The sequence below is a fragment of the Saimiri boliviensis genome, chromosome 9 (genome assembly GCF_048565385.1).
Source record: "Saimiri boliviensis isolate mSaiBol1 chromosome 9, mSaiBol1.pri, whole genome shotgun sequence".
NCBI lineage: Eukaryota > Metazoa > Chordata > Mammalia > Primates > Cebidae > Saimiri > Saimiri boliviensis.
The window spans coordinates 51,882,559-52,026,737 of record NC_133457.1 but is presented as its reverse complement, the minus strand read 5'-3'; the positions used below and the strand labels follow the sequence as shown (position 1 = coordinate 52,026,737).

Sequence of the window (144,179 nt, the reverse complement as noted above, 5' to 3'; positions counted from 1 at the left end):
GGTGGTTTTCCCAGAACAATAGTACCTACACTCATAACCTCACCCACAGACCCAGTGACGCACACTTGCATGTAATGTACTTGGCAATAACTCCTTTTTTTTTTTTTTTTTTTTTTTTTTTGAGATGGAGTCTTGCTCTGTCACCTGGCTGGAGTGCAGTGGTGCAATCTCAGCTCACTGCAACCTCCGCCTCCTGGGTTCAAGCAATTCTTCCGCCTCAGCCTTTGCTAAAGTTCTTATCTTGGGTGATGTTGAGAAAGGACAGGTAGAAAGCAAGCAGTGGCCCCAGGGTCATTTAAGATTTTCTTTTTTCCATTTATGTCTACTCATACATCGTACACAGTCTGCCATCTTTACTTTTGTATTTTTTAGGGCACTATTGACTGCTATGGTCTAAACGTTTGCATCCCCTCAAACTCATATGTTGAAACCTAATTCCCAGTGTGACAGTGTTAGGAGTGGTACCTTTGGGAAGTGATTAGGTCACGAGGGTGAAGCCCTCATGAATGAGATTAATGCCATGGGATTAGAGGCTGAAGAGATCAAAGTCCTTGTGCTCTGTCATATGAGGTTACAATGAGAAGATGTCCCTATATGAAAGAAATGGACATTCACTACACATCAAGTCTGCTGGTGCCTTGAACTTGACCTTCCCACCCTCTAGAACTATGAAAAATGAATTTCTGTTGTTTCAACTATCCAGTTTACTGTATTTTATGGTATTTCAGCAGCCTGAACAAGCTGATGCTGATTTACTGAAAAAGACTGTTTTTCATTAGACTTCCAATATTGTGATCCCCATGTTTACAAGATCGAAAAGTTTAGATCCCACTTATAGAGTTATGACGGAGATTTTCTGTAATTCCACCATAACCTGTAGCCTATAGTTCTACAGAGCAGACATACTACTCCACAAATCAGTGATCATTTGGGCAATTTTGCAGTTGAGCTCTTATGATTTCCCTTTCTATGGTTCTCAGCCTCTTGAAATCCCACTGACCTTTCTCACAAGCTTCAATCCTACCCTGGAGTTGGAACCTAAGACTGACAGTTATTTGTTTTATAGCTGCCAGAAAGAACCTCTGGAAGTGGTAAAGGGTGTTGGCAAGCCCCCTTCCCTTGCCAATCCCCAGGCTCTTGAGTCTCCCAAACACACCAACCTCTCTGCAGCTAAGCCCTTAACTGATAAAGAATACAGAAATCACTGTCCACTAGACCTCCCATCCAATGCTGCCCTGCAGCATGCAATTTTCTGCTGATAAGTGAGGTGCTGTTATCAGTCCACACTCAGAATGCTACTCCATCCTTACTTCTTAAATGTATTCTCAATAGCCCACTTCAGCTCTAGAAACTGCAGATATAAGTAGAGTATCAGGCCTCACTGTCAGAAAGAATGCAAAAAGTTCTGCTTTCTATAGTTTTCCTGGCACAACCTTCTCTTCACACCACCTATCAACCTTCCGAACCAGCTTGTATGTGATTAGAAAGGATATTAGGGTCAGCAGAAGGTACAGCAGGGGTGGAATGGCCATTCCACTCAGGTTGGCATGCTGATCACCTCTCACCAAAGAGCTCAGGCCCTAGGCCTAGCCCTTCTATTTGAGAGCCTAAGGCTGCCCACCCAGGTCATCTGTGCTCAGAAAACCTCAAGTTGAATTAGTAAGGAGTTTGACAAATCACTCATTATAATCATCAAACCCCAAACTCTCCTTAGTTTTCTAGGATGGAAGGTGACGGCTGAGATCTTAGCCCCGCTTAAATGACTCACGGCAGAACAGACAGCAGCAAAGAAGCCAGGTTAAGTCATCAGCGCCAAAGAGTTGGTTCTCACACCCTCTCAGGTCCTTGCAACACAATCATGCCCTTCAGAGACATGAGTGTTTCCAAGGGGCTCTTAATCCCAACTACCACCTCCAACTTCAGTCCACTCACCTGCTGCACCTACACTGGGCTCTCTCCTATCCAACAGCATGCTCCTTCCTTTCTGCTGTTCCCCCGCCTGAATCATTCGTCCCTGAGTCTTCTCACTGCTGGCTCTTTCTGATCCTTCAGGTCTCAGGGCTCCTCAGGGTCCCTTTTTGATTTCCCTACCTAAAGTAGCTCCTCAATCCCACTTACTTCCAATTTTTTCACCCTGTTCATTTATATCTATACACTTGAAGATATTATCTGCTTCTGCTGAGTCTCTAGAACCTTCTCACCTCCTACAATCAGACCTTCATGAGTATGTTTTGGGCCATGCTTTCTCCATCAAATTGCATCTGCTTTCTGACTGCAACTGTTCCTTATATTTTCTGGTCAATTAACATAGCCTTTTCTTGTTTTCCAATACTATTATGAGTTTTCAAAGTATTTTTCTGCCATTTCTATGATTTTATGGTGACAAAAAAAGGCTGAAACATGTGTTTAGCATGCTATCTTGATCCAGTCTCTTCTCACCATTTTCTATGTGCAGGAAATGAGGTTCAGAGAAGCTAAGTAACTTTCAGGTTCACACAAGTTAGGAAGTATGGCAGAACTAACATGTACCATGATGATAACGAATATCGCCTGGGATTGGCGTGATAATGAGGGTAGCACAGAAGGGGAATACATCTTTATTTTATATATTCCTCTAGAGTCATCCCTAACTTCAAACTATCAGGTCTATCTGGATTTTCAGTCCAAGAAGAATTAAACATGGCTCTCACAGGTATAACAAGTGATACAGATGGGAAGCAGGGGACTACTGGGTAGAAGAGGGCAGTTCCCAGGCAAAGTCCCCACCCTCTAGCCTGGAAACCGCAGCCCTAAATAAGAATGGTTATCCCTGTTTTCCTTTTTTTTTTTTTTTTTTTTTTCAGTGTGGCATAGGAACTATTTAATCATTAAAGTAATTTCCAGTATGGGGCCTCCTTGCCTGCTGCCCCAGGAAGGGTGGGCCAGGGCTTGGACACCAAACAGATGCTTAAAGGACCTCCCCTACCCCAGGACAGCAGCAGAGCCAGGGCTTGGGCGCAGCTGTTTATTTCAGGAGACAGCAGGGGACGGGCTTAGTCTTTCTTGGCAGCAGCTTTCCGCATGGCAGCCAGGACGTTGCTCAGCTCCTCCCGCTTCCTCTTGGCCCGGATGTGTGTCCCCACCCTTTTCTTGATGAACTTGAGGGCCCGTTTGTCCTTGGAGACCTTCAGCAACTCCATGGCACGCCGCTCGTATGGGGCAAAGCTACACACCTCCCGGATCATGTCCCGCACGAACTTGGTGTGTTTGGTCAGACGCCCGCGGCGGCGGCTGTGCCTGGGCTTGCTCACGTTCTTGGTTACCTTGTGGCCCTTGTTGAGGCCCACGGCCATAGGATACCGAAGAGCCATGGCTGCTCCTCTACAATGGCGACTGTGGCGGACATCCCTGTTTTCTTGACCAAATGTTGCCTTTTCCAAAACCACCCTGGTCCACCACCCCCGACTACCCCAATCCCCGTATCTTGTATTCATAAAAACCCCAAACTCCACTGGCAGAAGAGCACAGTGGTATGGCAGAGAAGGAGAAAAAAGAAGAAGCAACTGAGTGATGGAGACTATGAATAGGCATGTAAACACATCTCAGATGGCACTTGGAGAGGAGCCCTGCTGCAGACAGTGGGGCTTCAGGGAAAAATCATCTTCTTCCTGCATCATCCCCCTCCCAGCTCCTCTTTGCTGAAAGCCACCCCCATCACTCAATAAAACCTCCTAATTCACCATCCTTAAGTCTGTGTGACCTGATTCTTCCTGGACATTCAGACAAGGACCCGGGTATCAAGAGGGCAGGGTGTACAAGGCTGTCACTCTGACTCTCCACTGAGCTGGTTAACCCTTAGCCATCAGCAGATGGCGAACATTAAAAGAGCATTGTTTGTGGCACATGCCCTCTGGGGCTCCAGAGGGCGTGGGCAACCACTAGATGCTGCCATAGGCTGGTAAGGGGTTCATTCCTGCTGGCACCTAAAGGCACTCGCCCCAGCTCCTGCACCTGCTCACCTATGTGCTCCCCCTCCCACAAGGGGTTTGAGCTCAGTGGCTGAGCAAAATGAGCCATCCCCCGGCTTCCCCATCACAAATCTCACGAGAGGGTCAGGGAACTGTCCCATCTCACAAGGAGGTTCAATAGTTCCAATATTTCTTTTATAGAATATTCAGTCTACTTCATTAAAAATAGTTCCTCTTACAGGGATTATTCAAGTCTAAAGACCAGCTTTGCACATGTCAGCATTGCACGCTATATTATGAGGCAGCAGAGTATAGAAAGATCACTGGCTTTGGAATTAAACAGGCTCATTCTTTACCAGTTGTCTGACCTTGGATTTTGTAAAATGGGGACTTTAATTGCAATTCTTCATGGTTAGAAGCAACACATGATAAGCAGTCCTAAATTAGTAGTTGCTGTGAGTATTAATAGGATAGTCTCTTGCTAAAACAATATAATACATATATATTTAGTTTAAGTAAGATTTATGATCACCTTAAATTTTGTTTTGGAACTTTTATCAAAAGATTATTTTGATTTCTGTACTTTTCCCATCAAACCTCAGCTTCAGTTAACCTTGCCCTGTGATCTATGCTCTGTTTCTGCTATCCTCAAAGCTTATATCTCTTGGCCCTTGGAGGCTGAGAATTCTCTCCATGTAAGCTAGATAACAACAGCAGGTTTTCCCAAATTAATCCATAAACTTGAGTTAATTGTTGCTGATTCTAAGGAAAGAAGAAGAAATCTTTTACCCAAACAAAACATACCATAAACAAGGTTTGCCTACATTCCATACAACGATGCATTACAAAGACCTGAATACATGAAGCTGCTAAAGAAAGGGAAGCTATGGAGAATGTTTTCATGAGAAGAAATGGCAAAACTTATGGGGGATATTGAGAATGTAAGTCCTTGAACTGAGACTGATTGGAAAAAAAAATTATGAAAAGATTGTCTGCCTGAATAATAGAGTAACTAGCGACCTTGAACACAGAATGAGTGTAGAATAGGAGAGAAACAATGAAGTCTTTTTAGAACAGAGAATAATACTCATAAGAGGCAATTTTTAAATGAAAGATAGAATGCTCTATAATAGAAATACTGGAGGTCTGAACTAACTTGTAATTCATAGAGAGGGGAACACCAGTGGCCTTGCTTAGAAGCCCACAGCTAAGAGAAGGAAGAGCAGCTTGAAATAAAATTATTAATTTCCTTGGAATGAAGCCAGTATGACATCTCTTGTAAGGCTTGGCCAGATTCTTACAGGATCACTTTGAACAATGAAATCTAATGAATATTCAAAAACAAAAGCCAAGGCACATCTGGTTACACCAACAAGATGTAGAGTTGTTTGCTTTTTGAAACAAAAACACCCTGTTTTCCTGCCTTTTGTACACTTTGTAATATTTACCCTAAAGAAAAAAGAAGTTTTTATCAAATTGCAGGCAAAAACAATTGATCATGAAATATTATAGGGCTTTGGTGGTAAAAAGATAACCATTAAGTGATATGAGGGGGAGAAATGATGATTTTGTAGACCTCTCTTCAAATGTAGTTTGGAAAGCTACAGTGGCCTTTATTATTTCTGTCTACCCAGGATCCCTCCCCTCCCTTGAGGTACTGTGTGCCTCTTCTGAGTATCCCCACCTTTGGGGAACTGCTCCGGCCCCTCTTCACAGGTTCCAGTGAAATTGCCAAGCAAAAGACTCCATTCCGTGGCTTCCCATCTGCCTCTCTTTTCTGAGTTGGAGGTAATTTGTTGTAATCATGTGGCAGAGGGGCCAAAGGAGCTTTCTCAGACCTCTTTTATAAGGGTATTAATTCCGTTCATGAGGGGTCCACCCTCACAACCTAATTACCTTTCAAAGACCCACCCCCTATCACCATTGAGCCCAGGAGCCAGAGCTAACAGTCTTTTCTCCTGACCTCAAAATTTTTAACAAAGCTTCTCTTCCTTAACTAATTGCAAATCAGAAAATCTTTAAATCTACCTGACTCAGAATCCCCTACTTCAAGATATCCTGCCTTTGTGTAACCTCCAAAAACTAATTTGCAGCCTCCATGTATTGATTTAGGATTTTGCTTGTAACTTCTGCCTTCCTGAAATTTATCCGTACCTTTAAAAACTCTTACCTTCAAGCAATCTGGGAGGTCAAAACTTAAGCATTAGATGCCTGATCCTTCTAGCTTGATGCCCTGCAAAGAAGCACCTTGCTTTCTCCCACTGCAAACTTTGGTGTGGTTATCTGGCCTTACTAAGCATAGCGAGTGGACCCGAGTTTGGTTTGATAACACCCTCCGTACCCACTGGGGCAGTGGTCCTGCCCCCACAGATTTGGGCAGCCTCTCCCTAATGGCTTTGCTGGGAATAGCCAATCCAAGGCACTCGCAGGTTGGAGTTGTGTGCTTCTAGCTCTCCTGAGCTGGAATCACACACAGGTGGCTCTGCCATCTGGGGTCTCAGAGGTGACCCTGCCTCCATGGAGGCTCTCTGCCTGAGCCCCAGCTCCCTGGAACATCCTTTGGAATCTAGGTGGAGGCAGCCATGCCCCTGAAGCTTGGCTCGGTGCAGTACCAGGCAGAGTACTGCACTTCAGGCAGCCAAGAAGCATGGCAACCCAATGCAGTGAGGGAAGCCCATGCATGATGTAAGGTAGCACAGGCACCAGGGATCCCCTCTCTTGATATTGCTTCAGCCCTAGGCCCTGACATGCTGGGCCTATGATAGGAGGGGCAACCCCAGTGATCTCTGAAATGCCTTTGGGGACATTCTTTCATTGTCTTGGGCAATATGTTCTGACTTCTGTTTAGACAACTCATTAATCTCACCATTGTCTTGATAAATAGCACCTGGCTTCCACTGAAATGCCTGATGTATCAGTCACTTGTCCACACCCTCTGTTCTCTTCTTTTTTCTCATTTTTTCCAATACGGATAGGCTGAGAATTTTCACAATTATTAAGTTCTGCTTCCTTTTCATTAACAATTGTAGCTTCAAATCATTTTTCTCCTTTTGCATTTTATTATAGCAAGTCAAGAGAAACCACATCATACCTTCAACACTTTGCTTAGCAATTTCCTCAGCCAAATATCCAATTTCATTGCTCACAAGTTATACCTTCCTCAAAATAATCGAACACAAAACAATTTAGCCAAGTTCTTTGCCACTTTATTAAAAAAAAAAAAAGTAGCTTTTCCTCCACTGTCCAATATCATTTTCCTCATTTCTGTCTTTCACCTCACCAGAATGGCCTTTATCATCCATATTTTAATGACCATTCTGTTTATGACTACTTAGGTACTCTCTACTAAGACTCAGGCTTTCTCTATAGTTTGCCTCTTCTCCTTCTGAGCCCTCGCCATAATTTCGCTTAAAATCCATGCATGTCAATGCAGACTTATTCTAGAACACACTTTAAAAGTCCTGCAGCTTCTACGCATGACCCCGTTCTAAAGCTGCTTCCACATTTTAGGAATCTGTTACAACAGCACTCCCACTTTGCAGTACCAATTTTCTGTCCGTGTCCATTCAGGCTGCTATGACAAAATACCAGAAACTGAGTGGCGGCTTTACCTAATGAGTTTTTTAAAAAGGATCCTAGTGAATTGTGGTTTTTTTTAAGGCAACAAACCCATGCTTGAGAAAGGTGGAGGAAGATGGTGGAATAGACGCCTCCACCAAAGTCCCCCCAGCAAGGACACCAATTTACCAACTATCTATAGTGAAAAAAACACTTTTGCAACAACCAGATATTAGGTGAGCCCTCATAGTACCAGGTTTTAACTTCACACCAGTGAAATAGGCACTGAAGAGAAAGAAAAACAGTCCTGAATCCCTGATGTCACCCTTCTGCCACCCCCAGTAGGTCAGCATGGTGCAGAGACCATCCCTAGGTGGTGGTGGAGGGAGAACACAGCAATTGTGAAGCACTGAACTCATTGCTGTCCTGGTAAAGTGGAAAGGAATTCTGGACCAGACTCAGCTGATTCCTACCCATGGAGGGAGCATCCTAGTCAGAGGGGAATCACAGATCCCAGCTATCAGAACTGGAGTTCCTGCAACCCTAACAACTGACGGCTGCAGGACTCTGTGTCTCTAAGTAAACTTGAAAGGCAGTCTAAGCCATAAGGATTGCAACTCTTAGGTGAGTCCTAATGCCACAACAGGCCCAGAGTCAGTGCCTGGGGGAGGGAGGGGTGACATTTACCCCTTTCCCCATTCCCAGGCTGCACAGCTTGCAGCTCCAAAGGAAACCCCTTCTGTCCACTTGAGGAGAGGAGAGGGAAAAGTGGAGAAGACTTTGTCTTGCATCTTGGATACCAGCTCAGCCACAGCAGGATAGGATACTGGTGAGAGTTGTGAGGCTCCCCTTCCAGGCTCTAGCTCTCATATTATATTTCTAGACACACCCTGGGCCAGAAGAAAGGCCACTGCCTGGAAGGAAAGGACTCTGTCCTGAAAGCATTTATCTTCTGCTAACTGAAGAGCCCTTGGGCCCTGAATAACCAGCAGCAATACCCAGGTACTATGTCGAGGGACTTGGGTGAGCCTCTGAGACTTGCTGGCTTCAGGTAACAGCATGGCACAGAAGGGCAGACCACTAAGTGAGCTCTTAGGATCTCTGATTTCAGGACTTGACTCAGATAGTACTTCTGGACCTGTTGAGGGCTAGAAGGGAGCCCAATGCCCTGAAGGGTGCATCCAGGCAACATTTACCACAAGCTGACTTAATAGCCCTTGGGCCAAAAGGGAACATCAGCAATAATCTGGCAGTATTCCTCATGGCCTGAGGTGGCAGTGGTTATGGGGTGAGGCTCCTTTGACCTTGGGAAATGTAAGGAAGAGTGGAAGGAAGAACTGCACTTTGTGGTTTGAGTGCCAGCTCAGCTACAGTTACATAGAACACCAGATAGATTTCTAAGGTATTTGACTCTAGTCCCTGACTCCCAGACAGAACATCTAGACCCACATACAATGGAACTCCAATATATCTGGCAGGAAACTTTTCAGTGAAAACCTTACAGGCCAGGAGGGAGTGGCATGACATATTTAAAGTGCTGAAGGAAAAGGCTTTTACCCTAGAATAGTATATCTAGCAAAAATATCCTTCAAACATGAAGGATAAAGACTTTTCCAAACAAACCAAAGCTGAGGAATTTTATGAACACCAGACTTGTCCTGTAAGAAATGCTAAACAGCATACTTCAATCAGAAAGAAAAAGACATTAATGAGCAATAAGTAATCATCTAAAGGTACAAAAGTCACTGGTAAAAGTAAGTACACAGAAAAAAATACATGACACTGTAAGTATGGTGTATAAACTACTCTGCTCGCAAGTAGAAAGACTAAGTAATGAACCAATCAAAAATAATAACTATTGCAGCTTTTTCAGACATACTCAGTACAAAAAATATATAAATAGAAAAAACAAAAAAGTTAGAAAGTGAGGGATAAAGGCTTAGAGTTTTTATTAGTTTTCTTTTATCTTGTTTGTGTATGCAAACAGTGTTAAATTGTTATCAGCTTAAAATAATGGGTTATAAGATAGTATTTGCAAGACTCATGGTAATCTCAATCCAAAAAACAGACAATGGAGACAAAAATAAATAAATAAAAAGCAAGAAACTAAATCATATCACCAGAGAAAAATCACCTTCAGTAAAGGAAGTCAGAAGAAGAAAGGAAGAGAAGACCAGAAAACAACCAGAACATAAATAACAAAATGACAGAATAAGTCCTTACTTATCAACAATAATATTCAATATAAGTAGACTAAGCTCTCCAACCAAAAGACACAGAGTGGCTAAATGGATGAAAAAGCAAAACCCATTGACCTGTTGCCTACAAGAAATACCCTTCACCTATGGAGACACACATAGAATGAAAATAAAGGTATGAAAATGATATTTCATGCAAATGAAACCAAAAAAAAAGCAAGAGTAGCTATGTCAGGAAAAGTTTATGTAAAACTGTTGATATGGCTTGGCTCTGCATTCCTACCCAAATCTCACATTGAAATTGTAATCCCCATATGTCAGGGGAGGGACCTGGTGGAAGGTGATTGGATCATAGGGGAAGATTTCCCCCTGGGTATTCTCATGTATCAGACGAAATGGATTTCAGGCCAAAAACTATAATAAAAGACAAAGAAGGTCACTATATAATAACAAAGGAGTCAGTTCAGCAAGAGGACATAACAGTTTTAAATATATATGCATCTAAGATTGAAGGTTATATAAACAGAAATATACAAAGGTACTCAACATGATTGATTATCAGATATATAAAGCAAATATTATTAGAGCTAAAGAGAGAGATAGGTCCCAATACAATAATAGTTGGAGACTTCAACATCCCACTTTCAGTATTAGACAGATCTTTCAGACAGAAAACAAACAAACAAATGTCCAACTTAATCTGCACTATAAACTATGGATTTAATAGATATTTACAGAACATTTTATCCAAGAGCTATAGAATACACATAATTTTCCTCAGCACATCAATCATTCTCAAGGATAGACCATATGTTAGGTCACAAAACAAGTCTTGAAACATTAAAAAAAGTTGAAATCATATCAAGCATCTTCTCTGACCACAATGGAATAAAACTAGAAATTAATGACAAAAGGAATTTTGGAAACTATACAAATACAGAGAAACTAAACACTGCATTCCTGAATGATCAGTGTGTCAATGAAAACGTTAAGAAGGAAATGTTTAAATTTCTTGAAACAAATGATAATGAAAACACAACTTACCAAAACCTACGGGATAGACCAAATGCAGTACTAAGAGGAAAGTTTATATTAATAGTTATAAGTACCTACATCAAAAAAGAGGGAAAACTTCAAATGAACAATCTAACAATGTATCTTAAAAGAAACAGAAAAGCAAGAGCAAATCCAGCCCAAAAATAGTAAAAGAAAAGAAATAATAAAGTTCAGATTAGAAATAAATAAAATTTATATTAAAAATTAAAAATATTAATGAAAAAAGTTGTTTTAAAGTTAAGCAAAATTGACAAACCTTTTGCCAGACTAAGAAAAAAAGAGAGAAGATCCAAATACATAAAATCAGAAATAAAAAAGGAGACATAACAACTGATACTGCAGAAATCCAAAGGATTATTAGTGGCTACTATGAGCAATAAAATGACAATAAATTGGAAAATCTAGAAGAAATATACAAATTCCTAGACTCAAACAGCCTACCAAGATTGAATTTGGAAGAAATCCAAAACCTAAATAGACCAACAAAAGTAATAAGATCAAAGCCCTAATAAAAAGTCTCCCATTAAGAAAAGCCCAGGACCCAATGACTGCATTGCTGAACTCTACCAAATATTTCAAGAACTAATAGCAATCCTTCTCAAACTGTTCCAAAAAATAGGGGAGGAAATACTTCCAAACTCATTATATGAGGCCAGTATTACCCTGATACCAAAACCAGACAAAGACACACATCCAAAAAGGGAAACTTCAGGCCAATATCTCTGAATACTAATACAAAAACCCTCAACAAAATATTAGCAAATTGACTTCAACAATACATTAGAAGGATCATTCATCATAACCAAGTGGGATTTATCCCTGGGACAGGAATGGTTCAACATATGGAAATCAATGTGATACATTATATCAACAGAATGAAGTATCACAACATACGATCATTTCGATTGATACTGAAATGCATTTAATAAAATTCAACATCTTTTCATGACAAAAATCCCAAGAAAAAAACTGGGTATAGAAGGAACGTATCTCAACATAATAAAAGCCATATTCAACAGACTCACAGCTAGAATCACACCAAATCAGGAAAAACTGAAAACATTTTCTGTAAGATCTGGAACACGACAAGGATCCCCACTGTCATCACCATTATTCAACATAGTACTGGAAGCCCTAGCTAGAGCAATCTGACAAGGTAAAGACATAAAGGGCATCCAAATTGGAAAGAAAGAAGTAAAGTCATCCTTGTTTGCAGATTATATAATCTTATAATTTGAAAAATATAAAGACTTTGCAAGAAAATTATTAGAACTAATAAACAAATTAAGTAAAGCTCAGTAAAATTCAGAATCAACCTTAAAAAACCAGTAGCATTTCTATACGCCTACAGTGAACAATGTTAAAAAGAAATTTAAAAAGTAATCCCATTTACAATAGCCACACATAAAACTGCATATGTAGGAATTGACTTAATCAAAGAAGTAAAAGATCTCTATAATAAAAACTGTAAAACGCTGATGAAAGAAATTGAAGAGGACACCAACAAGTGGAAGGATATTCCATGGTCACGGATTGGAAGAATCAATATTGTTAAAATGTTCCTACTACCCAAAGCAATCTATGCATTCAATGCAATCTCTATCAAAATACCAATGACAGTCTTCACAGAAATAGAAAAATTTATCCTAAAATTTATATGAAACCACAAAAGATCCAGAATATCCAAAGCTATCCTAAGCAAAAAGAACAAAACTGGAGAAATTACATTACCTGACTTCAAGTTGCATTACAAAGCTGTAGCAACCAAAATAGCATGGTACCGACACAAAAACAGGCCAATGGAACAGAATAGAGAACCCAGAAACAAATCCACACACCTACAGTGAACTCATTTTCAGCAAAGATGCAAGAACATACGCTGAGGAAAAGACAGTCTCTTCAATAAATGGTGCTGGGAAAACTGAATATCCATATGCAGAAGAATGAAATTCGACCCCCATCTTTCACTGTATACAAAAATCAAATCAAAATGGATTAAAAGCTTAAATCTAAGACCACAAACTATGAAACTACTACAAGAAAACATAGGGGAAATCTCCAGGACATTGGTCTGGGCAAATTTTTGAGGAATACCCCACAAGCACAGGCAACCAAAGCAAAACTGGACAAATGGGATCATAACAAGCTAAAAAGCTTCTGTAAAGCAAAAAAAATACAATCAACAAAATGAAGAGACAACCTACAGAATGGGAGAAAATATTTTCAAACTATCTATCTGATAAGAGATTAATAACCAGCATATATAAGGAGCTCAAAAAAACTTTATAGGAAAAAATCTAATAATCTGACTAAAAACTAGACAAAATATTTGAATAAACATTTCTCAAAAGAAGACATACAAATGGCAAGCAGACATATAAAAAGGTACTCAACATGATTGATCATCAGAGAATTGCAAATCAAAACTACTATTATATATCATCTTACACCAGTTAAAATGTCTTATATCCAAATGACAGGCAATAACAAATGCTGGTGGGGATGTGGAGAAAAGAGAACGCTTGTATGTTGGTGGGAATGTAAATTAGTACAACCACTATAGAGAACGGTTTGGAGGTGTCTCATGAAACTGAAAATTGAGCTACCATGTGATCCAACAATCCCACTGCTGGGTGCATATCCAAAAGGAGGGAAATCAGTGTATCAAGAGATATTTGCACTACTATTTTTGTTACAGCACTGTTTACAATATCTAAGATTGGAAGCAACCTAAATGTCCATCAACAGACAAATGAAAAAAGAAAATGTGATACATATACACAATGGAGTACTATTCAATCATAAAAAGTGAGATCCAGTCATTCACAACAACATGGATGGAACTGGAGATAGTTATTTTAAGTAAAATAAGCTAGGTACAGAAAGACAGACGTTGCATGTTTTTACTTATTTATGATATCTAAAAATCAAAACAGCTGAACGTATGGACATAGAGAGTAGAAAGCTGATTACTAGAGGCTGGGAAAGGTAACAGGTGGTTTAGGGGGAGATGGGAATGGTTAATAGGTATAAAAAAGTAGGAAGAATGAATAAGACCTATGATTTGATAGCACAACAGAGTGTCTATAGTCAATAATAACTTAACGTACATTTTAAATTAACTCAAAGAGTGTAACTGGATTGTCTGTAACTCAAAGGATAAATGTTTGAGGGGATAAATATCTCATTCTCCATGATGTGTTTATTTCACATTGCTTGCCTGTATCAAAACACCTAATGTACTCACAAAATTTTAAAAATAAAATAACCAACCCATGCTTAAGTATTCATACACAAATGACATGAAATTCAGGGGGATAAAGAAAATACATGGTTGATATGGTTTGGCTGTATCCCCACCCAAATTTCATCTTGAATTCCCACATGTTGAGGGAGGGACCTAGTGGGAGGTAAATGAATCATGGGGGCAGGTCTTTCCTGTGCTGTTCTTGTGATAGTAAATAAATCTCACAAGATCTGATAGTTTTAAAAAGAGGAGTTCCCCTGCACAATCTCTCTCTTTGCCTGCTGCCATCATGTAAGACATGCTCCTCCTTGCCTTCTGTCATGATTGTGAGGCCTCCCCAGCCATATGAAATTGTAAGTCCTTTAAAACTCTTTTTCTTTGCAGTCTAAGGTATGTATTTATCAGCAGCATTTAAACAAACTAATAGAAAAATTGGTGCCAGTAGAGTAGGACACTGCTGAAAAGATACCTGAAATGTGGAAGCAACTTTGGAACTGGGTAATTGTCAGAGGTCGAAACAGTTTAAAGGGCTCAGAAGATGACATGAAAATGTGGCAAAGTTTGGAACTCCCTAGAGACTTAATGAACGACTTTGGCCAAAATGCTGATAATGATATGGACAATGAAATCCAGGCTGAGGTGGTCTCAGATGGAGATGAGGAACTTGCTGGGAACTGGAGCAAAGGTGAATCTTACTATGTTTTAGCAAAGAGACTAGCAGCATTTTGCCCCTGCCCTAGAGATTTGCGAAACTTTGAACTTCAGAGAGATGAGCTAGGGTATCTGTCGGAAAAATTTCTAAGCAGCAAAGCATTCAAGAGGTAACTCGGGTGCCGTTAAGGCATTCCATTTTAAAAGGGAAACAGAGCATAAAAGTTCAGGAAATTTACAGCCTAACAATGGGATAGGAGAAAAAAAAATCCCATTTTCTGAGGAGAATTTTAAGCAGACTGCAGATATATTCATGAGTAACAAGGAGCTGAATGTTAATCACCAAGGTAATGGGGAAAATATTTCCAGGGCATATCAGAGACCTTCACAGCAGCCCCTCTCATCACAAGCCCAGAGACCTAGGAGGAAAAAACGGTTTTGTGGGCCAGGCCCAGGGTCTCTCTGCTGTGTGCAGGCTAGGGATTTGGTGCCCTGCATTGCAGCCACTCCAACCATGACTAAAAGCGGCCAAGGTACAGCTTGAGCCATGGCTTCAGAGGGTGCAAACTCCAAGTCTTCAGGTACACAGAAGCCAAGAATTAAGGTTTGGGAACCTTCTCCTAGGTTTCAGAGGATGTATGGAAATGCCTGGATGTTCAGGCAGAAGTTTGCTGCAGGGGTGGGGCACTCATGGACAACCTCTGCTAGGGTAGTGTGAAAAGGAATGTGGGGTGCAAGCCCCCACTCTAAGTCCCCACTGAGGTGCTACCTAGTGGAGCTGTGAGAAGAGGGCCACCATCCTCCAGACCCCAGAATGGTAGATCCACTGACAGCTTGCAAGCTACAGACATTCAACAGCAGTCTGTGAAAGCAGCCATGAAGGAGTCTGTACCCTGCAAAGACACAGGGGCAGAGCTACCCAAGACCATGGGAACCCACGTCTTTCATCAGTGTGATCCAGATGCGAAAACTAATAAATAAATTCGGTAAAGTTTCAAGACACAAAATCAACATACAAAAACCAGTAGTATTTCTATATGCCAATAACACATTATCTAAAAAAGAATCAAGAAAGTAGTCCTATTTATAATAGCTACCAAGGGAGTGAAAGATACCTGCAATGAAAACTTTAAAACATTGAAGAAATAAATTCAAGACAACACAAACAAATTGAAAGATATCTGTGTTCATGGATTGGAAGAATCAGTATTGTTAAAATTTCTATACTACCCAAAGTAATGTGCAGATTCAACACACTTCATATCAAAATATTAATGACATTCTCCATAGAAATATAAGAACAATCCTAAAATTTGTATGGAACCACTAAAGATATGGAATAGCCAAAGCAATCCTGAGCAAAAAGAACAAAGCTGCAGATACCACACTGATTTCAAAATACACTATAAAGCTATAATAACCCAATCAGCATGGTACTGGTATGAAAACAGACACATAGACAAGTGGCACAGAATAGAAATCCAGAAATAAATCCACACATTTATAGTCATTTGATTTTCAACAAAGGTGTCAAGAACACACATGGGGAAAGGACAGTCTCTTCAATGAATGGTGCTGGGAAAACTGAATATTCACATGCAGAAAAATGAAAGACCCCTATCTTTCACCATATTAAAAGAAAACTCAAAATTGATTAAAGACTGAAATGTAAGACCCCAAACTATAAACTACAAGGAGAAATCTCAGGGGAAACATTTCATAATATTGGTCTGGGCAATAATTTTTTGGACAGGACCTCAGACGCACAGGAAACAGAAGCAAAATAGACAAAGGGGACAAACCAAAAAGCTTCTGCATAGCAAAGAAAACAATCAATAGAGTGAAGAGACAATCTTAAGAATGGGAGAAAATATTCACAAACTTTCCATGTGACAAGGGACTAATATTTAGAATACATAAGGAATTCAAACAAGACCTTTCTCAAAATAAGACATACAAATCACCAGGTAAATGACAAAATGCTCAACATCACTAATCACCAGGGACACGCAAATCAAAATCACAATGAGGTATTACCTCACCTCAGTCAGAATGGCTGTTATCTAAAAGCTGAAAAGTAACACATGCTGAGAAGGATGCAGAGAAAGGGGAACTCTTCTTTTTAAACACGTTTTTAAAAAGATAATGTCTCACCATGTTGCCAAGTTGGCCTCAAAATCCTGGGCTCATCTATCCTGCTTCAGCATCCTGAGTAGCTGAGACTACAGTCCCACACCACTGTACCCAGCTGCTAGAAAGGAAAATTCTTATACACTATTGGTAGAAATGTAAATTAGTACAACCATTATGGAAAATAGTATAAAAGTTTCTCAAAAAATTAAAAGAAGAACTACTACTATAAAAGTAATTTCACTACTGAGCATTTATCCAAAGAAATAGAAATCAGTATGTCAAAGAGAAATCTGCATTCCCATGTTTATTACAGCAGTATTCACAATAGCCAAGAGATGGCTAACATTCAACCTAAATATTCATCTATGTACAAATAGTTAAAGAAAATGTGGTGCATTTACACGATAGACTACTATTCAACTATAAAAAGGGAGGCTGGATGCGACAGCTCACGCCAGTAATCCCAGCACTTTGGGAAGCCGAGGTGGGTGGATCACGAGGTCAAGAGATCGAGACCATCCTGATCAACATGGTGAAACCCCATCTCTACTAAAAATACAAAAAATTAGCTGGGTGTGGTGGCACGTGCCTGTAATCCCAGCTACTCAGGAGGCTGAGACAGGAGAATTGCCTAAACCCAGGAGGCGGAGGTTGCAGTGAGCCGAGATTGCGCCATTGCACTCCAGCCTGGGTAACAAGAGCGAAACTCTGTCTCAAAAAAAAAAAAAAAAAGGAATGAAATCCTATTATTCACAGCAACACAGATGAAGTTCAAGGACATGTGCTAAATTAATCTAAGACACAGAAGACAAATGCTGCATGATCTCACTCATAGATGGAATCTACAAAAGTTAATCTCATAGAAGTAGAGAGTAGAATAGTGGTCACCAGAGGATGGAAAAGGGGGTAGGAAGGAACAGAGAGAGACTGGTCAATGAGTATAAAGTTACAATTAGATAGAAGGAATAACCTACAGTGTTTTATTACACACTAGGCTGACTACAGATCATAACAATGTATTATACAGTTCAAAGCAGCTAGAAAAGAAGATTTTACACATTCTCACCACAAATAAATGAATAAATGTTTCAGATGATAGATACGCTAATTACTCTGATTTGATCATTACACAATGTATACATATATTGAAACATCACACCGTAACACATATATTTATATAATTATTATGGGTCAATTAAAAAAAAATTCTGTCAAAAAAACAAAGTATTTAGCTTCTCACTCAGCCTACTCTGACACCAATTTGAAGAAAAAGGGGAAGGGATGTCTTGTTACTACTGGGTGGTAATGCAAATCCAGCATTTTTGCCTCTCCTCCACTGCCATCATAAACTGGGAACCAAATACCTTTATGCTATTTGTTTCTAATTTGATTTCATTTCTGTAAGAGAATTTATTATGCATGATTTCAATCTTTTTAAATTTTATTGTAAATGGTTCTATAGCTTAGCATACAGTATCTCCTATTGCATGTTCAATGTTAACTTATAAGGAATCAGTATTCTGCTGCTGTCGAGTATTTTATAAATGTTAATTGGATCAAGTGTCATTCAAGTATTCTATATTCTTATTTATTTTCTTTCTACATCTACCTGTTCTATCAATTGCTGATAGTGGGAGTGTCAGGTTTAAATTGTGATTTGTCTATTTCTTTCATATATTTGCTTTATATACTTTGAATCTCTCCTATTGTGTGTATACACGTCTAGGATAATTACCTTTTTTTAACAAATTGACCCCTTTGTTAATATGAAACAGTCATCTTTATCTCTGGTAATAGTACTTGTTTGAAATCTACTTTGATACTAATAAAGCCACTTCAGTTTTCTTATAATTAGTTTTTTGCATAGCCCTATGTTTTTATCCTTTTGCTGTTGTACATGTCATTATATTTAAAGTAGATTTCTTATAGGCAGCATATATATTGGCCTTGTTTTTTTGTCCAATGTGACAATCTTTGTGTTTTAATTCAAGTCTTTAGAACATTTACAGTTAATGTAGTTTTCAATATCATCTGGTTTAATTTACCATCTTGCTATTTTCTGTCTTTCCTATCTCTTCTTTATTACATTTCTCCTCTTGAATTAACTGAATTTTCTAAGTGTTTCACTGTGTCCCCACTATTGGATAATCACTTTATTGTTTTCTTTTTAGAGGTTGTTCAAGAGTTATAAATTGCATCATTAATTTATCACACCCAGCCTTCAAATAATATTATGACACTTTCTATATAGTAGTGTTAGAACCTTATCACAGTATCTTCCATTTCTCCCTTCTGCTCTTTGTGTTATTGTTATACATTTTACTTCTACATATGTTATAAACCCCAAATTTACTATTTTTACTTTAATTAGTAAATTGACTTTTAAATACATGAAAACATGATAAGCAAAAATTCTCTAATCTATTTTTAAAGACTACTATTTTTAGATAAGTTTTAGAGTTACAGCAAAATTGAGAGTAAGGTACAGCAATATCTCATATATCCACTTCTCTCACACACGCATAGCTTCCCCCAGTATCAGCATTTCCCACCAGTGTCACAATGGATCAACTTACATTGATACATTCTTATCAGCCAAAGTTTTAATCTGTTTTTAAATTTGTCCATTATGTTTTCAATTTCATTGATATTTTTCATTTTTATAAGTTAAACTTGGTTCCTTTCTGAATGTTTTGGTCATTACTTATGAGTTCTTATTTCATACTTTTGTTTTCAAGCTTGGCTTTTATCTCTTGAAATGTAATATGTGTTAATATTTTATTTTCTGTCTCTATTAGTTTCATTCACGCTTATTGTTTCATTGTGTGTTTAGTTGTTTTCTTCATTTGTTGCATTGAAGGTGAATAAATAAATAATAGTATATTATTTTAAATCATGATCTAAAATAAACATTATTTTGTTAGAATTTTGTCCACCCATTTCACTTAAGATCTGCACATATATGTTATATTGAAATATGTGAAATTGATTTACAGTTTTATTTTATAGGGCCATTCTTGTAAATACACTCATTATGCAACTAACCTCCCTGATCTCCTGTCACCACTCTATGTTAGCCTTATTTTTTTCATTTGTTGTGGGACTTTTTTATTGTCAAAAAGATTGATGTTTACCCTTTTTCAGGCACTTAGGGGCATTACTCACCCAATGTCATTTTAAAATCAATTCTCAGCCTGAGATATTTTTATCCACGTAGGTAATTTGAGTTTAGGTAAAAAATTATGGTTACAAAAAGGAGAGATAGTCCCTCTTAACTTCCTTGTTAGTTTACCACTGCATTTAAAATGTTTTCTGATAGTGTATCTACCATTTTATATAGTTTTTTGTTGAGAGTGTAGGTAAAGAAACCTAGTTAGCCATGTTACCAAGAAAATTCAAAAGTCCAGTATCATTCATTGATGGAAAAATTACAAATTACTACAAGTACATCAAGAAGATTACCCAATAGATGTATTTAGAAAATACAAAAATAGCTCAATATTAGAGAACTAATAATATAATCTAGGATATTATTTTAGAATTAAATAATGGATTTAAGGAAAAGATATGATCAAGTATATCAAGAAGAAAAAATTGTTAAAAATCTATTGAAAGTAGAAGTGTTCCTAAGTTTTGAGTTACTTTACATTTAGAAATGTCATCCAAGTGCATAAATAGTCATTTCAAAGATATTTACTCAAGTATTATGTGAACTAGCAAAAAATAATGTAAAAAAAAAAAACCCTACTCTAAGAAGACTGATTAAATAAATTTTTGCACTTCCAAACACTGAGCTATTACAGCCATTTAAAAATGAGGTCATTTATATATACTGACATGTTTTGGTTACCAAAATATAATGATAAGAGAAGCAGGAAGCTGCAGAATCATGTGACTAGGAAGCTATAAATTGCATAAACTGAGTAACTAACTGGCCAATAGAATGGAAGAAAGACTTACTTTCCACTGTTTACCCTTTTATATCTTTAGAATTTTGGACCATGTTTATATATTACATCTTCAAAAATAAAGGCAGTTATAAAAAGAAAATACAGTTTTTCCTATTCTTAACATATTATCTTTTCTTAAATTAAGACTGAGCATTGGATTTCTTAAAACTGCTTCTTTAAGCATCTTTATGTGTGAGCAAGTATTTCCCTTAAATCCATTATTTAATTCTAAAATAAATTAATATCCTAGATTATATTATTAAGTTCTCTAATATTGAGCTATTCTTGTATTTTCTAAATAAACCTAACAGGCAATATTAAATTTTTATTTTAATAAATTGCTAGAATTTTACTCAGTCCTTCTTTACTTATGGTTTCTACATTTATATTCAAGAGTGAATTTATCTTTAGTTTCATGTTGAGAGTACACTCTTATTATATTTTGGAATTTGGATTATCCCTGAAAGAAGAGTTTTGAGGACATTTCTAATTTTTCCCTGTAGGACAATAACTTAAGCAATGAAGTAATTATCTAGATTTTAACATTTTTATTAAAACCCAGATAATAATAATATTCTGGCCCTAGTATATACAAGGGTAAATCTTTTATTCTTAAAAAAATTATGTTTGTGTTATTCCAGGGTATTTTATGTTTTCTTGGGTAAATTTTGGTAATTTACAGTTTTCTAAAAAAGCATTTATATTACTTATTGTGATATTCTATGACTAGTATATGTTTTGTCTTATATAAAATAAATTAATTTTGAGTGTATAACTCAACAAATATATCTGTATGTGTACAATCATGTAGCTAATATCCAGATTAAGATAAACAACATTTCTATCGTTCCAAAAATTAATGGTCTCTTTAGTTAATAGATAGTCATACCATCCCCTGGAATACAACCACATTTATTCATTTGTATCATCATAGAAAATTGTGAGGGGTTTGCTATCATTGTGAATGATAGAAAAATGCAAGCATTCAGACAGGTTTCCCTTTATGATTCCAGGCCCTGGTGGGGACCAGAAGTCCACAGCCCACTCCTTATGCATGGCCACAGCTTCCACAGATTCACCTGTAAACATAAGAGCCCAACTTCCCTGGCATCATCAGACTCAAGGGAAGACTGAGTTCCAGCCACCTTGTGCTCAGGTTTCGATGCATTTCCCAAGGTCCCCTTCTTGAACATTCTTTACCGTGGTCCCTTCTTGATCATTCCTCTGACTTCTGCTGGTAGCATCTAAAATATACTTGGGTCTTATTAAATGCATAATTGCCAGTAGCAAGTATAACAGGTGATATAAAATGGTCTTCAGGAATTTTACTGCTCTGTCAGATTTTGTTTGATGGGTTGACTAGTTTTATCATTATCATTAGAATGTTTAAAATAAACCATAGCCCCACCCCTTACTCCTTTAGACCTATTGCCAATGTTCAAATGAGTGTAAGAAAAATCTTTCATTTTACTCAGCAAGCCTCCTACCAAGCAAGACCAGGGATTGAAGCCAACAGCCAGCCAGTGTGTGTGTGTGTGTGCGTGTGTGTGTGTGTGTGTGCACGCGCGCGCGTGTTGGGGAAGTCTGGAGAGCTGACCATTCTCCTAGCAACTGCCTCCAAACAATGTCCTAGTTCCTCTTTCTCCAGCTTTCAGTTTTCCCAGTACTCAGTTGGAGAAATAGGGTAACTGATTTCTCTTTGGCTGGTGCAAGACATCTGGACTTTTTAAGCATTGATTGACTTTTCTAATATTTGTTTTCTGTTTTTCAAAAATTGAAAATCTTCAAAGTTCTCAGCCTATGTATGATGTTCCACACCATTTCTCATAGTTGTCACAGGCATTTTTGTTGGTTTCTGTTTTTGCATTTTAACGTGAATTTAGGATTTTGACAGGGAAGAGGGGTAACTATGTTGATTCAATTTGCCAAGTTGAACCTGGAAAACTGACATGAATATATTTCAAAAACTAACTAAGGGGGCCCCAAAGGAAATGCTTCATTAGGAGCAATTAGTTTAATGCATTCAGACCTTTCCAGAAATGCCTAGCTCTTGGTCCTTTTGAATTTAGGACGGATGATTGGATCTCATCTGATTAAAGCAGCTAAACAATTTGTAGAAGAAATTGCATCAAGAAGTTTATCTATATTTCTTGTACTTTTAGAATCTTTAAGACCTTTATAAAAGAAGGTTTGATTCAAAGCTTTATTTTTATCCCCTAGAATTTACCAAAATAGTCAGATCCTGACTTTGTATTAAGTTTCATGTCGTCCTTGATTTTCATGCCACAAAAGATTAAAGATAATACCACTAATTATGAAATTTACAAAGGGCCCTTCCTGAGGACAATCTGCCAATGGTATTGTACTGTATAAAGACTTTTTGAGAAATAGCTTCGATAATTTATGCTCATTAACAGGAGAATGTAGGAGATTAAAGGTAGCAAGGGTAAATAGCCTCTTATTTTTGCAAAACTTGTGCAACCTTTTATTCACCCACTAAAGCCATCTTAGGTAATAATAAAATAGAAGGTGTGCTGCGAATATGAACTCAAAGAGGGAATAAAGACACAAGGAGCTATCTTCTTTCAAGAGAACTGTAGTATCATAGATTAAAGGTGGAAAGGCAGCCATCATTTAAAGCAGCTCATCTCCAAAAGATATGTATTCACAAATTGATTAGAGTTGGAAATGAAAATGATTCAGTTGGTGGGAACATTATAGCAGCCCTTTAAAGTGTGATGGAAAAGATGAAAAGGAGACACACTTACCCTTTCCTTAGAATACACGGAGAGATCAAAAAGACCAATGTTCTATTGATAGACCTAATGAGACTGTGCTTCTATTTAGTTCTTCAGTTATTTCCAGTAACTTGGGATGCATGTTCTGTCTGACAAACATGACTTTCACATTGCTGGAGGCAACATCACATTTCATGAATCTTTTTTGGATATTTGATTGAGTTTTTTAAAATTATAATGGAAATGAGTGATACTAACACAAACAACCCTTGATCCTTTGATTACTCTCCTAAGACTTGCTTCATCTTCGCTGTTACCCATCCCAAAACCCTTAATGGCATCTACTTCTCACTTTTTCTCCTATCTCCCATCAAATCTACCAGCAAAGCCTGTCGGCTCTGTCCTAATCACTTCTCTCCCTTTTCACGTCTTCCACTTAAGTACAACTACTCCACTTCCATTGCTGTTAGTTGGCATCTCAAATAGGAACTGAGAACTCCCAACCATTCAGCTAAACAAGTCAAAGCTATGAAATCAGCTAATGTGCCAGTAAATCAAGTGTCATTGAGACTTTTAGTTTCAGTATGTGATTAAAAGGAGTAATAAATTCAGAAAGAAGTCAATCTCAGAAAAAAAGTCAAGACCTACTTAAAGATTGAAAGTGCTATGTATCCCAGATAGACATTGGAAAGTTCAATGACTCTTATCTTACTTATTTCAGGTTCTAGTTTCACAGTTAAGGTAATGAGAATGGCTCCTTAAGAATCACTCTTTGAATCACTAAAATTTTATCCTTTGTGAAAAAGACAGAACTAGTTGGTTCACTTTCATGGAACTTCTCACATTCGTGTCTGTATCTTCTGTGGGCTCTACAATTTCTAAAACATACACTGTTATTTTAGATAACACTACGAGAAAGAAAAATAATACTAAAGTGAAACCTAAACCTGAGGCATATCGCTACCGCCTCAGTGCAGGAGCAAGCGAGAAATATACTTGCATGTTTCATCTTGGCACTGGACAAAGAAAAAAAGGAAAAATTCTCTGAGACTTTGAATCATAAACCGGAACTCAAGCAAGTCTGCAGTCTGAATTCTCACTTACTAGTATGGTCCCAAAAACCTCAAGGGGAGAATTCAAAGCAATCTCAGGTTAGCATTGCCCCAGGTGATGGGCAGGTTCTCTCTGAAAGAGCTCTACTTCCTTCTGGCCTAAATGCCTTCCTTACTTCAGAGATGTTAAAACTGTTTAAAGATGTGTGTCTTAGAGTAAATGAAATTCTTCATCATCTTTTCACCTTCTGGCCCAACATGCCTTCTGGGTTCCAATCACTCCTTCTTGTGTAACTGAACAAATTTATTTGTGCAGTACCTCAAAATTTGATAAGGAAAAGTATAGAGGTCCACAAATAAATAAGAAAAAATTTCTGATAAAAAGAAAATTAAGCAAAAGCTTCCTCAGGTATCAACATTCTCAAGTTCTCCATCATTCTTTCATAGAAATATGTAAATAAATGAAGATGACTGCAAGAGGAGCCCAGTACAAAACTAGTGAGGCAGAAAATATAACTTGAGAACTTAAACAAATTTACAAGAAAAAAAAAACCATTAAAAAGTGGGCAAAGGACATGAACAGACACTTCTCAAAAGAAGACATTTATGCAGCCAACAAACATATGAAAAAAAGCTCAACATCACTGATCATTAGAGCAATGAAAATCAAAACCATAATGAGATACCATCTCATGCCAGTCAGAATGACGATTCTTAAAAATTCAAGAAACAACAGATGCTGGAGAGGCTGTAGAGAAATAGGAATGCTTCTACACTGTTAATGGGAATGTAAATTAGTTCAACCATTATGGAAGACATTGTGGTGATTCTTCCAAGACCTAGAACCAGAAATGCCATTAGACCCAGCAATCCCTCTACAGGGTATATACCCAAAGGAATACAGATCCTCATGTTGTAAAGATTCATGCATGCGTATATTCACTGCAACACTATTTGCAATAGCAAAGACAGGGAATCAACCTACATACCCAGCAATGATAGACTGAATAAAGAAAATGTGGTACACATAAACCATGGAATACTTTTTACAGCCATACAACAGAACGAGATCATGTCCTTCACAGGGACATAGATGGAACTGGAAGCCATTATCCTCAGCTAACTAACACAGGAGCAGAAAACCACACACCACATATTCTTACTTGTAAGTGGAGCTGAGCAATTGAGAACACATGGACACAGGGAGGGGAATAACACACAATGGGGCCTATCGGGGGGTTGGAGGATGGGAGAGTATCAGGATAAATACCTAATGTATGCTGGGCTCAATACCTAGGTGATAGGTTAATAGGTACAACAAACCACCAGGGCACACATTTACCTATGTAACAAATCTGGATGTCTTGCACATGTATCCCAGAACTTAAAATAAAATTAAATTAATATTTAAAAAAAAAGAAAGAAAATACAACTTGATTTGAAAAACCCATGGCAGCATACCAAGCAAAGCTGATTTGGAAGAACCAGGCCAATCCTAGCTTTATATGAGGCAAAATAAAAGATGTTAAATGTCATATTCCTTTTATTCCTATCATCTTAAAAAGAAGCCAAATCAAGGAAAATCTCAGTTTTCCTGGAGAATGGAGTCTTATTTTTACCCACAATTTATATGCTATCTACTATAAAAATTGTAGTGTCTAGAAAATAATTATCTCCTCAAAATCAGAAAGCCATCAGTTTACCACAAACCACACTGACCACACCTTTATTTCTTATCCTGACAGAACCTATCATTTTAATTTTATCTGATTATTCCATGTTGATAGTAAGTTGCTCTAGAAATTTATCTCAGGTGGCTTCCTGTGTGAATTTTTCACTCCTTCAACCAGATTCTTTAAGGAGAGAGGCTATCTCTAATATTTCCTCTACTTATTTCCATTTCATATAGGATTCCAAACCTGTGAGGGCTTAAATAAGCAATTACAGTGCCACATAGAGAGTAAGTTTAAATTTGCAGTTGTCACATTTAATTGGCAAGTACCATCAAATTAATATGTGAAAGAGCTTCTTGAACTGGATAATTTGTATGTGGATAGACTCTTCCAAACTCTGAGTAGGTCAGTAGACTGTATTCTATAGTAAATCAGGACTCCTTGCAATATTAGTCTACAACTTTCATAACATCCATGGTCTAGATATAGCTACAAATTAACCAGAAGGCACTAAATAAATTCTCTAGTTTAGTTTGGCAGGCTGAGCCATTAGCAAATGCTCCATCTGATAAACATTGTGAAGGTTCTTTCAAGCAAATTATCCAAGCCAAAGTAGCTGGGATTTATTTATTTATTTATTATTTATTTATTTATTTTGAGATGAAGTTTCACTCATATTGCCCAGGCTGGAGTGTAATAGTATGATCTCAGCTCACAGCAACCTCTGCCTCCCAGGTTCAAGCAATTCTCCTGCCTCAGCCTCCCAAGTAGCTGGGATTACAGGCATGCACCACCACACCCGGCCAAGGATTTTTTTAACTAAAATAATTACAAACTACCTGTACTATTTGAAAATGGGAATGATGCAGAAATACATAGAAGACCACACTAAAATATAATTCCATATCTTTTCACTTAGCAAACATTTGAAATAATGAATACATGTTGGAGAGGCTGTGAAACAATAAGAACTCTCACACACCACTTTGGAAAATTGTTTGGAATTATTCATATAGTCAAAGAACTTGTACCCTTTGTACAGCAATTTCACTCCTAGAGATATATCCAAGAGAAACTCTTGCTCATGTGTACTAGAAGATATGCACAAGAATAATCATAGCAGCACTGTTCTCAACAACAAAAATTCTGAAATAATATATAGGTTCATCATCAGCAAAATTTATAAACTGAAGTATAGTCACACATTTGGAATATTAGATAGTGATAAAAATGAACAAACTATATAGCTACATAACACAACATGGATGAATCTTAGCAACATAATATTTAGCAAAAAATAGTAAGATCGACAAGATTACGTATAGCGTGATACTCTTTTCTTAAGCTGTAACCAGTTTAATGTGTGTGTGTGTGTGTGTGTGTGTGTGTGTGTGTGTGTGTGATATGTATTACATAGAACTATACGAAAAACAAAAGGAATGCTAAGCTCAGGATTCAAAATGATAGTTACCTCTGCAAGAGGGAGAGGTATACCAGAAGGAAGAAGGGAGTTGGTGCCTGGTTGAGCACATAAGTAGAGTATCATTAGAGCTCTAGATCTGTGTCGGACAGTGAATTCACTGGTGCTTATTACATTACTATGGATGGATAGGTGAATTAATGGATAAATGTAAAACTAAACACAAAATAATGATGAAACTTTATGACCAAGGATTATGAGTAACCCAATTAATCTAATCACAAGGTCCAAGAAATGAAAATAGAAAATTGAAGTACATAAATTTAAAAAGCAAACACTCCCATGTCAGAGAGGGTCCATGCCAGAAAATAAAAACAAAATGAAGGTATTTAATAAAGGGAATTAGCTATACCAATGACAGAAGATCTGAGAAGCCAAACAACCAAGAGACAAACTAAAGATTAATGACACCAACAGGTAGCTGAACTGGGGAAGATAGCTGAATAGGAACAGCTCTGGAGTGCAGTTCCCAGTGAGAACGCAGAGGGTGAGTGATCATCACATTTCTAAACAAATTTTTACTGCCCACAGAACAGAATTTTTACTGCCTGGAGATTCCCGGGTGGAAAAGTGCCATGAGTCTCCAGCATGGCCGTTTCAGCTGGTACAGTGGATCTCCACAAAAAAACTCACACAAATCTGGGCACCATTTCAACTGACTCCTGGAATGCCTGGGAGACAGTCACCCATTCAACTGAAAAAGAGGGTGGTGAAACAGGGAGACAAGTGATCTGGCTCAGTGGGTCCCACCCCCACAAAGATCCGCAATCTGAAACGCTCTAGATTGAGAGTTTCACAGCAAGCACAGCTGGACCTGGGATGGTCCAGCTCTGTGGGGGGTAGGGTGACTGTCATTACCAAGGCAGTCCAGCACTACCAAGGCAGTCCACCATTACAGAGGCAGTCTGCCATTACTGAGGCAGACCGCCATTACTGAGGCAGTTCTAACTATACCTCTATAAACAAAACCGCAAGGAAGTTCACACAGCAGCTGGGCAGAGCTCACAGCAGCTCAGCAACGCCTCTGCTGGCAGACTGTGACTAGGTTACCTCCTTGCTGGGCAGGGCGTCTCTGACAAAAAGGCAGCAGCACATCAGGAACTTATAAATAAAGCCCTACCTTCCCAGGACAGAGCACCTGGGAAACAAAGGCGGTTTTGAGCTCCGCTACAGCAGACTTAAATGTACCTGCCCAGCAGCTCTGAACAGAACAATGGAGCTCACAGCTCAGCACTTGAGCTCCTACAAAGGACAGACTGTCTCCTCAAGCAGCTCTCTCCAACCCCCATATATCCAAAGAGACACCTCATAAAGGAGAGCTCAGGCTGACATCTCAGGGGTATCCTTCTGGGTCAAAGATAACAGAATAAGAAACAGGTAGCAACCCTTTCTGTTCTGCAGCCACTGCAGGTGATCCCCAGGCAAGCAGGGTCTGGGGAGGACCTCCAGAAGTCCTAAACCAGAGGAGCCTGACTGTTACAAGGAAAACTAAAAAACAGAAAGAAATAGCTTCATCAAAAAAAGGATATCCACTCAGAGACCCCATCTGAAAGTCACCAACTACAAAGACCACAGGTAGATAAATCCACAAAGATGGGAAGAAACCAGTGCAAAAAGATGAAAACACCCAAAACCAGAACACCTCTCCTCCCTCAAGGGATCACAACTCCTCACCGGCAAAGGAACAAAACTGGATGGAGAATGAGTCTAATGAATTGACAGAAACAGGCTTTAAAAGATGGGTAATAACAAACTTCTCTGAACTAAAAGAACATGTGTTAATCCAATGCAAGGAAATTAAGAACCTTGATAAAATGTTTGACAAAATGCTAATGAGAATAAACAGCTTAGAAAAGAATATAAATGAATTGATGGAGCTGAAAAACACAACACGAGAACTTTGTGAAGCATACACAAGTTTCACTAGCCAAATCACAAAGCAGAAGAAAGGATATCAGAGATTGAAGATCCACTCAATAAAATAAAATGAGAAGGCAAGAATAGAGAAAAAAGTGAAAAGAAATTAACAAAGCCTCCAAGAAACATGGGAGTATGTAAAAAGACCTAATCTACATTTGATAGGTATACCTGAATGTGACAGAGAGAATGAATCCAAGCTGGAGAACACTCTTCAGGATATTAATCCAGGAGAACTTTCCCAACCTAGCAAGCCAGGCCAATATTCGAGTTCAGGAAATACAGAGAACACCACAAAGATATTCCTCAAGGAGAGCAACCCCAAGGCACATAATTGTCAGATTCACCGGTGTTGAAATGAAGGGGAAAATGCTAAGAGCAGCCAGAGAGAAAGGTTGGGTTACCCACAAAGGGAAGCTCATCAGACCCACAGTGGATCTCTTGGCAGAAACCCTACAAGCCAGAAGAGAGTGAGAGCCAATATTCGACATCCTTAAAGAAAAGAACTTTCAAACTAGAATTTCATAGCCAGCCAAACTAAGCTTCATAAGTGAAGGAGAAATAAAATCCTTTATGGGCAAGCAATTGCTGAGTGATTTCGTCACCACCAGGCCTGTCTTACAAGAGCTTCTGAAAGAAGCAGTAAACATAGAAAGGAATGACCAGTACCAGCCACTCCAAAAACGTGCCAAATAGTAAAGAGTATCAACACAATGAAGAAAACTGCATCAGCTAATGGGCAAAACAACCAGCTAACATCAAAATGTCAGGATCGAATTCACACATAACAATATTAACCTTAAATGTAAATGGGCTAAATGCTCCAACCAAAAGACACAGACTGGCAAACTGGAGAAAAGGTCAAAAACCATCAGTGTGCTGTATCCAGGAAACCCATCTCACATGCAAGGATACATATAAGCTCAAAATAAAAGGATGAAGGAAGATTTACCAAGCAAATGGAGAGCAAAAAAAAAAAAAAAAAAAAAAAAAAGCAGGAGTTGCAATTCTAGTCTCTGATAAAATAGACTTTAAACCAACAAAGATCAAAAGAGACAAAGAAGGGCATCACATAATAGTAAAAGGATCAGTGCAACAAGAAGAGCTAATGAGCCTAAATATATATGCACCAAATACAGGAGCACCCAGATACATAAAGCAAGTTCTTAATGACCTACAAAGAGACTTAGACTCCCACAAAATAATAGTGGAAGACTTTAACACTCCACTGTCAATATTAGAGAGATCAACAATGAGACAGAAAATTAACAAGAATATCCAGGACTTGAACTCAGATATGAGCCAAGCAAACCTAATAGACATTTACCGAACTCTCCACCCCATGTAATAGAATATACATTCTTCTCAGCACCACATCACACCTACTCTAAAATCCACCACATAATTGGAAGTAAATCACTCCTCAGCAAATGCACAAGAACAGAAATCATAACAAATAGTCTCTCAGACCACAGTGCAATCAAATTAGAACTCAGGATTCAGAAACTAACTCAGAACCTCACAACTTCATGGAAACTGAACAACTGGCTCTTGAATGTTGACTGGATAAACAATGAAATGAAGGCAGAAATTAAGATGTTCTTTGAAACCAATGAGAACAAAGACAAAACATACCAGAATCTCTGGGACACATTTAAAGCAGTGTCTAGAGGGAAATTTATAGCAATAAATGCCCAAATGAGAAGGAAGGAAAGATCTAAAATTGACACCCTATCATCAAAATTGAAAGAACTAGAGGAACAAGACCAAAAAACTCAAAAGTTAGCAGAAGAAAAGAAATAACTAAGATCAGAGCAGAACTGAAGGAGATAGAGACACAAAAAAAAACCTTCAAAAAATTAATAAATCCAGGAGCCGGTTTTTTGAAAAGATGAATAAAATAGACCACTAGCCAGATTTAAAAAAAAAAAAGAAAGAAGAATCTAATAGATGCAATAAAAAATGATAAAGGGATATCACCACCAATTCCACAGAACTACAAACCATCATCAGAGACTACTACAAACAACTCTATGCACATAAACCAGTAAACCTGGAAGAAATGGATAAATTCCTGGACACTTGCACCCTCCCAAGCTTAAACCAGGAAGAAGTCGAAACCCTGAATAGACCAATAACAAGGGCTGAAGTTGAAGCAGCAATTAACAGCCTACTGACCAAAAAAAGCCCAGGTCCAGATGGGTTCCCAGCCGAATTCTACCAGACATACAAAGAAGAGCTGGTACCATTCCTTCTGAAACTATTCCAAACAATCTAAAAAGAGGGAATCCTTCCCAAATCATTTTATGAGACCAACATCATCCTGATATCAAAATCCAGCAGAGACTCAATAAGAAAAGAAAACTTCAGGCCAATATCCATGATGAACATAGATGCAAAAATCTTCAATGAAACACTGGCAAACTGACTGCAACAGCACATCAAAAAGCTTACCCATCACGATCAAGTAGGCTTCATCCCGGGGATGCAAGACTGGTTCAACGTACTCAAGTCTATAAACGTAATTCACCACCTAAACAGAACCAAAGACAAAAATCACATGATTATCTCAATAGATACAGAGAAAGCCTTCGACAAAATCCAACAGCCGTTTATACTAAAAACTCTCCGTAAACTAGGTATCAACGGAACAAATCTCAAAATAATAAAAGATATTTACAACAAACCTACAGCCAATATCATACTGAATGGGCAAAAACTGGTAGCATTCCCTTTGAAATCTGGCACCAGACAAGGATGCTCTCTCTCACCACTCCTATTCAACAAAGTGTTGGAAGTTCTATCCAGAGCAACCAGGCAAGAAAAAGAAATAAAGGGTATTTGATTAGGAAAAGAGGAAGGCAATTTGTCTCTATTTGCAGATGACATGATTGTATATTTAGAAGACCCCATCGTCTCACCCCAAAATCTCCTGAAACTGATAAGCAACTTCAGCTAAGTCTCAGGATACAAAATCAATGTGCAAAAATCACAAGCATTCCTATACACCAATAACAGACTTAAAGAGAGCCAAATCAAGAATGAATTGCCATTTACAATTGCTATAAAGAAAATAAAATACCTACGAATACAACTAACAAAGGATGTAAAGGACCTCTTCAAGGAGAACTACAAACCACTGCTCAAGAAAATAAGAGAGGACACAAACATATGGAGAAACATTCCATGCTCATGGTTAGAAAGAATCAGTATCATGAAAATGGCCATACTGCCCAAAGTAATTTACAGATTCAATGCTATCTCCATCAAGCTACCTATGACCTTCTTCACAGAAATGGAAAAAACCACCTTAAACTTCATACGGAACCAAAAGAGAGCCTGCATTGCCAAGCCAATTCCAAGCAAAAAGAACAAACCTGGAGGCATCATGCTACCTGACTTGAAACTATACTACAAGGCTTCAGTAATCAAAACAGTATGATACTGGTACCAAAACAGAGATATAGACCAATGGAACAGAACAGATGCCTTGGAGGCAATGCCACACATCTACAACCATTTGATCTTTGAAAAACATGACAAAAACAAGCAATGGTGAAAGGATTCCCTGTTTAATGGTGTTGGGAAAACTGGCTAGCCACGTACAGAAAGCAGAAAGTGGACCCCTTCCTGACACCTTACACTAAAATTAACTCCAGATGGATTAAGGACTTAAACATAAGACCTAACACCATAAAAACCCTAGAAGAAAACCTAAGCAAAACCATTCAGGACATAGGCATAGGCAAGGACTTCATGACTAAAACACCAAAAGCATTGGCAACAAAAGCCAAAATAGACAAATGGGATCTAATTAAACTCCAGAGCTTCTCCACAGCAAAAGAAACGATTATTAGAGTGAACCAGCAACCAACAAATGGGAAAAAAATTTTGCAATCTACCCATCTGACAAACGGCTAATATCCAGAATCTACAAAGAACTAAAACAGATTTACAAGAAAAAAATGAACAAACTCATTCAAAAGTGGGCAAAGGATATGAACAGACACTTTCAAAAGAAGACACATATGAGGCCAACAAACATATGAAAAAATGCTCATCATCATTGGTCATTAGAGAAATGCAAATCAAAACCACCTTGAGATACCATCTCACACCAGTTAGAATGGCGATCATTAAAAAATCTGGAAACAACAGCTGTTGGAGAGGATGTGGAGAAATAGGAACACTTTTACACTGTTGGTGGGAGTGTAAATTAGTTCAACCATTGTGGAAGACAGTGTGGTGATTCCTCAAGGACCTAGAAATAGAAATTCCATTTGACCAGCAATCCCATTACTGGGTATATATCCAAAGGATTATAAATCGTTCTATTATAAAGACACATGTGCACGTATGTTCATTTTGGCACTGTTTACAATAGCAAGGACCTGGAACCAACCCAAAAGCCCATCGATGATAGACTGGACAGGGAAAATGTGGCACATATACGCCATGGAATACTATGCAGCCATAAAAAACAATGAGTTCGTGTCCTTTGTAGGGACGTGGATGAAGCTGGAAACCATCATTCTTAGCAGACTGACACAAGAACAGAAAATCAAACACCACATATTCTCACAAAGCTGGAGGCATTATGCTATCTAACTTCAAACTATACTACAGGGGTATTGTAACCCAAAACAGTACGGTACTGGTACAAAAACAGGTATAGAGACCAATGGAACAGAATGGAGGGCCCAGAAATAAAGCTGTACACCTACAACCATCTGATCTTTGACAAAGCTGACAAAAAGTAAGCAGCAGAGAAAGGACTCCCTATTCAATAAATGATGCTGGGATAACTGGCTAGCCATATGCAGAAGAGTGAAGTGGGACCTTCCTTACATCATATACATCAAATACTCAAGATGGATTAAAGACTTAAATGTAAAACCCAAAACTATAAAAACCCTGGAAGATAGTATAGGCAATACCATTCTGGACATAGGAAGTGGCAAAGACTTCATGACAAAAATGCCAAAAGCAATCACAAAAAGGCAAAAATTGACAACCAGGATCTAATTAAACTTAAGCGCTCTGCATACAGCAAAAGAAACTATCAACAGAGTAAGAAAACAACCTACAGAATGGATGAAAATATTTGCAAACTATACATTTGGCAAAGATCTAATATCCAGTATCTATAAGGAATTTAAGCAATTTATAACAAAGAAACAACTCCATTAAAGACTGGCCAAAGGACATGGACTGACACTTTTCAAAAGAACACATACATGTGCCAATAAGCATATGAAAAAATTTCAACATTACTGATCATTCAAAACCACACTGATCTAATCAAAACCACAATGAGATGCCTTCTCATTGGCTATTTTAAGAAGTCAAAAAAAAAAAAATGCTGGTGAGATTGCAGAGAAAAGGGAACACTTATATGTTTTTGGTGGGAATGTAAATTAGTTAAAACGTTGTGGAAAGCAGTGTGGCAATCCCTCAAAGGGCTAAAAACACGACTACCATTCAACCCAGTCACCCCATTACTGGATATATACTCCAAGGAATATAAATTGTTCTGCCATAAAGACACGGGCATGCAAATGTTCATCACAGGACTATTGGCAATAGCAAAGACATGAAATCAACCTACATGCCCATCAATGGTAGACAACTGGATAAATAAATTTTGGTACATATATACCATGGAATACTATGCAGTCACAAAAAGGAGCAAGATCCTGTCCTTTGCAGGAACATAGATGGTGCTGGAGGACATTATCCTTAGCAAACCAATGCAGGAACAGAAAACAAAATATCACATACTCTCACTTATACGTGGGAGCTAAATGATGAGAACATATGAACACATGCCAGCATGCAAATTCAGGAAATATAGAGAACACTATTAAGATATTCCATGAGAAGATCAACCCCAAGACACATAATCATCAGATTCTCCAAGGTTGAAATGAAGGAAAAACTGTTAAGGGCACCCAGAGAAAAAGGTCAGGTCACCTACAAAGGGAGGCCCATCAGACTTACAGCAGACCTCTCAGCAGAAACTCTATAAGCCAAAGAGACTAGAGGCCAATATTCAACATTCAAAAAAAAAAAAAAAAAGTCAACCCCAAATTTCATACCCAGCCAAACTTAGATTCATCAGTAAAGGAGAAATAAAATTTAGACAAGCAAAGGCTGAGGGATTTTATTACCAGGAGGCCTTCCCTGCCAGAGCTCCTGAAAGAAACACTAAATACGGAAAGGAAAAGCCAGTATCAGCCACTGCAAAAACACACCAAAATATACAGAACAATGACACTATGAAGAAACTGCATCAACTAATGTGTAAAATAACCAAATAGCAGCATGATGACAGGATTAAATTCACACATAACAATATTGATGTTAAATGTAAATGGACTAAAGGCCCAATTTAAAGACATGGACTGGCAAAGGCCCATTGGTGTGCTGTATTCAGGTATTCAGGAGTCCCATCTCATGTGAATGGACACACATAAGCTCAAAATAAAGGGATGGAGTAAAATTTACCAAGAAAACGGAAAGAAAAAAAAAAGCAAGGGTTGCAATCCTAGTCTCTGATAAAAGAGACTTTAAATCAACAAAGATCAAAAAAGACAAAGAAGGGCATTACATAATGGTAAAAGGAACAATTCAACAATAAGAGCTAACTATTCTAAGTATATATGCACCCAATACAGGAGCACCTAGATTCATAAAACAAGTTCCTAGAGACCTACAAAGAGACATAGATTCCCAGACAATAATAGTGGGAGACTTTAACACCCTGCTGTCAGTTTTAGACAGATCAACAAGACAGAAAATTAACAAGGATACTCAGAACTTGAAATTAGCTTTGGGTCAAGTAGACCTAATAGACATCTACAGAACTCTCTACCCCAAATCAACAGAATATATATTCTTCTCAGTGTCACATGGCACTTACTCTAAAATTGACCACATAATTGGAAGTAAAACATTCCTCAGCAAATGCAAAATAACTAAAACAATAACGAGCAGTCTCTCAGACCACAGTGCAATCAAATTAGAACTCAGGATTAAGAAACTCACCCAAAACCACACAATTACATGGAAATCAAACAACCTGCTCCTGAATGACTCCCAGGTAAATAATGAAATTAAGGTAGAAGTCAACAAGTTCTTTGAAACCAATGAGAACAAAGAGACAACATACCAGAATCTCTGGACACAGCCAGAGCAGTGTTAAGAAGGATATTTAGAGTACTAAATGCCCACATCAGAAAGCTTGAAAGATCCCAAATTGACACTCTATCGCAAATAAAAGAACTAGAGAGGCAAGAACAAACTAATCCAAAAGCTAGGAGAAGACAAGAAATAACTAAGATCAGAGAATTGAAGGAGACAGAGACATGAAAATCCCTCTTAAAAAATCAATAAATTTAGGAGCTGGTTTTTTGAAAAAATTAAGAAAACAAACCACTAGCTAGACTAATCTAGACTAATAAAAAAGAAAAGAGAGAAGAATCAAATCGACACAATAAAAAATGATACAGGCGATATCACTACTGACCCCACAGAAACACAAACTACCATCAGAGAATACTAGAAGCATCTCTATGCAAATAAACTAGAAAATCTAGAAGAAATCGATAAATTCCTGGACACCCCCCCCCCAAGACAAAACCAGGAAGAAGTTGAATCCCTAAATAGACCAATAACAAGTTCTGAAATTGAGACATTAACTAATAGCCTATTGACCAAAAAAAAAAGCCTAGGACGAGAGTGATTCACAGCTGAATTCTAACAGAAATACAAAGAGCAGCTGGTACCATTTCTTCTGAAACTATTCCAAACAATGGAAAAGGCAGGACTCCTCCCTAACTCATTTTATGAACCAGCATCAACTTGATACCAAAACTGGGAAGAGAAACAAAAAAAGGAAACTTCAGGCCAAATATCCCAAACATCAATGCAAAAATCTTCAATAAAATACTGGCAAACCAAATCCAGCAGCACATAAAAAAATCTATCCACCACAGTCAAGTCAGTTTCATCCCTGGGATGCAAGCCTGGCTCAACATATGCAAATCAGTAAATATAGTCCACCACAAACAGAACCAATGACAAAAACCACGATTATCTCAATAGATGCAGGAAAGGTCCTTGAAAAAATTAAGCATCTCTTTGCATTAAAAACTCTAAATAAACTAGGTATTGATGGAATATATCTCAAAATAATAAGAGCTGTTTATGACAAACCCACAGCCAATATCATACTGAATAGGCAAAACCTGGAAGCATTCCCTTTGAAAACCGGCACAAGACAAGGATGTCCTCTCACGCCACTTCCATTCAACATGGTATTGGAAGTTCTGACCACGGCAATCAGGCAAGAGAAAGAAATAAAGTGTATTCAAACAGGAAGAGAGGAAGTCAAATTGTTTCTGTTTGTAGATGGCATGATTGCATATTTAGAAAACCCCATCATCTTAGCCCCAAAACTTCTTAAACAGATAAGCAATTTCAGCAAAGTCTCAGGATACAAAACCAATATGCAAAAAGCGCAAGCATTCCCATATGCCAACAATAGACAAGCAGAGAGCCAAATCGTAAATGAACTCCCCTTCACAATTGCTACAAAGAGAATAAAATATCTAGAAATACAGCTAACCAGGGATGTGAAGGACCTCTTCAAGGAGAACTACAAATCACTGCTCAAGGAAATAAGAGAGGATGCAAACAAATGGAAAAACATTCCGTGTTCATGGATAGGAAGCATCACTATTGTAAAAATGACCATATTGTCCAAAATAATTTATAGATTCAATGCTATTCCCATCAAACTACCATTGACATTGTTTACAGAAGTAGAAAAAAAACTATTTTAAATTTCATATGAAATCAAAGAAGAGCCCGTATAGCCAAGACAATCCTAAGCAAAAAGAACAGAGCTGGAGGCATTATGCTACCTGACTTTAAACTATACTATGAGGCTACAGTGACCAAAACAGACGATACTGGTACCAAAACAGACATAGATCAGTGGAGCAGAACAGAGACCTCAGAAATAACACCATACACCTACAGCCATCTAATGTTCAACAAACCTGACAGAAACAGGCAATGGGGAGAGAATTCCCTATTTAATAAGCGATGCTGGGAAAACTGGCTAGCCATATGCAGGTAACTGAAACTGGACCCCTTCTTTACACCTTATATAAAAATTAACTCAAGATGTATCAAGACTTAAATGTAAAACCCAAAAACCATAAACACCCTAGAAGAAAACCTAGGCAATACCATTCAGGACACAGGCATAGGCGAAGACTTTATGGCAAAAACCCCCAAAACAATTTCGACAAAAGCCAAAATTAACAAATGGGACCTAATTAAACTAAAGAGTTGCTGTACAGCAAAAGAAACTACCACCAGAGTGAACAGGCAACCTGCAGAATGGAAGAAAATTTTTGCAATCTACCCATCTGACAAAGGTCTACTATCCAGAATTTATAAGGAACTTAAACAAACTTACAAGAAAAAACCTCATCAAAAGTGAGCAAAAGGTATGAACAGACACTTTTCAAAAGAAGACACTTATGCAGCCAACAAACATATGAAAAATAACTCAGTATCACTGATCATTAGAGAAATACAAATCAAAACCACAATGAGATACCACATCACGCCAGTCAGAATGGTGGCTATTAAAAAGTTAAGAAACAGTAGATGGTGGTGAGACTGTGGAGAAACAGAAACACTTTTACACTGTTGGTGGGAATGTAGATCCTCAAGGATCTAGAACCAGAAATACCATTTGACCCAGCGATCTCATTACTGGGTATATACCCAAAGGAATATACATCATTCTACCATAAAAATACATGTACACATATGTTTAATGCAGCATTATTTACAATAGCAACGACATGGAACCAACCCAAATGTCTATCAATGATAGACTGGATAAAGAAAATGTGGTACATATACACCACAGAATATTATACAACCATAAAAAGGAATGAGATCATGTCCTTTGCAGGGACATGGATGAAGCTGGAAGCCATCATCTTCAGCAAACTAACATAGGAACAGAAAACCAAATACCGCATGTTCTCACTCATAAGTGGGAGTTAAACAGCATGTTCTCATTCATAAGTGGGAGTTAAACAATGAGAACACTTAGACACAGAGAGGAAAACAACACACACTGGGGTCTGTTGGTGGGTGGCGGGGGCATGGGGTGGGAACTTAGAGGATGGGTCAATAGGTGCATCAAACCACCATGGCACACATATACCTATGTAACAAACCTGCACGTTCTGCACGTGTATTTTGTTGCAGCTTTTTTAAGACAAAATTTAAAAAAGAAAATGATGTTTTGGTATTCCATTCTGTTTTTAGAAAACTTTTAAGTATGTTTCAAGCAGCTTGAGCATGTGACTCTACAGTTTTTGATAACATATTTTATAAAATCTAAATATAGATAAAATATTTCTGATGAAAATTAGCTTCTAAATTAAGATGTGCTGTCAGTGTAAAATACTCATCAGATTTTGAGGATGTTGTATGATAAAAAAGAATGCGAACTATCTCATTGATAATTTTCTATATTGATTAGATGTTGAAATGGTAATATTTTATATATTGGGTTAAAGAAAGTACATTATGACCATTAGAAAAAGAATAAATATAAGAAAAGAATAATCACATGAAAACTATGAAAAATACTTTTTAAAGGATAGGAAAAGGTGACTTATTCTAGTAGATATTAAAAATTACTACAAAGTCACTACGGCTAAAATGAAATTAACATAAAATGAGATAAATAGATTAATGGAATAGAGTACAAAATTTAGTAGAAGATCTAATTATATACAAGATCTTATTTGATAAAGGTGGCATTTCCATGGGGGGAAAGATGATTTAATAAATGCTATTGACAGAATCAGTTTTTCATTTAATGTTTCTTATTGCAAAATATAACATACATACAGAATAATGCATAAAGTATATAGGTACAGAGTAGGAAATAATTATGGAATGAACACACACATATTAACACCCATGTCAAGAAGCTAGACATTGCCCATCTTCCCACCCTGTTTTGTTTCTCTTGGATGACAGTCTCCTCCCTTTCTCCAAAAGGTAACTCCTAGCCTGACTTAGATTTTAATCAGTTTCTTGCTTTTCAACATAATTTTGCCATACACATATGCATCTCTAAGCTTCATGAGATATCAGTTTACATCTTTTTGAAATTTAATAAGTCATACTCATCTGTTTTTTGCTTCTTTAACTTAAAATTGTATTTGTGAGATTGAGCTATGATGTTTTGTGAAACTACAGTTCGTTTTTCTAAAGCCAGGTTTATTGAGATATAATTAACATTGAAAAACTCACCTTTTTTAAAAAGATGCATAATTCTATGTGTTTTGACAAAACATAGATATGCTATCAGGTAGCCATCACCACAATCCAGATATAGAATATTTCTGTTACACCAAAAAGTTCCTCAGTTCCCATTTGCAAGTCCCTTTTCCTACTTCAGACCCTGGTAACCACTAACCTGGTCTCTGCCCTTACAGCTTTGGTTTTTCTAGAGTCTTATATGAATAGAATTGTACAGAACATAGAACTTTATGTTTGATTACTTTCATTAGCATAATGCTTTTGGAATTCATTCATGTTGCATCTCGCAACAGTTCACTCATTTTTATTGCTAGAAACGTTTGTTTGTATGGACACATCCCAGTAAGTTTGTGCAGTTCTGTTTATCCAGTGTGTTTCTATCAGTGGATAGCTGGGTTTCTTTGAGGTTTTGTTGATTATGAATAAAGCTACAACAAATATTTGTATACAGGTCTTTGCATGGACATATGTTTTCATTTCTCTTGGGTAAATACACAGGAGTAGATAACCGGGTCATATAATAAATGTACATTTGATTTTTATAAGGAACTGTCAAACTGTCTCCCAAATTGCCTGTACCATTTTCCATTCCCATCAACAGTGTGTGTTTGGTATCCTAACCACTAGGTATTGCTGGCTATTTTATATATTTTTTTAAACATGCTTAAGAACAAATTTTATTTAATACAATATATTCAAAATATTATTTCAAAATATAACAAAATGTTTAAATTATCAATGTGATACTTTTTTTTTTTTTGAGACTGGGTCTTGTTCTGCCACCCAGGCTGGAGTGCAGTGGAACAATTGCAGATCACTGCAGCCTCAACTTCCTGGGCTCAAGTGATCCTCCTACCTCAGCCTCCCAAGCAGGTGTGCACCACCAGGGCTGGCTAATTTTTGTATTTTTTTTTTTAGAGACAGGGTCTCACTATGTTGCCCAGGCTTGTCTCAAACTCCTGGGTTCAAACAATCTTCCCATCTTGGCCTCTCAAAGTGCTAGGATTACGGGCTTGAGCCACTGCACCCAGCCTATATCTTGGTTTTTATGCTGTTTGAAAATTAATGTGTATTTTATACTTAAAGCTCAACTCAGCTCAACACATTTCGAATGCTCAGCAGCCACATGTGGCTAGTGGCTACCCTATCAGATAGAAAAGGTCAGGTCTAGATATTACTAAATTACTTGCCTAAGTGTTGGTACCAATATATGAGCATTCCAATTATATATCTTTACCAACAGTTGGTATATCAGATATTTTCAGGTTTTTTTGTTGGCTATTTTTACATTTTTAGTTTAGTCATTCTAATAAGTGCCTACAGGTATCTAATCATGTGTTTTTAAATTATTCATTCTTTTATATACATACAGCAATATTCACTCCTTCTGGTGTAGTTACTTGAGTTTTGGCAAATTTATATATTCTTGTAACCACCACATCAAGATACACAGTAGTTCAATCACCAAAAACATTTCCTTGCACTCTTCCTTTGTTTTCAACCCTTCTCTCTATCCCCAGTTTCTGATCTGTTTTCTGTTTTTATGATTTTACCTTTTCCAGAATCTCATTGTGGATTTAATTAGCATATCCCTAATAAGTGATGCTATTGAGTATATTCTCTTTGTAAAGTGGCTATTCAAATATTTCACCTATTCTTTTAAAATATCAGTTTATTATTATCAATTTATAAAGGGTTTTTTCTGTATATTCCAGATCTAAATCCTTCATCAGATCTATGTTCCACAAATATTTTCTCTCAGTCATTGGCTTTTTGTTTTGTTAACATTGTCTTTTGAAGAGCCTATTTTATTTTGATGAAATCCAATTTATCGAATTTTTCTTTTATGATTCCTGCTTTTTGTGTCCCATCTAAAAATTCTTTGACTAGCCAAAGACCACAAAGAATTTCTCCTATATTTTCTTAGAAGTGGTATAATTTTCGGTTTTACAGTTAGGTCTATAATTTAAGTATTATACGTGGTGTGAAGTACAGGCTGAATTTTATGTTTTTACAAATGGATATTCAATTGTTCCAGCACTAGTTGTTGGAAAACACATCTGTCTTCATTGAGTTATCTTGGCCTCTTTGTTAAAAATCTACTGTGCTGTTTTTCCAACCGGGAGAAGGAGAGATCTACAAGCCAGGCAGACCGCCCTCATCAGGAACAGGTGACCCACACTTGTTCTTAGACTTCCCAGCCTCTAAAATGAGGAGAAATAAATGTCTCTTGTTTAAGCCACCCAGTCTATTGCATTTTGTTATAGCACCCCAAGGTGGCTGAAACAGTTTTGTACTGAGAAGTGAAGTACAGCTACAACAAACACCTAAAAGTGTGGATGTGGCTTTGGAACTGAGTAAGAGTAAAGGTTGAAGAACAATCCAAGTGTCCACACAAAGGTATGCATACTCTGCAGTTGAACATAAAGTTTGGAATAAGCACAACAAGCTTTCTTGAGCCCAAAATGGAAAGCTCATGTCAGCAAAAACAGCACATCTTCTCCCTAAAAGCAGGCTCTAATTGGAGACCCAGTGATAATCAGAGGCTGCTTGAGCAGTGAAGACCCTTAAGGTAGTTATGTAGACAGATCAAATGACCTCTCCCTCATTGGGTACCAAAGGTCCCTTGAGCTAAACTAAGATGGGGAGTATTTATAAGGAACTGAGGTATCTCTAAGGTAGTTAGTACAGCCTGGCTTCATTAGGAATAAAACTGACAAGCCTCAGGATCCCAAGCTCTGCCTCCACCGTCTCTCTCCCAACCCTAGTGTCTCTCCTTCTCATTTAATATCCCTTTTTCTTTTTTTTTTTTTCTGCCAAGTCATTTTTTACTACTTAAGCATGCTCCTGACCAAACATGATCACCTCAAGGTTACTGACTTTTATATCCTCAACTGAAGGGGTCAGTGGAGACTATACAGAATCGCCATTCCAATTTGCAGGAGCCAAATTCTAATGAGATTAACTTGGATCAGAAGCCCTATCTTGGTGCAATCAACTGTGGCCAAACCCAGGCTTGTGGGTGGGTGAAATAGATTCTCAGAGAAGGGGATCTGCAGATGTTAAGACATTCTAAACAGTGGCTTTCACAAATGGCCCTAACGGTTGCATGCTGATGCAGCCCTTTCACAGTAAAAATGTCTTTATCATTTGGCTACAATTTGTTTCCGATGGATGGGACAGGAATGAGAACACCTACTTTTGTTCTGTGGTATTCTTTTTTCTCCACTCTTGTAGCTGACCACCTAATTGACATATTTATTGATTATTAATTAATAAACACCCTAAAACAGGTTTAGTGTGACCTCAGAACCCACTCATCTTTCTGGATACCTTGCATATCCTTGTTCTTGTTCATCATATGTTAACTTTCCAATTTAATTCTCAGAGGGAATTATTATTTCTGTCATTTTCAAGTTTTGTAGAGAACCAACTGTAGAACCAAGTCATGAACACTTTATTTCCTCAAATTAGTTTGTTGTGCATATAAATCTTAAAGAAGGGTCAGAGATTTTGAAGAATGTCTCAAAATGATTACGAAATATGAATACAGTTAACTTGAATAACTTGCAACAGAGTATTAGATATGTAATCCATGTTATCTTTAGAAGGTGAAAAACTAAGCAAAAAGAGAAGACTGAAAATGGAAAACTCACTTTAAATAATCACGATAACCCATATGCTATCTGTGCTGCACATTCACATACATGATATATAGAAATAGATATGGAAGCCACATTGGAACTGGAGGCAGAGATAGACATGGACCTCACAGAGAACAGGCTCAGGAGTGGCAGCCACTGTGTATAGGTTCCTTCACAGCACCTAGACCACTTCACTTGGGGTAACTTCTCAACCACAACAGCTACATTTCACAACAGAGGCATTTGCCAATCTGGAAAGAGCTAAAACCCCACCAAAGCTCCTGCCTTGGTTTCCCATATTGTATCCGAGCCAACAGATTCATGCCCTCATTCAAGTGAAAGATAAAAAGCAAGGTTTTTTCTGCATCAGAGAATTAAATGGTAAATAAAAGTGTTTAACTCTACTTCAGCCTAAAATGGGGGGAGAAGGGGAGAAACACTATTTTGTCCATAGACAAACAGGAAAGACAGGAAGAGACTTTAAGATTTTGGAGCATTAAAAGTGATGCAAAGCCCATTTAATGGACACCCCTGGAGCTTTTTTTTCCCCCAAGCACTGCAATTGATTGCCATGAGATTATGATGCCATTAAAATTCACTCTGCCCATAAACTAATGCTACGGAAAATGCTGACGTTTATAGCAGTTCCTACAAGGGACATATTTCAGTGTGAAAGTAAGTCCTAATGTGAGAACTTTATCTCAGTAAAGCAACATCTAGGACAGGGGGAAGGAGGAGGAGGAAGAGAGGCTGTCCAGAGTGCTGTGAGTTTTATTTCTCTCAATAATGGGTGTATGGATGCTAAATTTCAAAGACTTTTTAAAATAAATCTATTGGCCTTTGACAAAATCAATCCAAACCCCATAAACCAAGAAGTCATCCACTTGATATTAATGAGCCCACATTTGCATTTATTTGTCTCTTACACTAGACAAACCATTAATTTCGTGTTTATGCTTCCTTTGAAGTCTGAATGCTCATAGATAGATGGCCTCATCGAATCTCCTGCTGCTACATTAATATTTCGCTATAAATGATAAATTTTATCATTTTCCACAACACCCCTTTTTACTTTAAGAAAGCTGTGAAAATACAAGCAATAAGTCTTAAGGCCTGAAAGTACAGCTTTTTTTTTTTTTAAATACTCTTCAGCAGAGATCATTAAAATAGTGATATCTTTAATATCAGGATACATTTGATGGCCTCTAGGACTTAGAAACCAACCTGATATATATGTCGTCAACTCATCGACCTTTCTCGGGTAAAAGATGGTTCATTTGGCTAGGGCTGGCATGCAGGTCCACTCCTGACCAACACTCAGCACCTAAAGTTTTTTCAGAATTTATCTGACAAGATTTTCTTTTCAAATATGAGCCTAATTTATTGGTATTCAAAGGAAAGGTATTTTCAAAAGATTGAGGTAGAAATGTTCACCACCAGCATGGTGTTTGTTCTCAGTTGATAGAGCACAAGAATGGCAAAACGCCAAGTGGAGGGTCAAGGAGTTCTACATTAATATATTAAACATTAATAACATATAATTCGTTAAGCCATAAAGATGCTCACAGTTTGATTCTTCTATTTGATGATAATGATGATGATGGCGATGATGATGATGATTGATAAATATTTGTTGAGCTCTTCCTGCCTGTCAGACACTGAGCTATAGCCTCTGGAATCATCCTCTCAACAATTCTGGGAAATAGTTGCAACCGTTGTTCCCAGTTTATAGATGAGAGAACTGAAGCTAAAAAGGGGGCAACGCGTAGATCTGCCATTCTGTGTAGCAGTTACACCTTTGATGGTGTAAGAGATCCATTTGCCTCTTTGCCGCTGTGCTATTACATTCAGATCCACCAAGATGTCCTAGGGATGGTTCTGTAAATGCCTGAAACCTTTCATGTCGGTCTATACCATCCCTTTTAATTCTGATCTCATTGTAGAGGTAAGAAAGAGACCCTAGAAGGAAATTTCCAGGTGATTAACTTTGGTGACATCACCTGTAGTCAGCCTGAATCAGGTATATGGAAGAACTGGAACATCTCTTAATCTTTAGTCTGGGGCACCTTATGGGCACATTCTCTCCCTTCTCCTGCCCTTCAAGCAGCCTCTTTTCCATCACTGGCAGCTCCACAAGTCCAGTCTCACTCACAGATGGTCACCCAGCTTTCTCAGATGTGTTCTATTTCTCTTCCTCAACCCCACCACCTAAATGTACTCACCCTTTGTTTATATGTATAAAGTTTTTACTAGATTTTATACTTTGCTTTGATGTTTCATTAAAATTAATATGTAGCTTTTTTCTTATAAACTATGCATTCACATCCAGTTTTTTTAAGATTAATATTACACATTTCCTTTGAGGGAGGATGGGGAGTAATTCTGTTCTTGACCAGAATCACCATGTTTAAACTGATTCCATAAAAGAGACTATTTGCATTAGCTAAAAAGTCGTCATAATAAAACATTTATAAATTACTATGATGCCAGGTATTTTATATTTTATTTAATTTTTTTTTAACTTCTGAGCCAAATCTGTTATTAAGGACTGCGGTGAAATGTTTAACATGCACATATAAGTTCTGTTATTAAAATAATGGATTGACCAGAAGTGAGAAAGGCAGCTTGTTAGTAAAGTGACTGAGAAATCCTTCTCTGTTTGGGAAAGGTGGTCATGGGAATAAGTAACTCAGTTACTGGTGGACGAGAATTACCCCTCCTCCTTCCAGAAAAACACCAATTCAAAACATAACAGGGGGCTTTGTACTGCTGCCTGACTGAAACAAACTAAAAGAAGACAAATTATGAGAGTAAACATTTTTAAAAATAAGCAATAAAATTTGAAATAATAAATGGAAATAAGCCTAATGGCACTGGCATTTCCACAAGTACTGAGCCTTACCCAAAGTCAGTTTGCCTCCACAGCAGGGGAGTATCTCCAGAGGAGACAGTAAAGATTTCTGGGCTTAGGTTCTCAACCGGTAGAGGAGCACCTTCCTCGGCGGGGTCCTGCCCTGAGCCATTCACCACTCATGAGTGTGGATCCAGAAGCCCAAGCCCTTATTGGTCCTCGCTCCTCGTGGGTTCCAGTCCTGAGATGGCCACCTCCGCTACGTTTTCCCCTACCTCATTAATGATATCATTAAAGAGATGCGGCAACTGAGAGCTTCTTTAATTGTTTTACGTCCATCCACTTTCTTCTTTTCCCACCAACCATTTCAGGTTCTCCATCGGATTTCCTGATTCTGGAACCAAGGCTGAAATTCACTGTAGTCTATTCACTTTGGAGAGCAAAATAAACGAATGGGAAAAGAAAATTTCTTTTTTTAAGAGAAAGACATATTAACACAGAAGGCTTAGTGGATACACAGTAAACAAAGTTCTTTTTGTCCTGTAACAATCACCTCGAGAGGCAGGTGCCATCGTGTTGGGCAAGGCTGCAGCCCCGGGCCCCACTGTGTGGGTTGTGAGTGAGTGTGTCAGCGCCTCTGCTGCCAGAGCTTGTTCTGTCCTCACAATGGTGCCCACTGTGTCCGTGCTGCTAGAAGGACTCCGGCTCACTGATAGGAAACACTTGCTCTTACCTTCCCCCAACCTCTGCTTTGCCATCTAAATCTACCGTTATGGCTATAATGCAGACCTCTGGCATTCGGGGTCCTCCCGCCCTTATACTGCACCATGAAAGCATGGACACAGAGAAATAAAGCAGCCTGGAAGACTAGCCTAAGAGGGGGAATGTGAGCTCCATTTAAAGTTAAAAGCCCAAGGAAAACAAAGCACTTCCAATTAAAAATGGGCTTTTGTGTCTTTGTGTATACAGACGTGTGTATTCATCAGAACATTTCATCCAAATACTCATGACAAAAGCGAGTGACCTGTCCTTGCTTTCAGAAACCAAGAGAGGTATAGCAGGAGAAGAGGAGCAGAAAAGAAAGAATCCTAAGCTTGCTAAATAAAGCTTATTCTAATTATGGGCTCCAACACAGAGTTGGAAAGGAGGAAGGGTATCTTCCAAGAAATGACAGATAAGAAAGACAATGTGTTTCATGCATTCACACAAATGAAGGATGCAACCAGAATATTTGTTTACAGGGCCCACCCTTTTACAAGAGAAGCAGCAGAAAGCAGGTGGAGTTTTGCTTTTGCTGTGGAAATTCAGTGCTCATCGAAAATGTTGAAGGCAATACCCACAGCCAAGTGGTTGATGTGTTGGATTTGTCATCTAACCTTCTGAGAAGTTCAAGGGGTTTAGAAAACTTAGGTGTCAGGGAAAAGATGCTGAGCATGCTCTTCAGGTCTACAGTGACCCTGAGAAATTATAAGAGGTTTACTCTGACTTTGGGCATCACACATTCCACACACATGCCCCAGGTTGTTCAGATGTGACCTTTTCTTAAAACTGTCTGGAGCCAAACATCTCATGACTTACCATGGTCACCCATTCTTCACCTCCATTGCTTTGCCCATACTGTTCCCTCTGCCCAGAATCCCTTCCTTCCTCTCTTCATCTAACTAGTTCTTACTCAATTCTTCTCGACTTGGTTTTGACCAACACCATGCCCTCCAACTCCAAGACTGGATGAGGTGCGGCTTCTCCCTTGGCCCTCTGCCTTAGTCTTATCCAGTGATTTACCAGGTTGCAGAGAAAGTCTTCCCTACTCCACAGGGAGCCCCCTGCCTCATTTCACCTCATAGCACTAATGACATACAACATTGCTGACAAAAAGCCTATGTGAGGTAAACATTTGACAAGTGAACAACTAATGACTGGAAATTCTTTCCTATTCCAGTCTAAGCCTCTTTATGCTATCACTTAAAGTCAGTATCATCAATTCAATCTCCCTTCTTCCTCAGGACCAGAGTGTCTCCTTCCACAGGCTGAAAAATGAAGCAGACCCTGAGGTTTGTTCTTCGGTGGCCATGAGCTAGGCTTGTCTGCTGGAAGCAGGATGCAAATGAAAGGTCTATGAAGACACCCACGTCCATGGAGAGATCTGCTTTCTAATCACAAGAGCAAAGCCAGAGGTCACCCATCCTGCTGCAAGCAGAGGGCACTTAAATCCAGAAAGAATTGAAACTGGAGCCAGCTCAAAGGAGTAAAAACTGTAAACTGAGATCAAGGCAGAGTTCAGAACGTGGGTGCCAGTCTAACTGAAATGAGGACCAAACGTTAGGAGGGAGTAAGTGAACAGCAGGAAGCATCAAGGAGATCACAGAGACAGGCATGGCAAATTGCATTTTTTAATCACAAGAAATCCAGCTCCTTGGACAGAGGATAACATAAGGCTGGATTTAGAGCCGGGGGTTAAGCATGAATATTTAAAAACATTAGAGAAGTGTGAGCCAGGCTGAGTGGGATATCATAATCTCACTTAGTCCTGTGCTTTCCAAGACAGTCGCACACATTCAGGCTGTTGGGGTTTGAGATACCCAATTATGTCCTCCTCCTGACCACAAAGCACAGACAGGACACTACTTGAAAGGGAAGAAGTACTGATGTTACTAATCAGTACCCATAATTTCCCAACACAGGGCTTTCTGGCCAAAACTAGAGTGGGGAACATAGCTTGGCATGAACAAGGTGACACTTGCCACTTTCAACTAAAGACCCAGATCTTGGAACCCATAGTTCCAGATATTCCTGTAGTGATCTCTAAGGGCCCCAGAACAAGCTGTAATTTCATTTCTCAGGAAACTGCATGGATGCCTCTAGCCAGCCTCTGGCTTGACGCCACAGGAGCGGGACCAAGTGAGCCAGTTGCACTTGGCAGGTAGGAAGAAACAACAGGCCTTGTTCTGCCGTTGAAATACAGTCATTCTACACCCCCCTGCCAGCCCTGGTAAAATGTGGCCCATTAAATATCAATCCCCCGTGAAGCAGCTGAAGCAGATAAGGAAGTACAGCACAGCTTTGGCCAAGGCAGGAATTCAGAAGCTATTGTTTCCCGTTCCAGCTTTAAGAACAAAGAATTACATAGACCTATACGTTTCCTCTAGCTTCATGATATAAGTATTTACATCCCATGGAGTCGAACAATGAAGCTAGCATCAGAATCATAAATGAAGCATCAACACCAAGATAAGGTATATTTTAGGTATACCTTATCTTGGAAGGTGATAATGTGCATAAATATGTGTGAGATGCATGGAAAGATTTTGTTCTTTCCAAATCAATCTAGAAGGCTTGGACATGGAGATGGTGTGTTCAGAAGTTTTTAAAATAACAATGTCAAAGCATGCCCACTTTGGAGAACAGTTGAGTTGGAGCATTTCTGCCACAGAAGTGCCTAAGAAGTGACAACTCAGTGAAACAAGCAACTTTTGTATCAAAACAACTTTAGCAGCCATAGCAGATTGTCTTCAAGCATTAAAATGTTTTTAATGTAAGTAGAACCTGAAGACAATTCTATCTTTCTACAGATTCCAGAAATAACTTATCTTCCTCCCAAACTGTTTCTCATCTTGGGTTTCCTAATGGTACCACCATTCGCCAGTCACTCAAGTCAGAAATCTGGGAGATGACTCTTGCTTTCTCAACCTTCACATCCAACCCACAATCCAAGTCATCCAAGTCCTATAGGTTTCTTCTTCTAAATGCCTTGCGCATTTATTCTCTCCCCTCTATCTCCATTGGCAATGCATGACCCCAGACCCTGACCTTCTCTCTCTTGCCTCTTCCTGCCACAGGTATTGTCCCTCACACTTACTCCCGATCCCTTCTTCACGCTCCACCTTAAGTGAACTTTCTCAAATGCAAGGCAGAGGCATTCCCTTGCTCATGTTGGGGTTGTCTGTTTTTGTTTTTGTTTTGCTTGCTTGTTCATTTGTTTTGTTTTCCCACAACTTTCACCTTCCCTTCTAGCTTTAATGAGAAGTCCATATCAGAATCCATTAAGGAACTTTTACAGACCTACTGAATAGAAATTTCCAAGGGCCATAGGAGATAGTTTTGAATAGGAAAATGGATAGTTTACTATGGGGAACCTAAGAGGAGCAGACTGATGCCACATAGAAGAGTTGCTAAGCAGCCCAAGATGGAAGACAGAACATTTTTCATGTCATCTGCAGAGTTATAAAAATTCCTCCAGCAGGGCTTACCACTCTGTTGCTGGAGTTGGAATGGTAACAGCACGTGAATCTGCATACCATCATCAAACTAATCTCTAAATCATAGCACCAGCTGTGCCACTTAATGGTTCACTCACTGTCCACCCAATTCAGGACCTTACACGGTATAAACTCAACCTGCCTTTCCAGCTTTATCTCCTAGATCAAATCCTCCAAACAATTAGATTCTTCCCTGGGTCCTGTCAAGTTCCTGATTCATACCTTTGCTCACAGTCTTCCAGCCTTCCAGCCATCTGAAATTCTCCCCAGCCCCCAACCACGTCACACCTGACGTCCCTGGTGGAGGTGGAGGTGGAGGCGTCGCCCAATTTAAAAAAAAAAAAGGTCTTCCCTCTGTTTTCCTTCTTGCCATGGTGTACAGGGACTTTAGTAAAATATTGTTTGTGATTATATTATACTTTGGGATATAAAGAGGTCCACTGTGTGAGCTAATTATGGTGAACAGGAGCAAACGTAGCAAGCTTTCACTGGGCATCAAGTACCTACATAAGAATACTTTTATTTCAGTGTTTTACTAAACTTACTAAGGAATATAAAGCAGTAGAGTCAATAAAATTTGGACTCCAGCTTCTTCTGGGTGGGCCTTAGGTACAAATCAGCCAATGAGAAATAGTCACCAACTTCTAGAATAACTACCCTAAGGAGAAAAACACTGTAAAGAGACACAGTGGCTCACACTTGTAATCCCAGCACTTTGGGAGGTCAAAGTGGGTGGATTACATGAGGCCAGGAGTTTCAGACCAGCACGGCCAACGTGGTAAAACCCCATCTGTACTAAAAATACAAAAATTAGCCAGGCATGGTGGTGCAGGCTTGTAATACCTGTTATACTAGAGGCTGAAGCAGGAGCATCACTTGAACCTGAGAGTCAGAGGTTGCAGTGAGTAGAGATGGCGCCACTGCACTCCAGCGTGGGTGACAGAGCAAGACTCCATCTCAAAATAAATAAATAAATAAACAAATAAAATATAAAGTAAAAATAAACAAAAAAAAAATGAGTCACACTCCCGTAGTCCCAGCTACTCTGGAGGCTGAGGCAGAAGAATCACCTGCACCCAGCAGGCAAAGACTACGGTGAGCTATGATTGCACCACTGCACTCTAGTCTGGGTGATAGAGCAAGACCCTGTTGAAAGAGAGAGAGAGAAAGAGAGAAAAGAAAAGAAAGAAAAAGAAGGAAGGAGACAGGGGAGGGAAGGGGGGAGAGAGAGAGAGAGAGAGAGAAAGAAAGAAAGTAAGAAGGAAGGAAAGAAGGAAAGAAAGAGAAAGAAAGAAAAAAGGAAAGAAAGGAGGGAGGGAGGGAGGGAGGGAAGGAGGGAGGGAGGGAGGAAGGGAGGGAGGGAGGGAGGGCAGGCAGGCCAGTGGAAGGAAGGAAGGGAAAGAAAGAAAGGAAAGAAGGAAAGCCTTGGTCCCACAGTATCCCTTTCATACTGCATCCTGCTTAATCAGAAGATGTGCTAGTCTCTGAAAGTGCATAGTCCAGCAGCTGTCTGAAGGGTCATCACCATCATATCTGTCGATAGTTGCATTCATCCTGGACAAGACCCAGGAGGATTAGGGATGGTGCAGCTAAGCATCTTTGCCACTTTCTTTATTTGCTGTACCAACAAAGAAGACTTATTTTGGTTTGGTTTGGTTTAAAGTTTCTGATGTTAAGAGTAACCCACCATGTAGGTGGGTTAAGGAGGATTAGGGTAACAGATTTCCTCCAGCCCTTAACTTTTCTAGATAACCCCAGCAAATAGCTTTATTGACCCCACCTTCTCCTTCCAGGGAGCTTAGCACTTGGACCACAGGATGTAAGAGCTACAAACACCTTAATTCAGTCCCCTCGAATCTAGCTTTCCACACAGTCTGACTGCTTCTTAGGATGAGACATATTTGAAAGCGTATTTGAAGAACAATGTTTTCCAGTTAGGATATAGAATGACATCTGTACATCCCATCTGACTGCCCAGAGTTATGGAGGCTTAGCCAGTCCACAGCTATCTGCTCTGCCTTGCACTAAACAAGGGACAACTGAAGTAGAGGAATATGGGGGACAGGGAGAGACAGGAGCCAATGTGGGCAGTTGGAAAAAGCGGTGTGTTCCTACACTGACAGAGGAAAGCACCTGAACAGAAGAGGACACGGAAGGCTTCTCCAAGGAGAAGGTGCCACAGCTGAGCTCTGAAAGGGAGCCCGGGTCTCCTGGGAGATGCTTTCAGCCCAGATATGGGCAAGATATGGCTGGTATATTTTTTTAGAAGTAACTTCATGTTTTCCAGAGTGAATTCCTGCTGTCAACAATAAATTCTTTTTCTTCTTCTTTTTTTTTTCTAGATGAAGTCTCACTGTGTCACCCAGGCTGGAGTGCAGCGGCATGATCTTGGCTCACTGAAACCTCTGCCTCCCAGGTTCAAGCAATTCTTCTGCCTCAGTCTCCTGCGTAGCTGGAATTACAGGTATGCACCACCATGTTCAGCTAATTTTTGTATTTTTAGTGGAGATGGGGTTTCACCACGTTGGTCAGGCTGGTCTCAAACTCCTGACTTCAAGTGATCCACCGGCCTCAGCCTTCCAAAGTGTTGGGATTACAAGCGTGAACAACCATACTCGGCCAACAATAAATTATTTAATTAATTAGGACACATGCAGATTCTATGACCTAGAACTGGTACAGATGAGTGGCTTTGTATCTTGATAAAGTGATATTATCTCATGCCACAATTAACTCTACTCACTATTGGAATGTCCTTCTAAATACTATTCTTATTACATTAATTTCCTGCTCAAGAATTTATCAGGCGTTTTAATGTCCTTTGAAACTAACCTAACCCAGCTTTCAGTGCCATCTCCACATGTAATGCCCAAAACATCTCCCAATTTATTCTTCGACTTCAGCCAAACCTGTTGCCTGATCACCCTTGGTACAAAAATTCTTATTTCCTCCTATTTGTCCTTGAATGGGCTGTTCCCATTATTGGACAGGAAAGGAGGATGGAGGTAGGAGGACAAAGGGAATGGGTAGGGAGAAGGACAGGGCAGTAGAGAGGGAAGGAATATGAAGAAATAAAGAGAAAGGGAAAAAGATGTTTGCACTGAGCTACCCAATGCCATTCAACTTTCCAGCATGTAGTTTGTGCTTTTCCCCAATGCAGCCATTTCCAAGGAGGCAGATCAATTGCTTGACACACTTTGAGTAAGTACTGAGTGTTTTCCTCCAAGGTATTATTCTGCTTTGTGATTTCTAAAGTCATCTCTACCTTGCAGAAAACGATATAAGAAGAAGACAAGTTAATTTTTAGCCACAGATGCAGGGAACAGGACAAGTTTTCTTGTGGAGTCCTGGTCCTCGGCACAGTTTTGGGTCCCTTGTGCATCAGTGTTTCATTTTGCTCATCCTTAGTCCTCAGAGCAACTACACGTGTTAATAAGTTACAAACTCAAGCAGAGATGCAGAACACTGGGTTTCAGCAAAGTTCTCTCCAGACAGTCATTTCTCTCTTTTTTAAAGACAAGGTCTTCCTCTGTCACCCAGGCTGGAGTACAATATGTGATCTAAGCTCACTGAAGCCTTGAACTCCTAGAGTTAAGGGATCCTCCTGCTTCAGACCCCTAAGTAGCTTGGACTACAAGCATGCATCACCATGCCTGGCAATTTTTTTTTTTTTCTTTTTAAGAGACGAGGTCTTACTATGTTGCCCAGGCTCACATCAAACTCCTGGGGTCAAACAATTCTCCCGCCTCAGCCTGACAAAGTGCTGAGATTACAGGCATGAGCCACCTTGCCTGGCCCAGTCATTTCTTAAATGAGTGCAAAACACAAAACACTGGCCCTCCATCCATAGCCATTATTCTTTCGTTCTTGGATTTGGCATCCCACCAAAATCCTGCCCCTGAAGCCTCCTCATGTGTGTACATGTAATGACAAAGCAGCAAGTGAACTCACAAATAATTCAATCTAAAGTCAAAGAGTGATTCGTCTCAACTGAATTAACTGAATTTGTCAAATGCTCTGATGTTCTATGAGCATAATTGCACTTCATAATTTGTTGCCTCTCACAGTCACTTGGAGACAGAAGTGCTGAATTAATTGTTAACATTTTGTGACCTCTTGACTTTTTCCATTAAGACCAAGTTTCTTTTTCAACACGGGAAGATTCAGTTATCTGTACAGAATAATTTTAATAATAAACCCAGAGTCTAAGTGAGCAGAGTGCACAAACAGCTGCTATCAAATGGCCGTGTGATCATATCGAAGTTCAGCTTAAATGCAGTTTGTGTCCAATGCATTAATAGAGGATGTGATGAGTATTTGATTTGTTTTGGCTTTGTGGCCAAATAGCATCATTTCTCAAGGATTTGGATATGCATTTGTGACTAGGTAGAACTAATAAGTCATGTTCACCTGAAGGGTCGTTTATGGGGTCTGGATGCCCTCCTGGAAGAGACAGGCTTCACTGTGGAGACACCTAGGAAGATCGCTAATGCAAGGGGCTCCAGATCCCAAAGAGGCTATCGAGCATGTGCTGTTTTTGAGTCTACAGGGATGTATTATTTTGCAAAAGCTAATAGTAACCTGATTTATTTTCACGTAAATGAGGAGTGAGGAATGTAACAAATGAACAAATCTAAATCATTCATGGCCTCTTCAAAGTCAGAAAAACTAGTTTTTCAGCTGCTGTCTACTGTTTAATTTTTTCCATTGATGATCTTGAGTATGAATGCTAGTTAATCCAGAGATATTATACTATGATAAAAATGTATGTTATTTCTACTTATAAATTCTATTTATCTAGTTTGTTCCAATGAATTATTGAGTAAAATGATATATAAGTAGTAATATGGCTTTAAAAGTGATTAAAAGATACACTATCAAGAAATTAATCATTTGAGCATTACTGTATCAGATATTTCTAAGAAACTTGGGACAGATTAGCAGTCAGTACAGTGTTGTTCTTCCTTATTTCCCCCAAAAAATGGGAAAAATAAGTTAAATGTCTGGTACTTGGCAAAAATCTGACATTACCACTACCCAGAGGTTTCTGGGAATAGCAGGGCAGCATCCAGCAACAGCAGCCTAGAGGGTGGAGAACACACAAATGTTTAGGAGGAGAACGGGATGCTGGCACTAGGAGCCTCAGAATAAGCTGCAAGCTGTTAAATCTCAGGCTTGAAAAATGGTGCCTTTTGATGAGCCATGCTCTGACCGAGAAATATCTTGCCTCTTTTAAAATGTAGAGTTTCATGTCTGATAAGCAAATTTGCATGTATGTACTCAGAAGCCAGAAGGAAATATGGAAACATTCAATATACTACTAAACTTCTTTGAGAACTACAGCTCTTCTGGAGATTTTTAAAGTGATATAGTCCAAACCGAGAATGAAGTTGTTTTTTCTGCCACCTGGAATTAAATGGTTTATAAGGCAAATTAACAGTGCAAAGATTTTAGATAGAAATTTCATATTGAAATTATTTTCCTTTTTTTATTTTATTTTATTTTACTTTAGGTTCCAGGACACAGGTACAGAATATGCAGCTTTGTTACATAAGTATGTATGTGCCATTGTGGTTTGCTGCACCTAACAACACATCATCTAAGTTTTAAGCCCTGATACATTAGGTATTTGTCCTAATGCTCTCCTTTCCCTTGCCTCCCACCCCCAACAGGCCCCAATGTGTGTTGTTCCCCTCCCTGTGTCCATGTGTTCTCATTGTTCAACTCCCACTTATGAGTGAGAACATGCAGTGTTTGGTTTTCTGTTCCTGTGTTAGTTTGCTGAAGATGATGGCTTCCAGCTTCATCCATGTCCCTGCAAAGGACATGAACTCATCCTTTTCATGGCTGCATAGTATTCCATGGCATATATGTGCCACATTTTCTTTATCCAGTCTATCACTGATGGGCATTTGGGTTGGTTCCATGTCTTTGCTATTGAAATAAACATATGTGTGCATATGTCTTTATAGCAGAATGATTTATATTCCTTTGAGTATATAGCCAGTAATGGAATTGCTGGGTCAAATGGTATTTCTGGTTCTAGATCCTTGAGGAATCACCACACTATCTTCCACAATGGTTGAACTAATTTACATTTCCACCAACAGCGTAAAAGCATTCCTGTTTCTCCACAGCCTCACCAGCATCCATTGTTTCTTGACTTTTTAATAATGGCCGTTCTGACTGGTGTGGGATAGTATCCCATTGTGGTTTTGATTTGCATTTTTCTGATAATCAGTGATATTGAGCTTTGTTCTTTTCATATGTTTGTTGGCTCCATAAATGTTTTCTTTTGAGAAGTGTTTGTTCATATCCTTTACCCACTTTTTGATGGGATTGTTTGGCTTTTTTTCTTGTAAATTTGTTTAAATTCCTCGTAGATTCTGGATATTAGACCTTTGCCAGATAGATTGCAAGAATTTTCTCCTATTCTGGAGGTTGCCTGTTCACTCTGATGATAGTTTCTTTGGTTGTTCAGAAGCTCTTTAGTTTAATTAAATCCCATTTGTTAATTTAGGTTTTTGTCGCAGTTGCTTTTGGTGTTTTAGTCATGAAGACTTTGCCTATGCCTGTGTCCTGAATGGAATTGCCTAGGTTTTCTTCTAGGGTTTTTATGGCTTTGGGTTTTACATTTAAGTCTTTAATCCATCTTGAGTTAATTTTTATATAAGGTATAAGGGAGGGGTCCAGTTTCAGCTTTCTGCATATGGCTAGCCACTTTTCCCAGCACCATTTACTAAATAGGGAATCCTTTCCCCATTGCTTGTTTTTGTCAGATTTGTCAAAGATCAGATGGTTGTAGATATATGGTGTTATTTCTGAGATCTCTGTTCTGTTCCATTAGTCTATATGTCTGTTTTGGTACCAGTACCATGCTGTTTTGGCCACTGTGGCCTTGTAATATAGGTTGAAGTCAGGTAGCATGATGCCTTCAGCTTTTTTTTTTTTTTTTTTGCTTAGGATTGTCTTGGTTACATGGGCTCTTTTTTTGGTTCCATATGAAACTTACAGTAGTTTTTTCTAAATCTGAGAAGAATGTCAATGGTAGTTTGATGAGAATAGCATTGAATCTATAAATTACTTTGGGCTGCATATCTTTCAAAAAAATCAGAAATAGTCATTTATATAAAAGCAGTGGTACGTCAAGTACATTTGCATGTTGCTTATCTGAAAGATAAACTCTCCAAAATAAGCACATATGTAGTCAAGAATCCAGAAGCAAACATCACAACATTCTTCCCATTCTTCACACTCAGATTAAATCCCAACTGCTTCAAGAAGCTGCACATCTTGCTTCCAGAGAGTTGTTGGCTCATGCAGACACAGTACTGGGCACTCATTTGGAGATGACATTCATTTCAAGTCCCCCACCCAACCCCCTTGACCTGGGAGTTCCCTGAGAGCAGAGACCAAGTTTTTTATCTCTTTATTGAAGCAAGTCCTAACATGAAGAAGGAGCCAATAATTACAAGAGAAGAGGGGGAAGGAAGAGAAAGTGGGAAATCAGAGAAGGTAGGAGAAGATGGAGGAAATTAAATAAAAAAGGACAGAAAAATCTACTAAAAGGAAAAGTAGAACCACCTCAGATTATCATTTTTATATGACAACAAAGTACTACATTATGAAAAATTATGTGCTAATATAAGGAGTGATGGAAGAGAGCAGAGACAGCCAGCAAAAGACCTCTATGAAGCATGTGCTGTCTTCTCTGTGCTCCAGTAATTTAACAAAGCAGCCCAGAGTCACTAAGGGCAAACAAACCACATAGGAACAAGACTGAGTAGTTGCTGGATATAAGACATAAGGTAAAGTGAGAGCTTCGTCATAGATGAAAACCATGGGAACTGAGCTATAATACTTAGATCTGAGATTCAAGGACTTGCTTAAGGAGGACTGGGGCCAGAATCCTAACTAGGGCCAAGTGAATGGCACCAGTTAACAGGCCTAAAGAAGGACAGGAGCAACAAGATAAGGTCATTATGTTTACTCTCATCTTCTGTTAAACTAATTTTCTTGAAATATCAGTGCAGCCTAGAATGGTAATACAGCTAGTGTATTTAAAGATGGGAGGCAAAGTGTCACCAGTTGGGTTCTCCAGAAGCAGGCACTTGAGATGGAGTTTGAATTACCAAGATTTATTGGGATTCCAAGGGAGGAAGTAGGATTGAACAGAGGGAGAAATCAAACTGCAGCCCATCCCTGACAAAGCCTTAGCCAACCTGAAGGGGAGCTGATCATAAGTGTTCATGTCAGGTCAAAATTGCCAAGCTTCTATACCCCTGCCTTGCTCTGTCACCAGATGCAGCCTAACCCATAAAGGTATTACCTCAGACAAGTCGGCTCTCCATAGATGAACAGGAACCCTTCAGAAGCTGATGGCTGAAAGCTTTATGCTGATTGCTCCACAACTGAAAGGGGAATTGAATGGTGCATCTGTGTTGATCGCAATCCACCCTTTGCACTGCTCAAATCTACTTCTCATATGCATTTAGGGAACATCTATTCAAGGATTCTGTTGTGTCTCTCTACTTAAGTAGAAGTTTATTAGAGGGTCTCATGGGCGGAATTGTGTCCCCCTCAAAATTCATGTGTTGAAGCTTTAAACCCCAATACCTTAGAAAATAGCCATATATTTCTAGATAAGGTCTTTAAAGAGGTAATTAAGCTAAAATGAGGTCTTTAAGGTTTATCTTAATCCAATATAACTTGAGTTCTTTTTCTTTCTCTCTCTCTCTCTTCTATCTCTCTCTTTTTTTTTTTTTTTTTTTTTTTCTTTGAGATAGAGTTTTACTCTTGTGGCCCAGGCTGGAGTGCAATGGTGCAATCTCCACTCACTGCAACCTCCACCTCCTGAGTTCAAGCAATTCTCCTGCCTCAGCCTCCAGAGTACCTAGGACTAATTTGGACACAGACATGCATGTTCACAGAGGAAAGACCTCATGAGGACATAGCAAGAAGGTGACGATCTGCAAACCAAAAACAGAGACCTCAGAAAAAAGCAAACAAGCTGACACCTTGAACTGCAACCTCTAGCCTACAGAAAAGTAAGAAAATAAATTTCTATTGTTTAGGTACCCAGTCTGTGGGAGAGTCATCCCTCCATATCTGCAGCTTCCATATCCCTAGTTCCACACCTGCAGATTCAATCAATCATGAATCAAAGATATTTGGGTAAAAAAAAATAGAAAATAATGCAACAATTCAAAATAATACAAATAAAAACAATGCAACAATTATTTACATAGAATCTACAATGTATTAGTTACTATAAGGAATATAGAGATGATTTAACGTATACAAGAGGATGTGTACAGGTTATATGCAAACATTGTGCCATTTTTTATAAAGAATTTGAGCATCCACAGATGTTGGTATCCTAGGTCTTCCTAAAACTAATCCCCTGGGTTTGGTTTCAGAGATGACTATATTTTGTTATGGCAGCCCAAGCAAACTAACATAGAGGGAGATAGTAAGATGAACCACAGCCCTGACACTGCAGTTGGTCTCAGGGCCACAATGGATCCTCACTGTCCCCCTCCTTCACTTACCATTCTAGATTCTTCTCATCTTCAGCTAGCACCTCTGCAGGTTTCAGTGGCTTCCCCTGGGGTATTGACCAAGAGATTCATGCTCAAGTCCCTCAAGCCACTGGTTACCATATCCTTCCCAGGCTGGGCTTACTCTACCTGTTCATTTTAGTCACAATTGGTTGGTCAAGCGAGTACCAAGAGGAACCCAAGTGAACCATCTGAGTTTCATGTAATTTCCCCTCTGGCTACATTAGTAACAACAGGCTACATCTTCTTGGCAATCAGGAAGTCACCCTGCCAAGACAGCAACTCCTTTTCTTTACTGCTGATCCCTAGACACAAGGATGCCAAAGTGCCCAAGCAGCAACCATAATAGTACAACAGCTTAAAATTAAATAGGACCCTTACTATGCCCTCCAGTGAAAGTGGGTCCTCTAGAAACTAGGGCTTCTAACCTTAGAGTGCCCAGAGTCTCAAGGACATGAATCACAAAGTCCCTCAGTGGATCCTTGAGAGTGGTGGTAAGTGGGGTTATTCCTCTTTCTATTTATTTATTCTAAGACCCATGTGTTCTTCCTATTGGAGACACAGTAACCTATTTTAAAAGTCTTTAAGTCCATGAATACGTTGTGTCTTGAAGGATGGTACCCTATCCTCAAAGGATTTACCTCCGAGTTGGGGTTTGAGCTATTTCTTCAGCAGGCTGCTCCAATGCTTTATCAGGCTGGCAGCACATGAATGGCCCAATATGTGAAATGATCAGTGTATTCCATGGTCATGGGCCCACTCCTGTACCTTCTTTGCTGTAAAATGGATCCCCTGGTGTGACACAGTATTATGTGGGGCCCAAGCCAGTGGATCAAAGTTCATAGACCCTTAGGTAGTGGTGCAGCTTGAAGCCCTACACACAAGAAAGCCAAACTTATACACAGAATAGGTGTTTGTTCCTGTGAAGACCAACCTCTGGCTCTTCCTGGAAGGAAAGAACCCAACGTACTCAACAGCTTGCCTTAAAGTAGCTGGTTGGCGCCAGCTACTTTAAAGTACTTTTTAAAGTGCTAGCTCAAGGGATGGTGCCATCAGGAGTTCAGAATTCGTGTCTGTTGGTGGAGGTTGATTTCTACATTGTGCAGTAACTATATCGGTCTTGATAAATAGGAGTCCCTGCTGTTGGACCAATAGGTAGTCTCCACCTTGGCTATCATGGCCAGTTTGTTCACATGCTCTTTATGCAGTTGGCCAGTGAGAGAGAGTGGCTGTTGTCAATGGACTGGGTCATTTTGTCTACCTGGGTTTTTTAGTGCTTCATCTATAGTGAACACTCTCTGATGGGTGATAAAATGTGATGCAAGGACCTCCACACTTTTGCCCATTCCCATATGTCCTTTTACATGCCCTTCTTCCAGATGTCCATATTCCCAGTCTTCTAATATTTTCCTTACAGTCCCTCAACCTTCTGGTCAGGCCATTCACCACTGCTTATGAGTGGTAGTCTTACCTTAAACACTTATCTTTCCATGCAAAGTGGATTCCAGGTCTGCCACCCAAAACTATGCCCACTGGGAAAATATTCTCTCACCACTGTCTTTCAAGGCCACACATGAGAAAGATTAAAGTGCAGCTACTATCCCTCTTAAGCCTGTGTGCACCCACCATGACAACCTATTCATACACAAAGATCAAGATTTTTCTCCTATTTCAGCTGATTGTACATGATCCTCCATACAGGTCGCAGTTCTAGAACAACAGTGACAGGTGTGCTGGGGGTCAGTCTGCTTGCATCCTCTGGTCCTACTCATTCTTGATCCCAGATATACAAGTTCCATGTTACAGTAAATTATTGTTGAGACCATACAACCTATGGCCTGTTGAGTCTGACAGGACCCAACTCATGAGGAGCAGTTCCAGCCATGTGGTCATATGGTGGCCCATGATCAAGCAGTCTATCTTTACCAAAGCCTAGGAGCACAACAGAAGTTGCTTTTTGAAAGACATATAATTTTCTCCTGTAGATGACATAGCCTTGCTCCAGAAATCTAGGGGCCATGACATAATTCTCCTACTGGAGCTTGTCACAAATTCCACACAACATCTTTTCCTATCACCAATATCTCCATCTCCAACATCATAGGTTCTGCTGAACTGTCGGGCTGAAAGGTGCAGAATCCTTTTCAGCTCTGGGGCCTATTAAATCTAGCAGTCTTTTATGCCACTCAGTGTATATACCAGATAAGTATCTCTTGATATGGAGCGTCCTACCTCTAAAACCTAAAGAGATCCACCAGGTGTTGTGTTTGCTTCTTTTTGCAGATGATGCAGTATGCAATAATCTTTTTACTTTGAATGGGATGTCCCAGCCATCCCCTGATCACTAGACTCCCAAGTATTTTACAGATATGGCAAACTGTTGGATGTTCACAGGGCTCATCTCTCATTTCTGGAGCACTTGTGTTTACCAAACACTCCAATTTGTTGTACAGGCTGATCAGCACAATGTCACTGACGTACTGAAGCAATGTAATGCTCTGCAGAATACTTAAGGAAGTCAAATTGTCTCTATTTGCAGACGACATGATTGTATATCAAGAAGACCCCATCGTCCCAGCCCAAAATCTCCTGAAACTGATAAGCAACTTCAGCAAAGTCTCAGGAAAAGCAGTGTACAGAAATCACAAGCATTCCTATACACCAATAACAGACTTAAAGAGAGCCAAATCAAGAACAAACTGTCATTCACAATTGCTACAAAGAGAATAAAATAAAATACCTAGAAATACAACTAACAAAGAATGTAAAGGACCTTTTCAAAAAGAACTACAAACCACTGCTCAACGAAATAAGAGAGGACACAAACAGATGGAGAAACATTCCATGCTCATGGTTAGGAAGAATCAATATCATGAAAATGGCCATACTGCCCAAAGTAATTTATAGATTCAACTCTATCCCCATCAAGCTACCAATGACCTTCTTCACAGAACTGGAAAAAAACCACCTTAAACTTCATATGGAACCAAAAGAGAGCCCACATAGCCAAGTCAATTCTAAGCAAAAAGAACAAAGCTGGAGGCATCATACTACCTGACTTCAAACTATACTACAAGGCTACAGTAATCATAACAGCATGGTACTGGGACCAAAACAGAGATATAGACCAATGGAACAAAACAAAGGCCTTGGAGGCAATGCCACACATCTACAACCCTCTGATCTTTCACAAACCTGACAAAAACAAGCAATGGGGAAAGGATTCCCTGTTTAATAAATGTTATTAGGAAAACTGGCTAGCCATGTGCAGAAAGCAGAAACTGGACCTCTTCCTGACACCTTACACTAAAATTAACTCCAGATGGATTAAAGACTTAAACATAAGACCTAACACCATAAAAAGAAGAAAACCTAAGCAAAGCCATTCAGGACATAGGCATAGGCAAGGACTTCATGACTAAAACACCAAAAGCATTGGCAACAAAAGCCAAAATCGACAAATGGGATCTAATTAAACTCCAGAGCTTCTCCACAGCAAAAGAAACAATTATTAGAGTGAATCAGCAACCAACAGAATGGGAAAAAAATTTTGCAATCTACCCATCTGACAAAGGGCTGATATCCAGAATCTACAAAGAATTAAAACAGATGTACAAGAAAAAAACAAGCAAGCCCATTCAAATGTGGGCAAAGGATATGAACAGACATTTTTCAAAAGAAGACATATATGAGGCCAACAAACATATGAAAAACTCCTCATCATCACTGGTCATTAGAGAAATGCAAATCAAAACCACCTTGAGATACCATCTCACACCAGTTAGAATGGCGATCACTAAAAAATCTGGAGACAACAGATGTTGGAGAGGATGTGGAGAAATAGGAACACTTTTACACTGTTGGTGGGAGTGTAAATTAGTTCAACCATTGTGGAAGACAGTGTGGCGATTCCTCAAGGACCTAGAAATAGAAATTCCGTTTGACCCAGCAATCCCATTACTAGGTATACATCCCAAGGATTATAAATCGTTCTATTATAAGGACCCATGCACACGAATGTTCATTGCAGCACGTTTAACAATAGCAAGGACCTGGAACCAACCCAAAAGCCCATCGATGATAGACTGGACAAGGAAAATGTGGCACACATACACCATGGAGTATTATGCAGCCATAAAAAACAATGAATTCGTGTCCTTTGTAGGGACATGGATGAACCTGGAAACCATCATTCTCAGCAAACTGACACAAGAACAGAAAACCAAACACTGCATGTTCTCATTCATAGGCAGGTATTGAACAATGAGAACACATGGACAGAGGGAGGGGAGCATCACACACGGGGGTCTGTTGGGGGGAACTAGGGGAGGGACAGCATGGGGGTTGGGAGTTGGGAAGGAATAACATGGGGAGAAATGCCAGATATAGGTGATGGGGAGGAAGGCAGCAAACCACATTACCATGTATGTACCTATGCAACAATCCTGCATGTTCTTCACATGTACCCCAGAACCTAAAATGCAATAAAGTATATGTATTTTATAAAAAGGTCTAGATCTCTTCAGACTATATTAGGACAGAGAGTGGGAGAGTTAGCAAAACCCTGGGGAGCGGGGTGCAGAAACTATCAAGTATATTGTTGGTTTTTTCCATGTGAATACAAACTGTTTCTGATCCTCCTTTCTGGATGGAATAGAAAATAACACATTGGCCAAATTCACGTTCCACATCATGTACCTGAGGTCATACCCATCTTTTTCTAACAAAGATACCAGATCTGACACAGGGGCTGTGATCAGGTCTATCGCTTGGTTGAGCTCAGAACAGTCTACGGTCATCATCCAACATTCATCCAGTTTCTTCAGGGGCCAGACTAGTGACTTAATTTGAAATATTACGAAGACCACCTCTTCTGACTCTATTAGATCAGGAGTTGGCAAACTAAGGCACAAAGACCAAATCCAGCCTGCCCCCTATTTACGAAACTAAAGCTTTATTGGAACACAGTGGCACCCATTCACTTACACATTTTATAGCTGTTTTCATGCTGCAGCAGCAAAGTTGGGAGGTTGCGACAGAACATATGGCCCACACAGTCTAAATTATTTACTGTCTATCACTTTCCAGAAAAAAGAATTTGCCATCTCCTGCTATAGTTCCCTAAAGGTGACGCTTATCTCCACAATTCACCCTGGGATGCAATACTGATTTTGGTTTATGACTTGGCTGTGGTAGAATTGGATGGTTTTAGAAATTTCCATGTGGCTTTCCCTACCATGACAGGCCTTACCCTTTCCTACCATGATGGTCCTTTCCCCAGAGACCAAAAACCCAATGTTGCGGTTGTACCAACTTTCAAGTGTGTCAGTCACAATTATTCATTCAAGGACTAAGTCAATGACTACTGGGTGAGTTCTCAGACCCAGTGGGTCCAATGTAAGCCAGACCTTGACCCGGAATCTATTTATTATCTAAATCCCACATGACACCCTACTCTAACACAGGGTCAACAATAACATTTTAGGTCTCTAGGTATCCATGTCAACTCAGAGCTGGTGTTCAAAATTCCTCAAAATATCAGGGTATTTCTCTTTCCCCGCATTCAATTACCTGAGCAAGTGGCCAAAGTCCCTTTGAGGAAAGAATCATTATAGCATAAAATTTCCAAGGCATTGTAAGGACCTTCCTCCTAGGAACCTGGCCATTGCATCAGTCCAATAGACCAGAAGTCTACAAACTGGCTGGCGTCTGGAAACTAGGGAGTGAACATAACTTTTTATTGTTATGGATGGATAATCCAAAGGAGCAATCCCTTTCAGCCTTCTAATTATCCATCCTTGATTTATGCTTGATTTGTCAGACGCCCATTCGTTTGACCTCTTAGGACTCCATATTCAATTCACCATCTCCATAACCCTGCGCGGATCAGGTCCTCTTGGCTTCCACTCTAACCTTATTGGTTGTTGCAACAATTATAATTCCCCGATATGTTGGAGACTAAGCACTGCAACCTGACTACTGCTCTTTCAGGGTCCTACCAATCCCATTGTCCTCAGTGAGTCAAGTTTTATAACGTCTTGTGTCATCAGCTCCAGCCAACAGGGAATAGCTACCACGGAACACCTTAGTGATGCCAAAGGCTCTCTCACCAGTGCATTTCTTTTTTTTTTTTTTTAACTGTTTTTTTTTTTTTGGTTCAGGGATACATATACAGATTTGTTATATAGACACGTTGTGTGTTGCAGGCGGTTGGTGTACAGATTATTTCATCACTCAGGTAAAAAGCATAGAACTTGACTGGTAGCTTTTCAATCTTCACCCTCTTCCCACCCTCCACCCTCAAGTAGGCCCCTCACCAGCACATTTCTTTTGGTGTTCTTAAATGATGTGCCCTCAGTTAAGAAGACCAAAAAGAATATACTGGAACATAATCATTTGGCTAGCCTTCCTGCTGTGCAAAAGTATACCTATTCTAGCATGCCCACTTTCCTGAGCCATTTAATCCCTTTAACCACCATCTGCCAAGGCAATTCTGGCATTTAAACTTTTCTAAGCATAGTGCATGCTTCTTTCATGCTTCCAGGAGCCATCCTCGTGCACGTTCTCACTTAGTCAGGGGTCCTTGCTAGGATGTTAAATCCTGAATGTCAGGAGAGTACTTCCAAGTCAACAAAGTCTTCCCTATTCAATTTATGTTCTGGGTCCCCTGATCAAACACTCTTAGAATCTAGTCTCAGGATATATTGACTACATCCCGCGGGCTTTTAAAAGTAGAATATTTTTTCTTCCTTATCAGGACCAGCACATTCTCAGCTGGGATGTGCTAAGACCAACCCCGGTTGCAGTCCTACTCCCCAAGAGGGGAAGTAGGAGTGGATTCTGAGGGGGTACCCACTGCCTTTTAGTGAAGAGGTCTCTGCATCCTCTTCCAACACTTACCAGGGAGCGTTCAGCCACTTTTGCAGCCTCAGAAGTTTCAAGCAGTCTAGGAAGCCAAAATCCTTAGAAGTATTGCCCAGATGTCTTTATCTCATGTGTCCGAGTCCTAGGATTTCCTAATTAGGGCCCTAACTCCGGCACAACAGATCGCTTTAAGTGCGCATTTAACTTTCCTTGATATTCAGCCACTGAACCTACATGGTTCTAAGCTTGATCCTTGGCTTCCTCTTGTTCTCCCAGCAAGACAAGGGGCTTCCTTGTATATAACCAAGAAGACTCTTAAGCCTTCACACCTGGCTTTCGATTGCCTGCTACTTGTTCTCCGCTGCTCATTACCTTAGTGTAGGGTCACGGGCATTTAACAATAGCTGTCCAAGACTGTTACCCTTAGAGCTCCTGTTTCTTCAGACCTTTCAAACAACTGATACATCCTGTCTGCTAATACATTTTCTTCCACTGTACAATAGCCCCAGTTCACTCCTGTTTAATAATTGGACCTTCATCTTATACCAGAGGCTCTCTGTGATCACTCACCAGCAGTGATAAGCTCCTCACTATAGACACGTGGTGAATAATCCTTCTCCAAAACTGTATCTCATTGTCTACACTCTAAGCAGCCATTCTTGGTACCAACCATTGCAGCTTGGGTTCTCTGGAAGCAGATGGGGAGACGAAATTTAAGGTCTAAGGTGCTAATTAGGGACAGCACCTGTGGAAGGAAGGGGTGAAAGCAGGATTTGTTTACAATGCAGGAAAGGTTAGGCCTTTATGCCACGAGCTTGTTAAATCACTGGATGTCGGCTGTCAGGGAAGTTGTAACCTCAGCTATCTACAGCTGAGGCCAACCCTTGAAGGCACACACAGCTGAGAGTCACCTGCTAACCACACTTCCCGGTACCCCCGGAAAGCAAATCCTTCCTTGAAGAGGATTCTGGATGGTTCACGCCCATGTCTACTGCACGAAGATTTTCAGTTACCACTCCTCAGTATCCATTTTCCCTTTTTTTCATAATAATAAAACCGTAATTTTTACTTGAGCACAGTAATCGCTCAGAATAAACACTATACTTTCCAGCCCCCATTGCAGGAATCATGGCCACGTGGCCAAGCTCTGATCAATGAATTGTGGTCAGATGTTTCCTGTAACACTGCCAGGAACCCAATCTTCCTAAATAGATGGCTGCTACTTATCCTTTGTCCTTTTTCTTCATCCCTTCCTCATTCTCGAGCAGAAGGCAACATGATGTCAGAGTGTGCTATAGCCCTTCTGGGACATGAGGTGACTGTACACATAAGGCCACACGTGTGACCAACAGGATGGAGGTGGCCAGGCTCTGAGGGCTTTGTGAGGCAGAGCTGCATACCTTCCCTGGATGCCCTGTCTCTGGACTCTCAAGAGCACAAATAAATTCTGTCTTATTTGCATTGTTGTTATTTTGGGTCTCTGGGTTTTGTTGCTGTTGTTTTCCTTTTTTTTTTTTTTAAGATGGAGTCTTGCTTTGTCACCCAGGCTGGAGTGCAGTGGTGCGATCTCAGCTTACTGCAAACTCCACCTCCCAGGTTCAAATGATTCTCCTGCCTCAGCCTCCTGAGTAGCTGGGACTACAGGCACCTGCCACCATGCACAGCTAATTTTTATATTTTTAGTAGAGACAGGATTTCATTTACCACGTTGGCAGGTCTCGAACTCCTGATCTCGGATGATCCGCCCACCTCAAAGTACTGGGATTACAGGAGTGAGCCACCACACCCAGCCTTGGGCCTCTGTTTTTCAATAGCCAAATCTAATTCTAACTGATACAGATGGATCCTGGCTAAGCATTTCCCAGGTGTACGTTGCTCATAGGGAACAGCTGTCCACTTTGGAAGAGACTAAGTTATGTTATATGTTGACTGTATGGATCTCTAGCTAAAATGATATTGCCTTAAAATCATATTCTCATCATAGCACTGGGATGGTCGGAGCTTTGGCTAGGGTGCTAACTTGAACCTTACTTGAATGTCCAGGGATGCCAGCCTGGAATGTAGGTGTGGGTTCTTGTATCCCTGCTCATTCTAGGCTTGTGATAAGCTGTAACCACCAGGATGACTTCCTACCTAGGCTCTCCTCAGAAGCCACCTTTCCCTTGCAATGTCCTGGCTTTCAGATGCTCCTCTGGGAACAGTCTCTTTCCCTAAATTGTTAAGATTTTCCTCACCGATGCTGGAATCCCAGGATGTCCTTTCTAGGCACGCATGAGGATAAGCAAAACATTTAGTCTTCACTCTCTTTTTTTTTTTTTTTTTTGTCAGCGATACAACTATTTTTCATCTAGTGCAAATTCTTTAAGTTCTGATGCCCAAGTAGCTTTGATTTCCTGTCTTAGTGTGGCATTTGTAATTAAAGGTTTCAAACTTGGAGTCAGGTTCCAGGTGCAAACCTACCCCTCATTTTTTGTGTGATCTTGAAAAAACAATTTGCCCTCCCTGAGACTGTTTCCTCATCTGTTAAATGAATACTAGTTTTAGCAGATCATCTCTAACTTACCTTTGGGAGGTGGAGGGGATGGGGGTGTTTGTCCTATTGCATCCGTGAGTTGCTACTGCCCTCTAGTGGTCATAAGATGATTTGCTTTCCTCCAAGAAAGGATCCCTCCAGCCTGTTGCTTCATGGAAACAGGAAGTTTTCAGTACTCAATCACGTGACAGGTGAGCTGTATTGTCACATCCTATTAGGATGCCAAGGGAAAGGGCAAACTAAGAAAAGTGCAAACATTAGGTAAACTGTGGGATCAATGTCCGACAAATTTAAAACAGAGAATAAACAAATCGCACAGCCACCATCACAAATTGACAATACCTTAAAGGTGTCAGTGACATAAAATAAGCCAAAACTGGTAGGTAAACTAAATGTTCTTTGTCAGATTTCAGAATCCTCTCTGGTGCATCTTATTATGTATCAAGATTAGGAATCAGAACTAAAACAGCTTTCAATTTATCATTGCTATACAGTGGCTCCTGTGCCGTCCATTTTCAGTCCTAACCACCTTGCACATGGTCTAATATTTACAAGGCATTTAGTCAACTTTATGGAGAAAGAAAATAAATCCACACAGTTGCATATGTCTAAGTGCTCATCCCATCGGGAGAATATTAACAGCTGATATTTAATGAGCACTTAACTCCGTGCCAAGCTCAGTTCTAAGCATTGGATATGCAATCACTCATTGAATTCTCATGACATCCCTAAGAAATAGGTGTAATCATTACCATAACCTCTTTATAGATAAGGAAACTGCCCAGGCTCATAGTATAATTGCATTCACTCCCATCCTGAAGTCAGACATCACCATGTGATTTCAGTGAGCCCATGAAGTGTGAGTGGAAGGGGCCTTGGTTCTGGTCCCCACGATAGCATTTAAGAGCTACATAACCATGGGCACATGACTTGACTTTTTTGCACCTCAATTTCTAGCTGTGTGATTTTGAACAGCTTGCTTAATCCTCTGTGCTTCTGTTTCTTCATCTGTAAACTGAGAGAATAAGCACTGTCTCACCTGGATTTGTAAGGACTGAATGAGATAGTATGTAAAAGGAGCTGGCAAGTATGAACAGTCAATTAATGCAACTATGTCTTTATAAAATTGTCAGAATTTCAAGAATAGCTGTGCCTTTCTATGAAGAATATTTCTGAAGTTGTTTAAAGGTACAAGAAGGAATTTCTACAGCGCAAATGAAGAACACAACAAGGACCCAATGCGGAGCGTGCACTTACGTTGAAACAAGTGCTGGCATGTTCTTCCCAATTTGACAGGACTCTTGATAGCAGCTCAGCTGTACCTTTGGAAACCCTGAGGGCACCAGCTTGGTTTAAAGGCTATTCACTGAGCTCTGCTGACTCACATATTCCCCTTGCCAATGCCACATCTACCCTGAGCCTGGCTCTGATTGCCAGCAACAAGCCTGAGAAGCAGTGTTCCATCCAGAAGAGACACATGCATTTGCAGGAGGCATGGCTGGTGGAGAATTGGAGATGGGGCAGGGAATCAAGCAGCCTCTGTCTGATACAAAGCCCCACTGTCGGAGAGCTCCAACCTCACAGGCATCCACACCAGGTCAGATAAAGACGAAGTCCTGGGCTGGCTTTCCACAGACATGAGGGGGTAGCACTATCCCCATGCATCCCCCAGTGCTGTGGCATCTGTCAGAACCATAGACACTTCCACCAACAAAGAGAGATAGGCAGAGGGAAGGTGGTAGCGTGAGTCAGCATCCTCCAGGCACACGCCTGTTTATTCCTAACACTTTAAGGCAATGTTGTGCAGAAGTAGCTCCAGCCTGCTTGGTGCAGCCCAGCCCAGCAAGTGCACAAGCAGTGAAGCCAAAATCACTGAATATTAATCCCACTTGCCCCTAGGACTTGAGTTTAGCTATGTGCTTATTAATGCTGGAGAAGTACCTGACTGGCATCTGAAGACAGAAGGAACAAAGTGGCAACAAAAACTCAATGTTAAAGCAAGCCCGTTGATCCACAGAGGTCTTTACATGCAGCTGAGCCCCCATCCTCATCTTCAAAGCAGGTGATTAAGGATCCCACACTGGACAACTTGTATCTAAAAGAGTGTACTGCTGGCTAAGGTTATTTAGATCAACTTCCTGATGTGAAATTTAATGGCTACCTGCATGCTAAATGAAGAGGGACCCCGACAAGTTGTGTGTCCTTAGGAGGGAGATGGATCCAGAGACTACTCCCCTGCCCAAAAGTGGGTTCTTGGTTGCAGTGCCCCAGGGCTCGGCTTAGGGCAAAACTTAGAGTTAACCTCAAAAAGTGTTTTTGGAAATGACACTAATAACCATATCTTCTACTTAAAATCATTGTACTAGGCACTTTACATGACTTCAGTTAATTCTCACTGCATTTGATATCTTCAGCTTCCAGATATGAAAACTAAGATTCTGAAAGGTTAACTTGTCCAAAATCAAACAGCCAGTGAGTAGTAAAGAAATTCCAAATTATGTCCTTAGCCACAGTATCTGAACCTAGGCCTGTGCTGGAAAGTCCCCATGGTAATGGATCAAGGAAAGAAGCTGTCTTTCACCAGTCAGACATCAGGAAGCACTGAAAGTCTCTAAGAGACATCCATAGCTTGCAGAAATGCAAACAGAGCATTTTACAGAGAAGTTTGGAAAATTAATAGGTCCAGCACAGTGTGGATGAATTCTCTGCTCAGCGACTCACCAGTCTAAAATCAAGGGACTCTGATTCTCATCTGGAGCTCAATGTCCTTTTCCAAGCTCACTGGTGTTAGCAGAATTCAGTCCCTAGTGGTTGTAGGACTGAAGTCCCCATTTCCATTGTCACAGGGCCATGTTCACCTTCAAACAGCAATAGCATATGAAATTCTTTTCATGCTTCAAATATCTCGCTCTGATTCCTGCCACCTCTGACTGCCACTTCTGCCTTCCTCTTGTGCCACCAGCCAGAGAAAGTTCTCTGCTTTTAGGGACTCATATGATTAAATTAGACTCAACTGGATAATCCAGGATAAGCTCCCTATTTTAAGGTCCATTGATTAATAACTTTAATTATGTTTTACTCCATGGCATAACACCAGAGTATGAAAGCCAGGGGCCAACATTCTGCTCATCATACCCTTCCATGTCTGGATAACTGTGATTCCTAGCCCAGGGAGCCCAGTTTGAGCCTCATTTGCTAATAACTGTTTCCTTCTTGACTTTCTGTATGTAAACACAGACAGTGATTATCTCGTGCACCACTATATCCCTGCATCAACACAATGCCCAGAACATCGTATTTCTCAATGAACACCTTCTGGCTGAAGGGCTGACTGACCCTAACAATCATCATCAGTAATCTACCAACCATCATTTGCTTTTGGGAACTGAGAGAAAAAAATAATTTTCCTCCATCTGTCAACTTTTGCCTCTACCCACTTTCCCATAGTAGAATAAATAGATTTATTTCTTTAAAAAAAAATACAAGCATTGGCAAGCATGTATAATTATATGAGTGGCTGGCATACCCTAAATCACACGTTGTAAATCTTTCTCCATGAGTTCATTCACCAGGTTTTTCCTGAAGTGGCTTGCCTACCTGCATCTGCTGATGGCAAAAAATAAACCCAAAATAAGGTGGTGGAGTTAACACCAATATATCAAGAATCACAATACATGTAAGCAGATTACATTTACCAATTAAAGTATAAAGATTATAAGAATTTTTTAAAAGATCAACCTAAAATAAAACCAAAAGAAAGATGAAAAATAAAGGAATCCAAAAAGATGTATCATACAAATATTAGCTCATGCCTGTAATCCCAGCACTTTGGTAGGCCAAGGCAGGCGAATCACTAGGTCAGGAGTTTGAGACCAGCCTGGCCAACATGGTGAAATCCTGTCTCTACTAAAAGTACCAAAAATTAGCCTGGTGTCGTGGTGAGCGCCTGTAATCCCAGCTACTCAGGGGACTGAGGCAGGAGAATCACTTGAACCCAAGAGGCAGAGGTTGCAGTGAGCTGAGACCATGCCACTGCACTCCAGGCCAGGAGAGAGTGAGATCTCATCCTAAAAGAAAAAAAAAGAAAAAGAAAAACTAAGCAAGTAATATTAATTGCATCAAAAACAATATTTAAGTTTATTTTTTTAAGTTCCGGGATACATGTGTAAGAAGTGCAGGTTTGTTCCATACATAAACGTGTGCCAATGTGATTTGCTGTACCTGTCAACCCATCACCTAGATATTAAGCCCAGCATGCATTAGTTATTTTTCTAATGCTCTCCCTCTCCCCACCCCAACAACAACACGCTGCAGAGTTTGTTGTTCCCCTCCCTGTGTCTGTGTGTTCTCATCGTTCAGCTCCAACTTGTAAGTGAGAACACGTGGTGTTTGGTTTTCTGTTCCTGTAGTTAGTTTGCTGAGGATAATGGCTTCCAGCTCCATCCATGTCTCCGCAAAGGACATGATTTCATTCCTTTTTATGGCTGCATAGTATTCCATGGCATATATGTACCACATTTCCTTTATTCAGTCTATCATTGATGGCATGTGGGTCGATTCCATGTCTTTGCTATTGTGAATACTGCTGCAATGAACATACATGGGCATGTATCTTTATAATAGCATGATTTACATTCCTTTGGGTATAAACCCAGTGATGGGATTTCTGGGTCAAATGGTATTTCTGGTTCTAGGTTTTTGAGGAATCACCACTGTCTTCCACATTTACATTCCCACCAACAGTATAAAAACATTCCTATTTCTCTGCAACCTTGCAAGCATCTATTGTTTCTCGACTTTTTAATAATCGCTATTCTGACTAACGTAAGATGGTATCTCATTGTGGTTTTGATTTGCATTTCTCTAATGATCAGGGATGTTAAGATTATTTTCATATGTTTATTGGCTGCATAAATATCTTCTTTTGAGAAGTATATGTTTATGTCATTTGTCCACTTTTTAAGGGGGTTGGAGTTTTTTCCTTGCAAATATCTTTAAATTCATTGTAGACTCTGGATATTAGACCTTTGTCAGATGGATAGATTGCAAAACTTTTCTCCCGTTCTGTAGGTTGCCTGTTCACTCTGATGACAGTTTTTTGTTTTGTTTTGTTTTGCTGTGCAGAAGCTCTTTAGTTTAATTAGATCCTATTTGTCAATTTTTGCTTTGGTTGCAATTGCTTTTGGTGTTTTTGTTATGAAATCTGTGCCCGTGCCTGTGTCCTGAATGGTATCGCTTAGATTTTCTTCCAGGGTTTCTATAGTTTGTAATTTTGTATTTAAATCTTTAATCCATCTTGAGTTAATTGTTGTATACGGTGTAAGGAAGTGGTCCAGTTTCACCACCATGCCTCTCCAGTTTTGTATTTTTAGTAGAGATGGGGTTTCTCCATATTGGTCAGGCTGGTCTCGAACTCCCGACCCCAGGTGATCTGCCCGCCTCAGCTTCCCAAGGTACTGGGATTACAGTAATAAAGAACAACAAAGCAAGCAAGTTGATCTAATCAATAAAAAGAAGAATTTTGAATCCACAAAATAAATAATAAATATTTTTACAAATTCAAATACAGTATTTCCTTAAAAATTGTTTTTTAACTTGCCCTTGACCATTAGATAACAAAAGAAGTCTCAAGCAATTTCAAAGAACAAAATCAATGCAATTAAGACAATGTTTGATCTCATATTAAATCAGAAATGAACAATCAGTTAACATTTAAAATATAAACATTAAAATATGTAAAGTGTGTGTATGTATACAAATACATCACGAAATTTATTGTTTAAGGAGGAAATTCACAGTGGAAATGAAAAAATGTTTAGATCTAAACAACAATAAAAGTACTACCTAGAAAACTTGTAGAATAAAGCTGAATTACTACTGAGAGGTTAATTTAAAATCTTACATGTATTTTTTTAATTACAGGAAAATTCAAATATATGTGAAAGTAGAGAAGGGAGTATAATGAGCCTTTATGTACCTATCATCCAGCTTCAACCATTATCAGCATTTGATCATTTTGGAATATTTTGAAGCAAAATATGTCATACATTTTACGCATAAATACTTTAGCATATATCTCTAAAAGATACGCATCTCTCTTTTTTAACCAAACAACACTTCCATCATCACAACTAAAACAACTAATAATAATTCCTTTATAATTTTTATACAGTGTGCTTGAATCAGGATTCCAAACAAGGTCCAGTTACTGTATTTGGCTTATATGTCATTTAGGTATCCTTTACTCTATAGATTTCACTCCCTCTTTTTTTTACTCCTTGCTAATTATTTGTTGAAAAAGCCTGCTGTTTTTGATGTGGGATTCCCCACAGTCTGGATTTTATTAGTTCCATCCCCATGGGGTCATTTCACATGTTCCTTGGTTTCCTGTGCTTCCCATACACCATTATTTAGATGGTGAAATATGATTCAATCAAGGTTTAAATTTTGGGCTATAATATTTCATAAGTGAGGGTGTGTACTTCCCAATGCCTCAAGTCAGGAAGCTGTAGTGGGCATTAAGGATTATTGCCTACCTTCGCATACTCATTGAGGACTGTGAAGGGATGGTGTCCTAAACATACCATTCTTGGTTTATCCACTAAACTTATTCTAAAGAGAGCATTCCCTCAACTACTTAGCTATATCTAGGAAACATTTATATAGGAAAAACAGGATAAATGCCAACCCTGTCCCTTTGTAAAAGGTTTTACAATAATGAGTTAATATCCTAATATCAAAGATTACCATGTGGGATATTTTTAGAATCATTATGGGCCCATGGATTTTAATATACATGATGTATTTCAATTCTCTGCAGATATTATTCTTTTTGATGGTCATATTGTCCCATTTTTGGCCAGTGAGAATGAACCTCTTTAATTAAGCTTCGGATTCCTATTGTTATGAGCCTGGTAGTCTTTGATAGCTCCTTTGTTATCTATCGTGACAGATGTTCCCAGCTTATTTTGTATATTTTCTGCCCCAGATCAACTCAGCCATTCTTCTAGAAGTCCTAGTTTCTTTCAGTGGGAATAATAGAGAGATGTACTTTTTAATTGACAGGTTGGAAATAAATTAATTATGTGATCGTTTCAAAAAGCTAGAAACAGAAATGTTTATGAAAGAAATATAAAAAATAGTAAAGGGCAGAAATTGAGAGCTAAAAGATAGGTTCTTGCAAAAACTAATAAAACTCGTTTAACAATAATAAAACAGATAAGCCTTTAACAAGACTGAGCAAGTGAAAAGGCAGAAATAAGCAACACTCTGGAGTGGAGGGGAAGGGACAAAGTTCCAGCTACAGAAGAGATTAAAAATTATAGATTAATATTATAAATAATTTATCTCAATTCATAGGTAAATATATATATTAGAAAAGTTTCTAGGAAAAAATCTAAAAAAGAAACTGAAGAAAAATAGAAAGCCTGAATAAACCAAAAAACCATGAAAGAAATTAAATTGGAAATCAAAAGACTCTTTCACACTTCCAAAGACCCAAAGCCAGGAGAGTCTTTTAAATGTTAATGGAACCATTGCTTGTCCATGGCTATGTCCCTAATGACTAGAAGAGGGCTTGGCACATAGTCAGCACTCAGTAAATGTGCATCAAATAAATGATCTTCATGACACACAAACTGCTCCAAAGCATGGGAAAAGATGGAAACATAAAAATCAACTCCTGGAGGGGGTAAGCATACCCTTAGTAGTAAGACATGGAAGGAGAGAAGGGGAAGAGGAAGGCAGGGAGGGCAGAAATTTACAGGTCGATCTCATTTGTAAAACTAGATGAGAAATTTAAGGTATAATACCACCAAACTGAATTCAACAGTTTATCATGACAATGTAGGGCATATCCCAGGAATGCAAGGAGAGTAGTAAAATATACCCCAGCATGAGACTGAATAAGGAAAACTATGTAGTCATCTCAATAGCTACAAAGAAAGATCTCATGAAGGTCAATCTTTTCAGAATTAAAAATAACTTCTAGCAAATTATAAAGAGAAAATAATTTATTTAATCTGAGACAAGCATTTATCAAAACCTAAAACAAATAATATACTTAATAATGAAATATTAGAGGTTGTCTCTTTAAAACAAGAACAAGGAAAAAATGCTCACATCATTGCTTCTATTCACTATTTTACCGAATACGAGCAATTCATTTCTAATACACGTATAAAAATTGAAAAAAGAAACAAAATTGTCTTTATTTGTGAATTAGATAATTTAGCAAGCTCACTAGAGACAAAATTTATATACAAAAATCAATCAAAGTTCTATACAACATTAATAATCGATTGAAAAAGATAATAGAGAAAAATCCCATTCACAATACAAAACTAAAAATCTGTAAGGAGCCTTGTAATAAAGAGATGCGCTTTGTAGGAAAACAAATTATTAAATATTATTAAAGCACATGTAAGAAGATCTGAATAAATAGAGATACTCCACATTCACAGACAGAAAGACTTAATCTCATAAAGATGTCAAGTCTTTTCCAAAGTAACCTATAAGTTTAATGTTTTTCCAATCAATATCCCAAGAGGTGTCTTATTTATGGAATGTGATAAGCTCATCCTTAAATTCACAGAGAAGAGTTGAAAAAAAGAAAATGAGCCGGGCACGGTGGCTCAAGCCTGTAATCCCAGCACTTTGGGAGGCTGAGGTGGGTGGATCACGAGGTCAAGAGATCGAGACCATCCTGGTCAACATGGTGAAACCCCGTCTCTACTAAAAATACAAAAAATTAGCTGGGCATGGTGGCACGTGCCTGTAATCCCAGCTACTCAGGAGGCTGAGGCAGGAAAATTGCCTGAATCCAGGAGGCGGAGGTTGCGGTGAGCCGAGATCGCGCCATTGCACTCCAGCCTGGGTAACAAGAGCGAAACTCTGTCTCAAAAAAAAAAAAAAGAAGAAGAAGAAAGAAAATGAACAACTGTTTTGAAGAAAAGTAACAGGTGCATGGGTGGAGACAGAAGGAACCATGGGGGCGAGACTGGGGAGGGATGTCCTTGTCCTGCCACATGCCTGCTTTTCTATAAAGTCATTATCATTAAGGAAGAGAGGTACAGCTGCTAAGACAGACAAGTAAATCCAGCTCTGCCACATCTTAGGTATGTAACCAGGGACAAAACTCTTAGCCTCTCTGAACAACGTCTCCAATCCCAACTGAAAATTTAGCTTGTAAAGCATCTACAGTGTAATTCTTTTATATAAACTATAAAATAACTGATGTAAACTGGTCAGTTCAGTAAGAGATAGTAGAGACATTTTTAAAAGGTAGGTATACATGCGAAAACCAAAAATAGTGTTTAAGTTATAACAAGCTTTCTCAAAAATATTCACAGGGAAATATGCACTTCCAAATATTTCAGCTTCTCCCGGTCTTCAAGGCCCTATTTGCTCTGCCGCCAGCCCTGCATGGCCTATAGATTAAGGGGGAAAAAATCCAGAGTCTTTTGACCCAGTAACCCACTTGCTGGGTCCTGACTACCATTCTTGTTTCTGATGCTGGTCTGCACCAAGTACAATTCCTCACTTTCCTCTGAATCCAGAGGTTCTCATAGGTTTTTTTGTCCTGTGCACTCCCTACCTACTACCCAAACACATAGAACTCAGTAGACACCTCAGTACTTTCCCCTGACCCTGGCTACAATTCACACAGAAGGATAACACACAGCTCATCTGTCCTGTGGCTACAGGCTGATCAGGTGCTCAGGGGATCTAACTTTAATGAGAAATAACTTTTTTATAGTAGAAGGTATTACATGAAATCTTCAACACTGGTCAGAGGTAATTTGATTTGATTTGATTTTTTTGCTTAGGTTTATTTCCCAAATTTTCTATTCTTCTACAGTTAACATATTGTATAAGCATAAAAATTAAAGGTACTACGGAGAAATAAACAATAACAGGTGACATGTTTTATTTAATTTTTTAAAAGGGAAAAATATATTGCCATAGGACATCTCTTCCTTGCAAGGAGGGGCCATAAGTTTTGTCTGAGTTACTTGGACAAGGTCTGGTCCATAGTACAGGCTCAAGACTTCATGACCACCATTGTCTTCCATTTCCTTAGACATAATTTTCCTTACTAGTGCTATAATCAGGTCAGAGAAACCAGGACTTTGTTACTAAGGACAAAGAATTATAAATGATTTCTTTTAATTGTGTGATTCTAAAACTCATTACATGCAATATGTGCTCCTTCAACAGCACAGAACAACACTGCAGTCATTAACTCAGAATAACCAGTTAAAATAGAAGCCCAAGGTTGGCCAGTATCAGGATAACAACTAACACCTTCCACGGTCTGCACCCAAGAATTGTTTTCACATCCCTGGTGCTCACTAAAGCTGGTGAGCAGGGCTCCATAAAACAGTCCTGATGAAACCTCCAGATCCAAAAGATTCCCAGTTCTTTTCTCCAACACCACACACAACTGTGATGTCTCCATGAGGGTCATCATCCCAAGAACCTGTTCTGATTATGGGCGGCAGCAAGATAAAATAAGCCATGCTTTATGCATCATTCCTACCAATTCTATTCTCTCCTCCTCGAGAAAGAACATTAAAGGCAAATAAGATGGGTTTACGAGGAAAATCCTGAAACTGATCTAGTTTTTAAACAAATCGATTTGCTTGAAATGTCACACTTTTCTTATAGTAACTCATTACTGTCAGAAGACCACAGCTGAGGGTGCTATTCTAAATATTGGGCCTCAGGCAGCAGCTTTTCTAGTGAAGTTACCTTACGATGACAAGGTCACAAATTTCTCAGGCCCACCCAAGAAGGGCCTAGAACTGTCTCTCTCCTCAACACCCACAGTGGTGGAGATGGTGACGGTCACTTCCTGCAGGCGCTGCAAATTTTATCGCTTGTTAACTTTCATCACAATATCTACACTTAATATAACTAATTCCAAAGGCTGGAAATCAAAACCCTGTCTGGATTGAGTTTAGGGTTTCCTGGCAAAAGAGGCAACAGGAATCTTTTGGTTCAGTGGCACTTTTAAAAAGAAGTTTAATTGAAGTCTGAAATGTTGCATAAATGGAAGATACAAGTTTTAATTGAAAAATAATTATAACCACTTAATCATTTTTAAATGAGAGCTGTAATTGCAGTCAGCGCACAATAGTCACATACAGACACTGAGATTTCCGCAATAAAGCAGGGATGGTACAGCTTGATTTGCTAATAGCACTTCCACTTCTCCTCCCTTTTGTCTCAAAGATTAATTCAGGCAAGGGCTATTAGTGCTGTTAATTGGTTCTGCAATTTAGACCTTGTGCCTGTGAATGAATGACTGATGCAGTAGCTCAGCCAATAAATGGGAGCACTTCGTCAATGCTCCCCATTGTCCAGCAGGGCATCGTCCCGGCCGCTCAGGCTTCCTCCCACCAGCCTTCGGGGACAAAAGGCCCAGCATCTCTTCTAGGTCACAGCTTCAGCAGGACCCACAATAGGTCAAGATGCCTTTGAAACGAGGCTGACTTATTGAATCTAATGGATATTCAACTAGCACTCTTCCCTTCTTACCAGAAGGAAGATTTTTTTTTTGAACCCTCCTCTCACTGTCATGAGGCTGTGAAGGAATAGGAGGCCCAGTTGTTATGAAGCTTGGCAAAAGGAAGCACCAACTGTAACATTAGCTTGAAGATAAATATACCCCAGAGCTCAAGGAGAAAACCTTCTTTAATTGCTGCAGTGCCTTCTTGGCATGGGCACTGCACCCCAGGGAGGCCTTGGAGAGTTATCAGGCCCGACGGGGAACCATACCGATTGTGCCTCCCCCTGAGGACTTTCAAGACAATTGCATGCTGACACACCACCAAAGAGGCATCCTGATTGAAGACTCACACTCAGCAGCGGTCATTTGCAAAGCCACATTGGATTTCACTATTCAGAAAAATTTCCATTGCTCCAAGAGAGATCACCCCCTCCATAATAGCAGGCCCCTCACTCTCTGCCACAGATACTCAGATCGATGCTTTTCAGAATTAAGACATTTGGAATCAGTGGGCCTACTTGCCATTTTAGGTCCCTGGAGCAGCCTCAGGCCAGTAATTGTGAAAGATGAGGGTGTGGAAGGCCCCATACGAAAGCAGTGTGGAGCGGTGAAAAAGGCCTCTGTCACCCACTTGACAATGAATGTGGACATCCCCTGAGTTCTGTGCAGACTGTGTACTGGGGCTACATATTCATGCCTCTACCCAGGCAGCATCCATGTTCAGTTTGGATCCTATTCACAGAGTGATTCTTCTCTCTAAAATAAGTGTTTAAACCTCTTCTTTTCATGCAAGAAAAGCTGCACCATATAGAAAGAAGACCCAGTGTTCAGATGACAGCAAGAGGGAAAGCCAGTGTTGCCCGGCAAACAAGCCCCCAAATCAGGGCTTATTCCAGGAGGGTTCTTGGCTTCGCCCAGGAAATAATTCCAGGGTGAGTCAGTGGTGTTAGACAGCATACAGCAGCAGCAGAGGTGCGGCTCCTTGCAGAGCAGGGCTACCCTGCAGGCAGTGTACCCAGAGTAGCAAGCAGTGCAAAGGCAGTTCTGCGGTCATATTTACATCCTCCTTTAATTTCATGCAAATTGCAGAGCAGATATGCAGACATTTCGAGGCAAAGCTTGGTAACTTTGGGGTTGTCAAGTCACTGCCAGGGAAAAGGGCAGTAACTTCTGGGTGTTGCCATGGCAACGGTAAACTGACATGCCACACTGGTGGGAAGGTCTTATGGAAAGCTGCTTCCACCCTGTCCCTGTCCTCAATTTGCCCCAGTGTCCAAGTCCTGCCTCCTACCTCAACAGCACCAAGAAGCAGTTTCTACAGTAACAAGTTACTGAGTACAAATCAACTACAAAGTCAGATGTTTAAAAAAATAACTCTTCATTTAACAACTGAGGATTATTTTTACCTTGAGCCCCTTTCACTCGATGACAGAAACTGGGCCTTCTACTCATGTTTTTCCGAAGGTTGAATCCAAGCTCAGGAGCTTATATGGTACCAAGGCATCAAGGATGAGTCATCTGTGGAGAATTTTAAAGCAGTGATTAAATTCACTCAAAGTTAGTCTGCTTTTCACAATCATTTTGCAGCATTTCTATGTACTGCCAATGATAAATACTCCTCTTCAAAAATATCTTTTGTTGGTTTAATGTCTAAACCATTGCCGTGTTTACTCTTGAGAAATAATACTACGTAAGTTTCAAATTAGTACCTTGCTACCATTCGCCTTTTAATAAACATTTTCTACATAGAAGTTAATTCAGAAAGTTCCCAGCTGTCCAGTTGGTCTCAACACACTGGGTCTTAGCTACATACATTCGTTTCCAGAACAAGTTCCTAACGGTTGAGAATCATTCATGTTTGCTTCAGGCACAGTTTGCTATCTCCCGCTCCTGTGGTACTACATACTTCTGCATTTAATCAAAAGATTTGAAATAAGCAATGATAGCATGGTTGCCTCAAAGACAAAGCACAGGTGTTACTTCAATTCTGTCATTCTGTGAGACAGCCTGGAGTTTTTCTTGTGTTTAAATTTTAAAAGACTGCAGATTGCAGTGTAATTTTTCCTTTACCCTAGTGTATGTACAAAGCATTAGTTCATTACTTTTATCCTTTCCATATTGTAATGTTTTTATTTTTATTTTTTGTTTACTGGCATGTTTAATAAAAGAAAATTTTCACTGTCTCTATTTCTTCTTTGGCCATTATTATGATTTGCTTCATTTTGTGATTATTACTGAAGACAATGTGGTCATACAGTGGGAAGAAATATTAACAATCCTCTCGGATTGTCAGATATACCTAGGTACACCATAGTTAGATGGGACATGTGGATTACTGAGGTGTGGCTGTTTTTCGGTTTCTCTGACTTAAAGCACTTTTTGCCACCTAAGAATGACTGGGAAAGATATGCGGCCTATTTGGAGTGTAATCATCCACAAGCAAGGAAAATAACACCCCAAGGCTGGGTGAGGACAGATCCTGGGCGACGAGAGCTGTCTCACGCTTGCACCTTACGGATTCAGTGCCTTCACTGCATTTTGCAAAACATAGGAGAGGGAAGGAAAAATCCTAAACTTTATTGTGATTATGCTGAACTGAAACATGAGGGAAAAAAACAGAAAATGGGTGTCAGTGACAAATGCTGGGCTTAGTGTAAGGACATGCTGCTTGGACACACGGGGAGGGTCCCCAGAAACCTGTTCACAGCACATGCGACAGGAATGGCCATTCTAGACGTCATTTCAGAGGAAGACTTTCACAAGCTCCTCAGTGAGAAAAATTTAAATTGATCAGATGTACATGTTTATTTTTAACTGTATGGTAAAAGAATAAGTTGTCTCGCTAACAAACTTCTTTGTAACTTTTATAAACATCCCCCAAAATTGTTTCAGATAGACTCAGACTGCCTGACTCTGAGAATCAGTGAGAGGGCACCCACAAAGTGCCCAACCAGGTGAGCAGCACCACGTCTCACCCTCCCCAAAGTCCATGTTAACAAGCTTATTTCTGTCTGAGTGAGCTTCATGCTACACTCACATGCTTAAAAAAATTGAAATACTATAAAACCTTGAGTTACATGGAAGATAATAATCTGAAAAGTACTCTAATCTAAAACAGTAACTGGAGGCATTAATTTTATATATAATTGAGGGGTAGAGACCTCTGCCCACCAATTTAACATTAATTTCACCAAAAGAAGATATTAAAACACAACCTTGTAATGGAATTATTAATCTGATTAAAACTTTCTTCACCAACATGAACAAGAAAATGAAAAGAGAAGAAATTTAAAACACTCACAAATGCAGAAAAAGGTGCTTATCAATAGACAATAATCCAAGAACTTATAGGTTAAACTAAGACATTACTTCCACCCATCCTCTCTTGAAAATAATAAAAATATTGATATTCTTCCGTTTTCAAGGATATGGAAATTCATCATTAAGCATAGTTTGTTAGCAAGAGTGTAAGCTGATCTAACTTTTTGAGAGAATAATATTATCAAAATTTTAAACATGCTTTTTTAAATATCCATACCGAATATTTCATTGTGAGGAATATATCCTAAGAAAATAATGAGAGAAGTGGGGATATAGTAAGGCTTTAAGATAGTAATATCATCATTCTTTGTAAGAAAAACACTGGAAATGACTAAACAAACAATAAGGAATTGACAAGGGAAATCTTTTTTTTTATTTTATTTTTTTTGTTTCAATGGGTTTTGGGGAACAAATGGTGTTTGGTTACATGAATAGTTCTTTAGCGGTGATTTCTGAGATATCTGTGCGTTCATCACCTGAGCAGTGTACACTGTACCCAGTGTGTAGTCTTTTATACCTCCCCAGCCCTCATTCTTTCCCCCATGTCTCCAAAGTCCAATGTATCATTCTTATACCTTGGTGTCCTCATAGCTTTGCTCCCACATATGAGTGAGAATATACAATGTTTGGTTTTCCATTCCTGAGTTACTTCACTCAGAATAACAGTCTCCAGTTTCATCCAGGTTTCTGCAAATGCCATTATTTTGTTCTTTTTATGGCTGAGTAGAATTCCACGGTATATATATATACCACATTTTCCTTATCCACTTGTTGATGCATGGGGATTTGGGCTGGTTCCATAGTTCTGCAGTTGCACGATGTGCTGCTATAAGCATGTGTGTGCAGGTATCTTTTTCATAGAATGACTTCTTTTCCTCTGGGTAGATGCCCAGTAGTGGGATTGACGGACCAAACAATAGATCTACTTTTAGTTCTTTTTTTTTTTGAGACAGAGTTTCGCTCTTGTTACCCAGGCTGGACTGCAATGGCGCGATCTCGGCTCACCGCAACCTCCGCCTCCCAGGTTCAGGCAATTCTCCTGCCTCAGCCTCCTGAGTAGCTGGGATTACGGGCACGCGCCACCATGCCCAGCTAATTTTTTTTTGTATTTTTAGTAGAGACGGGGTTTCACCATGTTGACCAGGATGGTCTCGATCTCTCGACCTCGTGATCCACCCGCCTCGGCCTCCCAAAGTGCTGGGATTACAGGCGTGAGCCACCGCGCCCGGCCTTACTTTTAGTTCTTTAAGGAATCAAAAGTTTGCGGCAAATCTTGATGTACTTGAATTGTAAAACTTCCGTGGTATGTTAAGTAAAAAATAAAAAGGGTACAGGATACTGGGTGTGACCAATACATTGAACAGACATCCCTGTTGACATAACAAAAATGCAGTTTTATTTTGGGTCTTTTATTGCCATTTTAAAATTTGTTCAGTGGGTGTAAATGTCTTCTGCAACTAGATGAAAACTCCAGCAGGTCCATGATTTTTCTGCTCACTCTTAGTTAGCGCACAATCCTACAGTCATTTTAAGTTACAATCACTGTCTCAGTGCAAGAATCAGGATGGTTGGTCTATGATATCAATAAAAACTCCAAACCTGATTTAATGTTATTTGTATATGAGACCTATTAAGATATTAACCCTTTGCCTATTTCCCCCGGTTTGTCATTTGTCTTTTAGCTTTGTTTTTGATGTTTTGCTGTATAGCAAACCTGCTTCAGGCCAGACGCCTACAACGGAAATGGAGGGTGGAGTTGTGTTCTTTCGTCTTCTCCACAGAGAACTTGGACTTAGCCTTCCCGACGCAACCCATCCCTTCCCACAAAGACCTGCAGGACTTTGACTAGTGAGGGGATAGGAAAGGCCTTATATGAACTAGTCCAATGGAAAACGCCTTGTGGGTCAAAGAAATCAAATCAGAAACCAGGAGTGAAATAACAAGACACGAAAGACAAAATCTAACCTGAAATCAAAGAGAAGCCAGTGAGACTGTTGGTTTAGCTGTCCACCTCTGATAAACGAGGGAGAAAAGGAGGGAGAACATGCCAAGTGGCAGGAAAGCGATGAACAGTGTTGGTAGATGAGAAAAAATAACCTGTGTGAGAAACAGTCAGCAGCACAGGGGAGAGGACAGGGAGAGGGAGGACCGGGCTACGCAGCTCTTCCTCCGCCAGGTGCCTTGTGTGTGCTACCACGTCCTGAGCAGAGCATCTCATTAGTCTTCTTTAACAAATATCACAACTGAGGCTCAAAGAAACAGAGTGAACAACAAAACAAAAAGTTAAACCCAGGACCCTTAATTCCAAATCCCCTGTTCCTTCTACTTGCAATGGTTTCCAAACAATACCCTACAAAATCAGTATCAGGCTGGCTGCTCAGAATCACCTGGAGAACGTCTTTAAAATTCATAGTTCATAATCCCTGGCCTCATCCTAGTCCTACTGGATCAAAAACTCTGGGAGAGAGGATCAGGAAACAGGATTTATTCATAAGGTCCTTAGGTGGTCCTGTGGTGCAGCCAGGTTTGAGGACTAATGTATTGGGGGTATCACATCACCTTCAACATATCTGTAGGGGAGGCGGAAAATGAACTGTTATTTTTCTGAGCACCTACTTTGCTTTATTACAAACACCTACTGGGCAGGGCTCTAAGTATATTATCACACATTGCGTTTTCTCGACACGGTGGTGAGATTGGCATCATCTTCACACTAGTGAGGAGGCTGAGGACAGTTGTGCGACTCCCTGAAAGACTTTAACTAGTAAGGAGCAGAGCTGGAATCCAGACCCCAATCTGTGGGAGTCCCGGTTCCTAGTCTTTGCACCTTCCCACGCGGCTAAACTGGGAAGAGACCTTATGATAGCGGGAGGAGGAGGAAGGGATCAAGATACTGCAGGTAACGGGGAAAATTGTGGAGCAGTTTAACAGAAAGATCCACAGGGGTGACCCAGACCGTGGGAAATGTTACGTTAGCTGGGAAAGCGAGTGTGAGAGAAGCTGAGAAACGGGTCCAGGCGCGCTGCATGTGGATTCGCCCAGCATTTCCTGCTCCCTGTCTAGTGGGACTTTACGTGACTCCGGGAAGGCGCCTTTATTCCAAGGGGCTGGCTCCCTCTGGCGGCGGCTGCCGCTCATCACCAAATGCTCTGTGACCAGATAGCCCCGCCAAGCAGTGGGGGCAACCTGGCTGCACGTTGGAAACACCTAGGAGCTTTTAAAACGTGGCCATTCCCCGGGCCCATGAAAGCCAGATAACTAGGGTGATCTAGACCTGTGCTGTCCAATGCACTAGCCAATAGCCACATGGCGCTCTTTACCACATGAGACGCGTTGAGATATGATGGAAGTGTAAAAGACACACTAAATTTCAAAGACTTAGTACAAGAAAAGGATATAGACTATTTCACTAATAATTTGATATTAATTACATGTTGAAATGGTATTTTCAATAAATGGGATTAAATATATTATTTAATAAATGGAAGTAAATATATTATTTATTATTTAATTAAATATATTATTTAATAATATTAAATATATTATTTAATAATATAAATAATAAATATATTATTTAATTATTTAATTTAATATATTATTTAAATATATTATTAATTACATGTTGAAATGATATTTTGAATAAATGGGATAAAATATATAATTTAATATATCATATATTATTTAATATATAATATTTAATTATATATTATTTAATATATTATTTAATTATATATTATTTAATATATTATTTAATTGTTTAATATTTTACTAATTAAATAATTATGAATTAAATAATTATTTAATATTAAATATATTGTTTAATATTATTTAAATAATATTAAATAATTATTTAATATTATTTAAATAATATATTTAATAATAATATATTATTAAATATATTATTTAATATATTTATTATTAAATATATTATTTAAAATACAGATATTAGGAAACAGAATTACATATGTGGCTCACATTTATGGCTAGGACTATATATGTAAAATTGTCAGATGTAGCAAATAAAAATACTGGATGTTCAGTTATATTTGAATTCCAGATAAACTCAAGTAATTTTTTAGTATATTTAGTAAATTTTCAGTATAAATATGTCTCATGCAATAGTTGGGATATGCCTATGCTGAAAACAAAATCCATCGTTTGTCTAAAATTCAAATTTAACTGTGTGTTCTGTGTTTTATCTGGCCACCCTAATATGTCTACCGGACATCACCAATTAGACTCCTGCTACTCAGAGTGTGGTCTGAGGACCAGCAGCATAGGTCTTAATTGGGAGCCTATCAGAAATGCAGAACCACAGGCTTCACCCATAGCCACTGAACCACCTGCAGTTTAACAAAATTCTTAGGTGATTCACGTGGACTTCAAGTTTGAGAAGCCCTAAGCTAGAGAGCCACTAGCTAAGTGGAGGCATACAGGAGGAGAAAGATGGAGCTCTCCAGACCCTTGGCCAAGGCAGACAGCCCTGAACTTCTAACCCTGAACCTGTCCATCTCTCTCCTCATCGCCACAATGCCCAGCACAAAAAGACTGGTTGAGTAAATGAATTATTTGTAAATGGGTGAGTAAATGAATGGATAAATAAATAAATTAGTGAGTAGCCAAATGAATGAATATTTGAGACAGTGAATAAATTCAAGAACAAATGGACTGAATGGAGAAATTCCCAGTGAACTCTGGACTACTCAAGGGCCAGCAGAAGGAAGAGGTCTCAAATGGAAAAGTGAGCCAAAGAGCTGTCCCTTTCCTGGCTCAGGACAAGTCCATGAAAGGAAGTGCGCTCCTCCTAGCCCAAGATCCGCCACCTGCATTCCAGGTAAGGCAGATAGGAAGGGCTTTCCTTCCCCACCCATGCCAGCTGGCTCAGAACTTGTGGGACCTGAATGCATATCCCCTTGCTCACCGGCCCTCGTCCACTCTGCCCCCTGCAGTGACCTACCATCAACTTGTTCTCTCTCAAACCACATCTAAAGTTGCAGGAAATGTTTTGGATTTTCCTTAATTATATTAAATGGGTCAGATTTTAGCTAATAAATGATCATATCTTTCTTGATTTTTATTTGCATTACAAATGTAGTACATGCTCATGTAGAAAGAAAGCCCCACTACTATACTTCTAGATATTTTATACCAGGCACTCCCAAACTACAACCCGCGGGCCGCATGCGACCCCCTGAGGCCATTTATCCGGCCCCCCAGCCGCACTTCAGGAAGGCGCACCTCTTTCATTGGTGGTCAGTGAGAGGAGCACAGTATGTGGCGGCCCTCCAGAGGTCTGAGGGACAGTGAACTGGCCCCCTGTGTAAAAAGTTTGGGGATGCCTGTTTTATACATTTATCTATCTATACATAAATATTTTTACATAAAGGAAATCATACCAAACATGTTATTTTATGACCTCCTTATTTACTAAACAGTGTATCTTTCACATCACCCAAAGTATACACATCTATCTTTTATAAATGGCTGCACTTTCTTTTTTCTTTTTCTTTTCTTTTTTTTTTTTTTTTTTTTTTTTTTTTTTTTTGAGACAGTTTCACTCTGTTGCCCAGGCTGGAGTACAGTGGCACAATCTCAGCTTACCACAACCTCTACCTCTCAGGTTCAAGCAATTCTCCAGCCTCAACCTCCCAAGTGGCTGGAATTACAGGTGCATGCTATCACACCCAGCTAATTTTTGGATTTTTAGTAAAGACAGGGTTTTGTCATGTTGGCCACGTTGGTCTCGAACTCCTGACCTCAGGTGATCTGCCTGCCTTAACCTCCCAGAGTGGTGGGATTACAGGCATGAGCCACCGCACTCAGCCAGGCTGCACATTATTTCATCATGTGGATGCACTATAATTTATTGAAAAAATATTCCCTATTGTTGAACATTTTGGTGTATCTAAAGTTCATTCCCTTTTATTGGCAATACTATTTGCTCCCAGCCACCTACCCCTCTTTGCCTAGTGAATTTCTGCTCGTCTTTCACATCTCAGCTCAATTTCCACTTTCTCAAAGAAGTTTTTTCTGAACTCCCCAGACTAGCCCAAACCACCCTATTATATGCTACAACAGCACCATGAGCCTCTCCCTTGTGCTTCTTATCACTGTTATAATTTCAGGTTTATAATTGTGATGTGATTAATCTTTCTCTCCCTATCATTCTACCAGCTCAATGAAAATGGGTAATAGGTTTTTATTCACCATTGTATCCTCTGCATCCAGGACAGGGCCTGGCTTAAAGAAAGTTATCAATAAATAAATAAAGGGAGAAAGGAAAGAAAAGAGGAAGGAAGGCAGAGAGGGAGGGAGGAGCAAAGGGATGAGTAAACGAGGAAATTAACAGTGGATTCTGAACTCCTCAACAGCTTCGGGAGGCAGATGGCTCAGAAAGAAAATAAATTGAATGAACGAGTAAAAATGAATTGTCTGTATGAATGTCCTATTTGCCTAAACGCTGGCTTAACCCGATCTATTTCCTCTGAGACTTCAATCTCTCAATTATCCCTCCCTTTTCTGAATCTTTCTCTTCTCTCCTAGTTTCTCATCACCGTTTATACACTCTAGCTCTGCCTTCCCCACTCTACCCCCAAAATTCCTTCAACTCCGTGCTCCTTTCCACCATAGTTTCTCCTTTCATGGAAAACTTACGGAAAGACACATCTTCTGTGCTTCTCTTCCCTTTCCAACATCCTATTCACTCCTCCACTCCCTATATTCTGGCTTTTTTCCTTATCACACTATTAAAATTATTCCCTGAAGAGTCGCTAAGGACCGACCCCCTTGTCATTCAATCCTCTGGACACCCCTCAGTCCTGCACCTGCTTGACCTCTACCAGAATTCAACACAGTCACACTCACTTCTCCTTCACACATTCTTTTATCTTGCCTTCCATGATCCCACATCCCCAGTCTCCTCCCAGCTCTCTGGTCAACGCTTCCCAGTCTCTTTGCTGATGCCTCTTGCTCTGCCTGTCCTCTAAGTGTTGGTACTGTTCCTAAAGGTTCTGTCCTTGAATTCACCATGCTACAGATTCCGTACTCTCTTCCTACGTGATGTCATTTCTCGAATAACCATCTGGCCTCTCTCAACATGTGTCATTCATATGTTGATGACTCAGAAACGTACACCTCCAAATCCCTAAATCTAACTATTTATGAGACACCTCTATATACACAGACCAAGATACCTCAAAGTCATCCCATACCGAACTGAACTCATCCCTCCCCTTTCTCCAACTTCCAAAGTGGTTTTCCTTCTGCCATTTTTAAAATTTCAATATAACCTACCACAGTCCCCTCAAATATCATGCCAGAAGTTAGACATCTTTCTTAACACTCTCTTCTCTCTTATTCTCCTCAACCACCAAAATTTATTGACCCTGCCAGCTCTGGGGCACGTAGTGCAGGCTGGTGCATTCAACACCATTCCAGTTACTTTCTAGCATTCCTTCCTGTACAAAGGTCATACATATCTCTTGCTTCTTTGTCACTGGAGGGATGTGTATGATTAAGGTTCTTCTAATTAGATGAACATGCGTGACACTTTTATCAGAACTGCATTAGGCAGAGCATGGGGCGTTCGTGTTGCTGGTATGGATAGTAGCAGGGACCATATGGTCCTGGATTTTCTAGTCACAGGGTAGCTTTTTGAGCATGACAAAAGGATTTCTCTACTGTCCCCTTTACAGTTTTTTCCAAAAGCTCAGACTAGAGTCCACTGCATGAGCCTTCCTCAATGTTCTATGAGCTACCTATCATCCTATAATAAATCTCTTCCTGACTGACTGTCCTGGAATGGATTCTGTTTCTTGCAGCTAAGAACCCTGACCAATACAACCTTGTGAGTATATCTCAAATCCATCTACTTCTCTCCATTGGCACTGAGACTCCTGGAGTCCAGGACACCATAAGTTCTTGCCTGGCCCATTCAAAGCCTCTGGCTTTGCTGCTGTTAGGCAGTTTCCCACTAGTCCATTCCATCCTCTGCATGCAACCAATGTTATCCTCTAAGATGAAGATATGATCATGTCCCTTTTCTGGCTAAACCCTTCTTTGGTTTGCCATTACCCTTGGGATAGAGTCTAAAATTCTTAACAGGCCCACAGGAGCCTCCCTGGCCTACAACGCCTCCATGTCCTGGCTTTTGCCCAACTCCCTCATCCCCCTCATCATTCACCCCACCTCAGTCTGCTGCAGCCACTCCAGCCTCCTTTAGCACCTGGCCTCATCACACATGCCTTTCATTCTCAGCCTTTGCACCTACTGCTCTCTGGTTCCTCTCCCATTTTCTGGCTCACTTCCCATCATCTTTCGGGTTTCCATTAGATATCACTTCATTCAAGAAGTTTCCACAACTACAAAGATTAAATAAATTATCTGGAGTACCACTCTCTACCTCACCTAATTCAGGTTTTTGATGATCTTTTTTAATTTTTTATTTTAATTTTTGTGGATACATAGTAGATATATATATAGATAGATAGATATATGCATTTGTAGGGTAAATGAGATGTCTTGACACAAGCATGCAATGTGTAGCAATTACATCATGTAAAATAAGGTATCTATCCCCTCAAGTATTTATCCTTTGTGTTACCAACAGTCCAAATGTGGTTACTTTAAAATGTACAATTATTATTGACTATAGTCACTCTTTTGTGCTATCAAATAGTAGGTATTATTCATTCTTCCTATTTTTTTTGTACCCATTAGCTATCCTCACCTCCCCACCCCAACCCTCCCACTACCCTTCCCAGGCTCTGGTAACCATCTTTCTGCTCTCTATCTCTGTGAGTTCAGTTATTTCAAATTTCAGATCCCACAAATCAATGAGAATATGTGATGTTTGTCTTTTTGTGCCTGGCTTATTTCACATAATAATGACCTCCAGTTCCACACATGTTGTTGCAAATAACAGGATCTCATTCTTTTTTGTGGCTGAATACTATTCCACTGTGTATATGTACCACACTTTCTTTATCCATTCATCTGTTGATGGACACTGAGATTGCTTCCAAATTTTGTCTATTATGAACAGTGCTGCAACAAAGATGGAAGTGCATACAACTCTTCAATATACTGATTTCCTTTCTCTGGGTATATACTCAGCAGTAGAATTGCTGGATTATATGATACCTCTACTTTCAGTTTTTTTGAGGAACCTCCAAACTGTTCTCCATGGTGGTTGTATTAACATACATTCCCACCAACAGTGTATGAGGGTTCCCTTTTCTCTACATCCTCACTAGCATTTGTTATTATCTATCTTTTGAATATAAGCCATTTTAACTGAGGTGAGATGCTATCTCATTGTGGTTTTGATTTGCATTTCTATAGTAATCAGTGATATTGACCTTTTCATATGCCTATTTGCCATATGTATGTCTTCTCTTGAGAAATGTCTATTGAAATCTTTTGCCCAGTTTTTGATTAGACTCTTAGATATTTTTTTTCCTGTAGAGTTGTTTGAACCCCTTATATATTCTGGCTATTAATTCCTTGTCAGATGAGTGGTTTGCAAATATTTTCTCCCATCCTGTGGGTTGACTCTTCACTTTGTTGATGTTTCCTTTGCTGTGCAGAAGCTTTTTAACTTGATGTGATCCCATTTGTTCATTTTTGCTTTGGTTGCCTGTGCTTGTGGGGTACTACTCAAGAAATTTTTGCCCAGACTAATGTCCTAGAGATTTTCCTAATGTTTTCCTGTAGTAGTTTCATTGTTTGAGGTATTAGATTGAAGTCCTTAATCCATTTTGATTTGATTTTTGTATATGGCAAGTGATAGGAGTCTAGTTCCTTTCTTCTGCATATGAATATCCAATTTTCCCAACACCATTTGTTGAAGAGATTGTCTTTTCCCAAGTGAATGTTTTGACGCCTTTGTTAAAAATGAGTTCACTGTAGGTGTGCGGATTTGTTTCTAGGTTCTTTATTCTGTTCCACTGGTCTGTGTGTCTGCTTTTGTGCCAGTACTATGCTGTTTGGTTACTATAGCTCTGTAGTATACTTTAAAGTAAGGTAATGTGAGTCCACCAGTTTTGTTCTTTTTGCTTAGGATAGTTTTTGCTATTCTGAGTCTTTGTGATTCCATATGAATTTTAAGATGGTTTTTTTCTATTTCTGTGAAGAAAGTCATTGGTGTTTGTTTGTTTGTTTGTTTGTTTGTTTGTTTGTTTGTTTGTAGTTGGAGTCTCACTCTGTTGTCCAGGCTGTATGTTCTTGGCTCACTGCAATCTCCACCTCCTGGATTCAAACGATTCTCCTGCCTTAGCCTCCCAAGTAGCTAGAATTACAGGTGCATGCCACCACACCTGGCTAATTTTTGTATTTTTAATAAAGATGGGGTTTCACCATGTTAACCAGGTTGGTCTTGAACTTCTGACCTCAAGTGACCCACCTGCCTTGGCCTCCCAAAGTGCTGGGATAATGGGCATGAGCCACCATGCCTGGCCTGTCATTGGTATTTTGATCGGGATTGCACTGAATCTGTAGATTGCTCTGGATAGTATGAACATTAACATTATCAATTCTTCCAATCTGTGAACATGGAATAGCTTTCTATTTTTTGGCATTCTCTTCAACTTCTTTCATCGGTGTTTTATAGTTTTTATTATAGAGATCTTTCAATTCTTTGAGTAAGTTAATTCCTAGGTATGTAATTTTATTTGTGGCTATTGTAAATAGGATTTTTTTTTTCTTTTTCTGCAGCCACCACCACTAGGACTGTACTGGGCCAGACAGGAAGCCAGCACATCACTGAGTTTCGCCCAAGGCCTGCTATGTTTCATCCACTCCCTAGCTATGACCTATGTTGACTCAAGACCCTGGGGCTTTACAATCAGCAGGTGGCAAAGCCAGCCAGGCTTGCACCACTTCAGGGTGGTGAGTTCCTCCAGGCCCAGGCATGTCCAGATGTGCTGTCTGGGAGCCAGTAACTAGAGCCAAAAACTTTAGAAGTCTACCTGGTGTTCTATTATACTGAAGCTGAGCTGGCACTCAAACCACAAGATGCAGTCCATCCCATTCTTCCCTTCCCTTTCCAAAGGCAGAGGAGCCTCACCCCATGGCCACTGCCACCACAGGCCCACAGGGGTACTGCCATACTATCATCAGCGTTCTCTTAAGTCCCAAGGGCTCTTCAGTCAGTTTGTGATGAATGTTTCCTGACCTGGGACTTGCCCTTCAGGGCAGTGGGCTCCCCTCTGGCCCAGGGCAGGTCGAGAAATGTCATCTAAGAGCCAAGTCCTGGAATTGGGGACCTGCTTTGTGCTCTACCCGCCTGTGGCCAAGCTGGCACTTAAGGTGCAAGACAAGATCCCCTTGCTTTCCCCTCCACTTTTCTCAAATGGAAGGAGTCTCACCCATAGCCACCACATCTGGGAATGTGCTGAGCTTTGCCTGAAGCCAGCAAGCCTCATGAGATCCACCCAAGGTCCTCAGTGTAGTACCTGGGGACTGCTGCTGGTTATACAGTGCCCGAAGTCTCTTCAGTTAGCAGGTGATGAATCCTGCCAGGGCTGGGTCCTTCCCTTAAAGACAGCAGGTTTCTTTCTGGCCCAACGTGTATCTAGAAATGTCCGAGGACTAAGGCCTGAAAACGGGATCTTGCAACTCTGACCAGTGCCCTAACCTGCTGTGGCTGAGCTGGTATCCAAGATGCAAGACAGCCCTCCCAAGCTTCCCTTTTCTCTCCTCAAGCAGAGAGGTAAAGTCTCTTTTGAAGCTGTGAGCTGCTCAGCCTGGATGAGGGGAAAGATGATGCCAGCACTCCCTTAGCTGCCCCAGCTGGTGCCTTAGGAGGACACACCCCTGCAACCCCAGTCCACTGGCTCTGGGTGCAGTTCAGCACCAGGACTCACCCAGGAATTGCGGTCCATGGGGCCTAGACTGCCTTTCCAGTTTATTCAGAGACCCGGAGTACGTTAGCCCATGGAGGCGAGGCTTGGGGGAACTCAAGTTTGGACCACAGGGATCAGCGATTCTCCTCTGCCTAGGGCTGGCTTAAATGCTCCCTCCATGGGTAGGTGTCAGCTGAGTTTGGTCCAGTTTTGTTTTCTGTTATCATAGGGCAGCACTGAGTTCAATGCCTCACAAATGCTGAGGTCTCCTCCCCTGGAGCCCAGAAACACTCTCCACACCACACCACCGCTGCTTGGGGATAGAGGAGGGGTGGCAGTGGTGATTCATTCAATGTCTCTTTCAGTGGTATAAAGTTAAAACCAGGGACTAGGGTGTTCACCTTCATTTTGGTTCTTGTGAGGATGATTTTGTGTGTAGATCGTTGTTAAATTGGTGTCCTTGTAGGGTTGGGAGATGATTGGTAGAGGCTCCTATTCTACCATCTTGCTCTGCACCCTCTAATAATTTGTCTGTTTCCTGCCTCTCAACTGTGAACTCCCTGAGGGCCAATACCATGTCTACATTTTTCTCCATTGAATCCCCACCACTATGCAAAATTATGACAATGCTTACTAATATTTTGAATAAGTGAATGTTTTAGTAAACATACTTGCATATAAATTGTACCTAATCTCTCAGTACCTCACTTTCTTTACCTGTAAAGTTGGGATAGTTAGAACTGCCATCTCATAGGGTTGTTACGAAGATTTAATCAAGCCTCTGAAGTTCTTAAATAATGCCTAGTACAATGTTAAGTATTCAATAAATGTCAGCAGTCACTATTTTTATTTCTTCACATTCAGATGCTCTGTGTGAATTTGTATTGTAGAAATTGAGGAAGGAGCTAGATGTGAGAGCTGGGTGTACCTGATACGTAACAGGTGTAGGTGCAGGGAAGCGGGATCTCAGAGGCAGAAGTGATGAGAAACCGCTCATCACCCACTCATCCCAAGCTGCTCAGGAAATTGCAGACATCTTGGGTGGAATTTTGGAGATCCATGAGCTACATAGAATGAATGATAGAACTATCTCATCTAGATCATAAGAGGCCGAGTGCTCTGGGTAACCACGTATGTACAGAGACATGCATAGCCATATTCAGGAGAACAACAAGCCTTTAGACACAGAGAAGTTTCATTGCAAACTGAAAAAAAAAATGTTTTCACTCCATTCACTTCTTCTTACCAAACAAATAAACATATTCTGCAGAGACACAACTCTGACTCAAGCATACACCAGAGAGAGAGAGAATTCCTTACACATCAGTACACTTGGATTATAAGTATACAAACATCTACGTTATGGTTGGCTGTAATAACACATTTTCCCCCAAAATAGCAAGCGGGTATGTACTTTACATTTGTGTAATTATACTGTGTTAGTTACAGTGGTGCCCAGAACAAAATGCAGCTTGTGCTGAAGGGGTATTACAAGCATATCTCACTAGTGAAATTAAAAACTGCTTACAACTTAAATGCTGGGTTTTTTTTTTTTACTTCTTCCCAATATTTCAAAAATCAAAGATTCTGATTTTTCAAAAAAGTAAACACTGGTAACAACCTAAACAAACAGTGAGAGAAAGGTTAAATAAACATGATACATCCACATAACATATTAAAATTTATGCTTGCAATGAGTTTTTAATAAAGCAAGAAAGAATTTTTGACAAATATGAAGTTAAATGAAAAAACATAATAAAATGTGTATGTGCAGTCTGGTTCCAAATATGTAAAACATACGTATTCAAGGAAAGAAGACAAGAGGTAAATAAAGACAAAATGTTAACAGGGGTATCTCTTACAGGAATCAGAGGTTTTTCTCTATGCTTTGTTGGCTTTCTTTTCCTTTTTTCTTAATTAGAATTTGCTTTTTTAGAACAGTTTTAGGTTCACAGCAAAACTGAGAGGAAGGTATATATATTTTCCATATACACCGTGCCCTTATATCCCATACATTAAAAACCTCCCCCGTTATCGACGTCCCCCACAGAGTGGTACATTTCTTGCAATTGATGAACCTTCATTGACACATCATTATCATCCACAGTTCATAGTTTACTTTAGGGTTTACTCTTGGTGTTGTGCACTCTGTGGGTCTGGACACATATATAATGACAAATGTGTGATGTATCCACCATTGTAGCATCGTACAGAGTGGTTTCCCTGCCCTAAAAACCCCCTGTGCCCCACCTATTCAGCCCTCCTTTGGATTTGTTTGTAAATTTTTTTATTCTTTCACTTTTATATTACTGTTTATATTATTTTGTGAAAATAAAAGAATAAACATTGTCACTTAAAGAAAACCTTTACGAAAGAAAATGTAGGTTGGAATCTTAATTTTCCCCATGACTCAGAAATTCTTTAAGTGTTTAGCTCCCCTGAATAAAAGCACCTAAAGGTGAACCTGCAGCTGATGTGTTGAACGTTGGGAGGTGGCAGGAGGGCGAGCAGGCCTACAGCTAGTCAAACAGAAACCAGGCCTCCCTACCTTGTTTGCTCTCTTGTCTCACTCTCCTTGTGATTCCTGAGAGCAGGAAACAAGAGTCTGCTGCTGATACTGAAAGTCGCCTTAGATAAAAGCATGTGGTGGGCAAATGAAAACATCTACGGCCATCAGCCCTACCACTTCCCACATGGGGGATTTCTTCCCATCTTAGTGTCATCACAAAGTTAATTTATTACATACATTAACTAAAGGTAATTTAATTTTATATTTAAAAAAAAAAAAACTCTTTGAGACAGGGTCTTGCTCTGTTGCCCTGGCTGGAGTGCAGTGGTGCCATATCATGGTTCATTGCAGCCTCAACCTCCTGGGTTCAAGCGATCCTCCCACCTCAGCCACCCAAGTAGCTAGAACTACAGGCACACACCACCATGCCCAGCTATTTCTGTCCTTTTGTAGAGACATGGTTTTACCATGTTGCCCAGGCTGGTCTCAAACTCCTGAGCTCAAGCAATTAGCTCACTTTGACCTCCCAAAGTGCTGGGATTGCAAGCGTGAGCTACTGCGCCCAGCCTAAAAAAATTATTTTTCATGTAACTTAGGAAGTCAGAAGGGAAACTCCTCCTCCATTCACACACTTAAACGCATTGGTTTAGGGAACACAGTCCCTCTACAGGACCTTCACTAGGAGTGTTTTTAAGCACCACTGCCTGAAATTCAGGGGTTTTCTGGGACCTAGGACTTTCAGTCACATAACCAGGTCCAGCCCGAGCAAACCAGGATGACTGGTCAGCCTAGTGCTGTTATCAAATGACTCAAAAAGGTAACACTGAGCCACAGTGCCCTGTGACCTATAAGCCTACCAGAATCAGTGCAAGTTTCTCCCTTGAAATTTACGGTTTTTCCGTGTTTCCAGCCTCACATAAGCCCTTCCCATCCTGTGCTCTGCAGCTGAGCACAATCTGTCAGTCATCACTGTATGACGATGGGGTGTATCTCATATGAACGGTAGGTAAATCACAAGCCAGCCTCATGCTGCTCACTTAGCTGGGTCCACATAAGCCGGGTCCACATAAGCCAGATCCATTCCAACCAGAGTTTCTAGCTCCCTTTCTGTCAGTAAGCCCCACCTCAGTGAGCACTCGCCAGATTTTTAAATCACCCTACTTACTCCCCCAGCCCCAAGCTATATTCTTTCTCTCTTCTCTTCTTTTTGCTTCATTTCAGCTCACTGAATTCTTTTTCCCTTGTTTCTCTTTGGTCCTAAGAAACTCGTGCCACTCTCTCTTTGAGCCCCATGTCTACTCCTGAGCCTCCTGGCGCTATTCCTTTCCCCAGAGCCATCAGCCCTCCTACTTGTCAATATCCCTGTCTCAATTTGTTCACACCTCATTTGGCCAACAATCTCCAAACAGGGAGTGTACACAGCCCAGGAAAATAATCCACAGGAAGATAATCTCGGAACTTCTATTTATGATCATTTTTGTATTATCCTCATTGAATTTTCATGTCAGGGCATGCTTTGTAATATATCTAATACATAAAATATATTAGCATATATACAGTCATGCGTCACTTAACAATGGGGATACATTCTAAGAAGTGAATCATTAAGCGACTTTGTTGTTGTGGGAATATCATAGACTGAACTTACACAAACCTGCATGGTATAACCTACTGCACACCTAGGCTATATGGTATAGCCTATGGCTCCTATGCTACAAACCTGTACAGTACATTACTGTAATAAATACTGTGATCAGGCCAGGCGCGGTGGCTCACGTCTGTAATCCCAGCACTTTGGGAGGCCAAGGCAGGCGGATCACAATGTCAGGAGTTCTAGACCAGCCTGACTAACATGGTGAAACTCTGTCTCTACTAAAAATACAAAAATTAGCTGGGCATGGTGGCACACACCTGTAGTCCCAGCTACTCAGGAGACTGAGACAAGAGAATCACTTGAACCCAGGAGGTGGAGGTTGTGGTGAGCTGAGATCACGCCACTGCACTCCAGCCTGGGTGACAGAGCAAGACTCCATCTCAAAAAAAAAAAAAAAAATACTGTAATCAATGTAACACAATGGTAAGTATTTATGTCTCTAAACATAAAGAGGTACAGTAAAAATATGGCATAAAAGATTTTTTTACTGCTACACCTGGATAGGGCATTCACCATGGATAGAGCGTACAGGACTGTAAGTTGCTCTGGGTGAGTTAGTGAATGAGTGGGGAGTGACTGTGAAGGCCTAGGACATTACTGTACACCACCAGAGACTTTACAAATACTGTACACTTAGGCTACACTAGATTTTTTTAAATTTATATATTATATACATACATCTTACCTGTTGAAGACTGTTCTTTATTCTGAGATTGTGGTTTTCTACCATTTCACAGGAAAATATTATTTATCTTATAAATGATTTGACATGGTCATTAGTTATTGTCCTTACTTAACAAAATAATGATTTGCCAGTTCTCTTTGAATCCTGAAATCTTTTATATAAAATGTACTCATTTATAAAATCCAAAAGTCTAGGAATTGCCAAATCACCAGCAAACAGAAATGTTTTGTTTGATGTGTTTTTAAGGTGGAGAGACAAGTTGATTCCCAGGGTAAAATGTAAATAATTCAGAAGAGGTTGCAGACGAAGCCTTCCAGATCATGCCTTAGCACATCTCTTTCTTACTGGCATATTTTAGAAATGTGAAGGCACCAGAGGACCTGGGGCAATGAGCATCCATGAGGAGAAAAGGTCTCAGAAAAAAACAGGTGAGGGTCAGGGAGCCTGAAGATCGTGTGTGGCGTCATCACAGCCTTGTCAAAGGCCGATGATTCTGTCTTAGAATTCTTGTCCTAGAAAGGTCTCCTGTATTTCAGGGTACACCTCAATATACGCATGTGCTGGCAACCAGGAAAACATGGTATTATAGACGGTGTTCATAGTTCTGCTGTATCTCGCTTTATGTCAATGGAAGCAGGGTTTGAGTTTGCCAACCAAAACTCTGCTTGGCAAACAAACAGATCAATTCATGTACAGCCTCAGAGACTATATACTGTTCAAATTCTTTCCAAGTATGCTTGAATTTATAAACTGCTTTTAGGTGTATTTTTTTTTATTGAAAATCCATACATTATTAGTCACTCAAACTGGGGCTCAAAAATATAGCCAGGACTAGGAAGCCAATGAATAATACTGGGAATATTTTGGTTAGCCATGCTTTCTGACGTTAGAATGGAATCTTGAGTCTGCAAATGGGGGAGGGTGCTTGAGCCATTTATACCTTCTGTCTACAGTCAGGGGAGTGATGCCTTGTTACTCCCACAGGCCAAACCAAATGGAAATGAGTCACTACTTCGCTGAATGCTATCCCTGGAACTCCCACATTAGGCTGAAACTCGGGGTTCAGTGGTCATTTTTCTGAGTCATATCTGACCCAGAAGCATGAGCTTATGACAAGAACATACTGAGTTTCTCCTCCAGAATCTGGGATGGGCATTTTTCCTGGAAAGAGCAGGTGGGCTCTCTCTTCTGGAAAATTGAATTTGTTTTTTCAGAGCCCACACTTAGTGCTGGAGACCTCTGAACATAGTGGTATTTACACTGTTGTTTTTCAAACCATTCCTATACTGTAGGTGAGAAATATTCCCTATGTGCCTGGGAATCAGAGGCCCAAATTGATAAAATGGTGCAAATAAAATCCCTCAACACCATTAGAGTTAGCACATATTAGAGTTAGCACGTGAACTTTTCTACATGTGATCAGAGTTACCGAGATTGCTTTGCTCCCGATTCCCAGATCTGACAAAAAAATATTTCTGCAAGTTTCTAAAGCATCCTTGAACACTGACAAACAAGACAAAGGTTTTTTAAAAATAAAAAAAAAAAAAAAGTGTTCTCTTGGCCCCCAGGCTAAGGTGTGCATCTGGAGGGTCATATGGGATCTTGACAGCCAGGGAGGCAGAGCTACAAGGACCCAGCCTCCCAGTCACTGACCGGGATGGTGAATCACAATTCCCTCTTCCCAGGATAGGCTCACAAGTGCCCCATTACTGGAAGTTTGAATGTGCTCACTGACTTCAGTCCTTTCCATGGCTGAGAACTTCACCAAGACAGGTTCCCTATTCCATGGGCTTGTCATGTAACAGATTTCTCCTAGGGCTTCTTCCCCTGTGCCTGAAAATCTAAATGAGATTGGATTGAGCCGACACATGGAGAAACCCTACCGCCCTTCCCAAGATTTCTCAGAATACCCAGGAATTTTATATTTTTATGGACACCTCTGATTCCAACTCCCTGCCCCTACTGAAGTTTGCCCTAATGACATAAGATGTCGGGCATCTTTTCATATGCTTATTTGCCATCTGTATATTTTCTTTGATAAGGTGTCAGTTAAGATATTTTACCCATTTTCTATTATTATTTGTAAGGTATGAAACATGATGTTTTCATATACATATACTTGGTGAAATGATTACTACAGTCAAGCAAATTTACACATCCATCTCTTCACACAGTTACATTTTTGTATGGTAAGAGCACCTGAAATCTACTTTCTTATTAAATTTCCATAATTTCTTTATTCATTCTTCCCTCAACAGATGCTTAGATTGTTTCTGTATCTTGGCCATTATAAACAGTGCTGCAATGAACATGAGTGCACAGATATTTCTTTGAGGTTCTAATTTCATTTCCTTTGTGTATATACCCAGAAGAGGGACTTCTGGATCTTATGGTAGCTCTATTATTAATTTTGGGGGAGAAACTACAGAATGACTTTCCAGAATGACCATGCCAATTTACATTCCCACCAACAGCATTCAAGAATTTATTTTTCTCCACGTCCTCATCAACACTTCCTATCTTTTGTCTTTTTGAAAATAGCCTTTCTAACAAATGTGAGGTGATATTTTATTATTGCTTTGATTTGAATCTCCCTGATAGTGATGTTGAGCACTTTTTCATATATTTGTTGTCAATTTGTATGTCTTCTTCGGGAAAATATCTATTCAGGTTCTTTGCCCATCTTTAATCAGGTTGTTTGTTTATTTGCTATTAAGTTGTTTGAGTTCCCTATATATCTTTTATGTTAACCCCTTATCAGCTATATACTCTGGAAATATTTCCCCTAGTCTCTAGATTGTCTTTTCATTGTGTTAATTGTTAGCATTGCTGTACAGAGGTTTTTAGCTTGAAGTAGTCCCACTTGGCTATTTTTCCTACTGTTGCCTGAGCTTTTGGTGTCATATTCAGAAACAAAACAAAACAAAAACAAACAAACAAACAAACAAACCATTATCAAGCCCAAAGTCAACAAGCTTTTTCCTTTAAGGAGTTTTATGGTTTCAGGTCTTATGTTTAAGTCTTTAATCCAATATGAATTGATTTTTATGTATGGTGGAAGGTAAGAGCCCAATTCCATTCTTTGTATGTGGATATCCAGTTATCCCAACACCATTTACTGTATTTATTTTCTGTGTATTTTTTATTTCCTCATTGAAAATTAGTTAACTGTATATTGCTTGGAATTATTTCTGTCCTCTATATTTTGTTCCACTGGTCTATGTGTCTGTTTTTATGTCAGTGCTATATTGTTTTGATTACTATAGTTTTGTAATATAATTTGAAATCAGGAAGTGTGATGCCTCCAACTGTGTTCTTTTTCCTCCAGATTGCTTTGGCTCTTCTGGGTCTTTTGTGGTTCCATACAAATTTTATAATGTTTTTCATTTCTGTGAAAAATGCCACTGGAGTTTGATAGGGGTTATGCTGAATCTGTATATCACTTTGAGTAGTACGGACATTTTAACAATATTAATTCTTTCAATCCATGAACAAGAGACATCTTTCCATTTATTTGTGTCTTCAATTTCTTTCATTGGTGTTTTATAGTTTTCAGGCTCCAGATCTCTCACCTCCATGGTTAAATTTATTCCTAAAAATTTTATTGTTAAGGCCGGGCGCGGTGGCTCAAGCCTGTAATCCCAGCACTTTCGGAGGCCGAGGCGGGTGGATCACGAGGTCGAGAGATCGAGACCATCCTGGTCAACATGGTGAAACCCCGTCTCTACTAAAAATACAAAAATTAGCTGGGCGTGGTGGCGCGTGCCTGTAATCCCAGCTACTCAGGAGGCTGAGGCAGGAGAATTGCCTGAACCCAGGAGGCGGAGGTTGCAGTGAGCCGAGATGGTGCCATTGCACTCTAGCCTGGGTAGCAAGAGCGAAACTCGGTCTCGAAAAAAAAAAAAAAAAATTTTATTGTTGTTTATTCTATTATAAATGATATTTTTTCTTGATTTCCTTTTTGGATAGATAATTGGTATAAAGACGCACAACTAATTTTTATGTTTCTTTTGTATCCTGCAACATTACTTAATTCATTCGTTAGTTTTAACAGGTTTTTTTTGTGGAATCTTAAAAAGTTTTTATAATATGGGATCACATCATCTGAAAACAGATCATTTTACCTTTTTCTTTCCAAATTGGATGTCTTTTGCTTCTTTTCCTTGTCTGATGGCTCATGCTAATTCTTTCATTTTAAAACCAGGGTTTTGTGTTTTTTTTTTTTTTTTTCAGTTTTAAGAGTTCTTAGTGTATTTTAGAAAAGAATCTTGTATCAGATGTCTTTTGCAAATATTTTCTCTCTGTTTATGGCTTGTCTTCTCAATGTTTTGAGTTAGTAATTATTTTTATTATCAGTCTTTAAAGATATAACTCTATCCTTCTGGCTTCAGTTGTTGTAATTGATATAATAGCTGTAATTTCTTTCAGGTTTTAATTTTAAAGGTTTTTCTCTTTGACTCTGTTATTTTTCAATACTACAATGCATCCAGGTGTGGATTTTTTTTTATTTGCCTTTCTTAGAACTTACTTAACAACATTAATATGGAATTTATGCTTTTCACTCATTCTTGAAAATCCTTAGCCATTAACTCATCAAATATTGTTTTTCATTCTATTTATTGTCTTCTTCTTGTACTCCTATTCGATGTATGTTGGAATTTCTTATTTATTCTTCCATTCTCTTACTACTGTTTCATGTTTTTTATCTCTTTATTTCTCTATCTACATTTTGCATATTTTTTCAGTTGTATTTTTTACTTTATGAATGCTACCTTCAGCTGTGTTTAATCTGTTAGTTATCTGTTTTTAGTTTTCTATTGCTGTCATAACAAATTTCCAGAAACTTAACAGCTTCAAACAACACCCATTTATTATCTCACAGTTTCTTTTTTATCTTTTTTTTTTTTTTTTTTTTTTTTTTTTGAGACGGAGTTTCGCTCTTGTTACCCAGACTGGAGTGCAATGGCGTGATCTCGGCTCACCGCAACCTCCGCCTCCTGGGTTCAGGAAATTCTCCTGCCTCAGCCTCCTGAGTAGCTGGGATTACAGGCACGCACCACCATGCCCAGCTAATTTTTTGTATTTTTAGTAGAGACGGGGTTTCACCATGTTGACCAGGATGGTCTCGATCTCTTGACCTTGTGATCCACCCGCCTCGGCCTCCCAAAGTGCTGGGATTACAGGCTTGAGCCACCGCGCCCGGCTATCTCACAGTTTCTATAAATCAGATGTCTAGCATGATGTTGATTTTTGTGTATGGTGTAAGATAAGGGACCAATTAGTTTGGGGATATTCTGTTTAAGGAATTGCTAAGCTTCAATTAAGGTATTTGCCATGCCTGTGGTTCTCATATGGGACTTGGGGGCTACTTCCAAATTCACTATTGGTTGGACGAATTCAGTTCTTTGCACTTGCAGGGCTGAAGTTCCTGCTTCCCTGTCATGTGATCTCTTTTCATCTTCAGGCTAACAATTGTGCCTCAAATCCTTCTCATTCTTGAGATCTCTCTAACTTAACATTCTGCTACATCTCTTTCTACCTTTTTCTGCTGCTTTTTAGGGTTTATATGATTACATTGGGCTTTTCTGGATAATCTAAAATAATCTCTTTATATTAAGATCACTTGGTTGGTAACTTAAATTACATCTGTAAAATCCTCTTTGCCATGTAATATATTACAGTCATAGTAGTAACACAAAGGCCAGAGATCACTGGGCAAGAGGGCAAAATTGTGCCTACCACACTATCTATTGAGGTTTTGTGTCATTATCTATATCCTAAATATCTAGAAATTCAAGTGGGGAAGTTGTCAAATCTTCCTGCTCTTTTTTTATGGTGACTTTTAATTATTTATGGTTTTAGTTCCTTCTTTTATGTCTTTATATTATCTGATTTGAGAAAGGGTTTCTCAAAAATATTTGTTAAGTCTTGTGATATTATTCATAACATGCCAGAGTCAGCTTGCAAGAGTTGATTCCATGCACCCTTTCCCAACTTTGCATTTAGTAACTTTACATTCACATTAGTAGCTTGAAATCAGCGATAGTGGGAGTATCTATGCTATGTGACTTTGCAAAGGCTACATATCAGTGTAATTCATCTTTTCTTTTTAGAGCTGGCTTACTAGTAGATCACTGGGCTTACCAGTACACCACTGTTTATAACAGAATTTGAATTTTGGGTTTTGAGCTCAAGTTTGACAGGACTTTAATAGTAAAAACCTTATGCAACCTGCATTGAGGGCTCTGCAGGTGCCTCTGCATATCATTCTAGATGTGTTATCAGCTTGGAATCACTTTTTAAAGCTACTTTCTTAGTGTAGGAGCTCCAGGCCATGATGTTCAGGGTACAAATTCAAACCCCAGTCATATTAAAGAAAGAGACTTTTGGTAATATACTCTCGGAAGATTTTTTTCTAATCTTTCACACATGGACCAACCCAGGAAAAGCCTAACAAGTTTCCTTGTTTTCTCTCTGAGCCAGTGAGCTGCTTTTTCTAGTTCATTTCTTCACTGTATAAATATTTTAATAGATTATTGAGGTAATCTAAGCCAATGGTTTTCAAATTATGTTTCCTGGAGCCCTGAGATTCTAATAAATGATCTTAGAAGCTGCTTCATGGAGCAAGAGAAAAGTTTCTCCATCCTATAATCCAGAGTAGCATGCCCTTCCTCTTGCCCTCCCGCTGCCACACAAGCATATACATGCACACGCACATGCACACACACATGAACACAAACACTCACTTTTAATCTAAACGATATATTTGTCTTCCTGACAATATCAAAGAAAGAGGTACCTCTTTTTTATAATTAGAAACTTTCTAAGATATTCCAAAACCTTAACTTTAGAAATGGAGAGGCTAGAACACAAAGATCTTAGCCAACAACATATAATATAGTTCTGTGACTTGGTGAAAAAAGTCGAGACTTGAGTCCAGGTTCAAAATAAGTAGGAATAATATTTGGACAAAGAAAAACTTTAAGCCTTTTTGTAACCAGAGACACTTTGTGTCAGTAGGCTGCAGTTTAATTTCTGATCAATGTGAAGAAACACAATGGGAGAGTGATCATCAATTGCTACAGCTTTCAATTATATTATCAGTCTGCCCTAGTAATATTTGCTAATATTTTCTGAGTACAGTGCTCCACATGTAATGCTCAACATTTCACATGTATTTTCACATTTAATCCACAAAACAATCCAGAGACATAAGCACTATTATTATCTCATTTTAGGAAGACACGGTGGCTCAAAAACGTTAAGTATTTAGCTGTTCCCCCTCCATAGCTAGTAAAGCTTGAACCCAAGCTGTGTAGTGAGGCTTGAACCCAAGCTGTGTAGCTCCAAAGCCCAGAGGCTTTCTTGCTACTTACCTCTGCTATCTTCCTTCCTGCTTGGTTTCTCCATTGATTAAGGCAGTCAGTGCCACAGAAGCTGCAAACAGTTTAACCGCATTAACTAGTCAGTTCCATCAAATAACTACAGCCGATTCTCATTAACCATGTGTACCATATTTTTGAATTGGCTAAAACTTATTTTAACTCCAGAATCAATACTCTGCACTGCTGTACAGTACTGTGCAAATTATGTCACTGCTGCAATCATAATGACGTGTGCCAAGGGTGAAAAATTTGCATTGCCCCTTTGCCCAAGTTGCATGTTCCCAGCTGAGGTTCAAAAAGGTGAATCTCTGCCTTCTTTTTTCAGCTCTTACTGTAAACAAGCATCCTCTTTGAAGTATGTTTACTGCCGTATTTTTCACATTTTTGTGCTTTTTGTTGATTTCACTGTTTAAAATGGCCCCCAAGCACAGTACAGAAGCACCGATTACTGTTTAGAAGCGCAAGGAGGCTGTGCTGTGCTGTGCCTTATGGAGTAAATATGTGTGTTAGATAAGCTTCATTCAGACATGAATTTCACTGCTGTTGGCTGTGAGTTCAATGCTAATGAGCCAACAATTTATATTAAAGCAGCTGTTTTTAAACAGAAATACACATAAAATAAGGTTATCAATTGATGATGAAAATGTTGAGACCAGAGGCTTGCAGGAGCCTGACCCTGTATTTCCCCTATGGGCAATGATTCAGCATTCGCTAATTCAGTGTTCTTTATGACTTTATAGTACATAACTACCATGATTAATGAGAATCAACTATACTTTATTATGCCTCATAACCAGTCTTGCCTCCGTTTTATAACTAAGGTGGCGGCATGTATCGCAGTCCCCAGGGCCACATGGATGAAGCCTTTGTATCTCCAAGTGTTTTGTGGCTTAGCTACTGGAAGCCCTGCCTGACCAATCTGCACTGCCTCCCAGGCAACAACCTCTGTACTTGCTTTACCCTCTCCAGAGGGGAGCCTGGTTAATCAGGAAAGAAACTCCCTCAAAAGGTAAACAGTGAGTTGAGTGTACATATGGCAGAAAACAAATGGCTCTTGGTACCATGTTGTGGGAATTATCTCACTTTGATAGATAATGGAGTAGGGCAAGCCCAGGTGGCACTAGTGAGTAACCGCCTCCATTACATGGCCCGTTCCTGACGTGTGCACCAGCCTCTCAGAGAAAACTCCATCCCTACGCTCAGCAGTCTCAGAACTGTGCTGTCTACTTGTCGTGTGGCTCTGTGTCAGCACTGTGCACCACCATGGCTGTGACTGCCTGCCAGGGCTTGGGGTTCGTGGTTTCACTGATTGGGATTGCGGGCATCATTGCTGCCACCTGCATGGACCAGTGGAGCACCCAAGACTTGTACAACAACCCCGTGACAGCTGTATTCAACTACCAGGGGCTGTGGCGCTCCTGTGTCCGAGAGAGCTCCGGCTTCACTGAGTGCCGGGGCTACTTCACCCTGCTGGGGCTGCCAGGTAAGGGCCAGGTGCCTGGCTGGCTGGAGAGCGAAATTGGAGGTGGAGAGGAAACTGCAGGCTCTGCCTGGGCACCACGACAGGGACTGCTGGAAAGGGAGTAACCGCGATTCATGTTTGACAGGGGGCAACAGCCACCAGCTCCAGGATAGAATGAGAGGACGGGAACCTGAGGGGAAGGAACTTTCTGGAGCTGTCTGAGCTCCTTGTCCCCTAACTGGATGGTGGCCAATTATCCCAAAGGAACATATTTTTTCATTAACTCCTATGCTAGCAATAGCATAGTCTCAATTACCCATAGAAACAGGACTCGGAAGCCTAGATTTCGGGCACTTTCTTCCTTCAGCCCCAGGATTTCCCTTCTCTGAGTTGGGGACTGCCTACCTCCTGAATAGAGTTCCGTCTTCAGGCATCTTTGTGCCTGGGCTCAGCCTCCAGGGACACCTAAGTAAGCAGCAGCAATAGAAATGGGGCAGAGGAAAAAGGCAGAGAAAAAGAATTAGGTGGCTGTGTTTCTCTGGGACGTCGATGGGCCCCGGCTCTGGGGCTCTAGGTTCCTGACCTCCAGAAAGTATTGGCGATAAGGAACCAGACTTAGGGTGGTCTCTGCACCGGGGCTTCTGCTGTGGTAAATGAGCACTGCCATGCAGGGAAAGGTGTTGCCGGCTGTTGTGCCCCTTCCACGGATTGGCATATTCACTATACAAGGATTGTGTTTGTTTGCTTAGTACATTGGTCATTTTAACTAGAAGAAAAATTCAAGTCACAAGAGTAGAGAATGTTTTCTTTCTTTTTTTTTTTTTTTTTTTTTTTTTTTGGTCTAGAATCACTGCTTGTTTTTATTATGAAAGAAAAATTTACAGAAAAGTTTTGTGTTCATAACTCTGTTGGTCATGTGAATCAAAGATTATAATATCAAAATTTAGGTAGCTAGAATCTACAATCAAGTTGTAATATACTTGGATTTTTACAAGATATTTATATTCTGAGAAGGTTAAAAACGTCTTTCACTCAGATGAGAGTAAGACAATGAACAAAATCGTCATTTTTATTTTTGCTTCTTTGTTCCTTCCATAAATACATATTGAAGTCTTGATAGAGGCTTTGATCTAAGGTGACCTAAGGTGACAATGTAAAGAGGATCAGAAATGGAAAATATGGGGCTTTCTCCCCCAGGAATTTGCCATTTAAATGCAGGGTCAAGACTTAGACACACAGAAGAGGTAACAAGAGGACTTGAATCATACAGTGATTTATTCTTTTTTTTTTTTTTTTTTTTTTTTTTTCCTGAGACGGAGTTTCGCTCTTGTTACCCAGGCTGGAGTGCAATGGCACCATCTCGGCTCACCGCAACCTCCGCCTCCCGGCTTCAGGCAATTCTCCTGCCTCAGCCTCCTGAGTAGCTGGGATTACAGGCACGCACCACCATGCCCAGCTAATTTTTGTATTTTTCGTAGAGACGGGGTTTCACCATGTTGACCAGGATGGTCTCGATCTCCTGACCTCGTGATCCACCTGCCTCGGCCTCCCAAAGTGCTGGGATTACAGGCTTGAGCCACCGCGCCTGGCCGATTTATTCTTTTATACATTCAACATTGATTTATGGAGAGCTTCCTATAACCTCAGGAATCTGTGGGCCTTCTATTCCCAAAAATATGAGTGCACCAGGCTGGGTATGACAGTATACCAAGTGAGGGGGACAGAGGGCCAGTGCTGCAGGAGAGAGGAGGGTGAAACTCCAAAACTCCATCCAGGTGGAAAAACCATAAGTGTCTTGTGAAAAGGAGTTAAGATTTGGAGACAGCAGCAATACAGAAAGGAAAAACAGCATGGGCAAAGCCAGGAGGCTGCCACCACCCAAGTCTTACTCAGGGGCAATGAGAGAATGACCTTGGCTGGAGAAGGTTAATGTGGGGTCTAATCCTGACTAATTGGAGGTCAGGAGTTCAAGACCAGCCTGACCAACATGGTGAAACCTTGTCTCTACTAAAAATATAAAAAAAAAAAAAAAACTGGCCTTGGTGGCACACGCCTGTAGTCCTGCTACTCGGGAGGCTGAGGCAAGAGAATTGCTTGAACCCAGGAGGTGGAGGTTGCAGTGGGCTGAGGCTGTACCACTGCACTCAGCCGGGAAGATAGAGTGAGACTCTGTCTCAAAAAAAAAAAAAAAAAAATTTAGATAAATTACCTATACATACTTTAATATTTGCCACTACCCTATGAAGTAAGTACTAGTGTTATCTCCATTTTATAGATGAGGAAACAGGCATAAAGAAATTAAAGAATTTGCCCAATGCCACTGTAGCAGTAAATAGCAAGATGAAGATTCAAACCATATGAACTTTCTTCAGAGCCTGAGTTCTTCTCCTTTACAAGAATTCTTATCAAAATACCACTAAGAGCTTCCCCATGGGAACTTGACAAAGTGTACATGTATAAGAAGAAGCAGATGAAAAACAAAAGTTTTTTTTTTTTTTTAAGAATAATAAAGTGATGGGCTAACACTGCCACATAGTCAACCAAATTTTAAGGTTTCGATAATTAAAAGTATGCTTTGGCATAAAGATGGACAAACATTAATGAAACAAAATCTAAAATCAGAAAGATATATATGTGAGTTTAATATAAGATAGAGAAGCTTTTACAAAGCAATGAAGAAAAAGGAACGTTATTTAGTTAATGCTGCAGAAGTTACTGACTAGTGTTTTTGGAAGGAAAAAGTAGTTACAGTATAACTAACAAATATACCAAAATAGATCCTAGATTAATTATTTTTAAATAACAAAATAATTATAGAATAACTATCTTTTTAATGGAAAATAATTCTCTAAGCATGGAAATAGTGGAGGAAAACACAAAGAAAAAGTAATTTTATTTGACTATATCAATCAACAAATATTTATTGAGCATACTTTATATACCAGGCACCAGGAAGAACATAAAACAAAATGCATTAATTTTCTACTAAATCATGAATGGAATTTAAAAGCAAATTATCAATGGGAAAAGATATTTTTAGTAATTACAACAACGTATTAAAATCCTTAACAAATTCATGTCTCAGATAAACTGATAGAAAAGGTGCTAAAATTCTAGCAAATCAATGAGGAAGGAATACAAACTGACAATTCAAGAAAAGAACTAAATGTTTCATACATATTTGTTGAGTTTTTTTTCTTTTCTATTTCTGATGATGAGTTTTTTAAATTATTATTATACTTTAAGTTCTGGGATACATGTGCAGAACGTACAGGTTTGTTATGTATACATGTGCCATGGTAGTTTACTGCACCCATCAACCCATCATCTACATTAGGTATTTCTCCTAATGCTGTCTCTCCCCTCGCTCACCACCCTCAGAGCCCCCAGTGTGTCATGTTCCCCTCCCTGTGCCCATATGTCCTCGTTATTCAACTCCCACTTATGATTGAAAACATGCAGTGTTTGGTTTTCTGTTCCTGTGTTAGTTTGCTGAGAATGATGGTTTCCAGCCTCATCCATGTTCCTACAAAGGACATGAACTCACTTTAAAAAAAAAAAAAAAAAAAGCCTCAAACTCAGTAATTAAAGAGATGCAAGTTAAAACAAGCAATCATATACATACATAACTTACCAAATTAACAATGTGGACTAGAATGTAAAGAGATAAGAACTTTCAAACACTGTTGTTAGGATAAAATTCATAGAAAGCAATATGGTTGTACGTAAAAAAATACATATATTTTTCAAAATTTCACAGTATTTGACAACTTAATTTCACTCCTAGGAATCTATCCTAAAAGAGTAATCAGAAATGCTGACAAAGAGTTACATGTAAGATGTTCATTATAACATTGCCATTTATTCAAAAAAAAGTGGGAGAAGATACAATCTAACTAAAATAGGTGAATAATAGCACTTCTATATAATGAAATACTAATGCACACATATTAAATGATGTTTATAAGAGCTTTGGTGAAATTAATACAGTTAAGTGAAAAGAGCAAAACATCAAGCTACATTATCCTTTAATTATGTAAAAAATACATGCAGAGAATTGGTAAGAAGGAAGTATACCAAACATTTTGTCTAGGGTTTAAAATTGTGAGCAATTTGTTCAATTCTCTCCAAATTTTCTATTATGAACACCAAAAGGTGAAATTAGAAATTAGGGATATATAATGTAATAATTTTGAAGAAAACATTAATAGATGTGTCAATTATTTTCCTCACTAGTATATTCATTTTACTTCTTCCTAATTCCTAGCTATAATATTTTCTGTTGCTATTTATGCCACCATTTTTGCCTAATTACCATAGACAGTGCTATAAAAAGCGGTGGAAATGTTTTATCCAATGTCAGTAAAATAATATAAGCTCCTGGAAACTTGCAACCTGATATGACACTGCCAGAGCCGTATTTAAACCTGAATGCATGGATGATTTCCCCTAGAAAGTCAGCAAAAAATGCAGCTCATTTTAAAGGTGATTAAACAAAGTTGTACCAACCCCATTATTGTTAAGCAGAATCAGACCCAGACTTATCTGGTAGAGATACATTGCTATGTTTCAATAAAGCCTGTTGCCATAAATTAGAAAGTCATATTTTCCTCTGCAGAACCCCATTAATTTTTTGGCAGATATGGCTAAAATCGTAGTCTGCTCAGAGCCCAGAAAACTTACCAGGAAGTGAAAAATCCTATCTTCCAGGTGTTTTAAAACACGTCAATATTTATTTCACACAGAAGAAGTGTGTAGACTTACAATTTCCCTCCTCTCATTCAGTATTCTGCCTAGGTAGAGATAGCCTTGGTTTATTCTTTAAAATTAACTTTTTCCACTTTCAAAAAGTGTCATTGTCACCATTTCAGCCAAGAAAGAAAGCTTAATTCATTACTACCTTAGTAACATTTTTTCCTGTTTTGAAACTCTGCATGAAAACATTTGCATAGGGAAACTGGGAAGGAACAGCCATAGATGAAAAACAGATAACTTTAATCAACTATTTTTTTATTTTTTCATCTTCAACCTGTTTTTGGTGGTATTATAACAAATGTATATGTATTGTGGGGGGAGGATTAGACAAATGTCATAAATTGAACATCTGAAAATCAAATCAATAGAGCTTTTTAAGAATAAAAAGATACCATTTGACCCAGCAATCCCATTACTGGGTATATATCCAAAGGAATATAACCCATTCTACTATAAAGACACATGCACATGTCTGTTTATTGCAGCACCATTTATAATAGCAAAGATATGGAACCAACCCAAATGCCCATCAATGATAGACTGGATAAAGAAAATGTGGAACATATACACCATGGAATACTAGGCAGTCATAAAAAGGAATGAGATCACATCTTTTGCAGGGACATGGATGACGCTGGAAGCCATCATTCTCAGCAAACTAACACAGGAACAGAAAACCATATACCACATGTTCTCACTCGTAAAAGGGAGTTGAACAATGAGAACACATGGACACAGGGAAGGGAACAACACACACAGGGGCCTGTTGGGGGTTGGGGAGGTGAAGGGAGAGAACATAGATGACAGGTCAATAGGTACAGCAAACAACCATGGCACATGTATACCTATGTAACAAACCTGCATGTTCTGCACATGTATCCCAGAACTTAAAGTAAAACAATTTTTTTAATGAAATAAATTTTTAAAATAAGAATTAAAATGTTCAAATCATGTAGGGGTCACCAAAAAAAAAAAAAAAAAAGCCTGCCTGATGGTTAAAATAAAAGTAAGATAGACTCTGTCCACAAAAGCAATGGCAGAATCATTCCTGAATTATTCCAACATCTTTCAACCTAATTGGTGAATCGATGCCAACCAGCAGAAACTAGTGTCACTTCTGGTTGTCTCATTCCCTCCTTCTAGAAGTGGCCTTCTAACTCAACTCAAGGGATACACAGCCACCAACACTACAACACTGTAAATCATGTAACTGTTGCTTAGCCTCTTATTTTAGGCTTTCTGGTTCATGATCCACTCTCTAGAAACACTGATCACAGAACCTAAAGTAAGGTGTGCAGTGAAGGGGAGTGCTGCCCCCACTGAAGTTAGGAGTAGTTCTTCCCTATTTGCGTTCTGTGTTTGCTGGGAATAACGCTGTGGGAGTGGTGGCTGGGTGCACCCAAGATAACAAAATGTTCAGACACAGAGGCTTGTTTCCTGGAGAATCTATAAAGACCTATAAAGGTTAAAGATTGGAGTATGTATGTGGTATGTGTGTGCGTGTGTGTGTATATCTGTGTCTGTGTTTCAGGGCTTTGAAATCCAGATTTTGGAGAGTCTCATTAAAATGTCTCCGGAGGGCCAGGCGCGGGGTGGCTCACACCTGCAATCCTGGCATTTTTGGAGGCCAAGGTGGGCAGATCATTTGAGGTCAGGAGTTTGAGTCCAGTCTGACTTATATGGTGAAACCCCAGCTCTACTAAAAATATAAAAATTAGTTGGGCGTGGTGGCAGGTGCCTGTTATCTCAGCTAGTCAGGAGGCTGAGGCAGGAAAAATCACTTGAACCCAGGAGGTGGAGGTTGCAGTGAGCCAGTATCACGCCACTGCACCCCAACCTGGGCAACAGAGTGAGACTCCCTCTCCAAAAATAAAAATAAAAATAAAATGTCTCTGGAGGTCATGTATGGTGGCTCATGCCTGTAATCCCAGCACTTTGGGAAGCTAAGACAAGCAGATCACTTGAGCTAAGAAATTCAAGACCAGCCTGGGCAACATGGTGAAACCCAGGCTCTACTAAAAATACAAACATAGCCAGGTGTGGTAGTGTGTATGTGTAGTGCCAGCTACTCTGGAGACCCAGGCATGAAAACTGCTTGAACCTGGGAGGCAGAAGTTGCAGTGAGCCTGGTCACCCCACTGTACTCCAGTCTGGGCAACAGAGTGAGACTCTATCTCAAAAAAACAAGTTTCCGAGTTCAGAGGCCAGACATACCTGACCCCCATGTCAGTCAACCAATTCTCTAGCAAAATTTAGTTGTATAGACAAAACACAACCCCTGATGTCTTCAGCCAAGTCTCTCTTTACTGTGATTATACAATTCCTAATGTTTTGACCAATTCTATAAAAACTTTTCTGCAAAATGTAGAAGATAGTGTTACAAGATCTGAAAAGGTTCTGGAGTGTTCTAGTTAAGCTCTCACTTGTTGTAGATGAAGAACTTCTTACAAGGGCTTAGAAGTTTGCCCCCAACCCACCCAGCACACAGAAAGTTAGGAACAGTGCCAGGAGCAGATCCTAAGTCTCTCAGTGACCAGGCCAAGGACTTCAGCCTAGCCAGCCCTGGTTCCTCCTCTGGCCTTTGTGGGACCTTCTGTGTCAGCTACAGAGTCTTCATGTGGTTCCTGTGGCGCAAGTGAAACCATGAGACGGAAATCAACAGGATCCCTGGCTTCCTCTCATTCCAGTTCCAGGGCATGTGAACCAAGAGCACTGCTCTAGGACTTGGCTTCCTGTTCTTAAAAGTGGGGACAATTTTGCCTGCCCCTGCTGCCCCACATGGAAATAAAGAGCCCTGGACTGGAAGCTGAGGTGGGAGCTCCACCCCTGTCATTTTTAGAGTATCTGTGGTTCCAGGCACTGGGAACAAGTCCCTTATCTGTACTTTTCTTGACTCACCAAAAAAAAAGGATGGGGGGGGGGGGGGATATAATCCCTGCCCTACCCATTTCTGTAAAATCAAAACAGAAAGATGTAAGTGAAAAGTCGTTTGTGAGTTATGAGGGGAAAATGTGAAAAGTCTGGTTTAAGACGAAACACCGTGGCTGCTTCCCAGGGCCATCTTAAGCGAGGTCTGCCAAAGTGGTCTCCAGTCACATTCCCAGTGGTAGGGGCATATCAGCCTTTTCCAGATGGCGGCGCTCCCAGGAGCCAGAGCTGGAGAGAGGCCGGTCGGGCCTGGAGCGGAGAGTCCCTCTGCACCCTGGCACAGCTCTGCCCGAACCCACCCAGCCTACAAAGCGCAGACAAGTGCCTCTTGGGGCGGCTTCTCTAACAAATGTAAAAATAATGCCCTTGAACCAAGAGTGAAACTGAGCTATCTAAGGAAAACACTGTGAGCAAATACTGAGCGCCTAGGGAAACCATCTGATTAGAAGAGCTCCCAGCGGCAGCAGGAGGGCGGCAGCTACTCGCAGGCGGCAGGGCTGGCAGGCCGGGGCCATGTCCACCACCACATGCCAAGTGGTGGCGTTCCTGCTGTCCATCCTGGGGCTGGCGGGCTGCATCGCAGCCACCGGGATGGACATGTGGAGCACCCAGGACCTGTATGACAACCCTGTCACCTCCGTGTTCCAGTATGAAGGGCTCTGGAGGAGCTGCGTGAGGCAGAGCTCGGGGTTCACCGAGTGCAGGCCCTATTTCACCATCCTGGGCCTTCCAGGTAGGCACCGCGCACCCCGGGGCAGGGCCGGGAGAGCCAGGTGAGCGCAGGGAAGCGGGTGTCTGCGCTCAGCCCCACTCCCACCTCTGGATGAGGACCCTGGCAGCTTTAGCTCAGAATGAAACGTGTGAGTAAGAGAAGTTGGCTCGTGTCAAACAGGGCAACAGTCATACAGGAGAAAATGGGAGGATTCATACTCAGGGTGAAGGAATGGCTAGTAAGGAGGCAGGCTCGAGAAGAATGGGTCTATTCTAAGGGTACATTCATGATACCTGGAAAAAAACTCGTGTTTCTCAAGGAGAAAACGTATTGCGTGCACTACACATGTGCATGTGGCTTGCTCCTGCCTGCACATACATGGGAGTGGAGAAGCAGGATGTTGAGTATTTTGTTTTTAATTTAATTTTCTTTCCAATTCAATTACATTTTTCAAAGTTGGAGTCTCTGTGGGTGCCAAAAAGAATATTGCCATTAAATTATAAATATCCTTTTTCTGCATTTGTATTAAGAATATTGGGTATACTGTCGTGAAAATCAGTGTATATCAAAACATAATTTCATAATTATAATTATATAATAATGTCAAAATATAAATATAATTACAATGTGACATCCTTTCACCCCTAAAGATGAAATAAATTAAACCTCTGCTTTTAATACAGATAATTACTTCAAATATGCATCATAGCAACTTTGCATTCTGAATAATATGGGAGCTATATTTGTATTTTTTTAAAAGCAAACAAGAAAATAATAGATCAAGCTAATTAGTGGCTCAAAGGGGTGACCCAGATGTGCATGTGATGGAGAAAGGAGAACAATGTTAGGCTCTGCCTCTCTGAAACAAATACCTTTATAAACACGTAGATGGAAATACATTTGCAAGAAATTGTGAAGAGGCTGCAGAGCCCTTGAAACTGAATTGAATTGTGAAAAGCAATTCAATTAATCTAAGCTCATTTTCAGGAATAAATAGAAGATGGGTGTCAGAGTAGAAGAACTGGGTTGTTTACTCCATTTTTTGGAAGCCACTTATTGCAGGATCAACAGGATCACTGACTCTGTGGAAAGATCTGCTTAGGAAGCGAGGGAGGTAGAACCTGGCCAGAAGAAAGAGAACCAGACTGAGGAGGGATTATGCTGCAGTGGGAGGGGACAAGACGCAGGAAATGTGACATGGATTGTTGAGTTGCTAGTTATGTCTAATTTTAACTATCATATGGAGAAAAAAGATTGTCTTCATATTCAAAACTAAGGCATGATATCCTATGACTTCATGTTCAATAACCTCTTCTCAGGGCCCCACGACATATGATCAATCTCTTGCTCACTCTGTATCGCAGTCTGCATACATGGGGTTCCTGAATATTCCCACTCTCCTAAATGGGCAAACCCCACTGCTTCCACTGTGACTTGTCACTCCTGTTCCATCAACGGATCGTATCTCCAAGACCCCTCTTAGAATAACTCCTCCTCTCCCCCTTGACAGAACAAGATTCCCCTCCCTGCTTTCCTGCTAAAAGGTCAACCTCTCCAGCAGGGCTCTGAAGGCCTCATGCCACATCATGCCCTGCCGGTCATCCCCTCTCCGTCTTGCCTCTTTCATCTCTTCTCCTCACTTATGCATATGGCCTCCTTTCTGGGGAAATCTGTTAATCCTAATCATTGTCAAGTTCTGTCTCTCTCCTGAGTCACTGACAACCATATTGAAAGACTAAATTTTTCTACCTCTCACCCTTAACCTTTCTCAGTCTGGTTTCTATCCTTCATCTCTTTAGAATGTTTGCTTTTTTGACATGGCAGAGGATGAGGGGGAGTTTTTCAATCACCAGCCCCCAGTTCTCAGTTCTCATCTCCTTAGACATTTCAAAACCCAAGCACCTTCCATGGTTCCCCATTCCAAGCTTAATTAGTTGCGCACATAACAGCCCAACACCAAGCCTTCCTAACCCCTCACCTACCTTCCCTGGTCTCTTACTAATCCTCTTCCCCCATCCTGTTTCTTCTGTCCTTTCAGTATACCCTGGACTTGGTCCTGGACACCCATTGCTCCTGCTTCCCTGAATGCCTCCCTCCACCACCCCTACTGTCCTCTCACTAATCTTCCCCAAAACCTCCTCAAGCCCCCAAATTGAATAGGATTCCACAAGTCTCTGTACCAAACCCAGAGCATTATCATAGCATTGAGCATATTCACCCCTCGTGACACTGCTCTCAAATCTGAGAAGCATTTATTGCATACCTACAAAGAGTACACGACACAAAACCAGCCTTGACAGCACCATAAATTCCAGTGGAGGGGACAGTCGTGTGCATAAGTATCAAAGCAAAGGCAACACATGTCATGGGGCTTTGACACAGGTGTTTGGAGCACTGGTAGAAAGTGATTATTCAGTAGGAAGAGTCAGGCGCGGAGGAAACGAGGACAGTTTCACTAAAGGAGTTTCTGTTTGAGTCTGAACGTCAGCTTATTAACTTGGTTGTTTGCACATTTGTTTCATTCAGCTTCTATGTGGCAGGTCCCTTTAGCTAGATAAGAATTATTTCCCCCATTCCCAGAAAAGGGCCTGGTAGAGTGAGTATTCAGCAAAGGATTGATAACCTAAGTTGAATTAAATAGTACAAATAGTTCATTTTAAGTGTTTATGCAAGCCATTGAACAAAAAAACAGGTCAAGGTCTTCCCCAAAAAAGGACAGTAAATTGTTTTTGTACTACAAATTTTTGGCCATTATGGCTCCATATATAGAAAAGGACCTGGTCCTCCTCCTGCCTGGAACAGATTCATTTGTTCAACCAATCATTTTAACAAATATCTCGCCGGGCGCGGTGGCTCAAGCCTGTAATCCCAGCACTTTGGGAGGCCGAGGCGGGTGGATCACGAGGTCAAGAGATCGAGACCATCCTGGTCAACATGGTGAAACCCTGTCTCTACTAAAAATACTAAAAATTAGCTGGGCATGGTTGTGCGTGCCTGTAATCCCAGCTACTCAGGAGGCTGAGGCAGGAGAATTGCCTGAACCCAGGAGGCGGAGGTTGCGGTGAGCCGAGATCGCGCCATTGCACTCCAGCCTGGGTAACAAGAGCGAAACTTGGTCTCGGAAAAAAAAAAAAATATATCTCTTGCATGCCTACTGTGTGGCAGAGGCTAGAGTTCAGGGACTTTATTAGTCAGACCAGTTAATGTCTGCTGCTGCAACAAACAAACCTAAACATCTCAATGGCTTAACACAACAAAAGCTTACTTACTCCTCACATAAAGTCCACTGTGGGAAGAGCAGCCTCCTTGTAGCTACACTATTCAAAGTTGCTGGGGCAAGAGAAGAAAGGCTTGAAGAAGGCACAGCGGTTCTTAACTACTTCAGTCTGAAAGTAATACATGTCACTCACAGTGCACTGGCCAGAACTAGCCATATGGCCTCAGGAGCTGTCTCTACGACAGGGAGCATTTGAATAGTAACTGGCTGGGCTGCAACATATCAACCACACTAATTTCAATTCTGCGAGACAGATAATTCATTGAACACCAAAGAGTCAAACCCAATGAGATTGCAAAAGAAGATATACCATTAATTTATATTCAAACAAATATGATTGAATTATATGTGGAAACTATCATCAGATACAAGATAATATACACGGTGTAATATCAGAGCTAGACATTTTGGAGGGTGTGGCCTGGAATCAGGAAAGAGGAGGGGTTTGAGGTAAATTTCTGCAATGTAAAAATTCCCTGGCATTTCACATCAGAGGAATGCAAATATGGCCATGGAAAAAAAAGTACATTTTTTTCAAAACGTAAGAAGGAAGAAAAGAATAGTGAGTGAGGGAGAGAGGGAGAGAAGGAAGAAAGTAGAGAGGGAGAGCAGGAGGAACGGAGGTGGGAGAGTTGGTGGTGCTAGGTACTGTTATTCCATGTCAGGCCAGACAAAGACCTCTTAGAGAGGAAACCCAGTTGCCATTCATGGAACCTTAAGATGTTTCAGACCCACAAAAGGGTCTGAAAGCAAGGTCCTTGGCTCTCTGAGAAGGATTTTAGGGAAGCTGGAAGAAACGACTTCCTCAAATCCCATCTGGAGGACAGCAAATGTGAATGTCAGGACCAGCAGCAATGCACTGAGGGCTCTTGGAAACTGTTGGTCACAAGACCATCCGTTGGTAAGCTCTGTCGGTAAACTTGTGGCCAGAGGACTCTGATGTGCCTGTCTGGCAACTCCCACAAAACCCAGCATGGCCCACAACAAGCACAGAGGCCTGGGGAGGCGGAAGTGGATGCTGCTCTGTGTCCTGTCTCCCAGTTGTGCTGTGAAAAGTCAAGCTGGGCTGAGCAAGCTTGGGACTGGGGGACAGTTCCCAGCAGCCACCACAGAAGTGTACCCCAGTTCTGCCTATCTGAGTTGAGGAAAGAGGATTCCACCAAAAGCCAGGAAAATCACTTCTTGGGATTGCGTTTGCGGGAAATGAGGTACTTTAAATCACTGAAAATCTGTGGCCTTCAAGAAGAGTATGGACTTAGAAGCAGACAGTCCTCGTGCAGCAAGAGTGGATACACTACAAATTGGCACCCCAAAATACAAATGTCTATTTGATGACTTAGATAAGGAATGGACAGGAGCTGGGAGTGGTGGCTTTCACCTGTAATCCCAGCACTTTGGGAGGCTGAGGCGGGAGGATTGCTTGAGGCCAGGAGTTCAAGACCAACCTGGGCAACAAAATGAGAACCATCTCTATAGCACATTTAAATTTTTTTAAAACTAGCTGGGCAGTGTTATATGCCTGTAATCCCAGTTACTAGGGAGACCAAGTCAGGAAAATCACTGGAGCTAGAGTTAGAAGCTGCAGTAAACTGTGATCATGCCATCTTGGGCAACAAAGGGAAACTCCATCCATCTCTAAAAATGAAATACTTTTAAAAAAAACATTTAGGCCAGGCACAGTGGCTCACACCTGTAATCCCAGCACTTTGGGAGGCCAAGGTGGGTGGATCACCTGAGGTCAAGAATTTGAGACCAGTCTGGCCAATATGGTGAAGCCTCATCTCTACTAAAAATACAAAAAAAAATTAGCCAGGCATGGTGGTGGGCACATGTAATCCCAGCTACTTGGGAGACTGAGGCAGGAGAATTGCCTGAACCCGTAAAGCTGAGGTTGCAGTGAGCCAAGATTGTGCCATACCACTCCAGCCTGGATGACAGAGCAAGACTCTGTCTCAAAAAACAAAAACAAACAAACAAAAAATATTTAAAGAGTGTAAGAATGGGCAGGAAGATTACCAGGAGGAAAAGGCTTGAAAGAAACTCAAAAGCTAAAGGCAACAATGCCAGGAGATAAAACAGCCCTCGAGGACACTCGTGCAGCTCCTAAAGGAGCCAGAAGGAGTAACCATCAGCCAGGACCTGATGCCTAGCTTCCCATCAGAAACAGCTGTTTAAAGTATTTTCTTGAACATGACAAGAGACCTGGGGAAGAGAGACCTGAAGCAGATGAGCTGGATGAAATGCCTGGAGGGAGAAATATAAGTTTGCAGTGATTCTCCCAGAGTTTAATTTTGACCTAGAACCCAGAAAAGTACCACCCTTTAGCAGAGAAGTAAGCCTTAAAGTGTTTACAGAAAGACACAGGACAGATACCTATAATACTTTAGTTAATAATCATAATCATCACTGGGTACAGTGGATTATACCTGTAAGCCTAGTAACTGAGAAGGCTGAGGCAGAAGGATCACCTGAGCCCAGGAATTCAAGGCTGCAGTGAGTTATGATGAAGCCACTGCATTCCAACATGGGCAACAGAGCAAGATCCCACCTCGAAAAAATAGTAAATAATTATAATAATCATTACCAGTTATTAAATTCTTCCTAAATACAATCTGTGTTCTTGCAAACTCTCACTTAACTTTTCATTTGTCTGACAAAAATGTATCATGTCTCTTTGGAACTTACAGCTATAGAAGAATGTAATTCAATGCAACAAGTTGTATTATGTAAACTACAGATAGATTCATGAGGTAAATGGTGGTGGTAGCAGGACTATATACTTGTATATTACCAGCTCTGTAGAAGTGATAGCTCAAGATTCCATCTCATTGCATTCCACACAGTCAATACAGCATGCAGTGCTCTGAGGACAGTGCCAGAAATAAAAATCGCTACTATGTTTTATTGAACTACATATTGACTCTTCAGCTTGATCTTTACAAAAATCCGGAAAATATGTCTTAGTTTTAGGTTTAAAAAGTTGGAGGCTGGGGGTGAGGGAAGGACACGCCCAGAGTCCTGTGAATAGAAGATGGCAGAAACAGGAGGTAAACACAGGCTGAAAGACTTCCAAGTCTGTGTTCTTTTCCCCTGCCCAGACCCTGTTTCTAAAGGCAGGAATGCGCTGCCTTCAGAATTGAAGAGTTTGGTCTAGGCTTGAGCACAGTTAAGAGCAGAGGGTATATGGGCGTTGACCCATTTGTAACAATAAAATCAACAACGCGAACTTAGGAGTATCAACTAAGTTTAAAGCATGGATGACTTGCACCCCATTCACACATGCCTTTCCTGGAAACAGTGGAAGGGAAGAGCAAAGGGCCAAGAATGAGCAGAATGGAGAGGGGGCAAAGATACAGCAAACTCATGTCCCTGGCTCCATCATGTCCCTGGCTTGATGTCACAGTCAAGTAATGCTTTTTCTAAAGTATTTGCAAACATTTGAACTAAATTTGGTACAGTGGTAAGCCTTACAGTTAGAGGAAAGTGAGCTGAAATCAAGGGCACAGCTTGGCCAACTACATCTCTGGACCTCACTTTCTATATTTGTGAAATGCCTCACAGTAAGATTTATATGAAAGTGCTGGGCCGGGCGTGGTGGTTCACACCTATAATCTGAGCACTTTGGGAGGCAAGGCGTGTGGATCACCTAAGGTCAGGAGTTCGAGACCAGCCCGATCAATATGGTAAAAACCAGTCTCCACCAAAAATATGAAAAAAATTAGCCAGGTGTGGTGGCAGGCACCTGTAGTCCCAGCTACTCGGGAGGCTGAGACAGGAAAATTGCTTGAACCCGGGAGGTGGAGGATGCAGTGAGCTGAGATGGCACCACTGCACTCCAGCCTGGCAATTGAGTGAGACTCTGTCTTTAAAAAAAAAAAAAAAAAAAAAAAAGTGTTCTGTGATCCATTTGATCTAGCTCTTGGCATTACTAAATCATCACTGCTGTGTCTGCATCACTCAGAGCTCTCAGGACATTTGATCTTGTAGACTTTTTTTTCTTCCAAAATCAAGCACATTTTATGAATTCAAATATCCAAAGTAGATACTTAGGGTCCTGTGTTCTCCCTTCCCATCCCCATCCTACCCATGTTCTGAGCACCTCACTATATCTCAGCCCCTTTGCAGGCACTGAGGGTCTTGATTTTTTATATGACTAGCTACATTTTCCCCTTTCTGCTTCAGTGTGTAAAAACAACAGCCACTGGAGAGTTAAAGAGTTTCCTGTCAACCTGTTACTCTTATTTACACACACAGGAATGAGGTTTTAAACCAAACCACATTTAAGCCAGAGGACAGTTTCACAAAATCTAAATCAAAAATCCATAAGGGGGAAAAAAAAATGAGACTTCTTATAAGTGTCCTTTTTAAAGGAGCTTGTCTGTTTATTTCTTCTTGCTATTGGCTGAATGGTTTCACTGGTTGTGAAACCAGTTTGCCTTTCCCCATTTTCTGGTAGAAGAAATCAGCCCTAGAAGGTGAAGTGATCATAAGTTAGTTATAAAGTTGGGGAGTCTATTGGTTTTCAGTCAAGCTACTTTCCCTCTCTTCAAAAGAGAAAAATATTTTAGCATCAGCATGCTTCTTCAAATATGTGGACAAACATCTAAATGTTTACACGTTGTTGTACATATGAAGAAGACACCACAGGGAGCTGAGAACAGGTCTACACAGCTTAAGAGAACCTGCTCCCAGCACTTTGGGAGGCCGAGGCGGGTGGATCACGAGGTCGAGAGATCAAGACCATCCTGGTCAACATGGTGAAACCCCGTCTCTACTAAAAATACAAAAAATTAGCTGGGCATGGTGGTACATGCCTGTAATCCCAGCTACTCAGGAGGCTGAGGCAGGAGAATTGCCTGAACCCAGGAGGCAGAGGTTGCGGTGAGCCGAGATCGTCCAGCCTGGGTAATAAGAGCGAAACTCCGTCTCAAAAAAAAAAAAAAAAAAAAAGAGAGAACCTGCATCTTAGGTAAATGAGGCTGCTTGCTGTGATCTCTCAATGAGAAAAGCTAGGAACCAGGATGCCTGCTCAGCTTGCAGCTGTTGTCATCCATGTAGATGGCAGGGGCAGCTACCACAAAGCATCATGCCCTAGGATGTCCTAGTCAGTGGTGCAGCATCATTTCTTGGTGGGGAGACACATCAGAGTTGCAGTTGGAGCTCATCTTAAAGGATGTCTTAGAGACTTAGACGGTTCCTGCTACTATAACAAGATTACCTTAGCCTGGGCAATATATAAACAACAGAAATTTATTCTCAGTTTTGGAGGCTGGGAAGTCCAAGATCAAGGTGTTGGCAGATTCCGTGTCTGGTAAGGGTTCATGCTTTTCAAAGATTGTGCCTTTCGCTGTGTCTTCATATGGCAGAAGGGACAGAGAGCAAAAGAGACAAATAGGCTCCCTCAAGGCCTTTTATAAGCGCACTAATATCTTTCCCGAGGGTACCTCCTACAAACCTCACCTCATAGTTTCAACATATAAATTTTGGAGGAAAACACACATTCAAATCACAACAGAGGTGAAGAGGAAGGTCAGTGAGGATAGAAACCCACCTGTGCTGCGTCTCCCATCAGCTAGCTCCCCTGCTTATGGCGGGTCTTGTGTCCATTTTTCCTGATCTTCCCCACTACTTAGGTGCTGTGAGGTCCGGGTCTTTCTTTTCTTCCTCTCTTCAAACTTTCTTCCCCTCTTGCCCATAAGCAGTTCACATACATGGCTGTTTCAAATCCTCAGCCATATTTAATCATCATGTGACAGGATTCAGGTTTGTATACAGTTAGTATAAGTCAAAGCTGTGTGGAGTTGCCAAGGGTATGTTCTTTTTAGGGAAGAAGAGGAAACTGATATTTATTGAGCCTGGCTTAGGTTTATGCTGGCGCCAAGTAGCATCTGATCCTCATACATCTAAGCAAGAGATATCTTTGATTCACTACAGAATGGAGGACTCATTTTCTTTTTTCACAGAGTTTCACTCTTGTTGCCCAGGCTGGAGTGCAATGGCGTGATCTCTCCTCCCAGATTCAAGCCGGATTACAGGAGCCCACAATGGCACCCAGCCAAGTTTGTATTTTTAGTAGAGAAGGGGTTTCCTCCACGCTGGTCAGACTAGTCTCGTGCTTCCAACCTCAGTTGATCCACCTGCCTCGGCCTCCCAAAGTGCTGGGATTACAGGTGTGAGCCACTGTGCCGGGCCAGAACTCATTTTCATTGAGCTTAAATGACTTAGCTAATAACACTCACCTGGTGTCACACTGGTCTGTAGAATTTTACAAGGTACAAAGGACCTCTGTGTTGATTCCCTGGGATCTCTAGAGAATCTAGTCTCTCCCATCTTACTCTTTCCTCTGGGGTCTGACCTCAGACTACCATCTTCTGTGCTCCCCTCCTGGGGGCTCCTCCATTAGCCCTGTTGTCTCCAGTCTAGGACCAAGCTATGCCTGAAGGTATGACTCCTCCCATCCCGCACCCCACCACAGCCCCAGTCCAGGCCTTTGGCTGCTAGTGAACTGCTTTCCCATCAGCCTCACTCCCACTTCCACTTAGTGATGCCAGCCCCTGGGAACTCCCTTTCGGCTCAGTTCTCCACTCTGAGTACCTCTGCTGAAACCTCCTTGAAAGTCATTTTCTCACATTATTCCTTGAAATTTTGTTATTGAATAATTAAATGAAAATCTCTGGGGGTGAGGACAAACATTAATATTTCTTTAAAAGTTCTCCCAGAAGATGCTCAGGTGCAGCCTGAGTTGAAAAAGCACACCCAAGGGCACCTCACCTGTCAGTCCACAGCTACTTGTGGGATTAAGGTATTTAGCAACCGGGAGGGAACACTGAGTTCCCATTTCTCTGTTTGCGTCTTTCAGCCCTGAATCCTGCTCACCCTTCAGGTCTGATAACACTTCATTGTTCATTGGGAAGAATGCTGTAGTCACAACTTTGGTGCAGGGAATCAGCCTTTAGAGCCTGTTGACTCACCTGTTATCAGCTGATAAGCCTCTTGATCAGAATATCAAGTAAGAGACAGAATGGCTAAAAGAGATGCCTACCTGCTACCTGCTTTGGGGAAGTTTTCTCTGTTTGCTTATCTACAGAGAAGATTAGGATCCCAGAGGGTAGGACCATGCAGGTGGAGGGGAAAGTCAGTTTACCACCACGCATCTCCCATCTCCGTGCATGGGGGTTTCTGGCACTGAGTGGTAGAGCTAATTTCCTCCCACTTACTGGCACCTGCACCCATGAGAGTTGCTAGTAGGACCAAGACTAATGATCATTATTTGTAGAATTCTCTTCCCAGCAGAAAAGCAACATTAAAACGGAAGTTTCTTTAGGGAGAGGAGAATCAGAATCAAGTTTATGGAGATCAACGGGATAGAAGTAGAATAGCTGGGCACTGTCATTCATACTTCAGACAGATATCTGGTGACAAGGCTGCTAAGACAAAAGGCACTTTAACAAGTTCTACATTATCTAACTCCTTTTTTGGCATGACAAATTGCTTTATGATACACACCTTCTGGCAGCTCCACTAATGTTGGCTGTTATGGGAGAGGGAAATCTTCCCACGGTGACTGGAGAGAGTTCTCTCGCAGGACTGCTGGAGGAGATGGGAATGCTGCTATCCTGACAGTCACATTTATAAATAATCTCCCGGGCCAGCTTATTCCCTAAAATGATTTGGAGAATGTTTCCTTCCACATTCTTAGCATACATTTCAGAGTCTCCAAGTTTGGGGGATACATTCTGTAAGCACTTATAGATCCTTACACTTTGATGGAAGCCAGGATTCTACCTGTTTTTTCCAGAATAAGGTGCCTCAAAGCAATGTGTTGTGATGGAAAAGTAATGATTTTGGTTTTTTTGAGATGGAGTTTTGTTTTTGTTGCCCAGGCTGGAGTGCAGTGGCACAATCTTGGCTCACTGCACCCTCCACCTCCTGGGTTCAAGCGATTCTCCTGCCTCAGCCTCCCAAGTAGCTGGGATTACAGTCATCTACCACCAGGCCCGGCTAAGTTTTTGTATTTTTAGTAGAGACAGGGTTTCAACACATTGGCCAGGCTGGTCTTGAACTCCTGACCTCAGGTGATCCACCCACCTTGATTTTGAGGCAGTTCTGGATTTGACCCCCAGCTCTGCCTCCTTTCCCTTGGAGTGTGTCCCTGGGCAAGTTACTTCACCTGAGACCCCATTTCTTCAACCATAAAATGGTGATCATTATGTTACCTACATTGTAGGGGTTTTTCCCCATGGATTACGTTTTTTAATGTCTGAAAATTTCTTACTGGCTTTCAATCAAAAGTAGCGACTCCTATGAAAACCAGGGCAGGATAGAACTTTCTGTTTTGTTTAGTTTCCTCTGAGCCTTTTGCCTATGGCTGTATAGGCAGATTCCCTCAGTATCTCCTTCAAAGAGAAAAGGTGTTAATCATTTCTCTTGTTTCTTTTCCATTCCCAAATTTTAGTTTTGCCTGGGTACTACTAACTGGTCTCACTGAGGGTAGGAATGGCACTTCCTTTGATTGTACCCCATAATCCCCTTCTAGTTAAAACTCTGCAAGGTCTCCATCTGCATTTCTAGTTGGCTTCTGACTTGCTCCCTTGGGTCTAGGTGGGGGGGGGGGGGGCGGGGCGGAGACCTCATCGGGGTTTTGCTTCTCCTTCTAAAAAATTCCTTCCTGGAAAACTACCCACCAGAATGCTAAAGGTAGTTATCTCCAAGAGTTGGAATAACAGGTTATTGTTTTTTATTTCTACACATCCTGAATTTTTTTTTTTTTTTGAGACCGAGTTTCACTTTTGTTGCCCAGGCTGGAGTGCAATGACATGATCTTGGCTAACTGCAATCTCTGCCTCCTGGGTTCAAGCAATTCTCCTGCCTCAGCCTCCCGAGTATTTTTGTATTTTTAGTAGAGGTGGGGATTCACCATGTTGGCCAGGCTGGTCTTGAACTCCTGACCTCAGGTGATCCAGCTGCTTGGCCTCCCAAAGTGCTGGGATTACAGGCATGAACCACTGCTCCTGGCCTCATCCTGAAATTTTTATAATGAGCAGTTATTGCTTATATAACTAGGAAAAAAAATCGGCTATTGCCTACCAAAAAAAAAAAAAAATGATGCCCTTTACCTCTTTTCTGACACCACATTGTGGGATGCAGTCTCTTTGCAGCTGTAAGACTTGGCATGAGAGGTCCCTCACATCTGCAAGGGGCTTCAGCAGCTCTCTGGTCATGACCTTGAACCTGAAAGGATAGAAACTCTCCATAAACAATAAGGCTTTAAAGGTTAGCATGTCTAGACACTGATGAAATCATCTTGCGTAAGTTAGAACCACTTGATTTCAAGTAACAGAACCCCAACCTGAATTACTTCAAACAGGTAGGGATGTTTTTAAAAAAATAGTAATGATGATGCTGGGATAGCGCTTGAAACCTAAGGAAAGCATGTATGTGGACCATAGGAAAAGCTGGAGTCAGGAGCTCAAAACCTGTCAGGGCTCTCTATCTCTCTCTTGGGTTTGGTCTGCTTGCCATTATACAATAGCTTACCACCTGTAGGAAACCATGGACTCCCAGGATAGCATCTTATGCTTTCAGCCCCTGGAGAGAGACTGGCCTGATGCTCTCTGTGTCCAAAGCACAAACATTCTGTGTAAGGTTCTCATCTGCCCGGTTTGACTCAGTTACCCATGCTGGATTAATTTGCCATGATCACGGCACCAGGTATAAAGTCAGGGCCTGAAAGATCAAGGTCAATATTACTACTCAAAGTCAGGCCTGTGTATCAAGCTGGCCCACAAACTATTTGCTGCCCACCTGAACAGTTCTGGTACAGAAATCGAGAATAAATTATTTCTAAACATTTGTAACAATTTGACATGTCTGTGACACTCAAGCATGTGACTTTGTATTTTGCCAGGACATCAATTTGTGACAGATTAGAAATTTAAAGTTTTAAGTAGTTTAAAAAGCACTGATGTAAGACATGGCAATACCTTTGGAAATCATGGATTTAAGAGGGAAAAGGGGGGTATACTGGAGGGATAAAACAATTGATGTCTAGCACATAAGTATCTCCACATAGCTCTCCAGTTCAGTTCCACCAGACCAACCCACACTAGTGGTCTTACCTTCTGGAACACATGAAGGACTAAGTTGTCTTCCTTGTTAAATTAATTATACTTGTAATAGACACGCTTAGTAACTGTTGTTCCCCTTTGGCCTAAGCTCCATGACAACAGAGACCATGTCTGACCTGTTGTTAACTACTGTCCTCCCATGGCCAGTCAGGGGAGCTTAGTAAACAGTTGTTGCAATAAATCACTGCAATTTAAGGATGCTCTAGAAACAACTTTGGATGTATCTGGAGGTGAGGGCACTGCAGAAGAGTCCCTGCAGGCCCTATAGCTATGACTGATTCCTAGAAAAGGAACTGCTGATAAACTGTGGTCCAGTGGAAAGGCCTAATATTGCTACATTGTTTTTTAGGGTTTTTGTTTTTTGGGGTTTTTTTTGAGACAGAGTCTTACTCTGTTGCCTCAGGTTGGAGTACAGTGAAGTAATCTCGGCTCACTGCAACCTCCACTTCCAGAATTCAAGTGATTCTCCTGCCTCAGCCTCCTGAGTAGCTGGGATTACAGGCATGCACCACCATGCCTGCGTAACTTTTGTATTTTAGTAGAGACAGGGTTTCACCATGTTGGTCAGGCTGGTCTCAAACTCCTGACCTGGTGATCAGCCCACCTCAGCCTCCCAAAGTGCTAGGATTACAGGCATGGTCCAGTGATGGTTACTGGCCATCACTCTCTCACACCATCTCCCTTGCACTGTGGTATGAGCCACCATGCCTGGCCAATCTTTTTATATACATCTGAAACCTACAGCTCACCATGGTCTTAGTAGTTCCTTTTGGAAAGGGACAAAATTGAGTATCCTTGGTATATCACCTAACAACCTTGCCTTCATCATATGCTATAAATGAATTCTGAGTTTCCTAAAGTAGACACAACTATACGAAATTTTCAGGTCATATGGAAGCACAAGAGAAGAAAAATATTTGGGTTAGAAGTCACAGCTATAAGCTCTAACAGTAATTTGAACTGTTACCTTATACAAACTATTTTCCCTTTCCGGATCCCAGATTATCAAGCTTTAAAAATGAGGAAGCTGAAATAGATACAATCCAAGGGCCCTCCTAGTTCCAACTATCCATAATTTTCTGATTCTGTAGACATCTGAGTGCATGTCCTTCATCAGTCAGATAATTGTAAGTGACGCATTTTGTATTTCCCCCAATTGCACATCCCTTGACAACGGCAAGATTCAGTTTATGGACTTTGCTGTCTCTCAGAGGTTTGGTGCTGGTTAGTTGTTGTTGCTTTGTTTTACTTATTTTTTTATTTTTATTTTATTTATTTATTTATCTTTGAGATGGAGTCTCCCTCTGTCACCCAGGCTGGAGTGCAGTGGCGCGATCTTGGCTCACCACAACCTCCGCCTCCTGGGTTCAAGCGATTCTCCTGCCTCAGTCTCCTGAGTAGCTGGGATTACAGGTGTGTGCCACCCACCCAACTAATTTTGTATTTTTAGTAGAGACAGGGTTTCACCATAATGGTCAGGCTGGTGTCGAACTCATGACCTCATGGTCTGCCCACCTCGGCCTCCCAAAGTGCTGGGATTACAGGCGTCAGCCACCATGCCTGGCCTGCTTTGTTTTATTAAACCAGAGCCTAATCAAGTGTGTTGAGCTGGTCTTATTTGTCTGCTTGTGTCTTGCCACTTGTCCCACAGCCATGCTGCAGGCGGTGCGAGCACTGATGATCGTGGGCATCGTCCTGGGTGCCATTGGCCTCCTGGTATCCATCTTTGCCCTGAAATGCATCCGCATTGGCAGCATGGAGGACTCTGCCAAAGCCAACATGACACTGACCTCTGGAATCATGTTCATCATCTCAGGTAAACACAGAGCCTGGAGTTCTCACTCCTGTGAATGCCAACGCAAAATCATCTGGGTAGAGAAAACATGACTCTTCCCACTGCTGAATGTGGTTCAGAACTTTTCATACTGGGATTCATGATCTGAGCGTAGAGGCCCAATTATGTATCATGAGTGCTAAGGTCCTTTTTAGCTGCCACTCCAACCCCAGCGTAAGAGGTCCTTAACTGGGTACAGTGGTTCATGCCTATAATGTCAGCATTTTGAGAGGCCAAGACAGGAGGATCACTTGAGCCCAGGAGTTCAGGACCAGCCTGAGCAACATAGTAACACCCCATCTCTATTTTTTAAAATGGTTTTTTATTTAAAAAAAAAAAAAAACCTTAGTAAGCTTTTGAATGTTAAATTCAGCTTTAAAAAAAGAAAAAAAAAAGGTTTTCAACCCTAAAAGAGTCATGTGACTTGATCCCTAAAAAGCATTTTCTTGGCCAGGCTTTAGAAAGTGATTTTAAGGGAATATATCTTGACATTACCAAAGAACCAGACCCAAAATATTTGGACCATTAAACTATGGTCCCAAGATACATAAAAAAATTTCTTTCTGTACACACACACATATTCTTCTACAATTAGTGAGACAAACCATTATAAGCACCTATCACAATATTTAGCACATAGCGAGAATTCAATACGCAATGCTTGGTTATAGGGATACAATATTCTGCAGCCTATTCATCTAAACTCATTTAGGCATAAACTACCTCAGAAACATTGTAATTCCTTAAAACGAACTCTGGAGCTTTCTTTTTCTTTGCCCACAGGTCTCTGTGCAATTGCTGGAGTGTCTGTGTTTGCCAACATGCTGGTTACTAACTTCTGGATGTCCACCGCTAACATGTACACCGGCATGGGTGGGATGGTGCAGACTGTTCAGACCAGGTAACCTCCTAATCTAGGTATCGGCATTCACCATGATAAATATTGTTATAAGAATCTGATTAAACACATGTGCCTAATGTGACTGCCAGTGCCTGAAATAACAAAAATTTATCAGAGACAACCATGCCATTTCATAAATCAACAATCACCTGTAAACTCATAAACTTCATTTCAGTGAAATATCCTTGGTGATATGACTTGAGGCTGATCTGACATTTGCATTGAAATACAGTGACAGTTCACAGTATTTATCTAACACTCTTACACAAGCCCCATTGTGGTGGCAATGAAACAGGCACTATTAACCCAGGCAAGTAAATGAACATCAACTTACATCTACAGTCCATCACAGGAACCCGGCTAGGAAGAGGTCAACATTTGAATAGAAATTAGCAAGGTGCAGTATGGCTGAGAAAAGTAATATTCCTTCCTGGCACAGCTGCCTCTTTCTCTCATTCATTAATTCATTTATTCTACAAATGTATTGAGCCACCTGCTGTAAACCAAGACATGTTCACAGTGCTGGGGATACAAAGTCCCCACTCTCACAGGGGGTACAGTCTGGCAGAGGGAGATGAAACCCCACCACAATTTGGTGTCTGAATGATGGTAGAACTTTTAAAAGATAGAAAAGCAATACCAACACCTGTATTCATTTAGTCCCTTTAAAGTAAGGGATATATCCCATAGCAAGAAGCTGAACAAATTACTGAAAAAGAAAGATCTTGTTCTTCGGAAGAAATATAAATACTAGACCTCAGTGACCCGTCATCTCTGGATGCATGCACTTGACATTTTTCCAGCCACACCAACATAGGGTACAGACAGAGAGTGAGGGTGTGACAAATCCATTACCACTGGCTCCCTGGAACTCCAATCCCCATTCACATTTCTGCTTTATTTCAAGAATGGGAAGGAAGTGGCCCCCAAAAGCTCCCCGATCCTGCTCCATGTTCCTCTCATGGTCTCTTAGTTATAGGTGCAACTTAGAAGTAGGATGACCAACTCATTCCAGTCTGCCTGGGACTTGCCCGGTTTTAGCACTGTAAGTTCCACATTCTGGGAAACTCCTCCATCATGGGCAAACCAGAATGATTGCTCACCCTACTTAGAAGAGCCCACCTTTCCCAGAGTATTTGGGTGCCTGGGATCACTGTCATTACCCAGAGGAGTCATCTGCTAGCCACTTTGCACTTAGCACTAATACCTGCCATCACTCTCTCACACCATCTCCCTGGCATTGGCCCCTGTCCCGTGAGCAGGCAGCTTCAGTCCTGGAATTAAGACTATAGAATTCTGAAAAGCTTCCTGAACTTCTCCTTCCATGGATGGGCAGCTGTATTTCCCTTTCTTTTGTCTTCTCATTTTTTCTACCCAGAAGTCATACAAGACAGACCAGCTGCAAAGAAAGACCTTGGCAGTCACCTTGATGGAGCTTTTGTTCCAGTGCCCTACTTGGTCCTGGGACACCCTCCTTCTCCTGTTCCCCAACTCTATTATGTGTTGTATGTCACACTGGCAGAGCCCAAGCCCTGTACTAGAGCTGCAAACTGCCTGCCCTCGCGCTGTACACAGTCTGCAAGGTGTTTTGTATAAAACATTTCATTTTGTAATCTGAACCAATCGCCAACTCTTAAAAATTAGAAGAATTAGGGTTGGGTTCCTCAGAAACAGATCCCGAGAAGAGGATCCCAGTGCCAGAGTTTGTTAAGAAAAGGGAGACTGGTTAGTGGGTGAGGGAGGCAAGGCCAGGAAGGAAGGAAAGCCAAGCATGGGCGCAATTTCAGGTGAAGCCCCGGACTCAGCCTGATCCTAAGGGGCGCTGTGCAGTATGAATTACATGTCACTGTTGTCTCGACTCCAAACCAAAGAGCTGAGCTTTCATATCTCAGTGCCAGTCAGTCCTTGTGGGCAGAGTGGCTTCAGTGGCTAAACCAAAGCCAGTAGCTAAACCAGAGGCAGCCACAGGAGCCAGCAAGCAAAGGCAAAGGAACATACAAGCCAGGGAAGAGACACAGAAACAGTTAAAGGGTAGAGCAACACTAGTGCCTAGTACAAGGAGACTTCACCCCCACACACACATATACACATACTCTGTTTTTCTAACTTTGTGTAAAACATCAGAAGATCTGGCAGCATTGCACTGGGCCCTCATTCTTAGATGGCCTCCATCTCTGCAGCTGAGAGGCAGCTGCCCTTTTGGCTAGGACTCACTTTGTCCAGTTTACCACAATCCCCACTACTCCCAAATGGCCCAACTGATGCTTATAGGGGTTTTTCCCACGTATTACAGTTAAGAAAATGAAATACGTTCCTATATCTAGCTCACTTCACTCATTTAAGTTTCTTGCCTGTCCCAGGTAAGTATTTAGGTTTGCTAACCTTGACTTAGAGTGTCTAAATTGAGGAAGAAGACTGTCTCTCATGCGTAGAAGATGCATGAACAATGAAAGTGTTGAAGTCAAAGTGACCTGAATTTGAATCCTGACAATGTCATGTCCTTCCTCGGTCATTGGAGAAGTTACTTAACCTTGCTGAGCCTCAATGTCTTCATCTGTAAAATGGGAGGGACAAATACTATCACAGTGGCTATTGGGATAATTAAACAATATAGTAGTAAAAAAGTGCTTATCACAGTATCAGTAAGGGCTTAATAAATGGTAGCATTGTTGTTATCATCATTAGCATTAAGCAATCATTCAACCACCTATAGGGGTATCAAGGAGCAGGGCTGTCACCAGGAAATAACCTAGGGCCCCCCTAGGAGGAGCCCAGGAAAAGACCTGCTGTTCAGCCCCCATCCACACTGGGTAGGATGAGGGGACAGGGTTCTTCATCCCAAGGCAGAAGCCCTCAAACCAAGTATCTGTCTTTTTCCCAGTCCAAAGGAAATAAAAATAGCCTAGGTAAATTTTCTCCCAGGACTTTTTCAAGGACTGAGCTCAGTTAATCAGTTTGCCCTACATATTAATACTACACTTGGTCATGAAGCTTATATTGTTTACTTTAATCCTGCTAAAATGTGTGTGCTTTTTTTTTTTTTTTGATGGAGTCTCGCTCTGTTGTCCAGACTGGAGTACAATGGCTTGATCTTGGTTCACTGCAACCTCTGCCTCCTGGGTTCCAGCAATTCTCCTGCCTCAGCTTCCAGAGTAGCTGGGATTACAGGCACCTGTCACCATGCCCAGCTAATTTTGTATTTTTAACAGAGACTGAGTTTCACCGTGCTGGCCAGGCTGGTTTCAAACTCCTGACCTCAGGCAATACTGCCTACCTCGGCCTCCCAAAGTGCTGGGATTACAGGCATGAGCCACTGTGCCTGGCCAATGCGTGTGCTTTTAAAGCACATCTAAAGTATTGTATTTTCTTAGGTTGCAAAAGTTTGCACACATATTACTTGTCTTCCTATTGTTGATATAATGTTCCCAGCTTGTGTCATAAACTTTAAACACATTAGTAATTCACAGAGTTCTACAAACAGTCCCCATGCTCTTTGAGGAACACAAAGGGAAACTTCCAAGGGGAGGCACTTCTTTTCTGTGCTGAGCTCTCCTTTCCTGTGCTGAGCTCTCCTTTCCTGAGATATTTCGCAGAGATCAGATGTATAATGTTTTGGTTGAGTGATGCTAGAATCCTCCTGCTGTTTTGCCCCCTAGCTTTAGTCCCAGTTCTACTTTCCAGGGGACCTGATCAGTTGGCTGTGACCCACAGGAGTGTGTGATCAGGGGCATGGGCAGGGATGGATGTGGAATCCAAAAGTGAGGAGAGAAAGAACAGGGGTGCAGTGGGCGGAGCCTGGAGAGTTGAGTCAACAGCATTCACAGCCACCATCTCCCCTCCCAGGTACACATTTGGTGCAGCTCTGTTCGTGGGCTGGGTCGCTGGAGGCCTCACACTAATTGGGGGTGTGATGATGTGCATCGCCTGCCGTGGTCTGGCACCAGAAGAAACCAAGTGAGTCTCCCTGTCCTGCTGCAACCAGACGTTTTCTTTGTTCAGGGTCTATTTTAATGTATAACTTGCAGCCAAAAAAAATAATAATAATCTAGGTATACGGAAGAACTTTATTGACTTAAAGATTATTGAACCTTCTCTTTTAGGGGGAACCTAAAGAATAGAACGAGGGCCAGGCGCGGTGGCTCAAGCCTGTAATCCCAGCACTTTGGGAGGCTGAGGCGGGTGGATCACGAGGTCAATAGATTGAGACCATCCTGGTCAACACAGTGAAACCCCGTCTCTACTAAAAATACAAAAAATTAGCTGGGCATGGTGGCGTGTGCCTGTAATCCCAGCTACTCAGGAGGCTGAGGCAGGAGAATCGCCTGAACCCAGGAGGCAGAGGTTGCGGTGAGCCGAGATCGCGCCATTGCATTCTAGCCTGGGTACCAAGAGTAAAACTCCATCTCCAAAAAAAAAAATAAATAAATAAGAATAGAACAAGACTATTTCAGCTTAGACTGATTTAAATGTGATACTATTTGAAAGAAAAATCCATCCATCTTGGTTCCTTCTAAAATTGTTTTGTAACTCCATGGTTCTCAACTAGGAGTAATTTGCCCACCAGAGGATATTTAGCAACACGTGAAGACATTTTTAACTGTTACAGCTTTGGGAGGATGGGGGAAAGTGATACTGGCATCTGGTGGGTAAAGGCCAAGGACGCTGCTTAACACCCTACATGGTGTACAGAACTGTCCCACAACAAAGAAGCATCTGTTCCAAAATGTCAACAGTGTTGCTGCTGCTGCTGCTGAGAAACTCTGCCGTAACTGGAGATTGAACTGGTGTGGGGAGAGCTGGATTCCAGTGTGGTTCTGCTGCTGATGTTGTTTGCTCTCTCTATGCCTCTATCACCTCATCCATGAAATGAGCAGCTTAGAGGCAATGAGCTGAACATAGGTGCCTTCCAGCTCACAAATTCTATGATCCTTTGACGTAACAATGTTTCCCCTGGGCATTGTTCTGGTTCAGCTTAATTTTTACTGATTAACAGAGGGAACCCATTAGTTACTGAAGATTTGGGGATACCTCTCTCCACCATCCAAAAATGTCCATTTGGAGACACAATTATCTTATTCTCAGAGGATTTTGTTCTCAGCTCAGCAAGGCTCTAAAACAGTGCAAGAACTTTTGTTCCACTGCAGAGACAGAAAAGCCAGTGTACCAAAAACTAGGGTTACTAACTATCCTGGTTTGCCCAGGACTGATGGGTTTCCAGGGACATGGGACTTTCAGTGGGAGACTGAGGCAGTCTAGGGTAAATAGAAGGCTGGTCCTCCTAACAAAGACCTCTATAATCATGGAATGTGTATTTTTCTTTCAGCTACAAAGCTGTTTCTTATCATGCCTCAGGCCACAATGTTGCCTACAAGCCTGGAGGCTTCAAGGCCAGCACTGGCTTTGGGTCCAACACCAAAAGCAAGAAGATATACGATGGGGGTGCCCACACAGAGGATGAGGGACAATCTCATCCTTCCAAGTATGACTACGTGTAAGCTCCAAGACCTCTCAGCATGAGCAGAAGAAACTCCCCAAGAGAGCTCACCCAAAACACAAGGATATTCCATCTTGATTTCTTATTGCTTTTGACTCACAGCTGGAAGTTAAGAAAAGCCTTCATTTCATCTTTGAAGAGGCCAAATGGTATTAGCCTCATGTCTCTGTCTCTAAATATTTCATCATAAAACAGCTGAGTTATCATTTATGAATTAGATGTTATAGCTCACATTTTCAATCTTCTTTTTTTTTAATATAACTTTCTACTTTGATGAGAGAATGTGCTTTGAATTTCTCTCTGACATTTTGATGATTTAGACAGACTCTCCACCCTTCCTCCTAGTCAATAAACCCATTGATGATCTATTTCCCAGCTCATCCCCAAGAAAACTTTTGAAAGGAAAAAAAGAGTAGATCAAAAGACATTATTTTCTGCCATTTGACATTTGCTTCCCCACCCCTAACTTGGCTACTAATAAACATTTACTGAAGAAGAGACAAAAAGGGAAAGTTATTTGTAATCTCTCCAGCCCATGATCTGAGTTTTCTTACACTGTAAAACTTACCAAACCAAAGCAATTTTCAGATTGAGGAAACCAAGCCTTTCTGTTGCTATTGGCCTCTGCTTATTCCAGCAAGAATGCCAGCAGTTTCCTGAGCTCTCCACTGGAGTCTTCTTTCTGTCACAGATTAGCAATTGTCCCTAGATGAATGAGAAAATTTTTTTTTAATCTAAGTCCTAAATATAGTTAAAACAAATAATGTTTCAGTAAAATGATACACTATCTGTGAAGCCTCACCCCTACATGTGGATAGAAGGAAATGAAAAAATAACTGCTTTGACATTGTCTATATGGTACTTTGTAAAGTCACACTTAATTACCAATTCCATGAAAAGCTCACTGATGCTAATTATTTCCCTTTGAGGTCTGTATGGCTCTGATTATACATGATAATAAGTGTAAGCCAGGTAAAAAATAAATAATGTCTGAGCACAGTGGCTCACATCTGTAATCCCAGAACTTTGAAAGGCTGATGAGGAAGAATCACTTGAGCCCAGAAGTTTGAGACCAGTCTGGGCAACATGGAGAAACCCTGTCTCTACAAAATACAGAGAAAAAAAAATCAGCTAGTCATGGTGGCATACACCTGTAAGTCCCAGCATCCCGGGAGGCTGAGGTGGGAGGATCATTTGAGCCCAGACAGGTTGAGGCTGCAGTGAGCCGTGATCACGCCACTGCACTCCAGCCAGTGACATAGCAAGACCCTGTCTTAAAAATAAAAAATAAATAATGGAACACAGCAAGTCCTGGGAAGTAGGTTAAAACTAGTTCTTTAAAAAAAAAAAAATTGAGCCTAAATTTAATGTTATGTTTCCAAGTGACACAGATCCACATTTGCATGGTTACAAGCCACTGCCAGTTGGAAGCAGCACTTTCCTGGCACTGTGGTTGGTTTTGTTTGTTTTGCTTTGCTTTGTTTAGAGATGGGGTCTCACTTTCCAGGCTGGCCTCAAACTCTTGCACTCAAGCAATTCTCCTACCCTGGCTGCCCAAGTAGCTGGGACTATAGGTGTGCACCATCATAACTGGCTTGTGGTCAGTTTTGTTACTCTGAGAGCTGCTCCCTTCTCTGAATTCACCTAGAGTGGTTGGACCATCAGATGTTCAGGCAAAACTGAAAGCTCTTTGCAACCACATACCTTCCCTATGCTTACATCACTGCCCTTTTGTGCAGAAAGCCTAAATACCTTCTAGGACACTAGAATTCCATCCCAGTTCCAAAGCCAGATAGGCCACCTGGGAAACTGAGGTAAGAACAATCTCTAAAAACTACCCAGAGCAGCGTTGGTGCTGGGGAACTTGGCCATTGGGTTATTATTTGAGAGAAAAGTCCTCACATCAATAGTACATATGAAAGTGACCTCCAGGGGGATTGGTGAATATTCATAAGGGTCTTCAGGCTGAACAGACTGGGGAAAGACCAGATCATGCCCCATTAAATAATGACAAGTTGTGTTCATCAAGAATCAGAGCAGTGAGCTCAGAGGCCCTTTTCACTGAGACAGCAAGATTTAGGCCAAACCAGAAGTATCTGTGGAACTCACTGCCTCAGGTTGGGTAGAAGATGAGCAGACAAGTCAACTAAAGAAAAAAGAAAAGCAGGGAGGAGGGTTAGGCAATCTGGAGCATGAAGATTGTTAAGTGTTCTCTGGATTTGAGTAGAAGATCATCCATTTGAGCTGAAGGCCACAGGGCACAATGAGCTCTCTCTCCTACCACCAGAAAGTCCCTGGTCAGGTCTCAGGCAGTGCAGTGTGACTCAGCTAGGTTTTGAATTAGCACATTCTCTATCCAACACTTAATTGTTTGTTTTAAAGCCTCCATATAGTTAGATTGTGCTTTGTAATTTTGTTGTTGCTTTATCTTATTATATATGCATTGAGTATTAACCTGCATGTTTTGTTACTTAAATATTAAAAACACTGTTATCTTACAGTTGAATAGTGCCTGCTCTTTTTTTGTAATTTTTGGGAAGTGGAAGTGGGAAGTCCCAATACCTCAATGTTGGATGCATCTTCATGGGAGTTTTTCTGCTTTCAGAATTTGTTTCTGCTCAGCAGCAGCCTAGCTACCTGGAGGACAGCTAGATGTGGATCCAGACCAGTTCGCGGTTTCTGCAAGTTGGGAAGCCTTAATGAAAAGGAGTTCCTAGAGCAACCAGGCATGCAGCATGGGGTTCAAGGATCCCGTTTAGCCTGTCAGACCCTAAGCACACCAGCCCAAAGTGTCTAATGTCATTGGCTTATTTGTGGGCCAGTAAAACAAGAAAGCCAATGCCTGCCCTCTTGATGCTGCCAAGGGTTGGGTTTACCAGCTCAATAAACAGGCTCCATCAGACTACAAAAATAGCATAAGCTATAGAGTCAAGAACAGCCCAACCTCAAATCCAGGTCATACCACTTCCCAGATGTGTTAGCTTGAGCAAAGCCCTTAGGCTTTCTAAGTCTCGGTTTCCTTACCTGTAAAATAGGGATGGTCAGGATAATGGAATAATACAAGTAAAGGACCCACTTAAGTGACAGAAAACCAAGCTGCACATC

At 40.4% G+C, this 144,179-nt stretch overlaps 2 protein-coding genes and 1 long non-coding RNA gene across 3 annotated transcripts; 1 reads left to right on the top strand and 2 right to left on the bottom strand.

Moving 5' to 3' along the window:
- Positions 1 to 2,812: 2,812 nt before the first annotated feature.
- LOC101050017 (large ribosomal subunit protein eL36) lies at positions 2,813 to 3,405 on the bottom strand. The gene has a single exon (XM_003930960.4). It carries the CDS (start codon positions 3,348 to 3,350, stop codon positions 3,033 to 3,035), a length of 318 nt encoding a protein of 105 aa, XP_003931009.2. The 5' UTR covers positions 3,351 to 3,405; the 3' UTR covers positions 2,813 to 3,032.
- Positions 3,406 to 74,732: 71,327 nt separating this feature from the next.
- Positions 74,733 to 134,136, bottom strand: LOC141585644 (uncharacterized). Its single transcript, XR_012519238.1, has 5 exons — positions 131,835 to 134,136; positions 111,452 to 111,511; positions 109,576 to 109,636; positions 83,594 to 83,705; positions 74,733 to 74,742 (listed from the first exon to the last, which is right to left on the bottom strand). It is a non-coding gene; the product is annotated as an uncharacterized LOC141585644 (long non-coding RNA).
- Positions 119,131 to 143,580, top strand: CLDN18 (claudin 18). The gene is made up of 5 exons (XM_003930963.4): positions 119,131 to 119,462; positions 134,497 to 134,661; positions 135,463 to 135,580; positions 139,424 to 139,534; positions 140,904 to 143,580. The coding sequence occupies exons 1-5, from the start codon at positions 119,243 to 119,245 to the stop codon at positions 141,073 to 141,075; spliced, it is 786 nt and encodes a 261-aa protein (XP_003931012.1). The 5' UTR covers positions 119,131 to 119,242; the 3' UTR covers positions 141,076 to 143,580.
- Positions 143,581 to 144,179: the final 599 nt, after the last annotated feature.

Coding starts and splice junctions, on each gene's coding strand:
- LOC101050017 (XM_003930960.4), bottom strand. CDS start 3,350: ATGGCTCTTCGGTATCCTATGGCCGTGGGCCTCAACAAGGGCCACAAG.
- CLDN18 (XM_003930963.4), top strand. CDS start 119,243: ATGTCCACCACCACATGCCAAGTGGTGGCGTTCCTGCTGTCCATCCTG. Junction 119,463..134,496: donor CACCATCCTGGGCCTTCCAG/GTAGGCACCGCG, acceptor CTTGTCCCACAG/CCATGCTGCAGGCGGTGCGA. Junction 135,581..139,423: donor GTGCAGACTGTTCAGACCAG/GTAACCTCCTAA, acceptor CTCCCCTCCCAG/GTACACATTTGGTGCAGCTC.